This window comes from Lolium rigidum, chromosome 7, assembly GCF_022539505.1.
Source record: "Lolium rigidum isolate FL_2022 chromosome 7, APGP_CSIRO_Lrig_0.1, whole genome shotgun sequence".
NCBI lineage: Eukaryota > Viridiplantae > Streptophyta > Magnoliopsida > Poales > Poaceae > Lolium > Lolium rigidum.
In genome coordinates this window covers 233373391-233511936 of record NC_061514.1, presented here as the reverse complement: position 1 = coordinate 233511936, position 138546 = coordinate 233373391, and the positions used below count along the sequence as shown (strand labels likewise).

General features: G+C 45.1%; 2 protein-coding genes and 3 long non-coding RNA genes across 5 annotated transcripts in view; all 5 read right to left on the bottom strand.

The window, feature by feature from the left end:
- Positions 1-20924: 20924 nt before the first annotated feature.
- On the bottom strand, positions 20925-75856 carry LOC124677892. Its single transcript, XM_047213838.1, has 5 exons — positions 75843-75856; positions 75452-75730; positions 22763-22921; positions 22536-22666; positions 20925-21340 (listed from the first exon to the last, which is right to left on the bottom strand). The coding sequence occupies exons 2-5, from the start codon at positions 75665-75667 to the stop codon at positions 21319-21321; spliced, it is 528 nt and encodes a 175-aa protein (XP_047069794.1). The 5' UTR covers positions 75668-75730; positions 75843-75856; the 3' UTR covers positions 20925-21318.
- LOC124677893 lies at positions 58959-62133 on the bottom strand. Its single transcript, XR_006994267.1, has 4 exons — positions 62061-62133; positions 60594-60749; positions 60361-60495; positions 58959-59444 (listed from the first exon to the last, which is right to left on the bottom strand). It is a non-coding gene; the product is annotated as an uncharacterized LOC124677893 (long non-coding RNA).
- Positions 73336-74947, bottom strand: LOC124677894. Its single transcript, XR_006994268.1, has 3 exons — positions 74869-74947; positions 74643-74773; positions 73336-73669 (listed from the first exon to the last, which is right to left on the bottom strand). It is a non-coding gene; the product is annotated as an uncharacterized LOC124677894 (long non-coding RNA).
- Positions 75857-97058: 21202 nt separating the features above from the next.
- LOC124678214 lies at positions 97059-98671 on the bottom strand. Its single transcript, XR_006994374.1, has 3 exons — positions 98593-98671; positions 98367-98497; positions 97059-97392 (listed from the first exon to the last, which is right to left on the bottom strand). It is a non-coding gene; the product is annotated as an uncharacterized LOC124678214 (long non-coding RNA).
- Positions 98672-136317: 37646 nt separating this feature from the next.
- Positions 136318-138546, bottom strand: part of LOC124674545 (E3 ubiquitin protein ligase RIN2-like) — a 10331-nt gene continuing 8102 nt past the window's right edge. The window contains exons 11-12 of the mRNA XM_047210589.1: positions 136685-137048; positions 136318-136595 (exon numbers count right to left, since the gene is read on the bottom strand). Coding sequence (XP_047066545.1) covers positions 136536-136595; positions 136685-137048 — 424 coding nt within the window. The 3' untranslated portion in view covers positions 136318-136535. The remainder of the gene's footprint in view (positions 136596-136684; positions 137049-138546) is intronic.

Genomic DNA, 138546 nt, shown 5'->3' with positions numbered 1-138546 from the left:
ACCGATGCTATATTTCTTTTAGGTTTATTATTATTTCCTTGCTTTAATTCTTGTGAATATGTATGCATGTGAACCCTCTAACTCTTTCCATTGCGTTATATACTAATATGCCTTGTGTCCATAGAGATGACGTACTACGTCGTGTTCGAGGGGCGGGTTCCAGGAGTGTACGAGGAGTGGGAGGAGTGCAAGAAACAGGTGCACAAGTTCAGCGGCAACTGCTACAAAGGGTACCCGACTAGACACGAGGCGGTTGCCAAGTGGAGGGCGCACCAAGCGAACAAGAGCAAGATGAAGACCTTCCTTGTGCTCTCGCTCTTGCTCACCATCGTCGCGGCGGTACTCTATTTCATCCTAGTGTAGGCGGCGGCCGGTGTCACTTCGTTTGTATCTAGAGATGATGAGAACTTTCTTAATTTGCATGGATTATGAGTTGTATGGAGCTATATGTATAACTCGATCGGGCTCTAAGTAATGTGATGATGATGTGATGATTATATATGTCCATATTATATCTGTCTATATTATATCAGTATATAACCTGTATACGGTGTATAAAACCTGTATAATACACCAGGGAGCACAAAATCGAGTATACCTGTAGATAGTTCTGTGGCGCACCAAAAAATAATTCTGTGGCGCACCTGTTTCTGTGGCGCAGCTACATCACATGCGCCACGTAACTACTTATTTCCGTGGCGCACTTGGTCCGGTGCGCCACGTAAACCTTATTTCTGTGGCGCACGACCAGGTGCGCCACAGAAAGCTTATTTTTGTGGCGACGTTTCTGTGGCGCACCACCCGTGCGCCACAGAATCAAATTTTCGTGCGCCACTGATGAGGCTTTTCCTACTAGTGAGGCACCCGACAATGAAGATTTGATTTAACCGCAAGGGTAGCCGTTGCTTCCTTCCGTGCAAAGACTTTCAATTTCTGAGGAACTTTTGATTTCCCAATAACATTCCAGATGCCTCTATCACCAGAAGGTTCAGTGCTAGACTGGCCACCACTGAGCCTAGAATAAGATTCGTTCATCCCAAGTTTATATGCTGATCTGACGGAGAAAATACCATTGCTCTCAGGCATCCAGGCAACAAAGTCCTCACACTGCCTAGAGAGGAGTTTAATGGAGAGAATAATATCTGCATCTAGGCGAGGGCAGCACGCACGGACCAGAGCTTCATCCCAAGACCTTGTAACTGGATCGATGAGCTCAGCAACCCATTGTCGGCGATTATTTCCAAGCCTTCGAGAAACACAAGGACCATCCGGGCGGGGAAGCCAATTGTCCCTAAAAATCCTGACCTGAGACCCTGACCCTAATCCTCCATATCACACCTTTTTTTAAGAGCTCGAGACCATGCATAACTCCCTACCATGACTGGGAAGTATTGTGAACAAACGCAGTGTCAAGGAGGTTTCCATAGGGGTAGTACTTTGCCTTTAGAACACTAGCACAGAGACTATTTGGGTATTGAATTAACCTCCAGGCTTGGCGAGCTAAGAGAGCTTGGTTAAAAATTTCCGAGTCACGGAAACCCATTCCGCCTTGGTGCTTTGGCCGGGTCATCTTCTCCCACGACATCCAGTGCATACGGCGTCGATTTTCCTCATCTCCCCACCAAAAGTCACGAACAGTCTTTGACAGGTCCTCAATAAGGCCCACAAGAAATTTAAAAACACCCATAGCATATGTAGGTAGGGATTGAAGGACTTCCTTAATGAGAATTTCCTTAGCTGCACTAAACATATATTTTTCCACCCAATCATTTGCTTTTTTGCAAATCTTTCTTTTAATTGGCTGAAGTTTTCCTTTTTTCAGCCTCCCTTCAGGTCTTCCTCCTCAAAGCAATGTGTATCATATTTCAAGATGTCCTTTATATCCCGCTGAGTATCAATACATACCTGATCGCTCGTAGAGGATGGAACATTTTCCAAGGCTAACCAACCGGCCAGTCGCTGCGCTCATAACGGTTCAAGATGGTTTGGATTATTTCAGCTTGGTTGACGTAACCTTAAAAAAAACAGAAGACAATAATCGGCAAATAAGAGGTGAGACACACCAGGTCCCCTTCTACTTAGGCGGAGCTCCATGAGGCTATCATCTTCGATCTCGTTTTTTATCAGGCAAGATAAACCGTCAGCTACAAACAAGAACAAGTACGGCAAGAGGGGATCACCTTGGCGTAGTCCACGCGTAGGAGTGATAGGATCCAAAGTATTTCCGTTAAAGCGAATAGAGTAGCGAACAGTGATAATACAAGCCATCACCCACTGAATCCACCTGCTATGGAATCCCAGCTTCGCTAAAACCCCTTCCAGAAACCTCCAGTCCACGCGGTCATAAGCCTTGGCCATGTCTAACTTGTACGCACAAAATTTCTTGCGAGCAACAGGACCATTTGAATTGAATGAATGCATTCGAAAGCGACAAGAGCATTGTCAGTAATCAGACGCCCCGGAATAAAGGCACTTTGAGTCGGCGAGATAATACCCTGAAGCAACGGACGCGACCGATTGACCAAACATTTTGACACCACCTTGAAGACAGCATTACATAAACGGATGGGCCTAATGTCCTTATTCTCCTCCGGGTTATCTTTCTTCGGAATAAGAACAATCGTTGTTTCATTTACCTCCTCAAGCATGACACCGTTCGAGAAAAACTTCTGCACTGCTCCCACTACATCATCACGAAAGATGTCCCGGCTTGCCTGTAGAAATCTGGCCGGGAAACCGACTGGTCCCGGCGCCTTGAGGGGCCCAATTTGGAACAGGGCATCGCTAATTTATTTTTCGGAGGAAGGGGCACACAATTTCTGATTCATCTCATCATCAACACACTGTTGAATAAGGTACGAAATTATTATGTGATCAACATTATCATCTCTAGTGTATAAACCTTGGAAGAAATTCCGGGTGATCTCTTCCATCTCATTTGTGTCAGAAGTCCAAGTCCCATCAGAGCGTTTAAGGCTTGCAAATACGGTTCTTCTTCTTCCTTTTTGAAGCTCTTCTGTGAAAATATTTTGTGTTACGAACACCCTCCCGCAGCCAGGCAATGCGAGACCGCTGTAGCCACATGATTTTCTCCCTGTACAACAGTTCATCCATCTCTTTTGCAATTTTTTTTCTTGTCTCAACACTACCCTCATCAGTAAGGATTGCCAACTCCTCCAATTTTCCCTCTTCTGATCAAGCAATTTAGGGACCGAACCAAAGAATTCCGACTTCCAGGAGTATAAACTTTTGATCATAGACTTCAGCGAATCAGTTATATCACCCAGGCTATCAATCGGCACCCTTCTAGACCAAACTTCTTCTACCGTAGCGGCCAGCAACGGCTCCCTCTCCCACATAACCTCATACCTTCGGATTGGATGTGTTGGTCTCCTCACAAGACCTAGGTCAGTAGACAGTAGCAAAGGGCAGTGATCCGATCGAGGCGAGATAAGATGAATGATACGTCTCCGACGTATCGATAATTTCTTGTGTTCCATGCCACATTATTGATGATATCTACATGTTTTATACACACTTTATGTCATTATCATGCGTTTTCCGGAACTAACCTATTGACGAGATGCCGAAGGGCCGCTTCTCGTTTTCTACTCGTTTTTGGTTCCGTAAATCCTAGTAAGGAAATATTCTCGAATCGGACGAAATCAAGGCCCAGCATCCTATTTTTCCACGAAGCTTCCAGAACACCGGAGAGTCGCCAGAGGGGGCCACTGGGCCGCCAGACGATAGCCCGGCGCGGCCTAGGGGGGGCGCCCCCCTAGCGTGTCACCGCCTCGTTGACCTTCTGACGCCGCCTCTTCGCCTATTTAAAGGTCCCTGACCTAAAACTTCGATACGGAAAAGCCACGGTACGAGAAACCTTCCAGAGCCGCCGCCATCGCGAAGCCAAGATCCGGGGGACAGGAGTCTCTGTTCCCGCACGTCGCCGGGACGGGGAAGTGCCCCTCGAAGGCTCCTCCATCGACACCACCGCCATCTTCATCAACGCCGCCGTCTCCCATGAGGAGGGAGTAGTTCTCCATCGAGGCTCGGGGCTGTACCGGTAGCTATGTGGTTCATCTCTCTCCTATGTACTTCAATACAATAATCTCATGAGCTGCCTTACATGATTGAGATTCATATGATGATGCTTGTAATCTAGATGTCATTATGCTAGTCAAGTGGGTTTTACTTATGTGATCTCCGGAGACTCCTTGTCCCACGTGTGTAAAGGTGACAAGTGTGTGCACCGTGTGGGTCTCTTAGGCTATATTTCACAGAATACTTATTCACCGTTATGAATGGCATAGTGAAGTGCTTATTTATATCTCTTTATGATTGCAATGTGTTTTGTATCACAATATATCTCGTGTGCTACTCTAGTGATATTATTAAAGTAGTTTATTCCTCCCGCACGGTGTAATGGTGACAAGTGTGTGCATCGTGTAGTACTTGGCGTAGGCTATGATTGTGATCTCTTGTAGATTATGAAGTTAACTATTGCTATGATGGTATTGATGTGATCTATGCCTCCTTTCGTAGCGTGAAGGTGACAGTGTGCATGCTATGTTAGTACTTGGTTTGGTTATGTTGATCTGTCGTGCACTCTAAGGTTATTTAAACATCTATCTATTTATTCTGTTATGTGATCAATGTTGAGAGTGTCCACTAGTGAAAGTATGATCCCTAGGCCTTGTTCCTAAATACTGCTATCGCTGCTTGTTTACTGTTTTATCGCATCTTTACTTCCTGCAATTTTACTACCATCAACCGCACGCCAGCAAGCACTTTTCTGGCGCCGTTACTACCGCTTATACTTATTCATACCACCTGTATTTCACTATCTCTTCGCCGAACTAGTGCACCTATTAGGTGTGTTGGGGACACAAGAGACTTCTTGCTTTGTGGTTGCAGGGTTGCATGAGAGGGATATCTTTGACCTCTTCCTCCCTGAGTTCGATAAACCTTGGGTGATCCACTTAAGGGAAACTTGCTGTTGTTCTACAAACCTCTGCTCTTGGAGGCCCAACACTGTCTACAAGAATAGAAGCTCCGTGGACATCAAGCTATTTTCTGGCGCCGTTGCCGGGGAGGAAAGGTAAAAGGCACTCATACTCCGGTCTCAGGTAAAGTACTTTTCTGTTGTCGTTGTGTGTGTGCTCGAAGCTATTTCCTTTAGATCCTGCAATTGCATCTTTTTGTTTCTTGTTTACACTAGTTAGGCATAATGGAAAACAACAAAAATATGAGAGATCTTTATGAACTTTATCTTGAATTAGGACATGATGTGTTTGAAGAGAGAATTAAAAAACCCATGGAACTTTATATGCATGCTAATGGGAATGTTATTAATATGAATGCTTTGAACACTATTGTTGCTAATGCTATGGAAAATTCTAAGCTTGGGGAGGTCGGTTTTGATGAAAACGATCTCTTTAGCCCTCCGGGTATTGAGGAGAAAGTTTATGTTGATTATGATATGCCTCCTATCTATGATGATTATAATGATAGTGGTCTTTTGGTGCCGCCTACTATGGAGAGTGAATTTTATTGTGATTATACTATGCCTCCTATATTTGATGATGAGAATAATAATGATAGCTACTTTGTTGAATTTGCTCCCACTACAACTAGTAAAATTGATTATGCTTATGTGGAGAGTAATAATTTTATGCATGAGACTCATGATAAGAATGCTTTACGTGATAGTTATATTGTTGAGTTTGCTCATGATGCTACTGAAAGTTATTATGAGAGAGGAAAATATGGTTGTAGAAATTTTCATGTTACTAAAACGCCTCTCTATGTGCTGAAATTTTTGAAGCTACACTTGTTCTATCTTCCTATGCTTGTTACTTTGCTCTTCATGAACTTGTTTATTTACAAGACTCCTATGCATAGGAAGAATGTTAGACTTAAATTTGTTTTGAATTTGCCTCTTGATGCTCTCTTTTGCTTCAACTACTATTTCTTGCGAGTGCATCATTAAAACTGCTGAGCCCATCTTAATGGCTATAAAGAAAGAACTTCTTGGGAGATAACCCATGTGTTTATTTTGCTACAGTACTTTTATTTTGTATTTGAGTCTTGGAAGTTGTTACTACTGTAGCAACCTCTCCTTATCTTATTTTATTGCATTGTTGTGCCAAGTAAAGTCTTTGATAGAAAGGTTGATACTAGATTTGGATTACTGCGCAGAAACAGATTTCTTTGCTGTCACGAATCTGGCCTAATTCTCTGTAGGTAACTCAGAAAATTATGCCAATTTACGTGAGTGATCCTCAGATATGTACACAACTTTCATTCAGTTTGAGCATTTTCATCTGAGCAAGCCTGGTGCCATTTTAAAATTCGTATTTACGGACTGTTCTGTTTTGACAGATTCTGCCTTTTATTTCGCATTGCTTCTTTCGCTATGTTGGGTGGATTTCTTTGTTCCATTACCTTCCAGTAGCTTTGAGCAATGTCCAGAAGTGTTAAGAATGATTGTGTCACCTCTGAACATGTGAGTTTTTTATTATGCACTAACCCTCTAATGAGTTTATTTTGAGTTTGGTGTGGAGGAAGTTTTCAAGGGTCAAGAGAGGAGGATGATATACTATGATCAAGAAGAGTGAAGAGTCTAAGATGGTGATGCCCCGGTGGTTCATCCCTGCATATTTTAAGAAGACTCAAGCATCTAAGCTTGGGGATGCCCAAGGCATCCCCTTCTTCATCGACAAATTATCAGGTTCCTTCTCTTGAAACTATATTTTTATTCGGTCACATCTTATGTGCTTTACTTGGAGCGTCGGTTTGTTTTTGTTTTTGTTTTTGTTTGAATAAATGGATCCTAGCATTCATTGTGTGGGAGAGAGACACGCTCCGCTGTTGCATATGGACAAATATGTCCTTAGGCTTTACTCATAGTATTCATGGCGAAGGTTGAAACTGCTTCGTTAATTATTATATGGTTGGAAACGGAAAATGCTACATGTAGTAATTGGTAGAATGTCTTGGATAATTTGATACTTGGCAATTGTTGTGCTCATGTTTAAGCTCTTGCATCATATACTTTGCACCAATTAATGAAGAAATACGAAGAGCTTGCTAAAATTTGGTTTGCATATTTGGTCTCTCTAAAGTCTAGATAATTTCTAGTAAAGAGTTTGAACAACAAGGAAGACGGTGTAGAGTCTTATAATGTTTACAATATGTCTTTTATGTGAGTTTTGCTGCACCGGTTCATCCTTGTGTTTGTTTCAAATAACCTTGCTAGCATAAACCTTGTATCGAGAGGGAATACTTCTCATGCATCCAAAATCCTTGATCCAACCACTATGCCATTTGTGTCCACCATACCTACCTACTACATGGTATTTCTCCGCCATTCCAAAGTAAATTGCTTGAGTGCTACCTTTAAATAATTCAAAATTTATCACCTCTGATTTGTGTCAATGTTTTATAGCTCATGAGGAAGTATGTGGTGTTTATCTTTCATTCTTGTTGGGCAACTTTCACCAATGGACTAGTGGCTTCATCCGCTTATCCAATAATTTTGCAAAAAGAGCCGGCAATGGGATTCCCAGTCCCAAATTAATTAACCTAAATAGACACTCCTCCATGGTATGTGATTGTTGGACGGCACCCGAAGGATTCGGTTAGCCATGGCTTGAGAAAGCAAAGATGGGGAGGAGTGTCATCATAATAAAACTAAAATAAAAAGGCACTCCTTCATGGTATGAGATTGTTGGCGTGCACCCGAGGATTCGGTTAGCCATGGTTTGTGAAAGAAAGGTTGGAAGGAGTGCCACACAAAAATAAAATAAAATGGGAGCCGCTCTTTGAAGGTTTGTCTGGCAAGGGGGTTAGAGTGCCCACTACCATTCGTTGACAACAACAAACACCTCTCAAAACTTTACTTTTATGCTCTCTTCATGTTTTCAAAATAAAAGCTCTAGCACAAATATAGCAATCAATGCTTTCCTCTTTGAAGGACCATTCTTTTACCTTTTATGTTGAGTCAGTTCACCTATTTCTCTCCACCTCAAGAAGCAAACACTTGTGTTAACTGTGCATTGATTCTTACATACTTGCTTATTGCACTTGTTATATTGCTTTGCATTGATAACTATCATTGAGATATACATGTTATAAGTTGAAAGCAACCGCTGAAACTTAATCTTCCTTTGTGTTGCTTCAATATCTTTACTTTGATTTATTGCTTTATGAGTTAACTCTTATGCAAGACTTATTGATGCTTGTCTTTAAGTACTATTCATGAAAAGTCTTTGCTTTATGATTCAGTTGTTTACTCATGTCATTACCATTGTTTTGATCGCTGCATTCATTACATATGTTTACAATAGTATGATCAAGGTTATGATGGCATGTCCCAGAAATTATCTTTGTTATCGTTTACCTGCTCGGGACGAGCAGGAACTAAGCTTGGGGATGTTGATACGTCTCCGACGTATCGATAATTTCTTGTGTTCCATGCCACATTATTGATGATATCTACATGTTTTATACACACTTTATGTCATTATCATGCGTTTTCCGGAACTAACCTATTGACGAGATGCCGAAGGGCCGGCTCTCGTTTTCTCGCTGTTTTTGGTTCCGTAAATCCTAGTAAGGAAATATTCTCGGAATCGGACGAAATCAAGGCCCAGCAACCTATTTTTCCACGAAGCTTCCAGAACACCCGAGAGTCGCCAGAGGGGGGCCACTGGGCCCCCAGACGATAGCCCGGCGCGGCCTAGGGGGGGGGCGCGCCCCCCTAGCGTGTCGCCGCCTCGTTGACCTTCTGACGCCGCCTCTTCGCCTATTTAAAGGTCCCTGACCTAAAACCTCGATACGGAAAAGCCACGGTACGAGAAACCTTCTAGAGCCGCCGCCATCGCGAAGCCAAGATCTGGGGGACAGGAGTCTCTGTTCCGGCACGCCGCCGGGACGGGGAAGTGCCCCCGGAAGGCTCCTCCATCGACACCACCGCCATCTTCATCAACGCTGCTGTCTCCCATGAGGAGGGAGTAGTTCTCCATCGAGGCTCGGGGCTGTACCGGTAGCTATGTGGTTCATCTCTCTCCTATGTACTTCAATACAATAATCTCATGAGCTGCCTTACATGATTGAGATTCATATGATGATGCTTGTAATCTAGATGTCATTATGCTAGTCAAGTGGGTTTTACTTATGTGATCTCCGGAGACTCCTTGTCCCACGTGTGTAAAGGTGACAAGTGTGTGCACCGTGTGGGTCTCTTAGGCTATATTTCACGTAATACTTATTCACTCGTTATGAATGGCATAGTGAAGTGCTTATTTATATCTCTTTATGATTGCAATGTGTTTTGTATCACAATATATCCGTGTGCTACTCTAGTGATGTTATTAAAGTAGTTTATTCCTCCCGCACGGTGTAATGGTGACAAGGTGTGTGTGTGTAGTACTTGGCGTAGGCTATGATTGTGATCTCTTGTAGATTATGAAGTTAACTATTGCTATGATGGTATTGATGTGATCTATGCCTCCTTTCGTAGCGTGAAGGTGACAGAGTGTGCATGCTATGTTAGTACTTGGTTTGGTTATGTTGATCTGTCATGCACTCTAAGGTTATTTAAACATGAACATCGAATATTGTGGAGCTTGTTAACTCCGGCATTGAGGGTTCGTGTAATCCTACACAGTTAGTGGTGTTCATCATCCAACAAGAGAGTGTAGAGTCTAGCATCTATCTATTTATTCTGTTATGTGATCAATGTTGAGAGTGTCCACTAGTGAAAGTATGATCCCTAGGCCTTGTTCCTAAATATCGCTATCGCTGCTTGGTTACTCGTTTTACCGCATCTTTACTTCCCGCAATTCTACCATCAACTGCACGCCAGCAAGCACTTTTCTGGCGCCGTCACTACTGCTTATACTTATTCATACCACCCGTATTTCACTATCTCTTCGCCGAACTAGTGCACCTATTAGGTGTGTTGGGGACACAAGAGACTTCTTGCTTTGTGGTTGCAGTGGTTGCATGAGAGGGATATCTTTGACCTCTTCCTCCCTGAGTTCGATAAACCTTGGGTGATCCACTTAAGGGAAACTTGCTGCTGTTCTACAAACCTCTGCTCTTGGAGGCCCAACACTGTCTACAAGAATAGAAGCTCCGTAGACATCAATGACGGATCCTCAAATCCGGGAAAAGAGCAGACCACGCAGGGGAGGCAACAGCACGGTCAAGCCTTACCTTTACATTCCTGGCACCCTTTTGCTTATTATCAAAAGTCCACGGGGTACCAACAAACCCAATGTCATACAGGTTGCAGTGAGAGAGAACCTCCCGAAAGTCCAACATCAACCTTTCCGATCTTTTTGTTCTAGAGAAATGTTCCTCTTGCCACATTGCTTCATTGAAATCCCCAATCATGAGCCACGGTAGAGAGGACCTCGGCTTGATCGACTCGATCTTGTTCCACATGCGATAACGGTTGCTTGCCTTAGGCTCTCCATATACAAAAGTACTTCGCCACTTATTTTCGTATGGCCCTCCACTGATATGGGCATCAATATGGAGCTCACTAAAGGACAAAAGCTCCACCGTAATCCCTTTTTCGGCATAGAGAGCAATACCACCACCAGAACCCTCTCCTTTAACATGGAAACAATAAGACATACCAATACGGTGACGCTGATTCTTAACTCGCTCCTCGATTGTCTGGTTTCGCAAAGAAAAACCAGGCTGGACTTATAAGTCTGGCCTAAAGTGACTAGTTCTGAATAGTCGCGGGTGCCCCTCCCCGGCTGTTCCATTGTAACAGACTCATTGAGCTCGGCGACCACCCTCGAGGGGTGTCGCCACTGGTGCCAAAATTTCATTTTCAGTATCCATATTGTGAGACAACCTTGATTTCTTCAAGTCTTTTGTTTTCACATACGGGGTAGGAAGGGAAGGTGTATCGCCAACTCTGGGATCAGCCTCCATACTATTTTCACTACTATCCTCAATCAGATTCATATGTAGTTGCTTCCTAGCACTTGGGTCATTTTCACTCCCCTCTATCACCTGGGTATTATGAGCGCCAGGTTTAATTGGGCTTGTGGCAGAATCTTGCAATTCATCTTTGGTATCTAAATCAGCATCGCCTGAGGAGCGCTTTTTCGGGCCAGCGCTATGTGCCTCACCTCTCCCGGCAAAACCTCCACGTATCGGAGCCCGAGGTACAAACCTACGAGGCGTCGGAGCAGGTTGACTTGCTCTTCGGACGGCTAGCATCCAAGAGCCATACTGCAGTTGTTGTTCAGTCCAAACACCGTCACCACATTCCTCGTGATCGTGCCCCAGGAGACCACACCGCTTGCGTAAGAATGGGATTTTCTCGTATTTCACCGCCAACCTTCTTTTTCCTTCAGGCATTGTTAAGGACATAAACCTCATAAGGGGCCTGGATATATCAACTCTCACCCGAATACGCACGTAGTTCCCATCATAAAACAGTTTTGGTGTCATCTTTACTTCCCTAATTTTGCCAACACGCCGAGCAAGGTCATCAACTACTTCTTTCTTGCGATATAATTCCGGTATGACATGGATTTCCGGACATAGATGCCGCCAAAGACAAAATTCTCAGGATCACTTAATCCGTCATAGTCTTCGATGAGCACTACCCAGCCCCGAAAAGTCCAGGGACCTTGGTGAACCACTTTCTTCCAATCACCTAGGCAAAACATCTGAAAGATAAATAAATCACCAACTTCTCTACAGATTGGATCGCGGGACAGGTTCCGGACAACTTTCATCTTCTCTATTAGGGCGTCCGTACTGAGCGATCGGGACGTATACACCTTGCCAATCGCAAGCCATGATACTCTTTTGCTTCTTCGGCCCCAATCACAACATCATCCAACTCTTCTTCGTTCAGCTCCAGATGGCTAAACATGTCATCCAGATTCGTATCCCTTCCCCTGCTAGGTGACGCGGAGGCACCCGGAGGAGCGGACGCGGCCTCATCCACCGTCGGCATGATCCCAGGATTCGATCTTCCATCCTCATCTTTCTTCGCGTCCATGGTCACCAAGTCACGCCCAAACCCTATCCAGGCAGCCAAGCAGCAGCCGATACAGGGAAACCAACGGAAGAACGCACAGAGATTCTGGTCGAGGAGAGAAACCGAGAGCGAGGGGGAGAAAAACACGAGAGGGAGAGCCGGAGACCGGCCCGATCTCACGGTGGCGAAGGAGATCGCCTCCGGAGCAAAGAAACCCTAAACGAGATGGTACGTGAGAGATGTACTACTCAGGCAAAGCACATGCCACGACTTACGTCCTCATAGCAGAACCGATGCTATAGCTGGGCTATATCCTTGTATAGCTGCTAAAAAATCTGCCGCTGTTTCCAATAGCCAGCTATTTAAAACTCTGGAGGAAGCGATCGGTGCACGATAGCCTGACAAATAACAGATGGGGTAGGGACGTCGCTCGGCCGGCGAACTCCCGGTCGACGCGGCCGTGCTTGCGGTGCCCCGCACGGTGCACCCAGCAAGGACCCTGGCCGCGGACGAGTTCAGGTGGAAGTGGCGCTAGCTACCGGATGCTGTTCCAGGGCACTACGGGCGCGACCTTGGTGTGGGACTCGTTTGCGCCGCTCAAAGTCAAGCTGCACGCCGGCCTGATTGGCATTGAGATGACGGTGCTCGGGCCAGCGGACCGCAGAATCCGGCGAGGCCTTCCAACACACGTTCTGGTCCGGCCTTGATGAGGACATCCCTACTACACCACTACCTCCGTCATTGATAAATGAAGATGAACCTGCTGTGAAGCTCAAGTCCGATGAAGTTCGGATTGGACCAATTACAAGGGCTCGTGCGAAGCTACTTAAACAACAGGTGAACTTGTTTCTAAACGGTACTTTGATTGATGAGAACTTTATATTGCCTAAGTCCTATTACTTATGTATCATCAGGTATCAAGAGGAGACGAGCGTCGCACGAGGAGTAGAGGAGCAGCTGGACATGAAGACGGACGTCAAGGTGGACGTGAAGCTGGACATGGAGCTGGACATGAAGATATCTCATGGTCGCGCGAGGGAGGAGAGGGAGGCATGCGCGAGAGGAGAAGACGACGTCCAGCATCCGGTCCGACCGGCCCCCAGACCGGCCAGCCCGGTCCCCGGCCCGGTTGACCGGTCGCCAACCGGCCGCCAACCGGATATGATGCATCGTACCGGGAAAAAACCGGAAAGTTGCGAAGTTTCCGGTTGCCGCCCGATTGACCGGACGCTAGACCGGCCGACCCGGTCCCTGGCCCGGTTGACCGGATTCCAGACCGGATTCGTCCGAGTCTGTCTTGACCAGATCTATTCTGGGTCGGTTATTCTTGTATCTTTTCGACCAGAACTCGTCCCGGACACCTATATAAGTGCCCAGGACGCCCCCTAGCTGCTTTAGACCACGTTTAAGATAAACCCTAGTTCTTAGTTGTTTGCTCTAGCAAAACTATTGAATCCCTACACCATATTGCTTGATATTGTGTAGATCCTGAAAAAGTCTTGTGTGATCTCGTTGTTCCATTGGGAATTAGACGGTTGCAACTTACCGCTTCGTGGTCGGCGGCTACGTGCGCAAGTGTGTGGAGTTGCGAATATCTTGCAGGGTTGAGAGCTGTTGCATTGGCGACAGGGACCAATCGAAATATCTCGTTGCGTCATACAAGTCATCAATCACCTCATCGTCGTGTTTCTCCGCTGCCATCACCCCGTGATCATCATCACCACCATTGCTTACTGAGAAGATCGGGCCACCCCTTATCATCTTGGTATCAGATTTCCAGTTTTCCTCGGTAAGCCATCCACAGTCCACCCCATAGTTGAGTTGTGAGTGTTTTCCTATCCAGAAAAAGGCATAAAAAGTTAGGGTTAGGGTTTGCCATAGCCTTAGATTGCACTAATTTCGAGTTTTAGTTGCTTTTCGTAGTTATTTTTTTTTGCGTATCTTTTCTTTCCATCTTGTATTGTTAGGGTTTGTGTTTTCTCTATCATCTAGTTTATCATATTGTGTCAGTTTTTGTTACTCCGAGTCCACATAGCGTACAGTGTGCGTGTTCCCAACCATAGACACAGCCTTTCGATATAAAGTGACTAGGAACTTCCCCAGAAGAGACTAGTTTTACCGCTCGACAGGCTGCTCGTTAGGTTATCGGTGCTTTGCATATTTCTGTTGGCCGTGTTATCAAGGAGTTGAGTCAAAAAACAAAAAACAAAAAAGAGAAACTTGAAAAGAAGCAAAAAGAGTTACATAGCTGTGTGTGTTATACAAAAAGAAAAATCCAAAAAGAAAAGTGAAGTGCTAGTTGAATCAATTGAAGGCCTAAGTTTACTTTACTGCACCCGTAGTTGAGCAATCTTGTGTCTGTCTCGTTGAGCTTTGCTAGCGTCTCTCTTGTGCTTTGCAACCTTTTCCACATATAGTTGCATTTCCCCATTATATCGCCTTGTGTGAGTATCATTGGTGGTCTACGGTCAGCACTCGAGCTTGTTATTGGTGCAAATAGGTAGCCTACCTACAGCCCCACATATACCCTGCTTTGTCGTGTGATTTGTTCTTATACTCTTGATATTCGCTTCGCTACATCCGTGCACTAGTTGTTACTACAAGTGGTAAGCAACACTAATTTACTTTGGAACGGTAAGATTTCCTTTTCTTATCAGTTTTGAGTGAGTTGTGAGAGTACCACCATATATTTTTGATTTAGTGCACTAATCTACTAACGATGTCTGCTAGTGATCATAAACTTGTTAACCAGGAAAACAAGAGTGCTGCAGATATCATCACATGGAGAGAGTATGAGGCTCTTCGTAATGAGATGCGACGTGAATTCCGCGCTCAGGACGATGTGCTTAATGGGAAGGTTGAAGAGATCTCCCAAAAGCTGGATGCTACTCATGTGACTGTCACTACAATGCAAGATCAAATGACGGATGTACAACGCAGTCTTGCTGATTTGCGTTTGGCTGTTGAGAATTTGACCGCGCAACAGCAACAAGAAGATGACGAAGATCCTGAGCTCCAAGATGACGCACACAATGCTCGTGATGCGCCACGTGGTCATCGTCCTCGTGGTTGGGTTCCACTTGGCCGCAATGGTCGTGGACAAGATGAGGAAGATGGGTTGGGTAAGCCCAAGTTTTCTATCCCCAAGTTTGAAGGAGGAGCTGATGTTGAAGAATACCTCACTTGGGAGCTCAAGATTGAGAAGTTGTGGAGCTTACATCCACATTATACTGAAGACCGGAAGATCAAGCTTGCTTCTTCCGAGTTTGATGGCTACGCTTTGCGTTGGTGGGATGCTTTTGTTCGTAATCGAGACGAGGATGGTGAGCAGCCTATACGCACATGGCGTGCCATGAAGGAGGCAATGACTTCTCGCTTTGTGCCTACAAATTACTTGCGGAATATATATGATAAGCTGACTCTTTTGAGACAAGGTGTGAAGACTGTGGATGAATACTACATGGAGATGGAGATGCTCATGCAGCGTGGCCGTGTCCGTGAGTCTCTCGAGATGACAATGCAGCGTTTTCTCAATGGTTTGAAGTATGATATCAAAGGCATTGTTCGTCACTACTGCTACACCAATATGAATCAATTGTTACATCATGCACGAGAAGCTGAATCATAGTTGGCTGACGAAGCAAAGATCAAAGGTCGAGCTACAGGAGGTGGGCGTTTCACACCACGCGCGGCACCATCCTCGGCGCCGGCGCCTTCGACGCGCTCCGTACCTTATTCTACTCCGCCTAGTAAGCCGGTCTCCAATGTGTCTAACACAAAGAAGTCCGAATCTGCTGCAAGTACGAGTGGCTCTAATGTGTCTACTGCGCGTAACCGTGATATGGTTTGTCATACATGTGGTGGAAAGGGTCACCTCAAGAGAGATTGTCCTAACCGCAAAGTCATGATTATCAATGAGGACAATGAATACGAGACTGGAGATGATGTTGATCCTAATGCTCCAGACGATGATGACTATGACACTGATGGTGAGGATGCATATCCGTCTGATGCTCGCACTATTGTTGTGTCGCAGCGTGCCCTTAATGTGTTGCCTAGTGCATCTACTCAGCGCTGCAATTTGTTCCAAACAAAGGCTTTAGTTGGTCCTGACAAGGCTTGCAAGGTCATTATTGATGGCGGGAGTTGCCGCAATTTAGCAAGCAAGGAGTTGTGTACCAAGCTGAAGTTGAAGTATCTACCGCACCCGCATCCATACTATATTCAGTGGTTGAGCGACAATGGTGAGATGAAGGTAAACCACATGGTGCGTGTTGAGTTTGCTATTGGACCGTATAAGGATTGCATTGATTTTGATGTTGTTCCTATGACGGTGTGTCACCTGCTATTGGGACGGCCTTGGCTCTATGACCGTTCGTGCAACACAATGGCCGTGCTAATACATATCACTTGGAGTTCAAGGGCAAGAAAATTAATTTACAGCCTATGACACCACAAGCAAATTGTCAATGAGTCTCGTCGAAAGTTGAAGTCAACTTGGAGGATGCTTCATTAGATAGGCGAGAGAATTGTAATGTTGTGAGTGATATAACGAAAAGTGAGAGAGTGAATTCCTTAGTCTCATTAGCCACCAAAGAAGACATGAGAGAATTTAGTGAGGATCCTACAGCCATGCCTCTTGTGCTCTTGTACAGGGGTACGGTTTTGTTTTCTAACGACATGGCCCCTCTTCCTCTTGGTGTTTCTAATGTTTTGCAGGAATTTGGCGACGTGTTTCCGGACGAGGTACCCGCAGGACTTCCACCATTGCGCGGTATTGAGAATCAAATCAACTTGATTCCCGGAGCTTCGCTACCCAATCGGGCGCCATATAGAACGAATCCCGAAGAAACGAAGGAGATACAGAAGCAAGTACAAGCGCTACTCGACAAAGGTTATATCCGCATAAGCCTTAGTCCTTGTGCTGTTCCTGTTATTCTTGTTCCTAAGAAAGATGGTACATGGCGTATGTGTGTAGATTGTAGAGCGATAAACAACATTACTATTCGATATCGTCATCCTATTCCCCGTTTAGAGGATATGCTAGATGAATTGAGTGGTGCTGCTGTTTTCACTAAAATTGATTTGCGTAGTGGTTATCATCAAATTAGGATGAAAGAAGGGGATGAGTGGAAAACTGCCTTTAAAACAAAATTTGGTTTATATGAGTGCTTAGTAATGCCTTTTGGTTTGACTAATGCACCTAGCACTTTCATGAGACTGATGAACCATGTTTTGCGTGATTTTATTGGCAAGTTTGTGGTTGTGTATTTTGATGACATATTAATCTACAGCCGCAATGAATCTGATCATATTATACATATTCGACATGTTTTGCAAGTGTTGCGTGATAGTAAACTCTATGGTAATCTTGAGAAGTGCACATTTTGCAAAGATAAGGTCATATTTCTGGGTTATGTTGTCTCTAAGCATGGAGTAGAAGTAGATGCGTCTAAAATTGAAGCGATTCAAAATTGGCCTACTCCCATGAATGTGAGTCAAGTAAGAAGTTTTCATGGTCTAGCTGGGTTTTATCGCCGTTTTGTGCCCAATTTTTCTACTATTGCTGCACCTTTGAATGAATTGACTAAAAAGGGTGTTGTCTTTGAGTGGGGTGTTGCCCAAGATCATGCTTTTGATGAACTGAAACGATTGTTAACTTCTCGCACCGTTGCTTGCACTTCCTGATTTCAATAAGCAATTTGAGATTGAATGTGATGCTAGTGGTATTGGAATTGGTGGTGTATTGATGCAAGAGGGTCGCCCAATTGCATATTTTTCTGAGAAACTTTCTGGTGCTAAGTTGAACTATCCAATATATGATAAATAATTGTATGCTTTAATTAGAGTTCTTGAGGTTTGGCAACATTATTTGTGGCCAAAAGAATTTATCATACATTCTGATCATGAAGCTTTGAAATATCTGAAAGCCCAATCTACTTTGCATAGGCGTCTTGCTAAGTGGGTTGAGTTCATTGAGTCTTTTCCATACATTATTAAGCATAAGAAGGGAAAAGATAATATTGTTGCCGATGCTCTATCTAGGAAGACTATGCTATTAACCCATCTTGATGTTAAAATTCCTGGATTAGAGGTGTTATGTGATTTATATGCGACTGATCATGATTTTGCTGAACCGTACCGCTTGTGTGTTATGGGTAAAGCATGGGAAAAGTATCACATACACGATGGGTTCTTGTTTAGAGCTAACAAACTATGTGTTCCAGAATCGTCTGTGCGTTTGCTCTTATTGCAGGAATCACATGCCGGAGGTTTGATGGGTCACTTTGGGCGTGAGAAGACGCTACTCATGCTCGCTGATCATTTTTATTGGCCAAAGATGAGGCGGGATGTGGACAGGTATGTGAAGAGGTGCATTACTTGCAACAAGTCCAAGTCCAAGCTGAAGCCTCACGGTTTGTATACTCCGTTACCGGCACCTACTACACCTTGGGAAGATATTAGTATGGATTTTGTCTTGGGTTTGCCGCGTACTAAAAGAGGCCATGATTCTATATTTGTGGTAGTGGACAGATTTTCTAAAATATCACACTTTATTGCCTGCCACAAAAGCGACGATGCGTCGCATATTGCTAACCTGTTTTTTAGGGAGATTGTTCGACTACATGGAGTCCCGAAGACTATTGTTTCTGATCGTGATGTGAAGTTCATGAGCTACTTCTGGAAGACACTTTGGGGAAAGCTAGGGACAAAGCTACTGTTCAGTACTACTTGTCATCCCCAAACTGATGGTCAAACCGAGGTGGTGAATCGAACCTTGTCACAACCGTTGAGATCCATGATCAAGAAGAACCCGAAGGAGTGGGAAGAGTGTTTGCCGCATGTAGAGTTTGCTTACAACAGGGCGGTACATTCTACCACGGAGCTGTGTCCTTTTGAGGTGGTGTATGGTTTCAAACCCATTACTCCACTTGACTTGTTGCCTTTGCCCATACATGAGAGAGTTAATATGGAGGCATCCAAGAGGGCAGATTTTGTGCGTAAGATCCATGTGAAGACTAAAGAGTTGATAGAGAAGAAAGGCAAGAGCAATGCTGCAAGGATGAACAAGAAGCGCAAAGAGATGTTGTTCAAGCCTGGTGATATGGTCTGGGTACATTTTCGCAAGGATAGGTTCCCGAAGCTGCGGAAGTCTAAGTTGAAGCCTCGTGGTGCTGGTCCTTACAAAGTGCTTGCCAAGATCAATGATAATGCCTACTCGATAGATCTTCCAGTTGATGAGTTTGGTGTCAGTAATTCTTTCAATGTTGCTGATTTGACACCATATGACGGAGAAGACCTTGGAGCGTCGAGGTCGACGCCTTTTGAAGGGGGGGAGATGATGAGGACATCCCTACTACACCACTACCTCCGTCATTGATAAATGAAGATGAACCTGCTGTGAAGCTCAAGTCCGATGAAGTTCGGATTGGACCAATTACAAGGGCTCGTGCGAAGCTACTTAAACAACAGGTGAACTTGTTTCTAAACGGTACTTTGATTGATGAGAACTTTATACTGCCTAAGTCCTATTACTTATGTATCATCAGGTATCAAGAGGAGACGAGCGTCGCACGAGGAGTAGAGGAGCAGCTGGACATGAAGACGGACGTCAAGGTGGACGTGAAGCTGGACATGGAGCTGGACATGAAGATATCTCATGGTCGCGCGAGGGAGGAGAGGGAGGCATGCGCGAGAGGAGAAGACGACGTCCAGGCCGGTCCAGCACCCGGTCCGACCGGCCCCCAGACCGGCCAGCCCGGTCCCCGGCCCGGTTGACCGGTTGCCAACCGGCCGCCAACCGGATATGATGCATCGTACCGGGAAAAAACCGGAAAGTTGCGAAGTTTCCGGTTGCCGCCCGGTTGACCGGACGCCAGACCGGCCGACCCGGTCCCTGGCCCGGTTGATCGGATTCCAGACCGGATTCGTCCGAGTCTGTCTCGACCAGATCTATTCTGGGTCGGTTATTCTTGTATCTTTTCGATCAGAACTCGTCCCGGACACCTATATAAGTGCCCAGGACGCCCCCCTAGCTGCTTTAGACCACGTTTAAGATAAACCCTAGTTCTTAGTTGTTTGCTCTAGCAAAACTATTGAATTCCTACACCATATTGCTTGATATTGTGTAGATCCTGAAAAAGTCTTGTGTGATCTGCTGTTCCATTGGGAATTAGACGGTTGCAACTTACCGCTTCGTGGTCGGCGGCTACGTGCGCAAGTGTGTGGAGTTGCGAATATCTTGCAGGGTTGAGAGCTGTTGCATTGGCGACAGGGGCCAATCGAAAGATCTCGTTGCGTCGTACAAGTTATCAATCACCTCGTCGTGTTTCTCCGCTGCCATCACCCCGTGATCATCATCACCACCGTTGCTTACTGAGAAGATCGGGCCACCCCTTATCAGGCCTGGTGACTAGCCTTGGTCTCCCAAATACCATGGTTGCCAGAAGCGACCACGCGCTTCATCGCGACGGAGCTGAGGAAGGCGAGGAATGTGCGGGTGTTCGATGGCAGAGGCAAACTGGAGGGCCTGGCTAGCTTGTAGAGGTGGGGTACAGGGACAAGTGTAATCTGTTCTTGGTTGTGCAGAACTAATTTGCTGAGAGCCTTTTCTCTCCTTCCTCGTTTTAGCAATGTTTTTTTTGAATAGTCGTTTTAGCAATGTTTGTTGATGTCCCGTTTGATGAATTTCGTTTGACTCTGATGTGAGACCCGTAGGGACAAAAAGGAATGTGTGAACAAAAGTTCATATTACTCCGGATTAGTGAAGATTGTGCCCTTTTTTTACCTCACACAGTTGATGTTTCTGAGAACTGTCACAAAACAATAATCATTCAAGCTCTCAATTCTAAGACAGACAAGGCATACACAATTGCTCATCAGCGACAACTGAAATGACATAATCTTTATGAAAATTGATCAGGCCTACTACATTGCTCGTATGCAAACTGAATTAAAGAATCTTTATGTAAGTTTATTAGGCTTACCCTATTGCTCATCAAAGAGAATTGGCATGATATAAACTTCACGCCAGGAGGTGTGCTGCTTGAGCAAGGAAGTTCTGGGAATGATGTTTTGGACAATTATCACAAAATTGTACGATAATATGACAATAACCTAATGAACATGAGATTATCTCTTCCCCTAGATCCTAGATGAGAAAACGAAAAACCAAAAGGTGAAACATCCTGATTTACAAATCATCTCCGAGAAAATGACAGACTGTTTTGAGGAGAACATGTCTTTTGTCTTCCACAAACCACTGTAAACACCTTCTCCTGATTGAGACACGTGCATGATCATGATGAGACCTTCAAATCCCTGGAAAAAAAATGAAGAAATGCACGCTTAGTTTTCAAACACGCAGAAACTTCAGGTGATGACAAAGATAAGAAAACTTGACTGAGCTAACTTCAAAAAAATTGACTATAAAATTCTCATCTGCATTCATAACAAAATTAAAGTATTTAACTGTGTAAAACTTAAACCAATCCAGCAGTGGAAAATCTTAGACAGAAGATCCACAAAGATTGGTCCCTCCCTGATGAACATGTTTTTCGATTTACTGGACATGGGCCCTAGTCTTACCGAGTCAGGTAAAGGAAGAGATGAGAGTTAAATTGCTGCTACGATGGTGGCCCAGGCGGCACCTAATAAATAACATTCTTTTTGGCGATGGTAAAAGCAGGATTGAAGAACACTCATCTTGTATTGTGCAATCCTACCTCATCCCGGTGCAACATAATAGAGACACGGAACTTTTGATTGACCCTTAAGGAAACAGCCTGTTTACCCTATTTTTGTGAAAACACAAAAAGCATTGGAAGGAGGCTGCATGCTCCTGGTCAAAACCTCAGACCGGCAGTGTACTGTTAAATTTTGAAGCAGGTTTTTCTGAGGGTGCAAAAACTGGTTCCTGGGGACGTATCCTACGGGATGACGCCGGTAATATGCTTCTCTCGGTCCAGGAAAACCTCTCAAATTGCCCAGCACTGAAGTGACAGAGGCCACTGTGGGAGTGAATGATATGAAGGTGATTATGTCCAACTATGAAGTCCCTCTAAGAAGGGAAAATGACTATGCGGCTGTGATGCATGATCTAGACTCTCCTGAGATATGAAAGTCTGAAATCTCAGGAATTATGGAGGATTTCAAAACCTTACTACGGATGGTGCCAGCTTTCGCTGGTGCGAAAGTCAGTCGTTCTGGTAATGTGGTGGCACATGAATTAGCTAAAGCTTGGGCAGACTGTTGTGTGATCAAGTGTGGATTGGTGCAGATCCTACTTGTGTGGTTGGACTGATCATGAATGTTTCTTCATAAGAGCTCAGGTTCAAACAAAATGTGGTGTGCACAGAGCTATGAACCCAAGTTCAAACAAAATGTGGTCTGCACGGAGCTGAATACATTATGCTAATGAAGGAATTGAGTCTAAATAAACTTGACATTTGGTTGAAATATCATATAACAGGCACACACAAAGACAAAGGAAAACATGTTTCGTATCATAACTAACCGACTGCAATGTTCAGGGTGGCAAAATTTGATGTGCCACTTAAGCCGCTGACTGTGAAACAAGGCGTCGCACACTTTGCATCTCTTCGGCGCTTCATCCTCATGGTGGTTGTTATTGAAGTGCTTCTCCAGCTGCTCATAAGAAGTTTAATTAATTTAAGAGAGCAATATGCTATAAACCAAAAAACATAATCAGCAGCCAACCCTACTAGTATGAGCAATACTCACCTTTCCTGTCTTTGTGTCGACGATGCTGTTGGGATCCTGAAAATAACAAGCAGCACAAGTATCCCACCCATATTTACTGGCTGATCTTATGGTGAGATAATCGATATGAAACTTCTCCTGCTCGTATGGATCAGTAATTTCAGCATCCTTTTGAAGGTGCTGTTTACAATGTATAAAGATGGATATAAGTTAGGATGAGATATGATTTTATATTCTGAAGACAGAATCTACATTAAGGGTTTAAATTCTAAATATGGTACAGATTTTTCTTCGCAGTATACTGTTAGAAAAAGGAATATCTAATTTTCAGAGGGCTATCCCCTGCTTTTATATCTGTAAACTCTATACCTCGGCTATCAAACATCAAAGATCTATGAACCACCTTAACTTCATGATATGTAATTTTAGAACTCTTATTTTGGCATATCAACTCATACTGAAATGACTAACACAGTGCAACGTTTTTGTTAAATTTCAAGGAACTCTTCTAAAATAGATGAAGATCCTAAAAGAAACCACTTTCAAGTTTCAAGCACACATTGTACTATGTATAGTCCATGTATGCCTTGATTGTTTGTACATTATAGAATATACTGAGAGAAGAGCATGTGCATTACCAATCTCTTCCTGTGTATAATCATGTTGCATAAATGCATTAATAAATCTAGGAAAATGCAGAATATTTTTATCGCCTACAATTCAGAAACACTACATTGATCAAATCAAATTATATTTAGTTCAGGTTTCCGATGTAAGCTATTCATCATATAGACTGAGGTGATGTGCCAGGTTATTTAAAGTTTAAACATTTTTGTTTGGCAGGTATTAGTCATCCATTGCTATAGTTGGTGCTTACAAACAATAATTAAAGAGAATGAAGTTTCATGGTTTCTAGATTGGAAAACCCCTGTTATACAGGCTATGCAGTTGTTGCATGTCTTAGACTAAAATCCTTAAGTTGGGGGAAGAGAAAACAAGGATATATGGTGGAATTCTGCAATTTAAATGGCATTAGTAATTCATACTGACATTATGTGCTGCCAGCAACTGAAACATATCCACCAATCAACAACACAAATGGTTAACAAACAGAATTTTCTCACAACTAATGCCATGCCGACTCCTATTTTGTATGGGTTTTGCAGCCATACAATGTCAGTCAGGTTCAGTGAGATAAGTGAGAGGTGAATTGTTTCATCAATCAGCCGAACAAGAAACTGATGCTGGTCAATTATATTATGTTTTGCAAGTGAAAGTGATAGTAGAGAAAGAAGCGCAACAGAGACGACCATTCCAGCGATGGAAACCGAAAATGCAAGACTGCCAGCAGTTGCAACTTACCTCATCGACATGGGCGGAGCTTCAGCCCGGCATGCCCGGGCAGCTGCCCGGGCTCGACCTCCTCCGACAGCGTGCAAACCTCAATTAATTAGGCAGCGATTTCGTAATTATCTGGCTATTTGCCCGGGCTAAATTCTAGCCCAACCTACGTTGGACGTTGCGTTTCTCCTTTGGCCCAACAGGCAACAACAAGTCAACAGGCCTACCCAACTGAACATCACGAGGCCACGGTCGTTCCTTCCACGGAAGTCTGAAGACACTGAATCGGGTTCTTGTTCGTCTTTTCGTCTCCCAACAGGCGAGGCGCGACGGCAGCTGCAGCAGGCCACGCCGGCGCGGCGCTCGCACTGGCGACGGCAGCACAACGACAATTGAAGACTCGGCTCTGCACTGCTATAGGTCAGGCCGGCAGCGATTGGTACATACTGAAGTCTGAACATTTTTCTCCATCGATTCCATGAACTCCATCTTTTTAATCTATGAATTGGGGAAAAAAGTTTGTTCATCTAGTTGACCAATTCCACACTTGGAATCTTAGTAAGAAATCAATTTAAAATGATTATGTTCTCAAATCATCGTATCAATCTTTGATTTCAGATAATGCAGGTTTCTCTAATGTTGATCGTACAATATTGATGGATCAACTTGAGACTTATGTCATTCATTTGAGAAATCATGCGGCGTTACCTACTTGCAATGATTTTGAAAGCTTGGCTGTAAAAATGGTTAAAACATATAAACTCTTGATAATTCCATTGGTTTACAATCTCATTGAGTTGGCTTTGTTATTGCGAGTGTTAACGACATCTGTTGAGAGAGCTTTCTCGGCAATGAAAATTATCAAGTTTAAATTGCGCAAATGATGATTGTTTTAATCACCTGATGATATGCTACACTGAGCGTGAGATATTTAAATCACTTGCTGATTTAATTATTATTCTACAGTTTCAACCCTTTAAGAATCGTAAAGGGATTTTACCAAGGTGTCATTAGTATTTGAAGAGTATGTGCCATGCATTTTAATGGTGTCAACTCTTTGGAGCACTATGGATTACTAGTTCTTACACTCTTTTCTAATCTTGCAGGTTCCATCATGGGTAATGAATAAGCATATGAATATCCAGAATTTTATTTGTGACTCTTTGTCAAGTGAGCTATTTATCATATCAAATTTTATTTTTTATGTTTCCTATTATGAATGTACGGTACTCAATTTAGTACTTATATTTTTCTTATATATATATAGAGAGAGATATCTAAATATCGTTCTCAATCTCGCTTTTTTTTTCTTAGCTTATGGTTCGCCCAGGCTTCAATTTTTTCCTGGCTCCGCCACTGCTCATCGATAGTAGGACCTGTACGGAGAACCCGAGCTGCAGGTTGATTCTTCCAACGACGCGCAGCCGCGCTGTCGACGCTATGCCTGTACAAGGCCGTTAGTGTTAGCCTAAGCAAACTTGTGTGCTGCATGCATACACATATGCATCACGTGGTGAGCCACCATGTGAGACTTTGCTCTTCTACCAGTTCAAAATAAGCTGCAGCTAGCAGTGAGTAATAGTAGTCAAGATATCAGCAGTAGTGAGGATATACAATGCGGCTGGACTGCATGTCCAATGTTCCCACCATGTATCAGTAGCTAGCAAGTCCTATATAAAGGCATGTAGTACTTCGTTTAGAGACACCAAGTAGTAAGAGAAGTAAGTAACAGAAACTTTGCTTCAGCTCCTTGTGTCCACTACCGAGAGCATTTCCTCTCTAGTGTGTGTACGTGTGCTCTTCCACTCTCTCTCCCTGTGAACTCCACTCAGTGTGTGTGCGTTTCTTTGTCCAAACAACAACAGCTGGTATCAGAGCTCTTTGGTGTTCGATCCAAGGCTTTGTAGTCGTCCGGTGTTTGATCCGCGACGATGACAGGGAAAGGCGTAGACAATAAGTCTGAGGTGTCGGGGACGAAGAGTTTGGAGGTCACCGTCAGCGATGGTGCTGCGGAGACGCGTGTGGTGGAGAGGGTCATCCATGAGCACGACGCGCCGGGACCGGCGCTGGTGCTCACTCGCACCAACTATGTCGACTGGGCGCTCGTCATGCGCGTCCAGCTGCAGGCGCAAGGCCTGTGGACAGTGGTCGACACCGGAGTTGGGAGCGAGCGCGACGACCGGCGGGCGCTCGGCGTCATCCTGCGGAATGTGCCGCCGGAGATGCTGCGCACGCTCGCGGTCAAGGACTCCGCCAAGCTGGCGTGGGACGCCGTGAAGATGATGCGGATGGGCGTTGACCGCGTTCGCGAGGCCAAGGCGCAAACGCGGCGCGCTGAGTTCGAGGCGCTCAAGTTCCACGACGGTGAGTCCGTGGAAGCATTCGCCATGCGGCTCACAGGCATCATCAACGATCTTGAGCTGCTGGACGACCCTGTGTCCGAGCACAAGGCGGTGCTCAAGTTCTTAAGAGTTGTTCCACGTCGGTACCGGCAAATGGCAATGGCCATCGAGTCTTTGTGTGACACAAAGAACATGAGCATCGAGGAGCTCTGTGGCAGGCTTGTAGCTGTGGAGGAGCGCTACAACCTTGACAACGAGCCAACAAACTCGACAGCAGCCGGGCGCCTACTTCTCACGGAGGAGGAGTGGGCGGCGCGACAACGCGGCCGAGAGCGTGGTGGATACACATCCACTGGTAGCGACAAGATGGGGAAGGCTGCGGCCAAACCCAGAACGTCGGCCAGACCCACGTCTAGAGCCGGCGCCGGAGGTAACGACAGAAAGAAAGGAGATTGTCGATATTGCGGCATCCCTGGGCATTGGGCTAAGGAGTGTCGCAAGAAGAAGCGCGACGAGGAGCGTCGGGAGCACGCCAACTTGGTGGTTGGCGAGGACGACGGCGGGCCTGCACTTATGTTGGCACACGCCCGCGACATCGACAACGCACTCGTGGAACACGTCGATCAAACCGTGTTCCTGAACGAGGCACACGCAGGGCACGGCGACGAGGCCGTATTCTTGAACGAGGAGAAGGTCTTCCCCAAGAAGAGGACCAATGGCGTCTGGTACCTCGACACAGGTGCGAGCAGTCACATGACTGGCACCAAGGAGGCATTCACGGTGCTGGACGAGAGCGTCCATGGCACAGTGAAGTTTGGAGATGGGTCGCTTGTCAGCATCCGCGGACGCGGCTCCGTGCTCTTCAAGTGCCAGAACGGCGAGCATCGCGTTCTCACCGAGGTATACTACATCCCCGAATTGAGAAGTAATATTATCTCACTCGGACAGATGGATGAAGCGGGATGCAAGGTCCTGATCGAGAACGGTGAGCTGCACATCTACGACCGCACGCGGAAGCTGCTTACGCGTGTGTCCCGTAGCAAGAACCGGCTTTACACTGTCGGCCTGAACCTGACGGCTCCAGTGTGCATGCTGGCCAAGCTCGACGACATGGCGTGGCTGTGGCATGCTCGCTATGGCCACCTCCATTTCCGCGCACTCCGGGATATGACGCGCAAGCACATGGTGCAAGGCGCGCCCGTCATCGACCAAGTCGAACAAGTCTGTGATGGCTGTACGCTTGGCAAGCAACATCGAAGGCCATTTCCGCAAGCATCCTCGTACCGAGCCAAGGAGAGGCTCGAGCTCATGCACACTGACTTGTGCGGGCCGATCACACCGGCGACAGCCAGCGGCAACAAATATTTTTTGCTTGTCGTTGATGACTTCAGCAGGTACATGTGGCTGGAGGTGCTCAAGAGCAAGGATGAAGCCTTTGCTCGTTTCTGCAAGATCAAGGCACGTGCGGAGGCAGAGAAGAAGTGCAAACTTCTTGCTTTCCGTTCTGATCGAGGAGGCGAGTTCAACTCCGGCGAGTTCAATGCATTCTGCGACCAGAACGGCATCAAGCACTTCACCACCGCACCATACTCCCCGCAGCAGAATGGCGTTGTTGAGCGCCGAAACCAAACCGTCGTCGAAATGGCGAGGTGTCTCCTCAAAAGCATGGGCATGCCTGCCATGTTTTGGGGCGAGGCGGTGAGAACGGTGGTGTACATCCTGAATCGGGCGCCGACCCGGAGCGTGGATGGGAAAACCCCATATGAAGCCTGGCATGACAAGAAGCCACATGTGCAACACTTCCGCACATTTGGTTGCACTGCGCATGTCAAGAATATCGGGCCGGGGTTGAACAAACTCTCGGACCGATCGACGCCGATGGTGATGATTGGCTATGAGGAGGGCTCATACTGCTACAGGCTGTATGATCCCGCAACCAAGAAGCTGCACATCTCCAGGGATGTGGTGTTCGAGGAACGCCGTTCCTGGGAGTGGAACAAGGAGGTTGCATCGACGGAGCGCACCAATGCGCTTGCTGCGCCATCATCGTTCACGGTGGCATATGAGGTCAATGAGGCGGTAACCACCGGGGGTGCAGGCGGCAACCCCGGGACGCCGCAAGGAGCGACTACGCCAACGCCATCGTTGGAGCCGCATACACCTGTTGCGGCTACTCCTGCTCATGACGGGTGGGCGACGCCACTCGAGCAAGACGCCAACTTGGACTCCGAGTCTAGACCACGTCATTATCGCCGACTTGATGACTTGTACAATGACACTACAGAAGTCGAGGCGGAGTACAATGGCTTGTGCTTGTTCGCTGCCGACGAGCCAGCCACAGTGCAGGAGGCACTTGGTGAGGCTTGTTGGAAGCAAGCCATGGACGCTGAGATGGCGGCGATCCTCGAGAATAAGACCTGGGAGCTCACAACACTCCCAGCTGGCCAGCGAGCCATCGGGCTCAAATGGGTCTTCAAGGTGAAGCGTGACCCTGCCGGCAACATCGTCAAGCACAAAGCCCGTCTGGTCGCAAAAGGCTATGCGCAGCGACAGGGGGTGGACTTCGACGAGGTGTTCGCGCCAGTGGCACGAATGGAGACGGTGCGCCTGTTGCTTGCCCTTGCCGCGCATAACGGGTGGCAAGTCCATCATATGGACGTCAAATCGGCATTCCTCAATGGTGATCTTGCCGAGGAGGTGTACGTGCATCAACCTGCAGGCTATGAGAAGAAAAACAAGGAGGGCCATGTGCTACGCCTCCGAAAGGCGTTGTACGGACTTCGGCAAACGCCACGAGCTTGGAACGCCAAGCTGGACATGTCACTCATGTCACTTGAGTTCGAGCGCTGTCCAATGGAGCATGCAGTGTACAAACGAACTGCGGGTGATGGCTACCTGCTTGTTGGGGTGTACGTCGACGACCTCATCATCACTGGCTCCAGCGTCACCGACATCACCAAGTTCAAGGAAGAGATGCAGAGGTTGTTCTGCATGAGCGACCTTGGTCTCCTCAGCTACTACCTCGGGATTGAGGTCAAGCAAGGTGATGGAGAAATCACCATCGGGCAGAGCAGCTATGCTGAAAAAATCTTGGAGATAGCTGGGATGAGTGGATGCAACTCCTGCCACACACCCATGGAGTGTAGACTAAAGCTTGGGAAGAAGAATGGCGGCGCCGCAGTGGATGCGACGTTGTACAGGAGCATCATCGGTAGCCTTCGCTACTTGGTGAACACGAGGCCGGACATATCCTACGCGGTCGGCATTCTCAGCCGATTCATGGAGTCGCCGGCGGAGCAGCATTGGGCTGCTATGAAGCAGCTACTAAGGTACGTTCGTGGCACGGCGAACTATGGCTGCAGGTACAAAAAGGGAGACACAGCGGTGCCGACGCTGGTGGGGTACAGTGATAGTGACCTCGCTGGGGACGTTGACGACCGCAAGAGCACTACCGGGATCATCTACTTTCTTGATTCAAGTGCAGTCACTTGGGCATCACAGAAGCAGAAGGTGGTGGCGCTCTCCTCATGCGAGGCAGAGTACATCGCTGCAGCTACTGCGGCATGTCAGGGGGTGTGGCTCAGCAGGCTCGTCACGGAGCTGCTCGGAACCACTCCGACCAAGGTGAAGCTCATGGTGGACAACAAGTCAGCAATCGCGCTGAGCAAGAACCCGGTGCATCACGATCGGAGCAAACACATTGATACAAAGTTCCACTATATTCGTGAGTGCATCGAAGAAGGCAAGATTGATGTTGTGCATGTTGGCACTGATGGTCAGCTCGCAGACATCTTCACCAAGGCGCTGGGCAAGATCAAATTTGTGGAGATGAGACAAAAGCTTGGCGTCGTGGATTTAGCATGACGGCAACAAGTTTGAGGGGGTGAATGTTAGCCTAAGCAAACTTGTGTGCTGCATGCATACACATATGCATCACGTGGTGAGCCACCATGTGAGACTTTGCTCTTCTACCAGTTCAAAATAAGCTGCAGCTAGCAGTGAGTAATAGTAGTCAAGATATCAGCAGTAGTGAGGATATACAATGCGGCTGGACTGCATGTCCAATGTTCCCACCATGTATCAGTAGCTAGCAAGTCCTATATAAAGGCATGTAGTACTTCGTTTAGAGACACCAAGTAGTAAGAGAAGTAAGTAACAGAAACTTTGCTTCAGCTCCTTGTGTCCACTACCGAGAGCATTTCCTCTCTAGTGTGTGTACGTGTGCTCTTCCACTCTCTCTCTCCCTGTGAACTCCACTCAGTGTGTGTGCGTTTCTTTGTCCAAACAACAACAGTTAGCCTAATTCTCGTCTCCTCCCTTTGAGGCGCGATGAGGGGGTCGGAGACGGGGGCGTCGACGGGGACGGGGGCGGGGGCGTCGTCGGTCCGGGACCGCTGGAAAATGGCCGACAGCCAGGCCGGCATGGTCGGCATCTGCAGTAGGCGGAACAACTCCTGGACAAAGGCCGACAGGGAAGTCAGCATGGTCGGAATCCGCAGCTCCGGCTGCACTTGCTGGAGCGGGGAGGGGTCGTTGCGGGTAGCTTCTTGGAGGTCGGAGAAGCCTTCTTCTTCTTGTTGCAGAATAAGAGGCAAGAAGTGTCAGAATTCTAGAGCAAGAAGAATGTTGCTCTAGAGAAAACAGGAAGAGTGTTCTTGGTTTCTTGGCCGCGTGCGTGCGTGCGTTACCTGCGACCGCGGCCTTGTTGGCCGTCGACGCTTCTTCTTCTTCTTCTTCTAGTCCTTGTTGGCCCTTGGCGCCTTCCTGCGGTGCCCCTTCTTGGTCCTTGACGGCGCGGTGCCCTTGTTGGTGGTGGGAGAAGCCTGCAACGAGAAGGAGGTGCTTCTTGTTACCCAATCCCTCCGCCTGCTTCAGAGCAAAGAAGTGCTTGTGAATTGCGAGAAGAAGAAGATAGTTGTTGTTGTGGGTGGGGCTCGTGGGCTACCTGCGCGTGGAGCGGAGTGCGGGAGAAGGCGGTGCGCGGTGGAGCTCGGAGTCGGAGACGAAGCGGGCGATCGCGAAACAGGGGAAGCAGGGAAGGGGGAGGAGAAGCGGGGGAAATTTAACGAGCGGGAGGAGCGTGGAGTTGGGCCGTGGGATGGGGATTGAGGCCCAGGAGAGGATACAGGCCAGCCTTCTGGCCCAGGACAGGGTCGGCGGCGGCGGCGCATGGATGGAGACCATCTTCATCGTTGCAGCGCAGCGCGCAGGGCAGTGAGCGGGGAGCGGGGAGACGGAGGAGAGGGAGCCGAGGAGGAGCGGAGCGCGCAGGGCGTGGAAGGTTCTAGAAGGCGGCAAGGTGGAGGAATCGCCTCTCTGCCCTAGAGTAGAGCGAGGGGGACCGGAGCTGAGGAAGAAGAGGGGAGAAGCTGGAGGCGGAGTTGGCTCAGGCTGCACAGCAAAGGGAGATGCTTTTTTTGTTTTGATGGGGCGCCAGCGGACGGTGGACATAACCGTGCATCTCAGGCTGATTATCCTCTATGGTCACGACACTTAGTTCTACCACCAACTATCTTGACGAGTCTACATGGACACCAAAATATTTTTGTGTTTCAAAATATTCTGGAAAAAAATACACGATAATAAATAGAATAATATTTTGGAGTTTTTTTGCGTCCGCGCTTACGGTGCAGTCTAAAAAGCGCGTCTCGTGGAGAAAAACACTGCGCAGCGCACGGTATAGTTTTACAGCGCGGTAGCAGCAACGTTTACGTCGCCGAAATATGGCGCGCCAACAAACGTGTTAAAACGCGGTCGCGACGTTAGTTTAGTGCGCCTACGCCGAAAAAATGTCGCTCTAGCAGCTATTTTTTCTGCATATTTGATCCACGAGGCACCACGCGGTAAAGGAAAATGCAAACGCGCAAAAGGCAACTGCTCGACCATTCCCCTACCGTGCTCCTGATTTCGCCCCTCTCTCACTCTCGCGTGCGCGATTCACCGGCGATGGAAGGCCGCTCCGCTCCTCTCCCGCCGGATTTCACTGTCGTGGACTCTGATCCGCCGGCCGCAGCTTCTCCCGCGGTGGCAACAGCGAACCCTAGCGCCTCGCTCGTGCGGAACCTGTTCGTCGCGCCAGGATCGGCGACCAGAAGCACTGCGCCGGCGTCAGCAGCACCTCCCCCGATGAAGAAACCAGTCACGAAGCGGTCGTCAGCGGCCGCGGCAGTGCAGAAAAAATCGGGGGTGAATAAGTCAAAGATTTCCGAGGCGCCCGTCGCTGTGATGGCACCACAGATGCCTCCTCCACCACCACCACCACTGGAGCCATTTGCACCGGATTCAGCCGCACCCAACATGGGCGACGATATGACTGCTAGGTATGGACTTGCTCTTTGCTACATAAATGTTTAGATGAATATTATTTGCGTAGATGAATAGAATTTGATAGCATTTTTTATGTAGTGTTGATGACGAGACATTCATGTCACGTATGAATATTGTGTCCAATTATTCGCAAGAATATTCGTCTCTGCATCATGATAGTGGTACATATGGAGTGGATGCGGATGGTGAGGGTTTGGTCGATGCGCCGAAGGGGGGACGGTTGGTCAACTTTACTGCCGAAGAAGTCATTTTGCTTTGCAAAACATGGTGCAAGGTGGGTATGGATCCGGCTACCGACACGTATCAAACAAAAGATACATACTAGGCAAGGATTACAGACATGTACAACAGAACTTGCACTACGGGATATGAGCGCACGGACACGTCTCTTCGGTCGCGATAGGAAGTTATCAACACCGATTGTTCAAAGTGGTCGGGGGTGTTGGCACAGGTTGACAAAATAAACTCTAGTGGTACCAATGAGAAAGATAGGGTAAGTTCTATATGCACTAACGGTTGGTCTCTCATCTTGTTTATTTGTTCTATTTGCACTAATAACTATTTTTACTTATGTAGAACGAGATTGCCCAAAAATTATTCATGGGAGATCCTAAGTCAAACAAGAAGGGCAAGATGGCTGAAGGGAATTTTTTGTTTTGTACCATTGTTGGAGTGAATTTAAGAATGAAAAAAAGTGGAGGAATCCCGATGGATTAGAAGTCCCAATCAAGTTAAGAAAAACAATCAAAGGAACAATAGATGATGTCATTGGCCTTGAAGATTCATCATCAAGTGAAGAAACTCCTAACTCTATTGCAAAAACAACAAGGGGAAGACCGATTGGAAAGAAACAAGCTAAACTAGCAGAGAGCAAATCTGGAGATAAAGATTTTAACAAAGCTATGGCAACTATGGTGCAAGCAAGAAAGGATGTGGTAGAGGAGAGGAAGTTGAGTAGAGAGAAAGATGCTGATGTCGAAAGGAGGATGGTGGTGGCCGAGGAGAGAAGGGCGACCGCCGACGAGAGAAGGTTGGTACTAGAGGAGAAGAGGGACGCAACTGAGGAGAATCAGCGCCTCATTGAGCAAGAGAAGAATTTCTTTTTGATGGACACATCCAACCCTGATGACATGTGAGGTAATGTAGGAATGGGTGCCATGGGAGCTCCTCCGGGTGGATTCATGTCAATGGTTTCTCCAATGCCGTCCATGCCTATGATACGTCTCCGACGTATCGATAATTTCTTATGTTCTATGCCATATTATTGATGATACCTACATGTTTTATGCACACTTTATGTCATATTCGTGCATTTTCTGGAACTAACCTATTAACAAGATGCCGAAGTGCCGGCTCTCGTTTTCTCGCTGTTTTTGGTTTCAGAAATCCTAGTAACGAAATATTCTCGGAATTGGACGAAACGAAGACCCAGGGGCCTATTTTGCCACGAACCTTCCAGAAGACCGAAGAGCATACGAAGTGGGGCCACGAGGTGGCGACACCACATGGCGGCGCGGCCAAGGGGGGGCCCGCGCCGCCCTATGGTGTGGGCCCCTCGTCAGGCCCCGACTCTGCCCTTCCGCCTACTTAAAGCCTCCGTCGCGAAACCCCTGAGGCGAAAAACCACGATACGGAAAACCTTACTGAGACGCCGCCGCCGCCGATCCCATCTCGGGGGATTCTGGAGATCTCCTCCGGCACCCTCGCCGGAGAGGGGATTCATCTCCCGGAGGACTCTACACCGCCATGGTCGCCTCCGGAGTGATGAGTGAGTAGTTCACCCCTGGACTATGGGTCCATAGCAGTAGCTAGATGGTTGTCTTCTCCTCATTGTGCTTCATTGTTGGATCTTGAGAGCTGCCTAACATGATCAAGATCATCTATCTGTAATACTCTATGTTGTGTTTGTCGGGATCCGATGGATAGAGAATACCATGTTATGTTAATTATCAAGTTATTTCATATGTGTTGTTTATGATCTTGCATGCTCTCCGTTATTAGTAGAGGCTCTGGCCAAGTTGATGCTAGTAACTCCAAGAGGGAGTATTTATGCTCGATAGTGGGTTCATGCCTGCATTGACACCTGGGAGAGTGACAGAAACCCCTAAGGTTGTGTTGTGCTGTTGCCACTAGGGATAAAACATTGATGCTATGTTCGAGGATGTATTTATTGATTACATTACGCACCATACTTAATGCAATTGTATGTTGCTTTGCAACTTAATACTGGAAGGGGTTCGGACGATAACCTGAAGGTGGACTTTTTAGGCATAGATGCAGTTGGATGGCGGTCTATGTACTTTGTCGTAATGCCCAATTAAATCTCACTATACTTATCATGACATGTATGTGCATTGTTATGCCCTCTCTATTTGTCAATTGCCCGACCGTAATTTGTTCAACCAACATGCTTTTATCTTATGGGAGAGACACCTCTAGTGAACTCGTGGACCCCGGTCCATTCTTTTAATACTCGAAATACAAATCTGCTCGCAACACTTGTTTTACCGTTTTCTCTGCAAACAATCATCTTCCACACAATACGGTTAATCCTTTGTTACAGCAAGCCGGTGAGATTGACAACCTCACTCGTTTCGTTGGGGCAAAGTACTTTGGTTGTGTTGTGCAGGTTCCACGTTGGCGCCGGAATCTCCGGTGTTGCGCCGCACTACATCCCGCCGCCATCAATCTTCAACGTGCTTCTTGACTCCTACCGGTTCGATTAAACCTTGGTTTCTTACTGAGGGAAACTTGCCGCTGTGCGCATCACACCTTCCTCTTGGGGTTCCCAACGGACGTGTCAACTACACGCATCAAGCAAATTTCTGGCGCCGTTGCCGGGGAGATCAAGACACGCCGCAAGGGGAGTCTCCACTTCTCAATCTCTTTACTTTGTTTTTGTCTTGCTTTATTTTATTTACTACTTTGTTTGCTGCATTATATCAAAACACACAAAAAATTAGTTGCTAGTTTTACTTTATTTACTGTCTTGTTTGCCATATCAAAAACACAAAAAAATTAGTTTACTTGCATTTACTTTATCTAGTTTGCTTTATTTACTACTGCTAAAATGGCCAACCCTGAAAATACTAAGTTGTGTGACTTCACTAGCACAAATAATAATGATTTCTTATGCACACCTATTGCTCCACCTGCTACTACAGCAGAATTCTTTGAAATTAAACCTGCTTTACTTAATCTTGTCATGAGAGAGCAATTTTCTCGGTGTTAGTTCCGATGATGCTGCTGCCCATCTCAATAATTTTGTTGAACTATGTGAAATGCAAAAATATAAAGATGTAGATGGTGACATTATAAAATTAAAATTGTTCCCTTTCTCATTAAGAGGAAGAGCTAAAGATTGGTTGCTATCTCTCGCCTAAGAATAGTATTGATTCATGGACTAAATGCAAGGATGCTTTTATTGGTAGATATTATCCCCCTGCTAAAATTATATCTTTGAGGAGTAGCATAATGAATTTTAAACAATTGGATAATGAACATGTTGCTCAAGCTTGGGAAAGAATGAAATCTCTGGTTAAAAATTGCCCAACCCATGGACTGACTACTTGGATGATCATCCAAACCTTCTATGCAGAACTAAATTTTTCTTCGCGGAATTTATTGGATTCAGCTGCTGGAGGTACCTTTATGTCCATCACTCTTGGTGAAGCAACAAAGCTCCTTGATAATATGATGGTTAATTACTCTGAATGGCACACGGAAAGAGCTCCACAAGGTAAGAAGGTAAATTCTGTTGAAGAATCCTCTTCCTTGAATGATAAGGTTGATGCTATTATGTCTATGCTTGCGAATGATAGGACTAATGTTGATCCTAATAATGTTCCATTAGCTTCATTGGTTGCCCAAGAAGAACATGTTGATGTAAACTTCATTAAAAATAATAATTTCAACAACAATGCCTATCGGAGCAATTCTAGTAATAACTATAGGCCATATCCTTATAATAATGGTAACGGTTATGCTAATTCTTATGGGAATTCTTACAACAATAATAGGAATACACCCCCTGGACTTGAAGCCATGCTTAAAGAATTTATTAGTACACAAACTGCCTTTAACAAATCTGTTGAGGAAAAGCTCAATAAAATTGATATTCTTGTTTCTAGAGTTGATAGTCTTGCCTCCGATGTTGATCTTTTGAAATCGAAAGTTATGCCTAATAGGGATATTGAAAATAAAATTGTTACTACAGCAAATTCCATCCAAGTTAGAATTAATGAGAATATAAGATTAATGGCTGAACTCGCGTGCTAGGTGGGATAGAGAAGAAAATGAAAAACTAGCTAAAAAGGAAAATGTAGCTAAAGTTTGGACTATTACCACCACTAGCAATGCTAATGATTCACATGTTGCTGCACCTCCTACTATCAATGGTAAAATAATTGGTGTTGGTAATGTTTCTACTCCTAGTGCAAAGTGCGCAAAATTACCTGAAACTGCTAAAACTGCTGAAACTGCTTGTGATAAAACTGCTGAAATTTTTTCCAACCTTGGGGATGATAATCCCATTGCTTTAGATTGTAATGATTTATATTTTGATGATTGCCACATCTCTGAAGTTATAAAGTTCTTGCAAAAACTTGCTAAGAGTCCCAATGCTAGCGCCGTAAACTAGGCTTTCACAAAACATATTACAAATGCTCTCATAAAAGCTAGAGAAGAGAAACTAAAACTTGAAACTTCTATTCCTAGAAAGCTAGAGGATGGTTGGGAGCCCATCATTAAAATGAGAGTCAAAGATTTTGATTGTAATGCTTTATGTGATCTTGGTGCAAGTATTTCTGTTATGCCTAAAAAAGTCTATGATATGCTTGACTTGCCACCATTGAAAAACTGTTATTTGGATGTTAATCTCGCTGATAATGCTAAAAGAAACCTTTGGGGAAAGTTGATAATGTTAATATTATGGTTAACAATAACCTTGTCCCCGTTGATTTTGTTGTCTTGGATATTGAATGCAATGCATCTTGCCCCATTATATTGGGAAGACCTTTTCTTCGAACCGTTGGTGCTACTATTGATATGAAGGAAGGTAATATTAAATATCAATTTCCTCTCAAGAAAGGTATGGAACACTTCCCTAGAAAGAGAATGAAGTTACCTTATGATTCTATTATTAGAATAAATTATGATGTTGATGCTTCATCTCTCGATGTCACTTGAGATACACTTTCTGCGCCTAGCTGAAAGGCGTTAAAGAAAAGCGCTTATGGGAGACAACTCATGTTTTTACTCCAGTATTTTTGTTTTATATTTGTGTATTGGAAGTTGTTTACTACTGTAGCAACCTCTCCTTATCTTAGTTTTGAGTTTTGTTGTGCCAAGTAAAGTCTTTGATAATAAAGTAAGTACTAGATTTGGATTACTGCGCAGTTCCAGATTTCTTTGCTGTCACGAATCTGGGTCTACCTCCCTGTAGGAAGCTCAGAAAATTAAGCCAATTTACGTGCATGATCCTCAGATATGTACGCAACTTTCATTCAATTTGAGCATTTTCATTTGAGCAAGTCTGGTGGCCTAATAAAATCCATCTTTACGGACTGTTCTGTTTTGACAGATTCTGCCTTTTATTTTGCATTGCCTCTTTTGCTATGTTGGATGAATTTCTTTGATCCATTAATGTCCAGTAGCTTTATGCAATGTCCAGAAGTGTTAAGAATGATTGTGTCACCTCTGAACATGTGAATTTTTATTATGCACTAACCCTCTAATGAGTTGTTTCGAGTTTGGTGTGGAGGAAGTTTTCAAGGATCAAGAGAGGAGTATGATGCAATATGATCAAGGAGAGTGAAAGCTCTAAGCTTGGGGATGCCCCGGTGGTTCACCCCTGCATATTCTAAGAACACTCAAGCGTCTAAGCTTGGGGATGCCCAAGGCATCCCCTTCTTCATCGACAACATTATCATGTTCCTCCCCTGAAACTATATTTTTATTCCGTCACATCTTATGTACTTTGCTTGGAGCGTCGGTTTGTTTTTGTTTTTGTTTTGTTTGAATAAAATGGATCATAGCATTCACTTTGTGGGAGAGAGACACGCTCCGCTGTAGCATATGGACAAATATGTCCTTAGGCTCTACTCATAGTATTCATGGCGAAGTTTCTTCTTCGTTAAATTGTTATATGGTTGGAATTGGAAAATGCTACATGTAGTAACTCTAAAATGTCTTGGATAATTTGATACTTGGCAATTGTTGTGCTCATGTTTAAGCTCTTGCATCATATACTTTGCACCCATTAATGAAGAAATACTTAGAGCTTGCTAATTTGGATTGCATATTTGGTTTCTCTAGAGTCTAGATAACATCTAGTATTGAGTTTTGAACAACAAGGAAGACGGTATGGAGTCTTATAATGTTTACAATATGTCTTTTATGTGAGTTTTGCTGTACCGTTCATCCTTGTGTTTGTTTCAAATAACCTTGCTAGCCTAAACCTTGTATCGAGAGGGAATACTTCTCATGCATCCAAAATCCTTGAGCCAACCACTATGCCATTTGTGTCCACCATACCTACCTACTACATGGTATTTATCCGCCATTCCAAAGTAAATTGCTTGAGTGCTACCTTTAAAATTCCATCATTCACCTTTGCAATATATAGCTCATGGGACAAATAGCTTAAAAACTATTGTGGTATTGAATATGTACTTATGCACTTTATCTCTTATTAAGTTGCTTGTTGTGCGATAACCATGTTTCAGGGGACGCCATCAACTATTCTTTGTTGGATATCATGTGAGTTGCTATGCATGTCCGTCTTGTCCGAAGTAAGAGAGATCTACCACCTTTATGGTTGGAGCATGCATATTGTTAGAGAAGAACTTTGGGCCGCTAACTAAAGCCATGATTCATGGTGGAAGTTTCAGTTTGGACATATATCCTCAATCTCATATGAGAATAATAATTGTTGCCACATGCTTATGCATTAAAGAGGAGTCCATTATCTGTTGTCCATGTTGTCCCGGTATGGATGTCTAAGTTGAGAATAATCAAAAGCGAGAAATCCAAAATGCGAGCTTTCTCCTTAGACCTTTGTACAGGCGTCATGGAGGTACCCCATTGTGACACTTGGTTAAAACATGTGCATTGCAAAGATCCGGTAGTCCAAGCTAATTAGGACAAGGTGCGGGCACTATTAGTATACTATGCATGAGGCTTGCAACTTGTAAGATATAGCTTTCATAACTCATATGCTTTATTACTACCGTTGACAAAATTGTTTCATGTTTTCAAAATAAAAGCTCTAGCACAAATATAGCAATCGATGCTTTCCTCTTTGAAGGACCATTCTCTTTACTTTTATGTTGAGTCAGTTCACCTATTTCTCTCCACCTCAAGAAGCAAACACTTGTGTGAACCGTGCATTGATTCCTACATACTAGCATATTGCACTTGTTATATTACTCTATGTTGACAATTATCCATGAGATATACATGTTACAAGTTGAAAGCAACCGCTGAAACTTAATCTTCCTTTGTGTTGCTTCAATGCCTTTACTTTGATTTATTGCTTTATGAGTTAACTCTTATGCAAGACTCATTATACTTGTTTTGAAGTACTATTCATGAAAAATCTTTGCTTTATGATTCACTTGTTACTCATGTCATTACCATTGTTTTGATCGCTGCATCCACTACATATGTTTACAAATAGTATGATCAAGGTTATGATGGCATATCACTTCAGAAATTATCTTTGTTATCGTTTTACCTGGCTCGGGACGAGCAGAACTAAGCTTGGGGATGCTTGATACGTCTCCGATGTATCGATAATTTCTTATGTTCTATGCCATATTATTGATGATACCTACATGTTTTATGCACACTTTATGTCATATTCGTGCATTTTCTGGAACTAACCTATTAACAAGATGCCGAAGTGCCAGTTCTCGTTTTCTCGCTGTTTTTGGTTTCGTAAATCCTAGTAACGAAATATTCTCGGAATTGGACGAAACGAAGACCCGGGGGCCTATTTTGCCACGAACCTTCCGAGAAGACCGAAGAGCATACGAAGTGGGGCCACGAGGTGGCGACACCACATGGCGGCGCGGCCAAGGGGGGCCCGCGCCGCCCTATGGTGTGGGCCCCTCGTCGGGCCCCGACTCGCCCTTCCGCCTACTTAAAGCCTCCGTCGCGAAACCCCCGAGGCGAAAAACCACGATACGGAAAACCTTACCGAGATGCCGCCGCCGCCGATCCCATCTCGGGGGATTCCGGAGATCTCCTCCGGCACCCCGCCGGAGAGGGGATTCATCTCCCGGAGGACTCTACACCGCCATGGTCGCCTCCGGAGTGATGAGTGAGTAGTTCACCCCTGGACTATGGGTCCATAGCAGTAGCTAGATGGTTGTCTTCTCCTCATTGTGCTTCATTGTTGGATCTTGAGAGCTGCCTAACATGATCAAGATCATCTATCTGTAATACTCTATGTTGTGTTTGTCGGGATCCGATGGATAGAGAATACCATGTTATGTTAATTATCAAGTTATTTCATATGTGTTGTTTATGATCTTGCATGCTCTCCGTTTGGGAACTCCAAGAGGGAGTATTTATGCTCGATAGTGGGTTCATGCCTGCATTGACACCTGGGGGAGTGACAGAAACCCCTAAGGTTGTGTTGTGCTGTTGCCACTAGGGATAAAACATTGATGCTATGTTCGAGGATGTAGTTATTGATTACATTACGCACCATACTTAATGCAATTGTCCGTTGCTTTGCAACTTAATACCTGGAAGGGGTTCGGACGATAACCTGAAGGTGGACTTTTTAGGCATAGATGCAGTTGGATGGCGGTCTATGTACTTTGTCGTAATGCCCAATTAAATCTCACTATACTTATCATGACATGTATGTGCATTGTTATGCCCTCTTGATGTCTACGGGAGCTTCTATTCTTGTAGACAGTGTTGGGCCTCCAAGAGCAGAGGTTTGTAGAACAGCAGCAAGTTTCCCTTAAGTGGATACCCAAGGTTTATCGAACTCAGGGAGGAAGAGGTCAAAGATATCCCTCTCATGCAACCCCGCAACCACAAAGCAAGAAGTCTCTTGTGTCCCCAACACACCTAGTAGGTGCACTAGTTCGGCGAAGAGATAGTGAAATACAGGTGGTATGAATAAGTAGTAGCAACGGCACCAGAAAAGTGCTTTGCCCAGGACAGTAAACAAGCAGTAGTAATGCAGCAGTAGTAACGCAATAAAACAAGTAAACAAGCAGCGTTAGCGTATTTAGGAACAAGGCCTAGGGATTAGACTTTCACTAGTGGACACTCTCAACATTGATCACATAACGGAATAGATAAATGCATACTCTACACTCTTGTTGGATGATGAACACATTGCGTAGGATTACACGAACCCTCAATGCCGGAGTTAACAAGCTCCACAATAATGCTCATATTTTAGTAACCTTTAGTGTAAGATAGATCAAAAGACTAAACCAAGTACTAGCATAGCATGCACACTGTCACCTTCATGCATATGTAGGAGGAATAGATCATATCAATACAATCATAGCAATAGTTAACTTCACAATCTATAAGAGATCATGATCATAGCATACGCCAAGTACTAACACGGATGCACACACTGTCACCATTACACCGTGCAGGAGGAATAAAACTACTTTAATAACACATCACTAGAGTAGCACATAGATAAATTGTGATACAAAACACATTGCAATCATAAAGAGATATAATTAAGCGCTTCACTACGCCATTCATAACAAGTGAGTAAGTATTCCGTGAAATATAGCCTAAGAGACCCACACGGTGCACACACTCGTCACCTTTACACACGTGGGACAAGGAGTCTCCGGAGATCACATAAGTAAAACTCAATTGACTAGCATAGTGACATCTAGATTACAAGCATCATCATATGAATCTCAATCATGTAAGGCAGCTCATGAGATTATTGTATTGAAGCACATAGGAGAGAGATGAACCACATAGCTACCGGTACAGCCCCGAGCCTCGATGGAGAACTACTCCCTCCTCATGGGAGCAGCAGCGGTGATGAAGATGGCGGTGGAGATGGCAGCGGTGTCGATGGAGAAGCCTTCCGGGGCACTTCCCCGCTCCGGCGGGTGCCGAAACGAGACTCCTGTCCCCCGGATCTTTGCTTCGCGATGGCGGCGGCTCCGGAAGGTTTTCCGTATCGTGGTTCTTCGCATCGGGGTTTTCGCGACGGAGGCTTTATATAGGCGAAGAGGCGGCGCGAGAGGGTCGAAGGGGTGGCCACACCATATGGCGGCGCGGCCGGGGCCTGGGCCGCGCCGGCCTATGGTCCGGGGGCCCGGTGCCCCCCTCCGGTCCTTCCCGGGTGTTCCGGATGCTTCCGGTGAAAATAGGAACCCGGGTCTTGATTTCGTCCGATTCCGAGAATATTTCGTTACTAGGATTTCTGAAACCAAAAACAGCGAAAACAACGAATCGGCACTTCGGCATCTTGTTAATAGGTTAGTTCCGTAAAATGCACGAATATGACATAAAGTGTGCATAAAACATGTAGGTATCATCAATAATATGGCATAGAACATAAGAAATTATCGATACGTCGGAGACGTATCAAGCATCCCCAAGCTTAGTTCTCGCTCGTCCCGAGCAGGTAAAACGATAACAAAGATAATTTCTGAAGTGATATGCCATCATAACCTTGATCATACTATTTGTAAACATATGTAGTGAATGCAGCGATCAAAACAATGGTAATGACATGAGTAAACAGGTGAATCATAAAGCAAAGACTTTTCATGAATAGTACTTCAAGACAAGTATTAATAAGTCTTGCATAAGAGTTAACTCATAAAGCAATAAATCAAAGTAAAGGCATTGAAGCAACACAAAGGAAGATTAAGTTTCAGCGGTTGCTTTCAACTTGTAACATGTATATCTCATGGATAATTGTCAACATAGAGTAATATAACAAGTACAATATGCAAGTATGTAGGAATCAATGCACAGTTCACACAAGTGTTTGCTTCTTGAGGTGGAGAGAGATAGGTGAACCGACTCAACATAAAAGTAAAAAGAATGGTCCTTCAAAGAGGAAAGCATCGATTGCTATATTTGTGCTAGAGCTTTTATTTTGAAAACATGAAACAATTTTGTCAACGGTAGTAATAAAGCATATGAGTTATGTAAATTATATCTTACAAGTTGCAAGCCTCATGCATAGTATACTAATAGTGCCCGCACCTTGTCCTAATTAGCTTGGACTACCGGATCTTTGCAATGCACATGTTTCAACCAAGTGTCACAATGGGGTACCTCCATGCCGCCTGTACAAAGGTCTAAGGAGAAAGCTCGCATTTTGGATTTCTCGTTTTTGATTATTCTCAACTTAGACATCCATACCGGGACAACATGGACAACAGATAATGGACTCCTCTTAAATGCATAAGCATGTGACAACAATTATTATTCTCATATGAGATTGAGGATACGTGTCCAAAACTGAAACTTCCACCATGATTCATGGCTTTAGTTAGCGGCCCAATGTTCTTCTCTAACAATATGCATGCTCCAACCATAAAGGTGGTAGATCTCTCTTACTTCGGACAAGACGGACATGCATAGCAACTCACATGATATTCAACAAAGAATAGTTGATGGCATCCCCGAAACATGGTTATCGCACAACAAGCAACTTAATAAGAGATAAAGTGCATAAGTACATATTCAATACCACAATAGTTTTTAAGCTATTTGTCCCATGAGCTATATATTGCAAAGGTGAATGATGGAGTTTTAAAGGTAGCACTCAAGCAATTTACTTTGGAATGGCGGAGAAATACCATGTAGTAGGTAGGTATGGTGGACACAAATGGCATAGTGGTTGGCTCAAGTATTTTGGATGCATGAGAAGTATTCCCTCTCGATACAAGGTTTAGGCTAGCAAGGTTATTTGAAACAAACACAAGGATGAACGGTGCAGCAAAACTCACATAAAAGACATATTGTAAACATTATAAGATTCTACACCGTCTTCTTGTTGTTCAAAACTCAATACTAGATGTTATCTAGACTCTAGAGAAACCAAATATGCAAACCAAATTAGCAAGCTCTAAGTGTTTCTTCATTAATGGGTGCAAAGTATATGATGCAAGAGCTTAAACATGAGCACAACAATTGCCAAGTATCAAATTATCCAAGACATTTTAGAGTTACTACATGTAGTATTTTCCAATTCCAACCATATAACAAATTAACGAAGAAGAAACTTCGCCATGAATACTATGAGTAGAGCCTAAGGACATATTTGTCCATATGCTACAGCGGAGCGTGTCTCTCTCCCATAGAGTGAATGCTATGATCCATTTTATTCAAACAAAACAAAAAACAAAAACAAACCGACGCTCCAAGCAAAGTACATAAGATGTGACGGAATAAAAATATAGTTTCAGGGGAGGAACCCGATAATGTTGTCGATGAAGAAGGGGATGCCTTGGGCATCCCCAAGCTTAGACGCTTGAGTTTTCTTAAAATATGCAGGGGTGAACCACCGGGGCATCCCCAAGCTTAGAGCTTTCACTCTCCTTGATCATATTGCATCATACTCCTCTCTTGATCCTTGAAAACTTCCTCCACACCAAACTCGAAACAACTCATTAGAGGGTTAGTGCATAATAAAAATTAACATGTTCAGAGGTGACACAATCATTCTTAACACTTCTGGACATTGCATAAAGCTACTGGACATTAATGGATCAAAGAAATTCATCCAACATAGCAAAAGAGGCAATGCGAAATAAAAGGCAGAATCTGTCAAAACAGAACAGTCCGTAAAGATGTATTTTATTAGGCCACCAGACTTGCTCAAATGAAAATGCTCAAATTTAATGAAAGTTGCGTACATATCTGAGGATCATGCACGTAAATTGGCTTAATTTTCTGAGCTACCTACAGGGAGGTAGACCCAGATTCGTGACAGCAAAGAAATCTGGAACTGCGCAGTAATCCAAATCTAGTACTTACTTTACTATCAAAGACTTTACTTGGCACAACAAAACTCAAAACTAAGATAAGGAGAGGTTGCTACAGTAGTAAACAACTTCCAAGACACAAATATAAAACAAAGTACTGTAGCAAAATAACACATGGGTTATCTCCCAAGAAGTTCTTTCTTTATAGCCATTAAGATGGGCTCAGCAGTTTTAATGATGCACTCGCAAAAAATAGTAGTTGAAGCAAAAGAGAGCATCAAGAGGCAAATTCAAAACACATTTATGTCTAACATGCTTCCTATGCATAGGAATCTTGTAAATAAACAAGTTCATGAAGAGCAAAGTAACAAGTATAGGAAGATAAAACAAGTGTAGCTTCAAAAATTTCAGCACATAGAGAGGTATTTTAGTAACATGAAAATTTCTACAACCATATTTTCCTCTCTCATAATAACTTTCAGTAGCATCATGAGCAAACTCAACAATATAACCATCACATAAAGCATTCTTATCATGAGTCTCATGCATAAAATAATTACTCTCCACATAGGCATAATCCATTTTATTAGTTGTAGTGGGAGCAAATTCAACAAAGTAGCTATCATTATTATTTTCATCATCAAATATAGGAGGCATATTGTAATCATAATCGAATTTATCCTCCATAACAGGCGGTACTAAAAGACTACTATCATTATAATCATCATAAATAGGAGGCAAAGCATCATCAAAGAAAATTTTCTCCTCAATGCTTGGGGGACTAAAGATATCATGAAAACAAGCTTCCCCAAGCTTAGAACTTTCTATATCATTATCAACAATGGTGTTCAAAGCGTTCATACTAATATTACTACCAGCATGCAAATAAGATTCCATAGGTTTTTTAATTTTCGCATCAAACAATCCATGTTTTAAATCAGGAAATAGAATAAGAAGCTCATTGTTGTCCATTATGCCAAACTAGTGTAAACAAGAAACAAAAAGATGCAATTGCAGGATCTAAAGGAAATAGCTTCGAGCACAAACACAATGGCGCCGGAAAAGTACTCGTTACCCGGAACCGGAGTATGAGTGCCTTTTTACCTTTCCTCCCCGGCAACGGCGCCGGAAAAGTGCTTGATGTCTACGGGAGCTTCTATTCTTGTAGACAGTGTTGGGCCTCCAAGAGCAGAGGTTTGTAGAACAGCAGCAAGTTTCCCTTAAGTGGATCACCCAAGGTTTATCGATCTCGGGGAGGAAGAGGTCAAAGATATCCCTCTCATGCAACCCTGCAACCACAAAGCAAGAAGTCTCTTGTGTCCCCAACACACCTAGTAGGTGCACTAGTTCGGCGAAGAGATAGTGAAATACAGGTGGTATGAATAAGTAGTAGCAACGGCACCTGAAAAGTGCTTTGCCCGGGACAGTAAACAAGCAGTAGTAATGCAGCAATGAGTAACGCAGATAAAACAAGTAAACAAGCAGCGATAGCGATATTTAGGAATAAGGCCTAGGGATTAGACTTTCACTAGTGGACACTCTCAACATTGATCACATAACAGAATAGATAAATGCATACTCTACACTCTTGTTGGATGATGAACACATTGCGTAGGATTACACGAACCCTCAATGCCGGAGTTAACAAGCTCCACAATAATGCTCATATTTTAGTAACCTTTAGTGTAAGATAGATCAAAAGACTAAACCAAGTACTAGCATAGCATGCACACTGTCACCTTCATGCATATGTAGGAGGAATAGATCATATCAATACTATCATAGCAATAGTTAACTTCACAATCTACAAGAGATCATGATCATAGCATACGCCAAGTACTAACACGGATGCACACACTGTCACCATTACACCGTGCGGGAGGAATAAAACTACTTTAATAACACATCACTAGAGTAGCACATAGATAAATTGTGATACAAAACACATTGCAATCATAAAGAGATATAATTAAGCGCTTCACTACGCCATTCATAACGATGAGTAAGTATTCTCGTGAAATATAGCCTAAGAGACCCACACGGTGCACACACTCGTCACCTTTACACACGTGGGACAAGGAGTCTCCGGAGATCACATAAGTAAAACTCAATTGACTAGCATAGTGACATCTAGATTACAAGCATCATCATATGAATCTCAATCATGTAAGGCAGCTCATGAGATTATTGTATTGAAGCACATAGGAGAGAGATGAACCACATAGCTACCGGTACAGCCCCGAGCCTCGATGGAGAACTACTCCCTCCTCATGGGAGCAGCAGCGGTGATGAAGATGGCGGTGGAGATGGCAGCGGTGTCGATGGAGAAGCCTTCCGGGGGCACTTCCCCGCTCCGGCAGGGTGCCGGAACAGAGACTCCTGTCCCCCAGATCTTGGCTTCGCGATGGCGGCGGTTCTGGAAGGTTTTCCGTATCGTGGTTCTTCGCATCGTGGTTTTCGCGACGGAGGCTTTATATAGGCGAAGAGGCGGCGCGAGGAGGGTCGAAGGGGTGGCCACACCATATGGCGGCGCGGCCGGGGCCTGGGCTGCGCCGGCCTATGGTCTGGGGGCCCAGTGCCCCCCTCTGGTCCTTCCCGGGTGTTCTGGATGCTTCCGGTGAAAATAGGAACCTGGGTCTTGATTTCGTCCGATTCCGAGAATATTTCGTTACTAGGATTTCTGAAACCAAAAACAGCAGAAAACAAGCAATCGGCACTTCGGCATCTTGTTAATAGGTTAGTTCCAGAAAATGCACGAATATGACATAAAGTGTGCATAAAACATGTAGGTATCATCAATAATATGGCATAGAACATAAGAAATTATCGATACGTCGGAGACGTATCACCTCTCTATTTGTCAATTGCCCAACTGTAATTTGTTCACCCAACATGCTTTTATCTTATGGGAGAGACACCTCTAGTGAACTGTGGACCCCGGTCCATTCTTTTAATACTGAAATACAAATCTGCTGCAACACTTGTTTTACTGTTTTCTCTGCAAACAATCATCTTCCACACAATACGGTTAATCCTTTGTTACAGCAAGCCGGTGAGATTGACAACCTCACTCGTTTCGTTGGGGCAAAGTACTTTGGTTGTGTTGTGCAGGTTCCACGTTGGCGCCGGAATCTCTGGTGTTGCGCCGCACTACATCCCGCCGCCATCAACCTTCAACGTGCTTCTTGACTCCTACTGGTTCGATTAAACCTTGGTTTCTTACTGAGGGAAACTTGCCGTTGTGCGCATCACACCTTCCTCTTGGGGTTCCCAACGGACGTGTCAACTACACGCATCAGCCTACTCTCAATGATGGCTTCATACCATCCCCTCCAATTCATTCTACTAATGCACACACAACCAAAGTTCAAAATGAAGATGAAGAACAAGATGGAGATGCAAAAGAAGATGGTGATGATGAATTATCATAGATATTTACTAGTTTTTTGCATGAACTTTGTTTCTTATTAGTCGGTGGTCTAGAATAATGTCTAGCTCTTGAACTATGTATTGCATATATTTTATTGTTTGTGTCCATGTGGTTGCATATTCTAATTGATCAAGCGCCAAAACCCTGCCGCGTGCGCTGCGTTTTACCACGCCTGATGAAGGGCTTGACAGCCATGCGCAAATTTTTCCTCGCCTGGTGAAGCGATTTGCAAATGTGCGCGCTAAAACTGTAGAAACGGCGTTGTAATTTTTTTTAGCGTGTGGCTCTACCGCGAGTATGTTGGAGATTCTCTTAACAAAGAGTGGATTATGCTAAACAACAACAATGAGTGGACAAATACGAGTCTTAACAATGTGCATCCTAAGTAGTTTGGGGGAAGCTTTCGCTTCGTGTCGCGCTTGGGGCCCGTCTCTCCAAGCCGTGCCCTCCAAACGCGTCCCCCAAACTTATTTTTACATTAGAATAACTATGTTCATTTTTTTATATATCATTTAAGTAGAGAGAAGGAACATTACACGAACTAATAGGTAGTTTAGAACATGGCTAAAACATTACAAAATAAGAAAACCTAACTAGTGTTGACCTCCAACATTTCTCAGTATGGACTACTTTATGGGCATTTCTCGGATCAGGTTGGGTTTTACGCCGGGCCTAAAAAAAAACCTGACATTAAAGAGGTGATACCGTGACTGCTTGTACACCAACGGATCTCGTCGCACCACATCCTCCAAGGTGTCACCGAAGAAGACATCATGTCTTCTCGCCCCAGCATGAAGTGTCGATCCTGCCAGCCAACAAGAACCAAGAACAACCACAACTTAGTTACTTGTAAAAGATAGCAGGCCTCTCACATCGCCTAATCTGTTATGCCTAAACCTCCTTTATTTTTTATTTACAAATATATTTCTATTTAATCATGTAATATTTTCTAATTGAACTACCTCTCTGCCAAAAAAAAACCTCTTTTGAATCTTAGTTTCAAAACAAGTTTTTTGAAAAAGAAAGAGTTGCCAAGTACTAGATGGAAATACTGTTTAGGGATGAATCAATTAAAACTTTTCTGTCATCCAAATGTTTTAATTGTCTCCCTTCTAAAAATTTCGAATCTTTAATCCTTAATCTGCTTACAATGTCATTTATTATTATGTATGCTTTATAGAATGTAAGTGACAAGGGATTAATTTGTCAATGCCAACGGATTGTAGACTTGGGTTTTCGTAGAAAGTAGAGGGCAAGTAGATCCCGAAGGTTCAGCCGAAAAGGTGCTCGACCAAGTAAAAACTAGGGTTTGTGGATAATAGATTCGATGATTCTCAACCCCTTGACTCCCTTTTATATAAGAGGGAGAGCCGAGGGATCTTCTTGTCGTACAAGTTACAAATTCCGGGAGACTATCTGAATCTTTCCCGTATAATTACTTATAATTACATGACTCTCGATTCCTAACATAACTCTATCTTCCATATCGACGCTTGCTGGGCTTCTGGGCCTTGAAAACTTCGGGTCATGGGCCTCTAGATAACCTCGGGTACCTTATTCGGCAGGCCCATCCGGGATGCCTATGTCAGTAGCCCCCGAGATTTTGTTTGAATCGTAGAATCGAGCAAAATCTCCGACGTAGAATCAAACTATATCTTTCTATACCAAGGAGTCGAATATTTCTGTTTTAGCGTCTATTTTGTACAGGGATGCTCGTAAATGGGGCTGGTTCATCTGACGGATCAGGTACCAGTTAACTGCTCTTGTGGCAAATCCGCACAAACCTACTTCGATCTCAAGTCCCTGGACTTGAACTCGGGATACTAGAGTAATTAGACACGTGCCGCTTAAGGACTTATCGCAAATCGAATTACAGACATGTTTTATCGAGTACCTAACGCGTCCGCTAGGATTTTTCTTCGTATATGTTGATACGGATAGAGTAGTAGAGCGCATTCGGGTGCGATACCACGCCACACAGGACGGATCCTGGGGACTTATCTTGGCGAGTCTACATGAACACCAAAATATTTTTGAGTTTCAAAATATTCTGGAAAAAATACACGATAATAAATAGAATAATATTTTGGAGCGTCCCACTGGAAGAGCATTTTTGCGTCCGCGCTTGCGGTGCTGTCTAAATAGCACGTCCACTGGAATATGCTATTAACTCAACTTGATGTTAAAATTCCTGGTTTAGATATACTATATGATTTGTATGGTACTGATCATGATTTTGCTGAACCATATCGCTTGTGTGCTATTGGTAAAGCATGGGAAAGATATAACATACATGATGGGTTCTTGTTTAGAGCTAACAAACTATGTGTTCCAGAATTGTCTGTGCGTTTGCTCTTATTGCAGGAATCTCATGCTGGAGGTTTCATGGGTCATTTTGGACGTGAGAAGACGCTACTCATGCTTGCTGATCACTTTTATTGGCCAACGATGAGGCGGGATGTTGACAGGTATGTGAAGAGATGCATTACTTGCAACAATTCCAAGTCCAAGCTGAAGCCTCACGGTTTATATACTCCGTTACCGGCACCTACTACACCATGGGAAGACATTAGTATGGATTTTGTGTTGGGTTTGCCGCGTACTAAGAGATGCCATAATTCTATATTTATGGTAGTGGATAGATTTTCTAAGATGTCACATTTTATTGCCTGCCATAAGAGCGACGATGCGTCGCATATTGCTAACCTGTTTTTCAGGGAGATTGTACGTCTACATGGAGTCCCGAAGACTATTGTTTCTGATCGTGACGTGAAATTTATGAGCTACTTCGGCAAGACGCTTTGGAGAAAGCTGGGGACGAAGCTACTTTTCAGTACCACTTGTCATCCCCAAACTGATGGTCAAACTGAAGTGGTGAATAGAACATTGTCACAACTGTTGAGATCCATGATCAAGAAGAACCTGAAGGAGTGGGAATATTGTTTGCCGCATGTGGAGTTTGCTTACAACAGGGCGGTACATTCTACCACAGAGTTGTGTCCCTTTGAGGTGGCGTATGGTTTTAAACCCATTACTCCTCTTGATTTGTTGCCTCTTCCCATACATGAGAGAGTCAATATGGAGGCATCCAAGAGGGCAGATTTTGTGCGAAAGATTCATGTGAAGACTAAAGAGTTGATAGAAAAGAAAGGCAAGAGCAATGCTTCAAGGATGAACAAGAAGCGCAAAGAGATGTTGCTCAAGCCTGGTGATATGGTCTGGGTACATTTTCGCAAGGATAGGTTCCTGAAGCTGCGGAAGTCCAAATTGCTTCCTCGTGGAGCTGGTCCTTACAAAGTGCTTGCCAAGATCAATGATGATGCATACTCTATAGATCTTCCAATTGATGAGTTTGGTGTCAGCAATTCTTTCAATGTGGCTGATTTAACAACATATGACGGAGAAGACCTTGGAGCGTCGAGCTCGACGCCTTTTGAAGGGGGGGGGGGGAGATGATGAGGACATCCCTACTACACTACTACCTCCGTTATTGCAAGATGAAGACGATGCTGCTGTGAAGCTCAAGTCCAATGAAGTCAGGATTGGACCAATGACACGAGCTCGTGCGAAGCTACTTAAGCAACAGGTGAACTTGTTCCTATGTGATAGTTTGATCGATGAGTACTTTATACTGCCTAAGTCGTATTACTTGTATGATCAGGTATGAAGAGGAAACAAGCATCACACGAGGAGGAGAGGAGCAGCTGGACCAGAAGCTGGACGTGAAGCTGGACATGGAGCTGGACATGAAGACATCCCATGGACGCGCGAGGGAGGAGCGAGAGGCATGCGCGAGAAGAGGAGATGCAGTTCAGGCCGGCGCCAGGCTCGGTCAGACCGGCCGTGCTGCCGGACCACCCGGTCCCAGCCCCGGTCCGACCGGCTTCCACGCCGGATCCGTCCGGTCCAAACCGGACGCAATGCTTGTGCCAGCCGGGCAACATCCAGTAAGCCCGGCACCTTAGCCCGGTCACCACCCGGCGCTAGGCCCGGCTTCAACCGGCCTGACCCGGTCCAAGGCCCGGTCGACCGGCCCCCAAACCGGCCGTGTCCGAGTCTATCTCGACCAGATCCCGATCTGGGTCAGTTATTCTTGTAATTTTTCGACCTGAGGTCATCCTGAACCCCTATATAAGTGCCCAGGACGCCCCCAAATTAGGTTTAGACCACGTTTAAGATAAACCCTAGTTCATAGTTGATTGCTTTGCAACTCTATTGAATCCCTACACCATATTGCATTGATTTGGTGTAAACCCTGAAAAGTCTTGTGTGATGTGCTGTTCCATTGGGAATTAGAAGGTTACAACTTACCGCTTCGTGGTCGGCGGCTACGTGCGCAAGTGTGTGGAGTTGTGAATATCTTGCGGGTTAAGAGTTGTTGCATTGGCGACAAGGACCAATCGAGAGATCTCGTTGCGTCATACAAGTTATCATCCACTCTTCATCAAGTTATCTCCGCTGTGTTCATCCCGTGATCATCATCACCACCGTTGCTTACTGAGAAGATCGGACCACCCCTTATCATGTCTTCTAAACACTGGTTGTTAGAGTTCTTAGCACGGACGACTGATTTGGAGGCTAGTGTTTTAGCAATTGGTTGTTGGCATATATGGGATGCAACGAACGATGCCAGGAATAACCACACCATTCCAGAACCAAAGCGCACAAAGTGCGAGGATCATTGTGTATGTTGACAAGGTTATCCAACATTGCTTTAAAGAAAATCCTGGTTCTAGGCATGAGTCCAATAGAGCTCAGAAATGCACTCCTCCGCGGGGAAGTTTTGATTAATGTCGTCGATGCTCTATTTGTTAATCTTCATCGGATGGCTATGGGTGCAGTGTTCTGGGATCATTCTGGGTACTGTCTAGCCGCGGCTAGTGAACCGCTGGAGGGTTTCACGTCCCCTGAGCTTGCCGAGGCGTTTGCACTAAGGTGTGCGGTGTCGATCGCTGCAGATAAGGGCTACAACAAAGTGATTTTTGCTTCGATTACTTGTCTCTCGATTCAGCGATAGAATTTTCCACTTTTGGACTGCTCCATGGTGGGCACGGTGGTGATGGACATCAAGCGTCTGGGTAGTGACTTTCCATTCAGTCTCCTTTCGACATGTTAGACGTTTTCTCAACGAGGCGGCACACATTCTTGCTAGAACTTGTGATGTTTTTAGCTTAGGTTATATTTATGATTTTGGTCCAAATTGTATTGGGAAGACTCTTTGTATTCATGCTTTGTGATCGATAAGGTACCGTGTTCTCAAAAAAGAAAGAAGTAGTCGGCGCCCTCGTCATGTCGTCCATCATGTCGGGCAAACATGAACCATTGAACCAACACTATCCTTGTTCCAGCAAAGTCTAAATGTAAAGGGACCACGAAACTCCCTCAGGCCCTGGACAGCCGCCGCCTCTCAAAAACCTAGCCGCCTCCACTTCAGCATCCTCCATAGATCGGTTCCCCCTCCTTCGGTCGGCTTCACCGACGTCAGGAGGAGTGGGGAATCCGATCTATGCATGGAGTTTTCAATAAAAGTAGTGTTTTCAGTAGATTATGTTAGGATTCTGGTATTCGTATTCTTATTGGTTTCCTAACAATGGAGATAGCATCGTCTGGAATAAGTGATCTTCGGGCTTTCGTTCGATGACGAGATCTGCTTCCCGACGTCAATGGTGGCGTTGAAAAATTACAATCCACTAGGTATGGGCCTTTAGATCTTGCTTTGCCGGATCGATTTCGGATCTTTTATCGTTGTTGCCGCGAGGAGGATTATCCTCGCAGTTTTTGTCCCGGCTGCTACGTCCTCAGCAATGGTGATTCGTACTCTCGGCTCTCCATCGATGACGACAAAGCTAGTCGGTTGTTATTCTCTGGTGTTGGTACTCTTGCCGATGTTGAATGGTTGCTTTATTGGTTGCGTGCGTGCACGCAGTCTTGGCATTGCGTCTCAAAAAATTATGAGAGAACTTTCGTCGGTATTTACAGGTTTATGGTTCGTTATCTATCTTTGGCTGCCTTCAGAACAGTACAAGATTGTGTTATGGAAGAAGAAAGATTTTGAAGACCTCGAAGATTTGTTACTATCTTTTAGACTTTATTTTGTAATCGTTCGGAGTAGTTCATGTATCTCTACCATGTACTATTTGTTACTATGAATATATGTGGTATTAATTGTAAAAAACACTATCCTTGTCCCGCTGCCGCGTCTCCCAGGACTAATAATAAAACAAAATGTACTAGATGTGTTGTATTGTGATCCAAATTCATATACTAAAGGGAGGCTAACTTCTGACGAGCGGAGCGAGGCCCGTCGCCGGTAGGCTTGGGCCGAAGCGTACGGTACGGATCGTTGGCACCGCCTATATATAGATCTTGTAAGCCGCCGGCTAGGGTTTATCAGATTACAAGATAACCCATAATGTTTGTAAACACTCCCCGATATAGTGAAGTTTTGCTGGCTGGCGTCCGTGGTTTTTTTTCCTTCTGTGTTGGAAGGGGTTTTCCACGTTAAATCTCGTGTCTCCACTTCGTTTTCCTTTATCGTTCTTCGTTATTTTCTTGTTGCTTTTATAACAAGTGGTATCAGAGCCCATGTTTCAATCTAGGGTTTTGCGACATGTCTTCCTTGAAATTCGATCTACTGCAGCTGGATTATACCACGAGATTTTCTCTGTGGCAAGTGAAGATGAGGGCGATCCTTACCCAATCTTCTGATCTGGATGAAACTCTTGATGGATTTGGCAAGAAAGATGCCAAGACCTGGACCGACGATGAAAAGAGGAAAGACCGTAAGGCTTTTTCATTAATTCAGATTCATCTATCTAACAATATCTTGCAGGAAGTGCTTGGCTGAGAAATCCAGCAGTGCGCTGTTGTTGAAACCGGAATCGATCTGCATGTCCAAAGATCTAACCAGTAAGATGCACGTGAAGATGAAGTTGTTCTCGCACAAGCTGCAAGAAGGTGCATCAATGATGAATCACCTATCGATCTTTAGAGAGATCGTTTCTGATTTGATGTCCATGGAGGTAAATTATGATGATGAGGATCTCGCTCTTATACTGTTACTCTCGTTGCCTAATTCTTTTGCGAATTTTCGATATACCTTGTTATACAGCCGTGATGAACTAACCCTTGCTGAAGTTTATGAAGCCCTCCAGCAGAGGGAAAAGATGAAATCTATGGTGCATGCAGAGGGTTCGTCATCTAAGGCAGAAGCATAGCAGGTCCGAGGCAGGACCGAGAACAGAAACAACAACTACAACAGGTCCGAGGTAGGTCCGAGGCAGAAGCACAGCAGGTCCGAGGCAGCAAACAAATAGTTCCATTGCTGCTGATAGACTGAGGCGTAAGAAAGGTACACGTCCTCGTTTGATTGAAGAATGTAATCTTGTTCACCATGCTTTGAGTTGTGCTGAACAGGTGGAGCATGATATTGAACCTGCTACATATGCTGAGGCCGTTGCATCCATTGACCGCGTGAAGTGGATTTCCGCTATGCAAGAGGAGATGCAATCACTTGACAAGAATGGCACATGGGATGTTGTGCCCTTACCTAAACAAAAGAAGGCTTTCCGGTGTAAGTGGATATTCAGAAGAAAGGAAGGTTTGTCTCCTAATGAGCCTCCGAGGTTTAAGGCAAGGTTAGTAGAAAAAGGTTTCAGCCAAATTCCAGGTATTGATTATAATGATGTATTCTCTCTGGTTGTGAAGCATTGTTCCATTCGTGCATTCTTTGGTATTGTGGCTATGCATAATCTTGAGCTTGAGCAGTTAGATGTGAAGAATGCTTTTCTGCATGGTGAGATTGAGGAGGGGATATACATGGACCAACCTGAAGGTTTTGTTGTGCCTGGTAAGGAGGATCTTGTTTGCAAGTTGAAGAGGTCCCTTTATGGTTTGAAACAGTCTCCAAGACAGTGGTATAAAAGTTTTGATTCATTTATGATTGCACATAAGTTTAAGAGATCTTAGTATGATAGTTGTGTTTATATCAAGTTTGTTAATGGATCACCAATATACTTGCTATTATATGTTGATGATATGTTGATTGCTGCCAAGAGCAAGAAAGAGATCACTACTTTAAAGTCAATATTAAGTAGTGAGTTTGAGATGAAGGATCTTGGTGCTGCCAAGAAAATACTAGGTATGGAAATTATAAGAGACAGAAAATCTAGTGTGTTATTTCTTAGTCAGCAAAATTACATTCAGAAAGTTCTTCATCGTTTTAGTATGCATGATGCAAAGTCTGTTAGTACACCAATCACTACAAATTATCAGCATTGCAATGCCCTAGTACTGATGAAGATTTTGAGTACATGTCTCGAGTTCCATATTCTAGTGTTGGTTCCTTGATGTATGCCATGGTTTGTTCTCGTCCTGATCTGTCATATGCTATGAGTTTGATCAGTCGATACATGGCTAATCCTGGTAAAGAACATTGGAAAGTTGTTCAGTGGATTTTTAGGTACATTCGTGGCAGATCCAAAGCTTACTTGAAGTTTGGCAAGACTGGTGAGGGACTCGTAGGCTATGTGGATTCAGATTTTGCTGCCGATTTGGATAAGATAAGATCCCTCACAGGTTATGTGTTCACTGTTGGTGGATGTGCTGTGAGTTGGAAGGCAACGTTACAACCTGTTGTTACCCAATCTACGACCGAAACAGAATATATAGCAATTAATGAAGCTTGCAAAAAGTCCGTTTGGTTGAAAGGTTTGTATGCTGAGCTTTGTGGAGATGATTCTTGCATTATCTTGTTTTCTCGACCAGTCAAAGTGGATATACCTTACTAAATATCAAATGTTCCATGAGAGGACAAAGCACATTGATATCAAGTACCATTATGTTGGCGATATTGTTGCTCAAGGTAAACTGAAGGTATGCAAGATAAGTACTCATAATAATCCTGCTGATATGATGACAAAGCCAGTTCCTATTTCCAAGTTTGAGCTTTGCTCGAGCTTGGTTGGTATAACTGTTTAGCCCAAGTGGTTGTTGGCGCCAGCAAGTATTTTTCTTTGTTGTTCAGGAGATTGTTGAAGTTCATGCTACAAAATGGAATTTGTCTCAAGGTGGAGTTTGTTGTATTGTGATCCAAATTCATATACTAAAGGGAGGCTAACTTCTGACGAGCGGAGCGAGGCCCGTTGCCGGTAGGCTTGGGCCGAAGCGTGAACAAAACTAGGTCCTAAACTTTCTGTTGCTACATGTTACTTGTTTTTGTTGGTTATGTAATATTTGGACAGAACTATGTCTTAAATTGCTTATAATGTTCTAATATGTAGGCAGAACTACGTCTTATTTGTGCCTCTTAGTTGTGCCTCTTATGTAATTATGTTAATAACTTAATATGCTATGCCTTTGTGAAATATAGACAGGTATATATGGGTATGTGCTACCCAGATTTTGATTTTTTTTCAATGAATTATTAGCAAAACCGCTAAATGTATAGCCGGCTATAGCTGGACTATAGCCTTGTATAGCTGCCAAAACATCTGCTGCTATTTCCAATAGCCGGCTATTTAAAACTCTGGAGGAAGCGATCAGTGCATGATAACCTGGCAAATAACAGATGGGTAGGGACGTCGCTCGGCCGGCGAACTCTCGGTCAACACGGCCATGCTTGCGGTGCCCTGCACTAGCAAGGACACCGCGGACGAGTTCAGATGGAAGTGGCGCTACCGGATGCTGTTCCAGGGCACTACAGCTCCGCCGGGCACGACCTTGGTGCTCAAAGTCACCAAAAGTTCATATTACTCCGGATTAGTGAAGATTGTGCTTTTTTTTTTTACCTCACACAGTTGATGTTTCTCAGAACTGTCACAAAACAATAATCATTCAAGCTCTCAATTCCAAGACAGACAAGGCATACACAGTTGCTCATCAGCGAGAACTGAAATGACATAATCTTTATGCAAATTGATCAGGCCCACTACATTGCTCATATGCAAACTGAATTAAAGAATCTTTATGAAGGTTCATTAGACTTGCCCTATTACTCATCAAAGAGAATTGCCATGATATAAACTTCACGCCAGGAGGTGTGCTGCTTGAGCAATGAAGTACTGGGAATGATGTTTTGGACAATTATCACAAATTTGTACGATAACCTAATGAATATGAGATTATCTCTTCTCCTAGATCCTAGATGAGAAAACGAAAAACCAAAAGGTGAAACATCCTGATGTACAAATCATCTCCGAGAAAATGACGGGCTGTTTTAGGAGAACATGTGCTTTTCTCTACCACCAGCCACTGTAAACGCCTTCTCCTGATTGAGACACGTGCATGATCATGATGAGACCTGCTTCAAATCCCTGGAAAAAAATGAAGAACATGCACGCTTAGTTTTCAAACACGCAGAAACTTCAGGCGATGACAAAGATAAGAAAACTTGACTGAGCTAACTTCAAGAAAATTGACTATAAAGTTCTCATCTGCATTCATAACAAAATCAAAGTATTTAACCGTGTAAAACTTAAACCAATCCAGCAGTGGAAAATCTTAGACAGAAGATCCACAAAGATTGGTCCCTCCCTGATGAACATGCTTTTCGATTTACTGGACATGGCACTAGTCTTACCAAGTCAGGTAAAGGAAGAGATGAGAGTTAAATTACTGCTACTATGGTAGCCCACGTGGCACCTAATTAATAGTAACATTCTTTTTGGCGACGGTAAAAGCAGGATTGGAGAACACTCATCTTGTATTTTGCAATCCTACCTTATCTGGGTGCAAGATGTTTACCCTATTTTTGTGAAAACACAAAAAAGCATTGGAAGGAGACTGCATTCTCCTGATCAAAACCTCAGACAGCGCAGAGCCTCCCTACGTGGTCAATATGAGCCCAAGTTCAAACAAAATGTGGTGTGCACAGAGCTGAACACATTATGCTAATGAAGGAATTGGGTCTAAATTAACTTGAAATTTTCTTGAAATATCATAACAGGCACACACAAAGACAAAGGAAAACATGTTGTCGTATCATAACTAACCAACTGCGCGGTCTGACCATGAATGTTTGTATGGTTCCCTCATACCCTGTTTCTTAATAAGAGCTCAAGTTCAAACAAAATGTGGTGTGCACAGAGCTATGAACCCAAGTTCAAACAAAATGTGGTGTGCACGGAGCTGAATACATTATGCTAATGAAGGAATTAACTAGACATTTTGTTGAAATATCCATAGCAGGCACATACACAAAAACAAAGGAAACATATTTCCATATCATACCTAACCAAATGCAATGTGCGGGTGGCAATACTTATAGTGGCATTTAAGCTGCTGAGTGTAAAACACGGCCTGACACACTTGGCACCTGTCCCATGCTCCACCATCATCGTGCTTGGTATCAAAATGATTCCCCAGCTGGTCATAAAAGGTTCAATTAATTAGAGACGAATCAGGAATGTGCTTAATTCTAACATACTGGGGAACTTAACAGTACTATGTTGAGCAATACTCACAGCGTCTTTGTGTTGTCTGAGTTTTTTGCCGTCCCCAAAATAGCAGGCGGAACAAAAATCCCACTCAGATCCACTCTTGGGTCTCATGGTGACATATTCAATGTGAATGACCTTCTGCTCATACGGATCAAGAACTTGTGCATCCTTTGCAAGGATCTGTTTTCAATGTAAACGTGCATAGGTTAGGGTGAGATATGATTTTAAAAGTGACTGCAAGGAAAATAAGCTCACATACTACTGAGGAAAAAACCATAGCAAAGAAATTCATGTCGGGCAAGAAGGGACAGAAGATACAGAAAGACAATATCTACATTAAGGGTTTAAATTCTAAATATGGTACAGAATTTTCTTCGCAGTGTACTGCTAGAAAAAAAGGAATATCTAATTTTCGGAGATGCAACTATGGAATCCCATATCCCCTGTTTTATATTTGTAAATTCTATACCTCAGCTATCAAACCCCAAAGATATATGAACCACCTTAACTTCATGATATGTAACTGTACAACTGTTATTTTGGCATATCAACTCATACTGAAATGACTAACATAATGCAACGTTTTTGCAAAACTTCAAGGAACTCCTCTAAACTAGATGAAGATCGTAAAAGAAAACCACTTTCAAGCACACATTGTACTATGTATAGTCCATGTATACCTTGATTGTTTGTATATTATAGAATATACTGAGGGAAGAGTGTGTGCATTACCAATCTTTTCCTGTGTATAATCATGTTGCATAAATGCAATAATAAATCTAGGAAAATGCAGAATATTTTTATCGCCTACAATTCAGAAACCCTACATTGATCAAATCAAATTATATGTAGTTCAGGTTTCCGATGTAAGCTACTCATCATATAGACTGACGTGATGTGCCAGGTTAGTTTTTTCCACAAAGTTTAAACATTTTTGTTTAGCAGGCATTAGTCATCCGTTGCTGTAGTTGGTGCTTACAAATAATAACTAAACAGAATGAAGTTTCATGGTTTCTAGATTGGAAAAATTGACATGAACACGTCAACCCCTGTTATACAGGCTATGCAGTTGTTGCATGTCTTAGACTAAAATCCTTAAGTTGAGGGAAGAGAAAACAAGGAGGTACGGTGGAATTCTGCAATTCAAATGGCATTAGTTAATTCATACTGACATTATGTGCTGCCAGCAACTGAAACATATCCACCAGTCAATAACAGAAATGGTTAACAAACAGAATTTTCTCACAACTAATGCCATGCCGACTCCTATTTTGTATGGGTTTTGCAGCCATACAAATTACAATGTCAGTCAGGTTCAGTGAGATAAGTGAGAGGTGAATTGTTTCATCAATCAGCCGAACAAGAAACTGACGCTGGTCAATTATATTATATTTTGCAAGTGAAAGTGATAGTAGAGGAAGAAGTGCAACAGAGACGACCATTCCAGCGATGGAAACCGAAAATGCAAGATTGCCAGCAGTTGCAACTTACCTTTTCGATAGTAGGACCTGGAGGGAGAATACGATCTGCTGCTTCTTGGTTCCGAGCAAGCTCTGCGTCGCTCAGCCGACGATGCGCGTACATGTACGATTGGTAACCCCGCTCCTTCTTCCTTGCAGGCACGACGACGGGGGCGGGGACGGGGGCGGGGGCGTCGTCGGTCCGGGACCGCTGGAAAATGGCCGACAGCCAGGCCGGCATGGTCGGCATCTGCAGTAGGCGGAACAACTCCTGGACAAAGGCCGACAGGGAAGTCAGCATGGTCGGAATCCGCAGCTCCGGCTGCACTTGCTGGAGCGGGGAGGGGTCGTTGCGGGTAGCTTCTTGGAGGTCGGAGAAGCCTTCTTCTTCTTGTTGCAGAATAAGAGGCAAGAAGTGTCAGAATTCTAGAGCAAGAAGAATGTTGCTCTAGAGAAAACAGGAAGAGTGTTCTTGGTTTCTTGGCCGCGTGCGTGCGTGCGTTACCTGCGACCGCGGCCTTGTTGGCCGTCGACGCTTCTTCTTCTTCTTCTTCTAGTCCTTGTTGGCCCTTGGCGCCTTCCTGCGGTGCCCCTTCTTGGTCCTTGACGGCGCGGTGCCCTTGTTGGTGGTGGGAGAAGCCTGCAACGAGAAGGAGGTGCTTCTTGTTACCCAATCCCTCCGCCTGCTTCAGAGCAAAGAAGTGCTTGTGAATTGCGAGAAGAAGAAGATAGTTGTTGTTGTGGGTGGGGCTCGTGGGCTACCTGCGCGTGGAGCGGAGTGCGGGAGAAGGCGGTGCGCGGTGGAGCTCGGAGTCGGAGACGAAGCGGGCGATCGCGAAACAGGGGAAGCAGGGAAGGGGGAGGAGAAGCGGGGGAAATTTAACGAGCGGGAGGAGCGTGGAGTTGGGCCGTGGGATGGGGATTGAGGCCCAGGAGAGGATACAGGCCAGCCTTCTGGCCCAGGACAGGGTCGGCGGCGGCGGCGCATGGATGGAGACCATCTTCATCGTTGCAGCGCAGCGCGCAGGGCAGTGAGCGGGGAGCGGGGAGACGGAGGAGAGGGAGCCGAGGAGGAGCGGAGCGCGCAGGGCGTGGAAGGTTCTAGAAGGCGGCAAGGTGGAGGAATCGCCTCTCTGCCCTAGAGTAGAGCGAGGGGGACCGGAGCTGAGGAAGAAGAGGGGAGAAGCTGGAGGCGGAGTTGGCTCAGGCTGCACAGCAAAGGGAGATGCTTTTTTTGTTTTGATGGGGCGCCAGCGGACGGTGGACATAACCGTGCATCTCAGGCTGATTATCCTCTATGGTCACGACACTTAGTTCTACCACCAACTATCTTGACGAGTCTACATGGACACCAAAATATTTTTGTGTTTCAAAATATTCTGGAAAAAAATACACGATAATAAATAGAATAATATTTTGGAGTTTTTTTGCGTCCGCGCTTACGGTGCAGTCTAAAAAGCGCGTCTCGTGGAGAAAAACACTGCGCAGCGCACGGTATAGTTTTACAGCGCGGTAGCAGCAACGTTTCAGTTTCAAATACAAAAAATTCAGTTTCAAATACAAAAAATTCTGGGCTACACAAAAATAACAAACGTGTGGATCTGGGTATGCATATTTCAAATCTCCAAATTTCAACAGATTTTGTCTTTTTTGTGTAGTCTACAATATAAAGAATTTCATATTAAAATTTTACACGCTTGTAGGCTACTTTATTTATTATGTCTACATTTATTTTCACATTTTTTTGAAACAAATATGTATGATATTTGAATTTTTTTAAACAGCTGGAGCACTGGTGCCCATTAGCCAAAGACACTTTTCGCAAATGCCTTCAGTAAAGGAACGGATGGTGACCTTATTTTATAGAGAAACCATAGTGTTCGTGAAATTAAAGTCATGAACACACGCTGTTCGGTTTTTGGTGAAATCAAAATTTAGCAGAGATGAAGATCTTTGTTTGAATCCCGTGATGAACACATTTTTCCTAAATTAGCTACCTGTATTGTGATGAATACATGCTGGTCTGTTTTTTTGGTGGAGTAGCAGACATGAAGATCTTTATTTTGAATACCACGCCAGACATCTTTTTTTTCTTCAAAAATTAGCTAAGCTCGTGCTATTAGGCGCAAATGACTTCAGTAACGATCAGGGTTCCAGCGCTGCTCCATGTACCACATATTTTTTTGGGTAAGGGTAACCCTATGTACCACCTTACCAATAGAAAGTTCTAAAAAAAAACCTTACCAATAGAAAAAAAAGTATTGTACGGCAATCTACATGGTAATTTACGTGGGCCTACTAGCTCAGGAGATAACGGCCCAATAGCTGCGTCCTCATCACTGAAAGGCGGCCAGAGATCGAAAGAAAAAAATACAAGAAAGGAAACATTTATTCTACATAGAGGATGACATGTGGGACCCATTTTGCAGCAGTGTCCTCAACATTGACAAGGCGGCAGGGGATCGAAAGAAACGGCAAAGTAGCCAGAAATCAGGGGTCAAATATAAATTCGAGAAAGGAAACGTTTATTCAACAGTCAGGCTGACATGTGGGACGTATCTTGCAGCCGCGGCATCAACATTTATCATTCAGAGAGGATGACATGTGGGACCCACGAACCAGCATAGTTCTCGACGTTTCTCAAAGGGGGCAGGAGATCGAAAGAAAAAGGCAAGTAGCTCGAAATCAGGTGTTCAAAAAAATCCAAGAAAGGAAAGGTGTTTATCGCACAAAGAGGCTGACATATTGTACCCAGTTTGCAGCAGCGTCATCAACGTTTCAAAGGCGGTGGAGCTCGAAAGAAAAAGGCAAATAGCCAAAAATTAGGGGTCAAAAATAAATCCAGACAACGGAAACTTTTATCGTACAATGAGGCTGACATGTGGGACCCATGAGCCAGCAGCGTCCTCAACGTTTCTAAGGCGGCAGGCGATGGAAAAAAGGCAAATAGCCAGAAATTAGGGGTCAAAAATAAATGCAACAAAGGAAACTCTTATTGTTCATAGAGGCTGACATATTGGACCCATGAGCCAGCAGGGCCTCAACGTTTCAAAGGCGTCACGGGATCAAAAGAAAGAACCAAGTAGTCATTAATTAGGTGTCAAAAATAAATCCAAGAAAGTAAATGTTTTATTTTTCATAGAGGCTTACATATGGGACCCATGAGCCAGCAGCGTCCTCAACGTTTCAAAGGCGGCTGGGGATCGGAAAAAAAAGCGAAGTAGCCATTAATTAGTGGTCAACAATAAATCCAAGAAAAGAAACGTTTATTGTTCATAGAGGCTGACATGTGGGAGCTATGCGCCGACAGCGTCATCATCGTTTCAAAGGCGGCCGGGGATCCAAAGAAAAAAGCAAATCGCCAGAAATCAGGGGGTAAAAAATCCAAGAAAAGAAATATTATTGTTCATAGAGGCTAGCATGTGGGACCCATGAGCCAGCAGCGTCCACAATTTCAAAGGCGGCACAGGATCGAAAGAAAAAGGCAAGTGACCAAAAATCAGGGGGTAAAAAATCCAAGAAAAAAACTTTATTGTACATAGAGGATGACATGCGGGTCCCATGAGCCAACAACTTAATCGACGTTTCAGAGGGCCGAGGCGGCATGAGATCGAAAGAAAAAGGAAAGTGACCAAATATCAGGAGCAAAAAATAATCCATGAAAAGAAACTTTCATTGTACATAGAGGATGACATATGGGTCCCATGTTGTAGCAGCGGTCTGAACGTTTCAAAGACGGCATGAGATCGAAAGAAAAAGGCAAGTGACCAAATATCAGGAGCCAAAAATAATCCAAGAAAAGAAACTTTTATTGTACATAGATAATGACATGCGTGTCCCATAAGCCAGCAGCTTACTCAACGTTTGAGCGTCGGCATGAGATTGAAAGAAAAAGGCAAGTGACCAAATATCAGGAGCCAAAAACCAAGAAAAGAAACTTTTATTGTACATAGAGTATGACATGCGGGTCCCATGACGCAGCAGCATCCTCAACGTTTCCAAGGCGTCAGGGGATCAAAAGAAAAAGGAAATAGCCAAAAAGTAGAGGGTGAAAAAAATCGAAGAAAAGAAACTTTTATTGTTCATAGTGGATGACATGTGGGACCCATGAGGCAGCAGCATCCTCAACGTTTCCAACCCAGCAGGGGATCGAAAGAAAAAGGAAATAGCCAAAAATCAGAGCGTGAAAAATAATCCAAGAAAAGAAACTTTTATTTTACATAGAGGATGACATGTGGGTCCCATTTTGCAACAGCGGTCTCTACGTTTCAAATGCGGCTTGAGATCAAAAGAAAAAGAAAGTAGCCAGAAATTAGGAGGAAAAACTCCAAGAAAAGAAAGTTTATTGTACATAGAGGATGACATACGGGTCCCAAGGCAGCAGCTTACTCAACGTTTCCAAGGCGGCAGGGGAACAAAATAAAAAAGAAATAGCCAAAAATCAAAGGGTGAAAAATAAATCCAAGAAAAGAAACTTTTAGAGTTCATAGAGGATGACATGCGGGTCCCATGAGGAAGCAGCGTCCTCAACGTTTCCAGGCGGCACACAGGACCAAAAGAAAAAGGATGTATCCCTGTTGGGCCTTTTGATCAAAAAATAATCCAATATAAGGAAGATATCAATTGGGGCTGCATGGCCATCTGGGCCTCCTAACCTCCTGGACGTCTTTTGACTCGTACAATTTCATCCCACTCCAAAACAAGAAAGTCATATGCTTCGCAAAAACAAAACAAAAACAAGGAGATTCAACATATTAGTTTGTTTATGTAAAAGTAAAGATTTAATGTATCCGTTTGCAATAGCTCAGAGCGAAATACACTTTTTATTGTCTGCAAAATAATCAAGATATCACATGTTTCTTGTACGGGGAGGCTGACATCGGGACCCATGAGCCAGCAGCGTCGTCAAAGTTTTAAAGGCGGCAGGGGATCGAAAGAAAAAATAAATCAAAAATCAGTTGGTAAAAAAATCGAAGAAAAGAAACATTTATCGTTCTGAGAGGATGACATGCGGGACCCATGTGGCAGCAGCATCCTCAACGCTTCCAAGGCGGCACGGGATCCAAAAAAAGGCAAAATAGCCAGAAATTAGGGGTCAAAATAACTCCAAGAAAAGAAAGGTTTATCGTTCATAGAGGCTGACATGTGGGACCCATTAGCCAGCAGATTCCTCAACGTTCAAAGGCGGCAGGGATCAAAAGAAAAAGGAAGTAGCCAGAAATTAGGGGTAAAAAATAACTCCAACAATGGAAACTTTTATTGTTCATAGAGGATGACATGCGGGGCCCATGAGCCAGCAGCTTCCTCAACGTTTCAAAGGCGGCATGAGATCGAAAGAAAAAGGCAAGTGACCAAATATCAGGAGCCAAAAATAATCCAAGAAAAGAAACTTTATTGTACATAGAGGATGACATGCGGTTCCCATTTAGCAGCAGCGGTATCACCGTTTGAGAGGCGGCAGGGGATCGAAATAAAAAAGGCAAGTGACCAAATATGAGGTGCCAAAAAAATCCAAGAAAAGAAAGTTTTATAGTACATAGAGGATGACATGTCGGACCCATGAGCCAGCAAAGTCTTCAACGTTTCAAAGGCGGCAGGGGATCAAAAGAAAAAAGGAAGTAGCCAGAAATTAGGGGTCAAAAATAACTCCAAGAAAGGAAACTTTTATTGTTCATAGAGGATGACATGCGGGACCCATGCGCCAGCAGCTTCCTCAACGTTTCAAAGGCGGCATGAGATCGAAAGAAAAAGGCAAGTGACCAAATATCAGGACCCGGAAATAATCCAAGAAAAGAAATTTTATTGTACATAGAGGATGACATGCGGGACCCATTTTGCAGCAGCGGTCTCAACGTTTTAAAACGGCACAGGACCAAAAGAAAAATGAAGTAGCCAGAAATCAGGGGGTGAAAAAAATCCAAGAAAAGAAATATTTCAATTGGGCTGCATCTGGACATCTGGGCCTTCGAACTATCCTGCTGGGCCTTTTGACTCGTACAATTTCAACCCACTCCAAAACAGGAAAGTTCGCATTTTTCTCAAAAAAACAGGAAAGTTCTATGCTTCGCAAAAACAAAAAACAAGGAGATTCAACATATAAGTTTACTTATGAAAAATAAAGATTTAATTTATCCGTTTGCAATAGCTCAGAGCGAAATACACTGTTTATTGTCTGCAAAATAATCAAGATATCACATGTTTCTTGTACGGGGAGGCTGATATCGGGGACCCATGAGCCAGCAGCGTCGTCAACGTTTTAAAGGCGGCAGGGGATCGAAAATAAAAAAACAAAACTCAGTTGGTAAACAAAATCCAACAAAAGAAATATTTACCGTTCTGAGAGGATGACATGCGGGACCCATGAGGCAGCAGCATCCTCAACGATTCCAAGGCGGCAGGGGATCAAAAAAAGGAAATAGCAAGAAATTAATTAGGGGTCAAAATAAATCCATCAAAGGAAACTTTTATTGTTCATAGAGGATGACATGTGGGACCGACCTGCCAACATCGTCCTCATCGTTTTAAAGGGGGCAGGAGATCAAAAGAAAAAGGCAAATAGCCAGAAATTAGGGGTCAAAAATAACTCCAAGAAAGGAAACTTTTATTGTTCGTAGAGGATGACATGCGGGACCCATGAGCCAGCAGCTTACTCAACGTTTCAAAGGCGGCATGAGATCGAAAGAAAAAGGCAAGTAACAAAATATCAGGAGCCAAAGATAATCCAAGAAAAGAAACTTTATTGTACATAGAGGATGACATGCGGGTCCCATTTAGCAGTAGCGGTCTCAATGTTTCAAATGCTGCTTAAGATCAAAAGAAAAAGAAAGTTGATTGTACATAGAGGAAGACATGCGGGTCCCATGAGTCAGCAGCTTACTCAACGTTTTCAAAGGCGGCATAAGATCGAAAGAAAAAGGCAAGTGACCAAAAATCAGAGGGTGAAAAATAATCCAAGAAAAGAAACTTTTATTGTACATAGAGGATGACATGCGGGTCCCATTTGCAGCAGCGGTCCCAACGTTTCAAATGCGGCTTGAGATCAAAAGAAAAAGAAAGTAGCTAGAAATTAGGGGGTCAAAAAAACTCCAAGAAAGGAAAGCTTTATCGTTCATATAGGCTGACATGTGGGACCTATGAGCCAGCAGCTTACTCAACGTTTCAAAGGCGGTAGGGGATAGCCAAAAATCAGAGGGTGAAAAAAATCAAAGAAAAGAAAGTTTTGTAGTACATAGAGGATGACATGCGGGTCCCATGAGCCAGCAGGTTCCTCAACGTTTCAAACGTGGCATGAGATCGAAAGAAAAAAGGCAAGTGACCAAATATCAGGAGCCAAAAATAATTCAAGAAAAGAAAGTTGATTGTACATAGAGGATGACATGCGGGTCCCATGAGTTAGCAGCTTACTAAATGTTTCCAAGGCGGCAGGGGATCAAAAGAAAAAGGAAATACCAAAAAATCAGAGAGTGAAAAAAAACCCCTAGAAAATAAACTTGTATAGTACATAGAGGATGACATGCGGGTCCAATGAGCCAGCAGGTTGCTCAACGTTTCAAACGTGGCATGAGATCGAAAGAAAAAAGGCAAGTGACCAAATATCAGGAACCAAAAAAATCCAAGAAAAGAAAGTTTTATAGTACATAGAGGATGACATGCGTGTCCCATTTAGCAGCAGCAGTATCACCGTTTGAGAGGAGGCAGGAGATCGAAAGAAAAAAAGGCAAGTGACCAAATATCAGGAGCCAAAAAAAATCCAAGAAAAGAAAGTTTTATAGTACATAGAGGATGACATGCGGTTCCCATTTAGCAGCAGCGGTATCAACGTTTGAGAGGCGGCAGGGGATCGAAAGAAAAAGGCAAGTGACCAAATATGAGGTGCCAAAAAATCCAAGAAAAAAAGTTTTATAGTACATAGAGGATGACATGCGGGTCCCATTTAGCATCAGCGGTATCACCGTTTGAGAGGCGGCAGGGGTCGAAAGAAAAAGGCAAGTGACCAAATATGAGGTGCCAAAAAAAATCCAAGAAAAGAAAGTTTTGTAGTACATAGAGGATGACATGCGGGTCCCATTTAGCATCACCGGTATCACCGTTTGAGAGGCGGCAGGGGATCGAAAGAAAAAGGCAAGTGACCAAATATGAGGTGCCAAAAATAACTCCAAGAAAAGAAAGTTTTATAGTACATAGAGGATGACATGCGGGTCCCACTTAGCATCAGCGGTATCACCGTTTGAGAGGCGGCAGGGGATCGAAAGAAAAAGGCAAGTGACCAAATATGAGGTGCCAAAATAACTCCAAGAAAAGAAAGTTGATTGCTCATAGAGGATGACATGCGGGTCCCATTTAGTCATGCAGCGGTCTCAACGTTTCCAAGGCGGCACGGGATCAAAAGAAAAAGGAAGTAGCCGGAAATCGGGGGTCAAAAAAATCCAAGAATAGAAAGAATTTTGGTTCATAGAGGATGACATGCGGGACCCATGATCCTGCATCGTAAACGACTCGATCGGAGAGCGTTGAACGAGATGGCGCGATCGAGAAAAAAACAATGCTAGAGAGGCTGCCATCTGGGCCCTACATCCCTGGGTGGTGCGGATTTGCGTTGACTCGGCCGGCGAACCCGAGAATTCGTGATGCACCACGTCCGGACCACCATACGCGACGTTTTGGCCGTTTTCGTCGGGCTAGGTGGCCTCAAAAACGAGAAAAAAAAAGTTTTGACATGCACCACGCAGAGACCAAAAATCGTCGGCCATGGTGTACCAGCAACCATGGCGCGACTTCAACTTCGTCGGCCATGGCAACTTTTCTTGTAGTGTGTAATCTGTTCTTGGTTGTGCAGCACTAAGCGCACCTCCGGCCGTCTTCCCGACCAGGCCCCCGGCAGCCTTTTTTTCATGAGGACGGCGTTATTCGGTCCAGCCGCGTCCCCGGTTCCTCGTTTTCCTCCGGAATAGGCCCTTAATCCATCCGGAGAGCCCAGGCCATCCCCCCCCCCCCGGGGGTGCGCTCGAGGACTCTGAACGATAGAAAGACAGGAACGCTCTGTCGGTGAGAGAACACGCGAACCCCACCCCTTTCTCGTCGCAAAACCCCTCTCAGGTGTTCGTCCATTTGCCTGGGCGGACATGGACTCGGACGACGAGGAGGAGCAGATGTTCGCCGAGCTTTTTGGAAAAGAGATGGCAGCCACCACCCAAGACGAGGAGCATATGTTGATCCTAGCTTGCTTGGCCGGCTTCTACGCGGAGAAGGCCATTGTTCGCCGTGTGGGTCGGCACCAGGTCGCTGGAAGTGCAAGCCGAGGCAGCGAATGGAGGGCTACTGCATGCTCTACGCCGACTACTATGCCGACAGTTCATTGCACGGTGAGGCTGTTTTTAGGCGTCGTTTCAGGATGAGTCGGAAACTCTTCCTGAAAATTGTGTATGCCCTTCGAGACTACGACTCCTATTTTAGATGCAAGTTGGATTGCACCGGCATGGCAGGGTTTTCCGCCCTCCAAAAGTGCACGGTGGCTATGCGGACGCTGGCATATGGAGCTCCTGTTGATTCTGCCGATGACTATCTTCGAATGACGGAGTCCACCACCCTTGATTGTTTCTACCAGTTCTGCAAGGCGGTGATAGCAGTGTTCGGGGACATCTACTTGAGATCACCCACTGTCGAAGACACTGCTCGGATCCTCGCTTTCAATGAAGCTCGAGGATTTCCCGGGATGCTTGGAAGCATTGACTGCATGCATTGGAAATGAAAGAACTATCCGTTTGTCTGGCAGGGAATGTACAAGGGTCACAAAAAAGGCTGCACTATGATACTTGAGGCAGTGGCTACCCATGATCTCTGGATTTGGTACTCCTTCTTTGGTATGTCGGGACCAATAACAACATCAACGTCTTGCAGTGCTCACCGATCTTCTCCAAGCTTGGTGAGGGTCATGCTCCCCCGGTTGACTTTGTGATCAATGGACAGCACTACAACAAGGGATACTATCTTGTAGACGGTATCTATTCAAAGTGGGCAACATTTGTGAAGACTATCTCAAGCCCCGTCCTCCCGAAGGAGGTGGAGTTTGTTAAGGAACAAGAAGGTTGCCGAAAGGACGTCGAGCGTGCATTTGGTGTCCTCCAGCAGAGATTTGTTGTAGTCCGGTTTCCCGCTATGACTTGGTCCGAAGATCAGATGTGGGAGGAGATGAACTGTTGTGTGTGCTTACACAACATGATTATTGAGAATGAGCGAAAGTATTCGGTTCCTCTGAGCGAACAAGATGCACCATATGACAGAGAGAGTCCTTTTACATAGCCTAATCACCAGGTGCCGGCATCGAGATTCGAGACTCCACAATGCATCAACAGCTGCAGGATGATCTGGTGGAGCACATATGGAGACTTCGAGGCAACACCAACTAGTTTCCATTTAATTTGGTTTAAAACTTATCAAATTATTTGCTTGCTTTGTTGAACTATAACGTTTATTTGTAAAAATAAGCCAAATATTGGCAAAATTTGTCAAATTCACCGAACTGTGAATTTATTTGTGAAACTAAGACAAAAAACACCGATCTCCGGGCGTCTAACTGGGGAGACGGCTGGAAGTTCGGCGCTCCCCAAGCCAAATTCTCGTACAATCCGACGGTATTTATCGCTGGATTTAGCCGTGGGGAGCGCCAACGGCTGGAGGTGCTCTAATTTGCTTAGAGCTTTTTCTCTCCTTCCTCGTTTTTATCTGTTTAGTGCAGCCTCTCGTTGAGAGCCTTTTCTCCCCTTCCTCGTTTTTCTCTGATTCGTGCAGTGTTGAGCTCTACTGCTGGGTGAATGATGCGGGATTAACGGGCCTGTTTCTTTCCTTGAACGTGGGAACCAACTTTGTGAGGGCCGTGAGATGGTATACAAATCCACGACAGCCGATCTGTCCGATGAGTCGACTTCAGCGATCTTTTTTAGATTCAGCGATCAATCCAATGTGAGATACAGTTAGCAATGTTTGTTGATGTCCCGTTTGATGAATTTCGTTTGACTCTGATGTGAGACCCGTAGGGACAAAAAGGAATGTGTGAACAAAAGTTCATATTACTCCGGATTAGTGAAGATTGTGCCCTTTTTTTACCTCACACAGTTGATGTTTCTGAGAACTGTCACAAAACAATAATCATTCAAGCTCTCAATTCTAAGACAGACAAGGCATACACAATTGCTCATCAGCGACAACTGAAATGACATAATCTTTATGAAAATTGATCAGGCCACCTACATTGCTCGTATGCAAACTGAATTAAAGAATCTTTATGTAAGTTTATTAGACTTACCCTATTAATCATCAAAGAGAATTGGCATGATATAAACTTCACACCAGGAGGTGTGCTGCTTGAGCAAGGAAGTACTGGGAATGATGTTTTGGACAATTATCACAAATTTGTACGATAATATGACGATAACCTAATGAATATGAGATTATCTCTTCTCCTAGATCCTAGATGAGAAAACGAAAAACCAGAAGGCGAAACATCCTGATGTACAAATCATCTCCGAGAAAATGACGGACTGTTTTGAGGAGAACATGTGCTTTTGTCTACCAACAGCCACTGTAAACGCCTTCTCCTGATTGAGACACGTGCATGATCATGATGAGACCTGCTTCAAATCCCTGGAAAAAAATGAAGAACATGCACGCTTAGTTTTCAAACACGCAGAAACTTCAGGCGATGACAAAGATAAGAAAACTTGACTGAGCTAACTTCAAAAAAATTGACTATAAAGTTCTCATCTGCATTCAAAAGAAAATTAAAGTATTTAACTGTGTAAAACTTAAACCAATCCAGCAGTGGAAAATCTTAGACAGAAGATCCACAAAGATTGGTCCCTCCCTGATGAACATGCTTTTCGATTTACTGGACATGGCACTAGTCTTACCAAGTCAGGTAAAGGAAGAGATGAGAGTTAAATTACTGCTACTACGGTAGCCCACGTGGCACCTAATTAATAGTAACATTCTTTTTGGCGGCGGTAAAAGCAGGATTGAAGAACACTCATCTTGTATTTTGCAATCCTACCTTATCTGGGTGCAAGATGCTAGAGACATGGAACTTCTGATTGACCCTAAAGGAAACAGCCTGTTTACCCTACTTTTGTGAAAACACAAAAAAGCATTGGAAGGAGACTGCATTCTCCTGACCAAAACCTCAGACAGCCCAGAGCCTCCCTACATGGTTAATATGAGCCCAAGTACAAACAAAATGTGGTGTGCACAGAGCTGAACACATTATGCTAATGAAGGAATTGAGTCTAAATTAACTTGACATTTAGTTGAAATATCATAATAGGCACACACAAAGACAAAGGAAAACATGCTGTCGTATCATAACTAACCAACTGCGCGGTCTGACCATGAATGTTTGTATGGTTCCCTCATACCCTGTTTCTTAATAAGAGCTCAAGTTCAAACAAAATGTGGTGTGCACAAAGCTATGAACCCAAGTTCAAACAAAATGTGGTGTGCACGGAGCTGAATACATTATGCTAATGAAGGAATTGAGTCTAAATTAACTTGACATTTGGTTGAAATATCATAACAGGCACACACAAAGACAAAGGAAAACATGTTCCATATCATAACTAACCGACTGCAATGTCCAGGGTGGCAAAATTTGATGTGCCACTTAAGCCGCTGACTGAGAAACAAGGCGCTGCACACGTCGCATCTCTCCGGTGCTTCATCCTCATGGTGCTTGGTATAAAAGTGCTTCACCAGCTGCTCATAACAAGTTTAATTAATTTAAGAGAGCAATATGCTATAAATCAAAAACATAATCAGCAGCCAACCCTACTAGTATGAGCAATACTCACCCTTCCTGTCTTTGTGCCGACAATGCTGTTGGGATCCTGAAAATAACAAGCAGCACAAGTATCCCACCCATATTTACTGATCAATAATTTCAGCATCCTTTTGAAGGTGCTGTTTACAATGTATAAAGATGGATATAAGTTAGGATGAGATATGATTTTATATTCTGAAGACAGAATCTACATTAAGGGTTTACATTCTAAATCCTTAAGTTGAGGGAAGAGAAAACAAGGAGGTACGGTGGAATTCTGCAATTCAAATGGCATTAGTTAATTCATACAGACATTATGTGCTGCCAGCAACTGAAACATATCCACCAGTCAATAACAGAAATGGTTAACAAACAGAATTTTCTCACAACTAATGCCATGCCGACTCCTATTTTGTAGCCATACAATGTCAGTCAGGTTCAGTGAGATAAGTGAGAGGTGAATTGTTTCATCAATCAGCCGAACAAGAAACTGATGCTGGTCAATTATATTATATTTTGCAAGTGAAAGTGATAGTAGAGAAAGAAGTGCAACAGAGGCGACCATTCCAGCGATGGAAACCGAAAATGCAAGACTGGCAGCAGTTGCAACTTACCTCATCGATAGTAGGACCTGGAGGGAGAATACGATCTGCTGCTTCTTGGTTCCGAGCAAGCTCTGCGTCGCTCGGCCGACGACGCGCGTACATGTACGATTGGAAACCCCGGTGCTTCTTCCTTGCAGGCACGACGAGGGGGGCGTCGACGGGGTCGTCGTCGTCGGTCCGGGACCGCTGGAAAACGGCCGACAGCCAGGCCGACATGGTCGGCATCTGAGCTTGCTGGAGCGGGGACTTGCTCTTGGAGGTCGGAGACGCCTTCTTCTTCCTCTTCTTCTTGCAGAATAAGAGGCAAGAAGTGTCAGATTTCTAGAGCAAGAAGAATGTTGCTCTAGAGAAAACAGGAAGAGTGTTCTTGGTTTCTTGGCCGCGTGCGTGCGTGCGATACCTGCGGCCGCGGCCCTGTTGGCCGTCGACGCTTCTTCTTCTTCTGCTGGTCCTTGTTGGCCCTTGGCGCCTTCCTGCGGTGCCCCTTGTTGGTCCTTGACGGCGCGGTGCCCTTGTTGGTGGTGGGAGAAGCCTGCAACGAGAAGGAGGTGCTTCTTGTTGCCCAATCCCTCCGCCTGCTTCAGAGCAAAGAAGTGCTTGTGAATTGCGAGAAGAAGAAGATAGTTGTTGTTGTGGGTGGGGCTCGTGGGCTACCTGCGCGTGGAGCGGAGTGCGGGAGAAGGCGGTGCGCGGTGGAGCTCGGAGTCGGAGACGAAGCGGGCGATCGCGAAACAGGGGAAGCAGGGAAGGGGGAGGAGAAGCGGGGGAAATTTAACGAGCGGGAGGAGCGTGGAGTTGGGCCGTGGGATGGGGATTGAGGCCCAGGAGAGGATACAGGCCAGCCTTCTGGCCCAGGACAGGGTCGGCGGCGGCGGCGCATGGATGGAGACCATCTTCATCGTTGCAGCGCAGCGCGCAGGGCAGTGAGCGGGGAGCGGGGAGACGGAGGAGAGGGAGCCGAGGAGGAGCGGAGCGCGCAGGGCGTGGAAGGTTCTAGAAGGCGGCAAGGTGGAGGAATCGCCTCTCTGCCCTAGAGTAGAGCGAGGGGGACCGGAGCTGAGGAAGAAGAGGGGAGAAGCTGGAGGCGGAGTTGGCTCAGGCTGCACAGCAAAGGGAGACGCTTTGTTTTGACGGTGGACATAACCGTGCATCTCAGGCTGATTAAAAAAAACACATTTCCTAATTTTCAGCTAGCTGAAATTGCAATTCGCTTCAAGTCAGATCTTGGTCCATTCATTCTGGGTACTTGGTGCGAATCTTGATGCCTACTACCTTCAATCTCGGTTTGTTCCGGGTTTTTTTCCGGCTGATTGCGATTATTTTCTCTTTCTTCCTGAACCGTTTTTTGGGCTTAGGCGGTGCCTCTTTTCTGTTCTTCTCCATTTCTCCACCCGCCCCATGCCGCTGGCAGGGAGAAGAATATCCAGGCGAGGAAGGGGCTGTGCCGGGGCCGGGAGAGGGATATCCAGGTGAGGAGGGGGTTGTGATGGGGCTGTGCTAGGCTCTCCCTCGACGGAAGTGGGGCGGATGGGTTCTGGAGGAGGCCGAGGGTCGAGGTTCTTCCATGGCTGTGACAGAGCTGCTTTTGACAGAGCTGGCGGAAGGCGCCGTGGGAGGATCAGGTGCGCGCTTGTCTCCTCTTTCATTTTCTTCGTCGCACTTGATGTAAGTCGCCGTGGGCGCCCTTCATTCTGTTCATGCGCCCTTTTGCCTCGTAGGATAGCCTGGTGCATCCAGCTCACATGCGCAGCATTGTGTGGATTAGTGGTGGCTTTGTAGGGTTATGTGGACACGTGAATGCAATTATATAGATGGGGAGGTCAATTTCATGGATATTTCGTCTCTATCGGTGTTCCCCTGTTTTCCCCCAATCTCCAATTTATTTGTTTTTCTTAGTTAGCAATTAATTTATTTTCAGATATTTGAAGGCCTTCTGGGGTTGCTGGAGAACAGAGAATGTGCAGAGCGAAAACCAAAGTGAGTGGTCCTACCTTTTTTGCTGTTTTAAACATGTCTATCAGTGGATAAAATGTTAATCATATCTGCCTAGAGTAACGATTTCCACGAGGATATGACTGCCAACTGTTTGAATCATAGATTGAACTAGTCAGTTGTAAACCCCGTGTGTTGGCTCTGTTATCTTTGCATTGTAATTTGTTCTCTGCCCTACCTTGTGTTTCAAGTTCATTATTTTATTTCGGTATGTAGTCTTCATTAGCAAGCAGATGTAGCACGTACAGATGCCCTGTACCTAAAATTGTGAAAGCCGCAACTAGTGGATAAAATGTTTAAATGAAATCGGTCAACTGTAATTTCTTTTATAGCCAGCTAGTCCTCTCCCTCATACCTCTACTTGCATTTGTGGATGCTTTTACTGCATGCACTGCCAATCAACACTTTGCAACCCTGGTTCTAGTCAACACTTGCAAACTCTTTGGTAATACTGTAGAGGTCCTCTGATATCATTTTTCCTATTTCTTTTGCTAGCAAGTCATTTATTTAACTGCTTGTTTATTTCCTACTTAAGTCTCTCTAGAAAGTTTTTCCTGCCAGATATTTGTTTTGACCAAATGTGCTTCAAGTTGCAACGTTGTTGCCTCTTTCTTCGGTCCTTGTTTAGTAGCCCGACAATGCAAATCTACATAAATGTGAAAGTATTATTCTTTAGTCATTACTTCAGTCATTTTGCTCACTATCTCAGTTTATTTTTATTTTTCCCAGTTTTTCATTATTTAAGTATTTTATTTTCATTTTTTGTCGCTCTCTCTCTCTTTTTTCTCAGTTCCTCTTTTAACTTGTATCTTGTTTTTTTGAGTCTTTCTTCAGTCATAGTGTTTCATGCTCCGTCTCTCTTTTTTTTCTTTCACTCTTTGTCTTTTTTTCTTTCACTCTTTCTTCAGTCTCAGGTTTCAGTTTAGTTTTCTCTTTCGTTAGCCTTTAGACATTAGTATTTCATTGTCCAGCTTCATTGTTGAGTCCTTTCTGTTCAATTTTATTTTTCTTAGTTCTTCATTATTTCAGTATTTATTTTCTCTCTCCTCTCTTTCTCAGTTCCTCTTTAACTCTTTGTCCTGTTTCTTCAGCCTTAGTGTTTCATTCTCTGTCTCTCTTTCCTTTTCTTATTTTTCTTTCACCATTTTTTTTGTTTCTTTAACTCTTCAGTCTCAGCTTTCAGTTAAATTTTCTCAGTTCATAAGTTCATCTTAATTCCATGTTCTCGGTCTTCTTTGACTTTTTCTCCATTCTTTAGTTTATCTTAATTCTCTCAGCTTATCTTAAGTCTTATCATTACTTTATCTTTGCTCTTTCTTCAGTTTCCAAGGTGTCATGTTGTTTCTTCTTTTACTCTTTCTTAAGTTTATTTTCTCTTCCGCCAATCCTTTTCTTCTTCCTTTTTTCATTACCCAAGCAGTGTCTTCCTTCATTCATCTCCGCCCTTATTAATTTCCAGTCCTTATTTTTTTCTTCAGTTTAGTCTTTTTCATTTAGTCTTGTCTATGTTAGCATTTTTCTCAGTTGCTCTGTGTCTCTTAGTATCTCAGTTTCTCATTGTAGTGCTGATGTATTATCTGAGTAAGTATTCGGCTGGTAGCATACAAGTGAGATCCTATTTAGCTGTTTGGCCGAATAAATCTGCATGTATATTCCCTGTGTCCTCACATGTTGGATGAGGTGTTTGGGCCCGTTTTGATCGTAGTATACAGAGGAGGTGGAAGAAGCCAGTGGATTCGGCGCGGACTTGTATGGAGGGCAGAACAAGAGACCATAGAAGGCTGGACAAGTTGATGTTCAACTCAAGAGACCATAGGCTGAACAAGATGATGATTCAACTCATTTGTCTTCTCTTTCTTCAGTTTTTGTCACTCTTTCTTGTTATTGGTTTTGAAGTATAGGTGTCTGTTTCTGGAGTTAATTCTGTTTTGATCATTCCTTTCTTCTTTCTCTCCTTTCCCCTTTCTCTCAATACTCTGTCTTCTTCTTTCCTCACTCCTATCGTTTTCTATCACTCTTTTCTTACGCTATCCATATTGTACACATATTCTACATGAACTATGCAAATTCAGTAGAATTTTGTTGCCGCTTCCAATCTATTTAAATTAAACTGAAACTGTCAGACAACATACAGTTTAGTGTAGCTTCCAATGAATTCATTTGCTTGTTGCTAGCTTAATTTACATGCGTGTCTGAATGTACTTTTGTCTTACGGAGAGTTTCTGGCATAGGGAATTGTGGTGTGAGGCTGAACACAATTGTTTCTTACTGGTAGGATGATTTCTTGCATCGGACTGCTACTCCTTTAGAAAATATTTTCAAGTCCATTCTCTGGTATGGACATGCCACCGCTCTTTTTTTCATGGATTATAACTGACAATCCTGCTCTGTACTAGTAGCACACTGCAAATCTGTATCACAGCATGTAGTTCTAGTGGCATGGTGATATTATCTTGCCATCCCTTTACTCTAGTCTTACATTAATAAGCCAATGACAAATCATAGCTACTGCAAGTGTATTTTTAACTCATTGTCAATTGATCTGGAGTTTTGCTTTTGAATTGGCTTTATTTCTTTTAGTTTTGGCCACTGCTACTATCTTCGTTTTTCATACATGATGTGCAGGTATGTATCTCACTGTGCGTGTATGTTTGGTGCAGTCTGGTGTAGTGGAGGTAGACCCTAATAAAATTGGAAGCTGATGTAATCACGGTATAGGTTCTTAGCACTCGACATTTACATGGTTAATGCCTAGAGATCACAAGCCGAACAGTTCAGCTAAAGGAAATCTTCAGTTCTCATGTTTTCTATTTGTTTGCCAATACTTGACCATTTTTGCTGCAGTAAAAATAGGCATGGACATACAAAGGGGAGAGGTTACATATCTACTTGCTTGATCAAGACAGAGCTAGAAGAGAGATAAGAGTGAAAAGTGGGGGACATTCTGTGCAACGGTTTACGAGATTCAAAGCTTTTCCCATGTCCTACTTCCTTCTTTGTCCTGATGTCTTCTTCCTCACTGCCTTCCATCGCCTCCTCTTTTGTTCAGTGGATCGATTTCTTGTTCTACCCTCTCTTTTCTTACAATCCTCTCGTTTTCCCCTCGTTTTCATGTGTGTCCTGAGCAGGTGTGGTGGCTGCTGTCATCTTTGTGTGCAGGAAGAAGAGAGACGTGTAGCCGTGCGGGGCAGTTGATAGCCAAGATATACAAGGCCCAATTTTTTTTTGTAAAGCCTAAAAGTACCTATATGCAACCATCCTGTTTAAGACTGAACTGATTGGGAGCTGGTTATTCGCGGTAAAAAAAACCATGCAAAAAAACCAGACTCAATGATAATGAACAAATTGATTTTGTCACGTCTCTGAACTGATCGGTATGAATATTGAAGCGGGGCATGAATGTGTTAATGAATACTGAAGTCAAAATCTGACTTATGCCGAATTGTAATTTCAGCTAGATGACAGTTAGACACTTGTAAAGCCTAAAAGTACCTATATGCAACCATCCTATTTAAGACTGAACTGATTGGGAGCTGGTTATTCGCGGTAAAAAAACCATGCAAAAAAACCAGACTCAATGATAATGAACAAATTGATTTTGTCACGTCTCTGAACTGATCGGTATGAATATTGAAGCGGGGCATGAATGTGTTAATGAATACTGAAGTCAAAATCTGACTTATGCCGAATTGTAATTTCAGCTAGATGACAGTTAGACACTCCCTAAAAAAAATATCCTCTATGGTCACCACACTTAATTCTACCACTATCTTGACGACTCTACATGGACACCAAAATATTTTTGACTTTCAAAATATTCTGGAAAAAAATACACGATAATAAATAGAATAATTTTTTGGAGCGTCAGGTAGAGGAGCATTTTTTGCGTCCGCGCTTGCGCTGCAGTCTAAAAAGCGCGTCCGGTGGAGGAAAACGTTGCGCATCGCACGGTATAGTTTTACAGCGTGGTAGCAGCGACGTTTACATCGCCAAAATATGGCGCGCCAACAAACGTGTTAAAACGCGGCCGCGGGGCAAAAACCATCAGCTCAGTACGCCGACGCGAAAAAATGTCGCTCTAGCAGCTATTTTTTCTGCATATTTGATCCACGAGGCGCCCTAAAGGAAAATGCAAACGTGTTAAAACGCGGTCGCGAGGTAAAAAAAACCGTTAGTTTAGTGCGCCGGCGCGAAAAAATGTCGCTCCAGCAGACACGCGACGACGCTAGCGGGTGTTGTAACCCGCCGCACCAAAACGTTGAATTCATCCTTTTGCAGATGCGCTAAAATGCCGCGCCAAAAATAGTATTTTTACAGAATTGCATACGCAATAGATCAAACACAATATAAAAATAAACTAAAAATATAAGTATATTCCAAAGTTCAACCCACATTTGCTACAACAAAATTTATTTAAAAACAAGACTACACTACTCGGAATCTCAGTCGAAGTCGGAGGAGCTCCGTGTTGTCGATGACACCGGAGTCGACGTCCACTCGAAGGAGGAGAAAGAGTCGACGGTGATTGGCGACGGGCCAGCGATATTCTTCTTCTCCTCATCCTTCCTCGCGGTCTTCTCCTCCTTCTCCTTCTTCTTCGCCTCCTTCTTCGCCCACCTCGCCTCCTGGTCGCGCTTCTTCGCCGCCTTAAGCGCCGCCTTCGCCTCTTCCTTCTCGGCGTAGAAGGCTTCCTCCGCGGCCATGTCCTCCGGAAAGCGCCGCGCCCACTCGAGGCACATGCGCGAGAAAAGATTCCTTTCCCACTCGAAGCAAGCAGCGATGCACATGTCGTTGTGGCACGTCGACCGGGGGACGTCCTCATGCTATCTTGGACCAAGATCTGTTGCATCCCATCGATGAAGTCAAGGAAGAACGACAAATCCACGACCTCCAGACCAGCATTCTTGCTCCAGAGCATCCAAATTAATTCGTTTCACTCAAATTCAATACTGATGTCAACTTCAAATTTGAATAGTTCAAAATCTACTGCACCAAATTTAGCAAACTTTATATCTTTGGAAAGCCCATGAAATTATCTAAACAATGCCACTGGTCTCATTTCCAAATTCGTATTTAAATTCAAATGATACAAAATGACAAGGCATGGCCTTTTCTAACTTCAAATAAATATTAAAAATTATCTACAAATGATTTGGAGTTGATTCCAACTCTCATAAATCACATTGGACATACTCTAATTGTTTATGCAAAAATATAGCATAGTTGTGTTGCATGATCATGGACTAGAGCAAAATAATGGCTATGGAGCTATTTCTAGTCCATTTAACTCACACAAATAAATTTATTTAAATAGTATGAGAGCTACTCTTTCATTTAAATCTTGATCCTAAGTAATTCAATAAGAGGTAATGACCTTAGTCTAATGAATCCCATATTTTATTACTTAGTGATATTAAATCATTACCATGCTATTATTAAAATGCATCAGGTGTAGCACCTCATTTAAAGTCTACTCTCAAATAATAGATATGAAGTGTTGACCTTGGTCAACCAATATTCATACCCTATTATTATTTGAAGAGATTAAATCTTAATAAGATTCAATGAGAGGAAATTATTTCCTCCAAGGCATTAAAGAGCTATACTAATAAATAATTATAATGAGAGGAAATTATTTTTCTTTAAAATAAAACAAAGTAAATCACCATGCTAATAAGATGTGATGCTACATAGGCTTGTGTGAATCTTTGGTGTGTTTAGCTTAGCACTTAAGTTTGTGTGGTGATTGTATACCTCGTATTCGTGTATAGACGCTAGTAACGAGGAATATCAAGAGGAGGAGGGCTACTCTCAAGAGGAGGAGGAAAACTTTGACTCCTATCCCCACCAAGGCAAGCTAACACTCCTGCAAGCCACCCTAATGCAAAGCTGTACAAGAGCAAGGCACCATTAAATATTACTTATGTTTAATGATCCTATCCTATGTTTTTACCTTGCAATTTATTTTTGCTTTATATTTCAAAGCTTACCTTTTTGATTCATGGTTCACTTGGTCTAGAATAGCACAAGAGCACCAAAATTAGCCTAGAGCAAACAAAGCTAGATAGCACCCCTCATGACTAGTGCTATTGCTAAATAAATAAAATTGACTACTCTAGATGGGAACATGTGAAATGAAATGACTTTGAAAGATTTTGAAGGTGAATATGACATGAATGACTGGATGAATTTTGATAAAATCTGATGATTGGGTTCGGATGCGATACCCTTCCAATTATACAAGTACCCCCACAATACCTGATTATGGGTAGGGCTTAACTAAAAACTTATGTAGTTTAGTATGGGTTCCCTCTAAACAAGCATCATAGGGGTTACGCCGAGGTTGCCTCCGTCACAAGTGAAATGATGTGAATATGAGGTGAATGTACGACCCAAGCCCTGTGCAGTTCCCGGGTTGACAGTTGGTTTTCACCGGGAGGCCAAGCTCATGGGGAGAGGTGCCTATACTAGGTTATTTAAGTGAAAGGTTACGGTTGATGATCCGCGTACTGAGTTACGATGATTCGGGGTTATCCCCGACGGATGTAATCAAAAGTTGTGGCACAAGAGTACAACCTCTGCAGAGTGTTAAACCTATTCGAATAGCCGTGTCCACGGTTACGGACGATTGGAAAGGCCATACTGTTCCGTTGTCAGAACTTGTCTTAAAAAGGGAATGGTGAATTGAATGGCGACTTGAATTTTGAAAACACAACTGATGTTGTGGGAATGACACTAATGTTCCCACTTGAGTTAGTCTAGTGATTCAAGCATCTTTATTAAATGTTTATGAACTAAACTTGGCTTTATGCAAATGAACCTAGAGCTTAGCAAACCCTTAAAATTGATAATTACTTACATTAGTATTAGTTTGCGAGTACTTAAAGTACTCATGGCTGTGTCCCTGGCTATTCCAATGCCAGACTATGAAGAGGAGCAACACTATGAGGATGACGGTCAGCAGGACGTGTACCAGAACTAGGGTGCTTCTAACGTCAAGCGTTGGCCTGTGGATAGATAGTTCCACCTACTATTACGATTCCGCTACTTGTTATGTTCGTTGATCATTAGATCAACTATTTGTGTAATATTGGATCATGTGATCTATGGATGTAAGACATTTATGTGTTGTAATAAATGATGACTCTATGGTATTCAACTGTTATGTCTCGCAACAACAATCTTCCTGGGATTGCGATGTACGGCATAATAGGCATCTGGACTTAAAAATCCGGGTGTTGACAGACCCCGAGACATGGCCAGACGACCGCGACAATACTGTAAGAGTATTTATTTATTTACTCATCTCGTTTCAGCTTGTGTTTTTTCTATCAACTTTTCTTACTACCAAACATCATGCATGTATTTAGACTCAACATCATCACCTAATTTGGGAGTACTGTAAGGTTTGCTGCCTTCACTATGCACATGTACTCTTCGGAATTGCTTTATTTATCCATTACATCTGTGCTTCAGTTCTGCACAATCCGCTCTTCATTCTGTCGAATACCTTGCATGCATAGACAATTTTGAAACAAATCCTATTTGCAGGGCATTCACGCGTTGCTGATGCCATTAGACAAGCCGACAGACTCCAGCATTTATCCATACCAAGGAGGAACTCGGATGGACATGGACCCATGCACCGGGTGGGTTGTAACAGCGACCGGGTGGCATTTGTCCAGACAGGACGGGCACTTGACGATCCGCAACATATACATATCGGATACTATTATACCTCTTCCATCTCTGCAAGATGCGGGAATTTCTTTGGGCCCTACTAGTGAATGGTGGCATGGCAGCCCACCATTCCTGTTCAAATACAAAATAGATAAAAGTTTGGAACTGCTCAAAGTACGGATCGTCAAGAGGCCGTACAAAGATGATCTAGCAGGGCCATGGCATTACGAGGTAATCGTTGTATTTGACGAATTGATCGCTATCCTACAAGCGCCCCTAGAAAAGGAGTGGAATATCATGAGAAACCCCGAATTCTTTGAAAGAAACAGCTATGTCGATGCCATGGGCATTCCTAGATATGGTACAAGTTCACACCTTCATCGTGTATACGCAGTTACATATCCATATGGAGATGTTCTGGTTTGGGAACCATATACCTGTGGTGAGTCTTTGTTTTATGTCTTAACTAGTAAATGGCATGCTGCACATGTTGGACCAATTACGATTCACAATAGTGATGTACAAAAGTTGCGTTCTAAATGTTGTTCAAACTTTCAATACAACAAATAATTTGGTTATACCATCAAAATAAGTGTGAGCATACAGTTTATAAATATGAACAAAAAATTGGAACCTTTCTTAATCACTATCAAGTGGGACGTGTGATATCGGTGTGAGACTCGCTTCTGATTTTTCTTCATAATGGAAACATGACGGTTCTAGAAACACGTGGACACTGGTGTGGTATTTTTTTCACGCGAATACCTCTAATCCCAACTGTTAGATTTTGGACACCAACAGTTGGAATTGTTGCTACATGTCTTGTTCAAAATTGGTGCCTTATATTACTAGAAAATAGAAGATAGAAGAGAAGAGATAATTTTTAGTGTAGTTCCTACTTGCTGCATTGTGGTTGATCTTTGTGCATTGCAGGGACACATGCAGCCCCGCGTCTCATTGACGCCCCTGTCATTGAAGATGAAGAAGCAGAAGCGGCTGCAATTTTGGCTCAAATCGAGGGAGATGCTGTCATGAAAGATGATGAAGCAAATGTGGCTCAAGGCGATGGAGGTGCCGATGAAGATAATGATGCTGATGAAGAAGAACTAGAAGAAGAAGAATTAGAAGAAGAAGAATTAGAAGAAGACGAATTAGATGATGAAGAATTAGATGATGAAGAATTAGATGATGATGATGGTGATAATCATAATTATGAAGATGAAGATGTATTTCTTTGATTTTCTGACCAGCGCACTTGGTTCCTGGCACCAATGAGAGCAGAGTCTATTACTGGTGAATATGATCTCGCGTGGATTCAGGTTAAGGGTTATCGGCCCATCCTCGGTCCTCCAATATTACATATGGGTAACAAGCTGAGGTCTTATCCTTTGGTACGGTGCTACGTTTTCTTGAGATCTGCCATACCTTGGACCCTGTAGAAGAGGCAAGGTGGGAAAGATTGAACAATTTGAAGGGGCATTCTTTATTTCTTGGACTCAATCACCCAATTTTCATGCTACCCCCGCCAATCGACGCAGAGGCTGCAGAACCAGATTTCCAATTGTTCAAACCTGACTGTGTCTTTGCTACCCACAATCGCGCCCGTGAACGTCCAAGGCCAAATTGGTGCAGAATGCACGTCAATGGAGGTCCTGCCATAGGCTCAAGATTGCAGTACAAAAAAGAGAAGATTGAACATAGAGCCGAAGCACCCATGTGGTTCGTCCCAACACTTCCACATGTTTTTCCTTGAGAAATAAGAGACAGATGGTGACCTTATTTTATAGAGAAAACATAGTGTTCGTGAACTTAACCTCATGAACATTCGCTGTTCGGTTTTTGGTGAAACCAAAATTTTGCAGAGATGAAGATCTTTGTTTGAATCCCGTGCTGAACATATTTTTCACAAATTAGCTACCCGTATTGTGATGAATACATGCTGGTCTGTTGTTTGGTGGAGTAGCAGACATGAAGATCTTTGTCCTGAATACCACGATGGACATCTTTTTTTCTTCAAAAATTAGCTAAGCTCGCGCTATTAGGCGCAAATGCCTAAGAGATTTGGTGCTCTTGGGCACCAGTGCTCCTGCTATTTTAAAAAAAATAAAAAACATATTTATGTGTTTCAAAAAATTAGAAAAAAAATCATGATGTAGCTAATGAATTGTCCCATAAACGTGCAAAATTTCAGTTTCAAATACAAAAAATTCTGGGCTACACAAAAATAACAAACGTGTGGATCTGGGTATGCATATTTCAAATCTCCAAATTTCAACAGATTTTGTCTTTTTTGTGTAGTCTACAATATAAAGAATTTCATATTAAAATTTTACACGCTTGTAGGCTACTTTATTTATTATGTCTACATTTATTTTCACATTTTTTTGAAACAAATATGTATGATATTTGAATTTTTTTAAACAGCTGGAGCACTGGTGCCCATTAGCCAAAGACACTTTTCGCAAATGCCTTCGATAAAGGAACGGATGGTGACCTTATTTTATAGAGAAACCATAGTGTTCGTGAAATTAAAGTCATGAACACACGCTGTTCGGTTTTTGGTGAAATCAAAATTTAGCAGAGATGAAGATCTTTGTTTGAATCCCGTGATGAACACATTTTTCCTAAATTAGCTACCTGTATTGTGATGAATACATGCTGGTCTGTTTTTTTGGTGGAGTAGCAGACATGAAGATCTTTATTTTGAATACCACGCCAGACATCTTTTTTTTCTTCAAAAATTAGCTAAGCTCGTGCTATTAGGCGCAAATGACTTCAGTAACGATCAGGGTTCCAGCACTGCCCCATGTACCCCATATTTTTTTTGGTAAGGGTAACCCTATGTACCACCTTACCAATAGAAAGTTCTCAAAAAAAACCTTACCAATAGAAAAAAAAGTACTGTACGGCAATCTACATGGTAATTTACGTGGGCCTACTAGCTCAGGAGATAACGGCCCAATAGCTGCGTCCTCATCACTGAAAGGCGGCCAGAGATCGAAAGAAAAAAATACAAGAAAGGAAACATTTATTCTACATAGAGGATGACATGTGGGACCCATTTTGCAGCAGTGTCCTCAACATTGACAAGGCGGCAGGGGATCGAAAGAAACGGCAAAGTAACCAGAAATCAGGGGTCAAATATAAATTCGAGAAAGGAAACGTTTATTCAACAGTCAGGCTGACATGTGGGACGTATCTTGCAGCCGCGGCATCAACATTTATCATTCAGAGAGGATGACATGTGGGACCCACGAACCAGCATAGTTCTCGACGTTTCTCAAAGGGGGCAGGAGATCGAAAGAAAAAGGCAAGTAGCTCGAAATCAGGTGTTCAAAAAAATCCAAGAAAGGAAAGGTGTTTATCGCACAAAGAGGCTGACATATTGTACCCAGTTTGCAGCAGCGTCATCAACGTTTCAAAGGCGGTGGAGCTCGAAAGAAAAAGGCAAATAGCCAAAAATTAGGGGTCAAAAATAAATCCAGCAACGGAAACTTTTATCGTACAATGAGGCTGACATGTGGGACCCATGAGCCAGCAGCGTCCTCAACGTTTCTAAGGCGGCAGGCGATGGAAAAAAGGCAAATAGCCAGAAATTAGGGGTCAAAAATAAATGCAACAAAGGAAACTCTTATTGTTCATAGAGGTCGACATATTGGACCCATGAGCCAGCAGGGCCTCAACGTTTCAAAGGCGTCACGGGATCAAAAGAAAGAACCAAGTAGTCATTAATTAGGTGTCAAAAATAAATCCAAGAAAGTAAATGTTTTATTTTTCATAGAGGCTTACATATGGGACCCATGAGCCAGCAGCGTCCTCAACGTTTCAAAGGCGGCTGGGGATCGGAAAAAAAAGCGAAGTAGCCATTAATTAGTGGTCAACAATAAATCCAAGAAAAGAAACGTTTATTGTTCATAGAGGCTGACATGTGGGAGCTATGCGCCAGCAGCGTCATCATCGTTTCAAAGGCGGCCGGGGATCCAAAGAAAAAAGCAAATCGCCAGAAATCAGGGGGTAAAAAATCCAAGAAAAGAAATATTATTGTTCATAGAGGCTAGCATGTGGGACCCATGAGCCAGCAGCGTCCACAATTTCAAAGGCGGCACAGGATCGAAAGAAAAAGGCAAGTGACCAAAAATCAGGGGGTAAAAAATCCAAGAAAAAAACTTTATTGTACATAGAGGATGACATGCGGGTCCCATGAGCCAACAACTTAATCGACGTTTCAGAGGGCCGAGGCGGCATGAGATCGAAAGAAAAAGGAAAGTGACCAAATATCAGGAGCAAAAAATAATCCATGAAAAGAAACTTTCATTGTACATAGAGGATGACATATGGGTCCCATGTTGTAGCAGACGGTCTGAACGTTTCAAAGACGGCATGAGATCGAAAGAAAAAGGCAAGTGACCAAATATCAGGAGCCAAAAATAATCCAAGAAAAGAAACTTTTATTGTACATAGATAATGACATGCGTGTCCCATAAGCCAGCAGCTTACTCAACGTTTGAGCGTCGGCATGAGATTGAAAGAAAAAGGCAAGTGACCAAATATCAGGAGCCAAAAACCAAGAAAAGAAACTTTTATTGTACATAGAGTATGACATGCGGGTCCCATGACGCAGCAGCATCCTCAACGTTTCCAAGGCGTCAGGGGATCAAAAGAAAAAGGAAATAGCCAAAAAGTAGAGGGTGAAAAAAATCGAAGAAAAGAAACTTTTATTGTTCATAGTGGATGACATGTGGGACCCATGAGGCAGCAGCATCCTCAACGTTTCCAACCCAGCAGGGGATCGAAAGAAAAAGGAAATAGCCAAAAATCAGAGCGTGAAAAATAATCCAAGAAAAGAAACTTTTATTTTACATAGAGGATGACATGTGGGTCCCATTTTGCAACAGCGGTCTCTACGTTTCAAATGCGGCTTGAGATCAAAAGAAAAAGAAAGTAGCCAGAAATTAGGAGGAAAAACTCCAAGAAAAGAAAGTTTATTGTACATAGAGGATGACATACGGGTCCCAAGGCAGCAGACTTACTCAACGTTTCCAAGGCGGCAGGGGAACAAAATAAAAAAGAAATAGCCAAAAATCAAAGGGTGAAAAATAAATCCAAGAAAAGAAACTTTTAGAGTTCATAGAGGATGACATGCGGGTCCCATGAGGAAGCAGCGTCCTCAACGTTTCCAGGCGGCACACAGGACCAAAAGAAAAAGGATGTATCCTCGTTGGGCCTTTTGATCAAAAAATAATCCAATATAAGGAAGATATCAATTGGGGCTGCATGGCCATCTGGGCCTCCTAACCTCCTGGACGTCTTTTGACTCGTACAATTTCATCCCACTCCAAAACAAGAAAGTCATATGCTTCGCAAAAACAAAACAAAAACAAGGAGATTCAACATATTAGTTTGTTTATGTAAAAGTAAAGATTTAATGTATCCGTTTGCAATAGCTCAGAGCGAAATACACTTTTTATTGTCTGCAAAATAATCAAGATATCACATGTTTCTTGTACGGGGAGGCTGACATCGGGACCCATGAGCCGGCAGCGTCGTCAAAGTTTTAAAGGCGGCAGGGGATCGAAAGAAAAAATAAATCAAAAATCAGTTGGTAAAAAAATCGAAGAAAAGAAACATTTATCGTTCTGAGAGGATGACATGCGGGACCCATGTGGCAGCAGCATCCTCAACGCTTCCAAGGCGGCACGGGATCCAAAAAAAGGCAAAATAGCCAGAAATTAGGGGTCAAAATAACTCCAAGAAAAGAAAGGTTTATCGTTCATAGAGGTCGACATGTGGGACCCATTAGCCGGCAGATTCCTCAACGTTCAAAGGCGGCAGGGATCAAAAGAAAAAGGAAGTAGCCAGAAATTAGGGGTAAAAAATAACTCCAACAATGGAAACTTTTATTGTTCATAGAGGATGACATGCGGGGCCCATGAGCCAGCAGCTTCCTCAACGTTTCAAAGGCGGCATGAGATCGAAAGAAAAAGGCAAGTGACCAAATATCAGGAGCCAAAAATAATCCAAGAAAAGAAACTTTATTGTACATAGAGGATGACATGCGGTTCCCATTTAGCAGCAGCGGTATCACCGTTTGAGAGGCGGCGGGGATCGAAATAAAAAGGCAAGTGACCAAATATGAGGTGCCAAAAAATCCAAGAAAAGAAAGTTTTATAGTACATAGAGGATGACATGTCGGACCCATGAGCCAGCAAAGTCTTCAACGTTTCAAAGGCGGCAGGGGATCAAAAGAAAAAAGGAAGTAGCCAGAAATTAGGGGTCAAAAATAACTCCAAGAAAGGAAACTTTTATTGTTCATAGAGGATGACATGCGGGACCCATGCGCCAGCAGCTTCCTCAACGTTTCAAAGGCGGCATGAGATCGAAAGAAAAAGGCAAGTGACCAAATATCAGGACCCGGAAATAATCCAAGAAAAGAAATTTTATTGTACATAGAGGATGACATGCGGGACCCATTTTGCAGCAGCGGTCTCAACGTTTCAAAACGGCACAGGACCAAAAGAAAAATGAAGTAGCCAGAAATCAGGGGGTGAAAAAAATCCAAGAAAAGAAATATTTCAATTGGGCTGCATCTGGACATCTGGGCCTTCGAACTATCTCGTCGGGCCTTTTGACTCGTACAATTTCAACCCACTCCAAAACAGGAAAGTTCGCATTTTTCTCAAAAAAACAGGAAAGTTCTATGCTTCGCAAAAACAAAAAACAAGGAGATTCAACATATAAGTTTACTTATGAAAAATAAAGATTTAATTTATCCGTTTGCAATAGCTCAGAGCGAAATACACTGTTTATTGTACGCAAAATAATCAAGATATCACATGTTTCTTGTACGGGGAGGCCGATATCGGGGACCCATGAGCCAGCAGCGTCGTCAACGTTTTAAAGGCGGCGGGGGATCGAAAATAAAAAAACAAAACTCGGTTGGTAAACAAAATCCAACAAAAGAAATATTTACCGTTCGAGAGGATGACATGCGGGACCCATGAGGCAGCGAGCATCCTCAACGATTCCAAGGCGGCAGGGGATCAAAAAAAGGAAATAGCAAGAAATTAATTAGGGGTCAAAATAAATCCATCAAAGGAAACTTTTATTGTTCATAGAGGATGACATGTGGGACCGACCTGCCAACATCGTCCTCATCGTTTTAAAGGGGCAGGAGATCAAAAGAAAAAGGCAAATAGCCGGAAATTAGGGGTCAAAAATAACTCCAAGAAAGGAAACTTTTATTGTTCGTAGAGGATGACATGCGGGACCCATGAGCCAGCAGCTTACTCAACGTTTCAAAGGCGGCATGAGATCGAAAGAAAAAGGCAAGTAACAAAATATCAGGAGCCAAAGATAATCCAAGAAAAGAAACTTTATTGTACATAGAGGATGACATGCGGGTCCCATTTAGCAGTAGCGGTCTCAATGTTTCAAATGCTGCTTAAGATCAAAAGAAAAAGAAAGTTGATTGTACATAGAGGAAGACATGCGGGTCCCATGAGTCAGCGAGCTTACTCAACGTTTTCAAAGGCGGCATAAGATCGAAAGAAAAGGCAAGTGACCAAAAATCGAGAGGGTGAAAAATAATCCAAGAAAAGAAACTTTTATTGTACATAGAGGATGACATGCGGGTCCCATTTGCAGCAGCGGTCCCAACGTTTCAAATGCGGCTTGAGATCAAAAGAAAAAGAAAGTAGCTAGAAATTAGGGGGTCAAAAAAACTCCAAGAAAGGAAAGCTTTATCGTTCATATAGGCTGACATGTGGGACCTATGAGCCAGCAGCTTACTCAACGTTTCAAAGGCGGTAGGGGATAGCCAAAAATCAGAGGGTGAAAAAAATCAAAGAAAAGAAAGTTTTGTAGTACATAGAGGATGACATGCGGGTCCCATGAGCCGAGCGGGTTCCTCAACGTTTCAAACGTGGCATGAGATCGAAAGAAAAAAGGCAAGTGACCAAATATCAGGAGCCAAAAATAATTCAAGAAAAGAAAGTTGATTGTACATAGAGGATGACATGCGGGTCCCATGAGTTAGCAGCTTACTAAATGTTTCCAAGGCGGCAGGGGATCAAAAGAAAAAGGAAATACCCAAAAATCGGAGAGTGAAAAAAAACCCCTAGAAAATAAACTTGTATAGTACATAGAGGATGACATGCGGGTCCAATGAGCCGGCAGGTTGCTCAACGTTTCAAACGTGGCATGAGATCGAAAGAAAAAAGGCAAGTGACCAAATATCGGGAACCAAAAAAATCCAAGAAAAGAAAGTTTTATAGTACATAGAGGATGACATGCGTGTCCCATTTAGCAGACAGCGGTATCACCGTTTGAGAGGAGGCGGGAGATCGAAAGAAAAAAAGGCAAGTGACCAAATATCAGGAGCCAAAAAAAATCCAAGAAAAGAAAGTTTTATAGTACATAGAGGATGACATGCGGTTCCCATTTAGCAGCAGCGGTATCAACGTTTGAGAGGCGGCAGGGGATCGAAAGAAAAGGCAAGTGACCAAATATGAGGTGCCAAAAAATCCAAGAAAAAAAGTTTTATAGTACATAGAGGATGACATGCGGGTCCCATTTAGCATCAGCGGTATCACCGTTTGAGAGGCGGCGGGGTCGAAAGAAAAAGGCAAGTGACCAAATATGAGGTGCCAAAAAAAATCCAAGAAAAGAAAGTTTTGTAGTACATAGAGGATGACATGCGGGTCCCATTTAGCATCACCGGTATCACCGTTTGAGAGGCGGCAGGGGATCGAAAGAAAAAGGCAAGTGACCAAATATGAGGTGCCAAAAATAACTCCAAGAAAAGAAAGTTTTATAGTACATAGAGGATGACATGCGGGTCCCACTTAGCATCAGCGGTATCACCGTTTGAGAGGCGGCAGGGGATCGAAAGAAAAAGGCAAGTGACCAAATATGAGGTGCCAAAATAACTCCAAGAAAAGAAAGTTGATTGCTCATAGAGGATGACATGCGGGTCCCATTTAGCTGCAGCGGTCTCAACGTTTCCAAGGCGGCACGGGATCAAAAGAAAAAGGAAGTAGCCAGAAATCAGGGGGTCAAAAAAATCCAAGAATAGAAAGAATTTTGGTTCATAGAGGATGACATGCGGGACCCATGATCCTGCATCGTAAACGACTCGATCGGAGAGCGTTGAACGAGATGGCGCGATCGAGAAAAAAACAATGCTAGAGAGGCTGCCATCTGGGCCCTACATCCCTGGGTGGTGCGGATTTGCGTTGACTCGGCCGGCGAACCCGAGAATTCGTGATGCACCACGTCCGGACCACCATACGCGACGTTTTGGCCGTTTTCGTCGGGCTAGGTGGCCTCAAAAACGAGAAAAAAAAAGTTTTGACATGCACCACGCAGAGACCAAAAATCGTCAGCCATGGTGTACCAGCAACCATGGCGCGACTTCAACTTCGTCGGCCATGGCAACTTTTCTTGTAGTGTGTAATCTGTTCTTGGTTGTGCAGCACTAAGCGCACCTCCGGCCGTCTTCCCGACCAGGCCCCCGGCAGCCTTTTTTTCATGAGGACGGCGTTATTCGGTCCAGCCGCGTCCCCGGTTCCTCGTTTTCCTCCGGAATAGGCCCTTAATCCATCCGGAGAGCCCAGGCCATCCCCCCCCCCCCCGGGGGTGCGCTCGAGGACTCTGAACGATAGAAAGACAGGAACGCTCTGTCGGTGAGAGAACACGCGAACCCCACCCCTTTCTCGTCGCAAAACCCCTCTCAGGTGTTCGTCCATTTGCCTGGGCGGACATGGACTCGGACGACGAGGAGGAGCAGATGTTCGCCGAGCTTTTTGGAAAAGAGATGGCAGCCACCACCCAAGACGAGGAGCATATGTTGATCCTAGCTTGCTTGGCCGGCTTCTACGCGGAGAAGGCCATTGTTCGCCGTGTGGGTCGGCACCGGGTCGGCTGGAAGTGCAAGCCGAGGCAGCGAATGGAGGGCTACTGCATGCTCTACGCCGACTACTATGCCGACAGTTCATTGCACGGTGAGGCTGTTTTTAGGCGTCGTTTCAGGATGAGTCGGAAACTCTTCCTGAAAATTGTGTATGCCCTTCGAGACTACGACTCCTATTTTAGATGCAAGTTGGATTGCACCGGCATGGCAGGGTTTTCCGCCCTCCAAAAGTGCACGGTGGCTATGCGGACGCTGGCATATGGAGCTCCTGTTGATTCTGCCGATGACTATCTTCGAATGACGGAGTCCACCACCCTTGATTGTTTCTACCAGTTCTGCAAGGCGGTGATAGCAGTGTTCGGGGACATCTACTTGAGATCACCCACTGTCGAAGACACTGCTCGGATCCTCGCTTTCAATGAAGCTCGAGGATTTCCCGGGATGCTTGGAAGCATTGACTGCATGCATTGGAAATGAAAGAACTATCCGTTTGTCTGGCAGGGAATGTACAAGGGTCACAAAAAAGGCTGCACTATGATACTTGAGGCAGTGGCTACCCATGATCTCTGGATTTGGTACTCCTTCTTTGGTATGTCGGGACCAATAACAACATCAACGTCTTGCAGTGCTCACCGATCTTCTCCAAGCTTGGTGAGGGTCATGCTCCCCGGTTGACTTTGTGATCAATGGACAGCACTACAACAAGGGATACTATCTTGTAGACGGTATCTATTCAAAGTGGGCAACATTTGTGAAGACTATCTCAAGCCCCGTCCTCCCGAAGGAGGTGGAGTTTGTTAAGGAACAAGAAGGTTGCCGAAAGGACGTCGAGCGTGCATTTGGTGTCCTCCAGCAGAGATTTGTTGTAGTCCGGTTTCCCGCTATGACTTGGTCCGAAGATCAGATGTGGGAGGAGATGAACTGTTGTGTGTGCTTACACAACATGATTATTGAGAATGAGCGAAAGTATTCGGTTCCTCTGAGCGAACAAGATGCACCATATGACAGAGAGAGTCCTTTTACATAGCCTAATCACCAGGTGCCGGCATCGAGATTCGAGACTCCACAATGCATCAACAGCTGCAGGATGATCTGGTGGAGCACATATGGAGACTTCGAGGCAACACCAACTAGTTTCCATTTAATTTGGTTTAAAACTTATCAAATTATTTGCTTGCTTTGTTGAACTATAACGTTTATTTGTAAAAATAAGCCAAATATTGGCAAAATTTGTCAAATTCACCGAACTGTGAATTTATTTGTGAAACTAAGACAAAAAACACCGATCTCCGGGCGTCTAACTGGGGAGACGGCTGGAAGTTCGGCGCTCCCCAAGCCAAATTCTCGTACAATCCGACGGTATTTATCGCTGGATTTAGCCGTGGGGAGCGCCAACGGCTGGAGGTGCTCTAATTTGCTTAGAGCTTTTTCTCTCCTTCCTCGTTTTTATCTGTTTAGTGCAGCCTCTCGTTGAGAGCCTTTTCTCCCCTTCCTCGTTTTTCTCTGATTCGTGCAGTGTTGAGCTCTACTGCTGGGTGAATGATGCGGGATTAACGGGCCTGTTTCTTTCCTTGAACGTGGGAACCAACTTTGTGAGGGCCGTGAGATGGTATACAAATCCACGACAGCCGATCTGTCCGATGAGTCGACTTCAGCGATCTTTTTTAGATTCAGCGATCAATCCAATGTGAGATACAGTTAGCAATGTTTGTTGATGTCCCGTTTGATGAATTTCGTTTGACTCTGATGTGAGACCCGTAGGGACAAAAAGGAATGTGTGAACAAAAGTTCATATTACTCCGGATTAGTGAAGATTGTGCCCTTTTTTTACCTCACACAGTTGATGTTTCTGAGAACTGTCACAAAACAATAATCATTCAAGCTCTCAATTCTAAGACAGACAAGGCATACACAATTGCTCATCAGCGACAACTGAAATGACATAATCTTTATGAAAATTGATCAGGCCACCTACATTGCTCGTATGCAAACTGAATTAAAGAATCTTTATGTAAGTTTATTAGACTTACCCTATTAATCATCAAAGAGAATTGGCATGATATAAACTTCACACCAGGAGGTGTGCTGCTTGAGCAAGGAAGTACTGGGAATGATGTTTTGGACAATTATCACAAATTTGTACGATAATATGACGATAACCTAATGAATATGAGATTATCTCTTCTCCTAGATCCTAGATGAGAAAACGAAAAACCAGAAGGCGAAACATCCTGATGTACAAATCATCTCCGAGAAAATGACGGACTGTTTTGAGGAGAACATGTGCTTTTGTCTACCAACAGCCACTGTAAACGCCTTCTCCTGATTGAGACACGTGCATGATCATGATGAGACCTGCTTCAAATCCCTGGAAAAAAAATGAAGAACATGCACGCTTAGTTTTCAAACACGCAGAAACTTCAGGCGATGACAAAGATAAGAAAACTTGACTGAGCTAACTTCAAAAAAATTGACTATAAAGTTCTCATCTGCATTCAAAAGAAAATTAAAGTATTTAACTGTGTAAAACTTAAACCAATCCAGCAGTGGAAAATCTTAGACAGAAGATCCACAAAGATTGGTCCCTCCCTGATGAACATGCTTTTCGATTTACTGGACATGGCACTAGTCTTACCAAGTCAGGTAAAGGAAGAGATGAGAGTTAAATTACTGCTACTACGGTAGCCCACGTGGCACCTAATTAATAGTAACATTCTTTTTGGCGGCGGTAAAAGCAGGATTGAAGAACACTCATCTTGTATTTTGCAATCCTACCTTATCTGGGTGCAAGATGCTAGAGACATGGAACTTCTGATTGACCCTAAAGGAAACAGCCTGTTTACCCTACTTTTGTGAAAACACAAAAAAGCATTGGAAGGAGACTGCATTCTCCTGACCAAAACCTCAGACAGCCCAGAGCCTCCCTACATGGTTAATATGAGCCCAAGTACAAACAAAATGTGGTGTGCACAGAGCTGAACACATTATGCTAATGAAGGAATTGAGTCTAAATTAACTTGACATTTAGTTGAAATATCATAATAGGCACACACAAAGACAAAGGAAAACATGCTGTCGTATCATAACTAACCAACTGCGCGGTCTGACCATGAATGTTTGTATGGTTCCCTCATACCCTGTTTCTTAATAAGAGCTCAAGTTCAAACAAAATGTGGTGTGCACAAAGCTATGAACCCAAGTTCAAACAAAATGTGGTGTGCACGGAGCTGAATACATTATGCTAATGAAGGAATTGAGTCTAAATTAACTTGACATTTGGTTGAAATATCATAACAGGCACACACAAAGACAAAGGAAAACATGTTCCATATCATAACTAACCGACTGCAATGTCCAGGGTGGCAAAATTTGATGTGCCACTTAAGCCGCTGACTGAGAAACAAGGCGCTGCACACGTCGCATCTCTCCGGTGCTTCATCCTCATGGTGCTTGGTATAAAAGTGCTTCACCAGCTGCTCATAACAAGTTTAATTAATTTAAGAGAGCAATATGCTATAAATCAAAAACATAATCAGCAGCCAACCCTACTAGTATGAGCAATACTCACCCTTCCTGTCTTTGTGCCGACAATGCTGTTGGGATCCTGAAAATAACAAGCAGCACAAGTATCCCACCCATATTTACTGATCAATAATTTCAGCATCCTTTTGAAGGTGCTGTTTACAATGTATAAAGATGGATATAAGTTAGGATGAGATATGATTTTATATTCTGAAGACAGAATCTACATTAAGGGTTTACATTCTAAATCCTTAAGTTGAGGGAAGAGAAAACAAGGAGGTACGGTGGAATTCTGCAATTCAAATGGCATTAGTTAATTCATACAGACATTATGTGCTGCCAGCAACTGAAACATATCCACCAGTCAATAACAGAAATGGTTAACAAACAGAATTTTCTCACAACTAATGCCATGCCGACTCCTATTTTGTAGCCATACAATGTCAGTCAGGTTCAGTGAGATAAGTGAGAGGTGAATTGTTTCATCAATCAGCCGAACAAGAAACTGATGCTGGTCAATTATATTATATTTTGCAAGTGAAAGTGATAGTAGAGAAAGAAGTGCAACAGAGGCGACCATTCCAGCGATGGAAACCGAAAATGCAAGACTGGCAGCAGTTGCAACTTACCTCATCGATAGTAGGACCTGGAGGGAGAATACGATCTGCTGCTTCTTGGTTCCGAGCAAGCTCTGCGTCGCTCGGCCGACGACGCGCGTACATGTACGATTGGAAACCCCGGTGCTTCTTCCTTGCAGGCACGACGAGGGGGCGTCGACGGGGTCGTCGTCGTCGGTCCGGGACCGCTGGAAAACGGCCGACAGCCAGGCCGACATGGTCGGCATCTGAGCTTGCTGGAGCGGGGACTTGCTCTTGGAGGTCGGAGACGCCTTCTTCTTCCTCTTCTTCTTGCAGAATAAGAGGCAAGAAGTGTCAGATTTCTAGAGCAAGAAGAATGTTGCTCTAGAGAAAACAGGAAGAGTGTTCTTGGTTTCTTGGCCGCGTGCGTGCGTGCGATACCTGCGGCCGCGGCCCTGTTGGCCGTCGACGCTTCTTCTTCTTCTGCTGGTCCTTGTTGGCCCTTGGCGCCTTCCTGCGGTGCCCCTTGTTGGTCCTTGACGGCGCGGTGCCCTTGTTGGTGGTGGGAGAAGCCTGCAACGAGAAGGAGGTGCTTCTTGTTGCCCAATCCCTCCGCCTGCTTCAGAGCAAAGAAGTGCTTGTGAATTGCGAGAAGAAGAAGAAGAAGAAGAAGAAGATAGTTGTTGTTGTGGGTGGGGCGCGTGGGCTACCTGGGCGTGGAGCGGAGTGCGGGAGAAGGCGGTGCGCGGTGGAGCTCGGAGTCGGAGACGAAGCGGGCGATCGCGAAACAGGGGAAGCAGGGAAGGGGGAGGAGAAGCGGGGGAAATTTAACGAGCCGAAGGAGCGTGGAGTTGGGCCTTGGGATGGGCGTGGTATGGGGATCGAGGCCCAGGCCAGACTTCTGGCCCAGGACAGGGTCGGTGGCGGCGCATGGATGGAGACCATCCTCATCGTTGCAGCGCAGCGCGCAGGGCAGTGAGCGGGGAGCGGGGAGACGGAGGAGAGGGAGCCGAGGAGGAGCGGAGCGCGCAGGGCGTGGAAGGTTCTAGAAGGCGGCAAGGTGGAGGAATCGCCTCTCTGCCCTAGAGTAGAGCGAGGGGGACCGGAGCTGAGGAAGAAGAGGGGAGAAGCTGGAGGCGGAGTTGGCTCAGGCTGCACAGCAAAGGGAGACGCTTTGTTTTGACGGTGGACATAACCGTGCATCTCAGGCTGATTAAAAAAATATCATCTATGGTCACGACACTTAATTCTACCACTATCTTGACGAGTCTACATGGACATCAAAATATTTTTGAGTTTCAAAATATTCTGGAAAAAATACACGATAATAAATAGAATAATATTTTAGAGCGTCAGGTGGAGGAGCATTTTTTACGTACGCGCTTGCGGTGCAGTCTAAAAGCGCGTCCCGTGGAGGAAAACGCTGTGCAGCGCATGGTATAGTTTTACAGCGCGGTAGATTTACATCGCCGAAATATGGCGCGCCAACAAACATGTTAAAACGCGGTCGCAAGGTAAAAACCATTAGTTTAGTGCGCCGGCGTGAAAAATGTCGCTCCAGCAGACACACGACGTGAAGCTAGTTTTACCGGGTGTTGTAAACCGCTGCACCGAATTCATCCTTTTGCAGATGCGCTAAAATGTCGCGCCAAAAATAATATTTTTACAGAATTGCATATGTAATAGATCAAATACAATATAAAAATAAACTAGAAAAAATAAATATATTCCAAAGTTCAACCCACATTTGCTACAACCAAATTTATTTAAAAACAAGACTACACTACTCGGAATCCCAGTCGAAGTCGGAGGAGCTCCGTGTTGTCGATGACACCGGAGTCGACGTCCACTCGAAGGAGGAGAAAGAGTCGACGGTGATTGGCGACGGGCCAGCGATATTCTTCTTCTCCTCATCCTTCCTCGCGGTCTTCTCCTCCTTCTCCTTCTTCTTCGCCTCCTTCTTCGCCCACCTCGCCTCCTGGTCGCGCTTCTTCGCCGCCTTCAGCGCCGCCTTCGCCTCTTCCTTCTCGGCGTAGAAGGCTTCCTCCGCGGCCACGTCCTCCGGAAAGCGCCGCGCCCACTCGAGGCACATGCGCGGGAAAAGATTCCTTTCCCGCGCCGGTTTGGCGCCTCTGCTCGAGGAGCGCGGGAGCGCTCGCGCGCGCTAACTTGCGGTTAAAACACGATAGCGCGCCGTTTCACGCGAGTGTTGGAGATGCTCTTAGGGTCTTTTTGTTTTTCTTTTTTTGTGGGCAAACATGTATTTCAATAATGGAAAAACAAATTACATGAACTTTGCGGAAAAAAAAACTAAAGGACTGAAAAATACAAAATATCCCCACGGTTTCCTGCACTAGCCGAAGCCACCGGCCACCGCCAAAGTCCAACGCCGCCTAGACGCACGTTGGAAGAGACGGCAAGCCTCCACTATCGCCAGATCCAAAAGAGGACCGTTACCAACGAGGCTTTGTGAGTCGATGAACATGCATGCTGCAAGCAGCGATGCACATGTCGTTGTGGCACGTCGACAGGGGAACGTCCTCATGCTATCTTGGACCAAGATCCGCCGCATCACATCGACAAAGTCAAGGAAGAACGATAAATCCACCACTTCCAGACCAACATTCTTGCTCCAGAGCATCCACCTCGCCTCGGTCCCCAGCACCGTTGTGGACAACAACAAACGACATCGACACGTCGAGAAACAGATCTCACCAGATCTGAAGAACAACGAGAAGACCAAATCGGCGACCTAAAAGATTAACAAGCACACATTGCCAAAAACTCCGAGACGTCGACTGAAGGTCGCCACCGGTGTGGAAGTAAAATTGAGGTAGATTTATTTGCCCAAACACTGCTCCCACCATCCCAATAATACACCACAGCACACAATAGACAAGTCTTAACTACAGAACGGAAGAATGAGGTCCCCTCCCCCTCCTGCCGCCGGAGCGGCAAGCGGAGGGAGAGGGACCCAACGCCCACGCTGATGAAGATGGGATCTAGCCGCCGCCTAGGAGAGAGGAGCAGGGCAAAACGAATACGATTCGTATGGTCTTTTTGTTTGGGCTGAGTGCTGGCTGCGGCTGGTGTTCAAATAGGATTCTCAACTTATAAATGAAGTCACGCGGCGGCTGAACCGATACTAAATGGTGTTGAAAAATCGTCTTAAAAAATAGAGTAGATCAAAGCCTCACTTTAGATGAAACACCCACGACTACTTACTAGAGGTGATAGCGGCCAACTTCACCATAGGTCATTCCGAGCTAGCGACCAAGAAAATGTGCGTCTTAACAAAGAGTGGATTATGGGGTTGTTATCATAGAACTACAACATTTCTAGCTAAATGTTGATTTTGGTACCACCTTCTATTTTCAAATTAAAAAGCTACTATGTTTTACCAAAAATTTCGCAAAAAACACTAGTCGTTAATTGATAACAAATTGACACAAAAACTGGGACCCATCCGTCAATATTGTTTTGCTTATGTGGACTGTGACCCACTTGTATGCTCACATTAAAAAAACTAGATGATACCCTGCGCGTTGCTGTAGGATTTGTAGCCTCTCACAACAGAAATAGGAATACAAATGAGTATGAGATACATATATGATACTACGATGTTTTGGGAAGCTAAAAGTGTTTTAGCTTCCGAAAACGTTGTCTATGTTAGAATATAGGGAGTATCTCGTAATACTTATGAAGCATCACTACTAATTTGAAGTTAAAGGTACGAAAATGTTTGGAACATGATTGTCATAAAAAAGGTAATATCTCTATTGCATCTTTGGCCATCAAAAGTACTACATCATGTCTTTTTATAGAAAAAAAATGGAATAATCCGGGGCATGCAATGTATAAATCCCAAATTAGAACAAATAGTCTTTCTGCCATATGTATGTAAACGCGATGACATTTTAGCCAGTTGATATGCACGTCATTGAGCAATTCCTGAAAACGTAAAACAGTAACATGTAAGTCTATTAGCATTCGTCAAATATTTTTGAGTTTCAAAATATTCTGAAAAAAATACACGATAATAAATAGAATAATATTTTAGAGCGTCCGGTGGAGGAGCATTTTTTGCGTACGCGCTTGCGGTGCAGTCTAAAAAGCGTGTCCCGTGGAGGAAAACAGTGCGCAGTGCACGGTATAGTTTTACAGCGCGGTAGCAGCGACGTTTACATCGCCGAAATATGGAGCGCCAACAAACGTGTTAAAAACACAGTCGCGAGGTAAAAACCGTTAGTTTAGTGCGCCGGGTGAAAAATGTCGCTCTAGCAGCTTTTTTTTTTGCATATTTGATCCACGAGGCACCGCGCGCGGTAAAGGAAAATGCGAACGCGCGAAAGGCAACCGCTCGACCATTCCCCTACCGTGCTCCTGATTTCGTCCCTCTCTCACTCCCGCGTGCGCGATTCACCGGCGATGGAAGGCCGCTCCGCACCTCTCCCGCCGGATTTCACTGTCGCGGACTCTGATCCGCCGGCCGCAGCTTCTCCCGCGGTGGCAACAACGAACCCTAGCGCCTCGCTCGTGCGGAACCTATTCGTCGCGCCAGGATCGGCGACCAGAAGCACTGCACCGACATCGGCAGCACCTCCCCCGATGAAGAAACCAGTCATGAAGCGGTCATCGGCGGCCGCAGCTGTGCAGAAAAAATCGGGGGTGAAGAAGTCAAAGATTTCCGAGGCGCCTGTCGCTGCGACGGCACCACAGATGCCTCCTCCACCACCACCACCACCACCACCACCGGAACCATTTGCATCGGATTCGGGCGCACCCAACATGGGCGACGATATGACCGCTAGGTATGGACTTGCTCTTTGCTACATACATGTTTAGATGAATATTATTTGTGTAGATGAATAGAATTTGATAGCATTTTTTTATGTAGTGTTGATGACGTGTCTCGTATGAATATTGGGTCCAATTATTCGCAAGAATATTCGGCTCTGCATCATGATAGTGGTACATATGGAGTGGATGCGGATGGTGAGGGTTTGGTCGATGCGCCGAAGGGGGGATGGTTGGTCAACTTTACTGCCGAAGAAGTCGTTTTGCTTTGCAAAACGTGGTGCAAGGTGGGTATGGATCCGGCTACCGACACGTATCAAACAAAAGATACATATTGGGCAAGGATTACAGACATGTACAACATAACTTGCACTACGGGATATGAGCGCACAGACAGGTCTCTTCCGTCGCGATGGGAAGTTATCAACACCGATTGTTCAAAGTGGTCGGGGGTGTTGGCACATGTTGACAAAAATAAACTCTACTGGTACCAATGAGAAAGATAGGGTAAGTTCTATATGTACTAACTATTGGTCTCTCATCTTGTTTATTTGTTCTATTTGCACTAATAAATATTTTTACTTATGTAGAACGAGATTGCCCAAAAATTATTCATGGGAGATCCTAAGCCAAACAAGAAGGGCAAGATGGCTGAAGGGAAATTTTTTGTTTTGTACCATTGTTGGAGTGAATTTAAGAATGAAGAAAAGTGGAGGAATCCCGATGGATTAGAAGTCCCAATCAAGTTAAGAAAAGCAATCAAAGGAACAATAGATGGTGTCATTGGCCTTGAATATTCATCATCAAGTGAAGGAACTCCTAACTTTATTGCAAAAACAACAAGGGGAAGACCGATTGGAAAGAAACAAGCTAAACTAGCAAAGAGCAAGTCTGGAGATAAAGATTTTATCAAAGCTATGGCAACTATGGTGCAAGCAAGAAAGGATGCGGTAGAGGAGAGGAAGTTGAGTAGAGAGAAAGGTGCTGATGTCGAAAGGAGGAGGGTGGTGGCCGAGGAGAGAAGGGCGACCGCCAACGAGAGAAGGTTGGCACTAGAGGAGAAGAGGGACGCAACTGAGGAGAATCATCGCCTCATTGAGCAAGAGAAGAATTTCTTTTTGATGGACACATCCAACCTTGATGACATGGGAGGTAATGTAGGAATGGGTGCCATGGGAGGTCCTCCGGATGGATTCATGTCAATGGTTTCTCCAATGCCGTCCATGCCTACGCCCAGTGATGGCTTCATACCATCTCCTCCAATTCATTCTACTAATGCACACACAACCAAAGTTCAAAATGAAGATGAAGAACAAGATGGAGGTGCAAAAGAAGATGGTGATGATGAATGATCATAGATATTTACTAGTTTTTTGCATGAACTTTGTTTCTTATTAGTCGGTGGTCTAGAACTATGTCTAGCTCTTGAAGTATGTCTTTCATATATTTTATTGTTTGTGTCCATGTGTTTGCATATTCTAATTTATCAAGCCCCAAAACCCTGCCGTGTGCGCTGCGTTTTACCGCGCCTGATGAAGGGCTTGACAGCCACGCGCAAATTTTTCCCTCGTCTGGTGAAGCGATTTGCAAATGTGCGCGCTAAATCTGTAAAAACGGTGTTGTAAATTTTTTTAGCGCGCGGCTCTACCGCGAGTATGTTGGAGATTCTCTTAACAAAGAGTGGATTATAACAATGAGTGGAAAAATACGTCTTAACAATGTGCATCCTAAGTAGTTTGGGGGACGCTTTCGCTTCGTGTCGCGCTTGGGGCCCGTCTCTCCAAGCCGTGCCCCCCAAACGCGTCCCCTAAACTTATTTTTACATTAGAATAACTGTGTTCATTTTTTTGTATTTCATTTAAGTAGAGAGAAGGAACATTACACAAACTAATAGGTAGTTTATAACATGGCTAAAACATTGCAAAATGAGAAAACCTAACTAGTGTTGACCTCGACATTTCTGAATATGGACTACTTTATACTTACACCCGGGCATTTCTCGGATCGGGTTGGGTTTCGCACCGGGCCTGAAAAAAGCCCGACCCTAAAGAGTTGATACCGTGACTGCTTGTACACCAGCGGATATCGTCGCACCACATCCTCCAAGGTGTCACCGAAGAAGACATCATGTCTTCTCGCCCCAGCATGAAGTGTCGATCCTGCCAGCCAACAAGAACCAAGAACAACCACAACTTAGTTACTTGCAAAAGATAGGAGGCCTCTCACATCGCCTAATCTGTTATGCCTAAACCTCTTTTATTTTTTTCTTTACATATATATTTCTATTTAATCATGTAATATTTTCTAATTGAACTACCTCTCTGCCAAAAAAAACCTCTTTTGAATCTTAGTTTCAAAACAAGTTTTTTGAAAAATAAAGAGTTGCCAAGTACTAGATGGAAATACTGTTTAGGGATGAATCAATTAAAACTTTTCTGCCATCCAAATGTTTTAATTGTCTCCCTTCTAAAAATTTCAAATCTTTAATCCTTAATCTGCTTACAATGTCATTTATTATTATGTATGCTTTATAGAATGTAAGTGACAAGGGATTAACTTGTCAATGCCTACATATTGTAGACTTAGATTTTCGTAGAAAGTAGAGGACAAGTAGATCTCGAAGGTTCAGCCGAAAAGGTGCTCGACAAAGTAAAAACTACGGTTTGTGGATAATAGATTTCATGATTCTCAACCCCTCGGCTCCCCTTTATATAAGAGGGAGAGCCGAGGGATCTTCTTGTCGTACAAGTTACAAATTCTGGGAGACTCTCTGAATCTTTCCCGTATAATTACATGACTCTCGATTCCTAACATAACTCTATCTTCCATATCGACGCTTGATGGGCTTCTGGGCCTTGATAACTTCGGATCGTGGGCCTGCAGAGAACCTCGGGTACCTTATTTGGCAGGCCCATCCGGGATGCCTATGTCGGTAGCCCCCGAGATTTTGTTTGAATCGTAGAATCAAGCAAACTCTCCGACGTAGAATCAAACTATATCTTTCTATACCAAGGAGTCGAATATTTATGTTTTAGCGTCTATTTTGTACAGGGATGCTGGTAAATGGGGCTGGTTCATCTGAAGGATCAGGTAGCTCTTGTGGCAAATCCGCATAAACCTACTTCGAACTCATGGCCCTGGACTTGAACTCGGGACACTGGTGTAATTAGACACGTGCCGCTTAAGAACTTATCGCAAATCGAATTTCAGACATGTTTTATCGAGTACCTAACACGTCCGCTAGGATTTTTCTTCGTATCTGTTGATACGGATAGAGTAGTCGAGCGCATTCGGGTGCGATACCACGCCACACAGGAAGAATCCTGGGGACTTACCTTCGTAAAGTTTTACGGCATCCAAAATTTTTACCGCGGCGGACGCGCTCTACGAATATATTGTCGAGTGCCTTTACCGGCTGCTGAAGTTGCCAATTTCTTCGAGTCATTAAATGACAATATCTTGATCTCCCGATGGGATTACATGACGAGTTATGTGTAACTCGAAGATTACGATAAAAACGTCTCACTCGTTCTTCGATATTGTCTTGTTTTTTCTTCTTCATAATTCATCGGGTGCGCGACCAGCGCTCCCGATGGGAGTAGCAACCGAGGCTACAGTCAAGTGTTTGCACTTGGCTGTAGGCTCAACTTTCGCTATCTTTGAACAACTCTATATTTTTGTCTTTCGCCTTACCCTCTTATCAGAAGTATAAACGATACTTCTGATAAGAGTAGCCCCCGAGCATATGAGCAGATGCTTGCATTTGATCATAGGCTCCCGAAGTTTCTCTTTTTAGTTAGCCAAAATTTTCTTGTTGCTATATTTTGTTAAAGCAGTCGAAGCTTTCTTGAATGACGTCGCTGCTGACGGTAGCCACAATGCTTGCGTTGGAAAGCCACGACTCCTGTCACCTCACTAGGTCGTGGGTCTAAAAATCTGCGCTATCGACACGTCGCGCAAGTGGGGGACACACGTCCTCCGTAATTTCCGGCTCACGCGCAGTAACTTCCGCCCAGTAATTTCAGACTGATAAGACCCTTTTACCCTTTTGGACACGCGTAGGGCTGAAAACACTCCCCCTTTTCATCCAACGGTTTGGCGCATCAACTTCTCGCTATAAATTTACCGCATCATGCTCATTCATCCCCTTCGCCGTGCCGCACATCCGCTCTCTCTCTCTCTCTCTCCGCCATTGCCGTTTTTCAAGCTTGTTGAGTTGTAGCTTCCGTTCGCCTCACTCTTCCACCAAAGCACTCCCCATGGCGCCACGCACGAAGCTGTTGAAGCAAAAGGCTCCGGGAACAGACGCACCCGTGGAGAAGACGCAGGTTTCTGGCTGGGAGCGATCGAAGATCTTGAACCAGGACCAGAAGATGTTGAAGAAGCTTGGCCTCTTGAAGAAGCAGGGATCCTTGAAGTTTTCCGGAGATGAAAGGTTCCCTCATCCTCCTATCGGATTCCGGGTGACATTCATCGATTTCCTTATTCGCGGTCTCTCCACTCCGATCCATGAATTTCTTCGTGGACTTTTGTTCATCTACGGGATTCAGCTGCACCAGCTGACCCCGAATTCTCTCCTCCACATTTCTATTTTCATCGGTCTCTGCGAGTGTTTCCTCGGCATCCATCCTCATTGGGGCCTGTGGAAACACATTTTTTATCTCCGGCGTAACAACTCTAGGAACGTCGTCTATAATGTAGGCGGCGTTTGCATCTGCGTTCGCCCCGATGTTGAGTATTTCGATGTTAAATTCCCTGACTCTGTCCAAGGCTGGCGCAAGAAATGGTTGTACATCCAGGATGAGTCTGCCCTCGCCCAGGAGTACAGTATCGAGCCATTTGAAGCTGCCGAAGAAATCCAGAGGCGCCGATGCTGGGACACAGAGGACACTGTCGAAGAAAGGGTGGCCACTGAAGCCCTGATGACTCGCCTCCATCAACTCCAAAACACCGGCGGAAAAGAACTTTCGGGTGTTCAGATGATCGCGTACTTCCTTAGAATTCAAGTGCAGCCACTGCAGGCTCGCAAAAACCCTCTTTGGATGTACTCCGGGGCTAAAGATGTTGACCGTCTGTCCAAAGATCTCTCTGTGAAGGACTTGGAGAGGCTCGTCCGACGTTTTACCTCTCTGAACAAAAACCACCCCGTTCCTTTATCATGTCGTGTGGCCCCACGCTCTTCCCGAAGTAAGTTTTTCTTTCGGGTTAAGCTCTCTATTTTTGTCGACTGCTACTGATTTTCTTCGTGTTCTTATTTCCTTGTCTTTTTTTGCTTTGTGCTTTACAGGACCGCCAAATTCTCTCTTCGCTTCCCCCACTCCCTGAGGCCTTGTTTGGTACTAGAGTTTTAGTGGGGATTGGCGGGGATAATCCGCTGCAAACTTTAAATCCCCACTTATCCCAAATGCATGTTTGGTGCTAGAGTATGAGCGAGTTTAATCCCCACTTATCCCTAGTTTTCCCCAAATTTTAGTGTAATTTTTTCAATCCCCAATACTCTACCCCTACCTAGTGGATTGGGGATGGAGTTTTGTGGGGATTGAGTGACAACAGTAATTCACCCAATACTCTAGAGTATTATCCCCACTAATCCCCACTACAACACTAGTACCAAACAAGGCCTGAAGGTGGAGAGGTGGATGGTCGAATCGTTGTTACTAACGATTCTCAAGAATCCTCTCTTCCTGAGAGTGAAACCGCAGGTTCTCAAAAATCCACGGGTTCCTCCGAAAAAGAAACCGGGTCAGAGCAACAATCTGATTCTGGTCATTCCGTCTCTTCTCCTCCTGCCAGTTTCCTGGGTGCAAGAGGAAAAGAAATGATGTCGAAGATTACGGCGCCTCCAAGCCCGCTGAACCGACTGCCGAAGAATCTTCTCCGGAAGAAGAGGGTGCCTTCGACCCCTTTGACGATGTTGGCGTTGTTAGATCGTGAGTTGCTTTATTTTTTGCCTGTGCCTATCTCTTTGTTCTTTGGTATTCTCACATTTTGGTTTGCTGCTATATTGACAGATCTGAGGAAGGAGCAAAGGAGGAAGAACCCACAATTCATGGCACGGCTCCTACGAGTACGCCCAATACCATGGTTCTTTCCGAAGAACACCGCACTGTTGCGGAAACTTTGCCTCCCCCACAACAGAACACGGAAGCGTCAACTCATGTGCCCAGCCCCCGAGCACCTTTGCCGAAGAAAGCAAAAGCCGGGGCTGGTAGTACTCAAGAGATTGTCACTGGGAGTTCTTCGACTCCTCTGATGGATGATGTAAGTTACCTTTTTTCTCTGTTTTGCTTGTCGAATTTTTCTTTTTTGCCTATGATGGTCCATCCATGTCGAGTTTTCTTTCCTGACTATATTGTTTCTATCTTATTATTTTTTGACAGCCCTTAATGAAGGATCTCATCAACCTGGGCTCCCAATTTATTGGGTTCCGTGATGAAGCTAAATCTTTGAGAGCTAAAATTGCATTGTTCCTGATATGACTCATATTTTTGCCAGATGATTGTTCTCCTTCTGATGATTGTCCTATGCCTTTTGATTTTCTCTTTTCAGAAGCGCTCCGCCGAGCCGAAGAACGTGCTGATGCGCTGGAGACCAAGCTTAAGTCCAGTGAGACGGCTCGCAAGAAAGCCGAAAAAGAAGCCGCAGTTGTCGAGGGTCTCCGCCAAAGACTCAAGACTGCTGAGGATGCTTTAAGCGAGAGAGAGGCCCAGCAAATTGAGCGTGAAAATGCCATAGTGGACCGCTTCGACACGCAGAACCGAAGATTCACTAGTACGATTTTACTTCACTTGCCTTTTTGCTTCTGCCTTTATTTGTTTGTCTCCGATGTTGATGAACCCGTGGTTTGCGCCAGCAGGGCGGATGGGTGAAGAATATACCTTGCACGAGGAGACCGAGGATCGTCTGCTCGACACTCTCTCAATCCTTGAGCTAAACGGCGACTTGGCGCGCACCAACATTTACAATGCCCGGTCCGTGTTTAAGCGCATATTCCCCCATTTCTTCCCCAAGGAGATGCAGCCCGAGATTTTCTCTAAGCTCGTCCAACAATTCCTGACGAAGGAAGATCCTGCTTTGGCCCATCGTCAGGGTAGCCTAAAGATTGGAGTCGAAGGGACCATCGCCTTGGTCGCTGCCAGCGGCCAGGAAGTTGACTGGGTGAAGGCTGGCACTCCCCAAGGACTGAACAAGGAAAAGTGGAAGGCTCTGGTGAGGGACGCCAAGCCCCACTCGAAGAAAATTATCGCCTATCTTGACCCGAAGTCTGATGCGTCCACTAGCACTGCCAGGACGGAGGTCAAGTAGACCAACCCGTGTCTATTTTTCCTTTCCTTTTGTAGTTGTCGCCTTCTTTTGCTACTCGCGAAAATTCCTTTTGTAAGGACCCTCTTTTATGTATATGTATTGAATGTTAATGAAAAAGTGTTCCTTGCCGAATGATTGATATCGATATTTTTTTCTTCCAGTTGATTTTTGATAACTATACCGAAGCTGCCGGACCTTCCAACGCTTCACCCGCCACTTCTCATTCTGCGAGAGCTCCTGCCGGCATTTTATTGGACGATTCTTCGTGCGCTGACTCAATTCATCAAGAACTTTCTGGTCTTCGACAGCAACTCCAAGCTATGAGGAAACAGGCTGTGATTGTTATGCACTAGTCTCGCAAATCTTCGGATCGTGAACAAGCTACGCTTCAACAAGCACAGGAGGCTCTGAAATTGAAAGAATCTACTGCTACTGATGCCTTGCGGGCTACTAAACGCGAGGATTATATGCTTGACCTCATGACTGATGCAAGTTAGGATATGGCGGGTATCTTACACTTTATCCTTTCTCTTCCTTGATATTCGTCGTATCCCTTCTCACACTCTATTGTTTTCGTTGTTGCATATAGGTTCGTTTCTGGATGCTGTCACCAAAGAACAGCGCGTTAATTCGCGAGTCGAAGTCCTTCTTCGACTTGCCAAACAGAATGACATTGATTTCTGGGCGGACGAAGATCGCACTCGCCGAATCGTTCGGTTCCAGGATCGAGCCGCTCAAGTCCGGGAATTTCGTGATTTCTTCGGCAGTACACTGGCCATGATATATAACGCTCTAGTTCCTCGAAACCCTCAACCTGAAAATCTCACTGAGCTGATGAATAAATTCAAAGATGTGGAGAGTATCCACGACTTTGTAAAGGCGCAGATAGTGGCCGGTGCGAAGTTTGCTCTGATTTGGTTGAGGGTCTGTCACTCGAAATTGGACTTCAACAATCTCTTCGACATTTTTGCCCGCAAGACGTCGTAGAGGAGGGTGAACGTTGACAAACACAATGAAGTTGTATCGCCTGTAGCCGAAAAAATGATCGACGAGCTTCTTCGGTACGACGCTGCTTTCTTCACAGATCTTCGGTATGATGACTCAACGCAGATTATTCGCGCTGCCAGGGAGAATATAACCATAGATAGATTTATATAGCGACTAGTTTTTTTCCTTTTTCCTGATGGATTTGGCATGTACCGAATATATTTGTAAGTCGTATATACTGTAATCGTTAATGCGAGACTTATGTGAAGTCAAGGCAAAGTTTGTGTTATCTTTTTTCTTCCAGCCCCGAGTATTTTGGCTGGCGTGCCTATCTTTATTGTTCGCGAGGTTTTTTATGGAACCAATGCATGTAAATTGAGATATGTTGTGAAGTCGAGTATATTTTGTGAATTTGTCGGGTACGAGCCCCCGAGCCTTGTTTTGTGAGAAAGATATATGTCATCACTATTTTTATTATATTGCAGCATCGCAAGCCCGTCTCATTAAAAACCTTTCATCCCCACTCGGTGCCCTGAAAGGAAAAGAGTGCGTCTGAAAACTTGCGAGCTCTTCAAGTACAATGTATGCTTAAATAGTTGATACTATATTGATCTCTAAGCGTAGAATCGTCGTAGTTGTGCCACATTCCACGTGTTTGCTTCATCCTTGCCCGTTTTCTTGTCCTTCAACCGATAAGCTCCTCCCGGAATAACTTCGGTGATGATGTACGGTCCCAACCATGCAGACTCGAATTTCTCGTGTCCATCTTGTGTGAGTCGAAGGACTAGGTCGCCAACTTGAAAGGACCTGGGCCGCAAACATCGGTTGTGGTAGTTTTTGAGATTCTGCTGGTATGTGCTTAATCTTGATAATACTTCGTCTCTTGCTTCGTCGAGTGCGTCAACGTCGTCCTCCCGTGCTTTCTGTGAAGTTTCCTCTTCATACTCCGCCACTCTTGGGGCGTTGTGTTCTATTTCTATCGACGGCACTGCTTCGGCTCCATGGAACAAGAAGAACGGTGTTTCTTGAGTTTTCGCGTTTGGCGTTGTTCGCAAGCTCCATAATACGTGCGGCAGCTCATCGACCCAGGTGTGTCGCTCTTTCTCCAGCGGTGTTAACAGACGCTTCTTGATGCCATTGCAGATAAGCCCATTGGCTTTTTCGACTTGACCGTTGGTTTGCGGATGCGTCACTGACGCAAACTACAGCTTGATCCCCACACTTTCGCAGTAGTTTTTGAATTCTCGGGAGGTGAAATTACTGCCGTTGTTCGTAACTATGCTGTTAGGAACGCCGAACCGACAAACTATCCCCTTGATGAAGTTCACCGCCGATGTTGCATATGCCGACGTTACTGGTACTGCTTCAATCCACTTGGTAAATTTTTCGACAGCTAGGAACATATATACGTGTCCTCCTGGTCAGGACTTGTGTAACTTTCCCACCGTATCGAACCCCCATTGTGCAAACAACCAAGCCAATGGTATCTGCATCAACTCTGCTGCCGGAGAGTGAGGTTTAGATGCAAATCTCTGGCACGCATTGCACGTGCGGACTATGTCTTTTGCATCTTCTATTGCTGTCAGCCAATAAAATACTGCCCGAAAAGCTTTGGCCGCTATTGCTCAACTGCTTGCGTGGTGGCCACATATTCCTTCGTGTATGTCCGTTAATATAACTCGCCCTTCTTCGGGTGTAACGCACCTCTGCAACACTCCTGAGATGCTTCGTTTGTATAGTTCTCCCTTGACCATGGTGAAGGCTTTGGATCGTCGGATGACTCGCCTTTCTTCGACCGGATCTTCGGGTATCTCTTTCTTTGTAACGTATGCCAGATAAACCTGCATCCAGGGAACTTGTATCATCATAACTTCCTCTGGTTCCTCCTCATCTTCCGATGTATGAGCCTCAGGAGCTGCCGGAGCCCCCGAGTCTTTTTTGGACTTCTCCTTTTTCTTTGGTTGCTTCGGTACTTTTTCGGCTTTGTTGATCTTTCACTTATCTCTTCCCAGAAGACTCCAGGTGGTATGGGGAGGCACTGCGAGCCGATGTTTGCCAAAACGTCGGCTTCATCGTTGTTGAGCCTGCTGATATGATTAATCTCACAACCATCGAAGGTTTTCTCGAGTTCATTGTACACCTCTTTATATGTCATCATGTTGTCATTGACTGCATCGCACTTGTTCGTCACCTGTTGAGCCACCAGCTAGGAGTCGCCGAATATTTTTAAGCGAGTAGCGCCGCACGCCTTTGCCATCTTCATCCCGTGTATGAGGGCTTCATATTATGCCTCATTATTAGATGCATTAGGGAGCATCATCCGCAATATATACTTCATTTTGTCGCCCTGCGGTGAAACAAGTACGACGCCTGCTCCAGCTCCTTCCAATCTCTTGGACCCGTCAAAGTTCATGTGCCAGGTACTCGAGAAATCAGGGGGGTCCCGTGTTTTGTAGTTCCATCCACTCTGCAACAAAGTCCGGCAGGATCTGCGACTTGATCGCCTTTCTTTTTTCATATGTGATTACCCGAGGGGAGAGCTCGATTCCCCATAGGGACACATGTCCCGTAGCTTCTGGGTTGTTCAATATGTTGGAGAGAGGGGCCTCATTGACCACTATTATCGGATGCACCGAAAAATAGTGTCTTAGCTTCCGTGCAGACATGAAAACGTTGTAAGCTAGCTTCTGGTACTGCGGGTAACGATGTTTGGATGGTGATAGGACTTCACTAAGGAAATATATTGGCCACTGCACCCCGTGAATCTTCCCTTCTTCTTCTTGCTCTACCATGAGAACTGTGCTGACCACTTGAGGTGTGGCCGCGATGTATAACAACAGTTGTTCTTTTTCTTAGGGTGCCACTGATGGCGTGTATTTCACACGTTCGTTGGGCAACCCCAAGAGGAAGGTATGATGCGCACAGCAGCAAGTTTTCCCTCAGAAAGAAACCAAGGTTTATCGAACCAGGAGGAGCCAAGAAGCACGTTGAAGGTTGATGGCGGCGGGATGTAGTGCGGCGCAACACCGAGATTCCGGCGCCAACGTGGAACCTGCACAACACAACCAAAGTACTTTGCCCCAACGAAACAGTGAGGTTGTCAATCTCACCGGCTTGCTGTAACAAAGGATTAACCGAATTGTGTGGAAGATGATTGTTTGCAAGAAAACAGTAAAAACAAGTATTGCAGCAGATTTGTATTTCAGTATTAAAAGAATGGACCGGGGTCCACAGTTCACTAGAGGTGTCTCTCCCATAAGATAAAAGCATGTTGGGTGAACAAATTACAGTCGGGCAATTGACAAATAGAGAGGGCATAACAATGCACATACATGGCATGATAAGTATAGTGAGATTTAATTGGGCATTACGACAAAGTACATAGACCGCCATCCAACCGCATCTATGCCTAAAAAGTCCACCTTCGAGGTTATCGTCCGAACCCCTTCCGGTATTAAGTTGCAAAGCAACGGACAATTGCATTAAGTATGGTGCGTAATGTAATCAACAACTACATCCTCGGACATAGCGCCAATGTTTTATCCCTAGTGGCAACAACACAACACAACCTTAGAACTTTTCGTCACTCGTCCCGGTGTCAATGCGGGCATGAACCCACTATCGAGCATAAATACTCCCTCTTGGAGTTAAAAGCAAAAACTTGGCCAGAGCCTCTACTAGTAACGGAGAGCATGCAAGATCATAAACAACACATATGTAATAACTTGATAATTAACATAACATGGTATTCGCTATCCATCGGATCCCGACAAACACAACATAGAGTATTACAGATAGATGATCTTGATCATGTTAGGCAGCTCACAAGATCCAACAATGAAGCACAATGAGGAGAAGACAACCATCTAGCTACTGCTATGGACCCATAGTCCAGGGGTGAACTACTCACTCATCACTCCGGAGGCGACCATGGCGGTGTAGAGTCCTCCGGGAGATGAATCCCCTCTCCGGCAGGGTGCCGGAGGAGATCTCCGAGAATCCCCCGAGATGGGATCGGCGGTGGTGGCGTCTCGCAGTAGGTTTTCCGTATCGTGGTTTTTCGCCTCGGGGGTTTCGCGACGGAGGCTTTAAGTAGGCGGAAGGGCGAGTCGGGGGCTGACGAGGGGCCCACACCACAGGGCGGTGCGGGCCCCCCCTTGGCCGCGCCGCCTTGTGGTTTGGCCACCTCGTGGCCCCACTTCGTATGCTCTTCGGTCTTCTGGAAGGTTCATGGCAAAATAGGCCCCTGGGTCTTCGTTTCGTCCAATTCCGAGAATATTTCGTTACTAAGATTTCTGAAACCAAAAACAGCAGAAAACAGGAACTGGCACTTCGGCATCTTGTTAATAGGTTAGTTCCAGAAAATGCACGAATATGACATAAAGTGTGCATAAAACATGTAGGTATCATCAATAATATGGCATAGAACATAAGAAATTATCGATACGTCGGAGACGTATCAGACACTAGCACTGGTGGTGTCGAGATAGTCCGCTTCAGATGCTCAAAGGCTTTGTCTGCTTCGTCGTTCCACTCGAATTTTCCCCCTGCTTGATTAGCGCGTAGAAAGTCAACGCTTTTTCTCCCAACCTGGCAACAAACCTGCTCAAAGCTGCGACAAGTCCAGCCAGCTGATGTATCTCCTTGAGCTTGGTTGGTTTTCTAATCGTCAGGATAGCCTGTATTTACTTGGGATTGGCCTCGATTCCTCTGGCTGACACTAAGTATCCGAGGAGTTCTCCCGCAGGAACACCAAAGGAGCATTTTGTCGGGTTGAGTTTCAGACGAAACTTGTCGAGATTGTCGAAGGTTTCCTTGAGATCATGTTATCACCAGAATTTGACCGGATCAGAGGTGGGCCGCGATTGAAGATGGGCTTGAAGAATATACATGGAAGAAATACATGAATCGGCCTTGTATGCAAAGTTTGGGCTAGTTTGCCCGTGTATCTGTACCATAGTAGGAAGCGTGTCGGTTAGATGGAGTTTGGGCTCGTGCCCGGTTGGGATTATTCCCACCTTAGAAAGTCTACGGACTATAAATATGTATCTAGGGTTTATGAAATAAACAACAACCACGTTCACCACAAACCAATCTAGGCGCATCGCCAACTCCCTTGTCTCGAGGGTTTCTTCCGGGTAAGCATCATGCTGCCTAGATCGCATCTTGCGATCTAGGCAGCACACGTTTATTCGTCGATCATGCGTTGCTCGTACTGAAGCCTTTTTGATGGCGAGCAACGTAGTTATCATAGATGTTTTAGGGTTAGCATTGTTCTTCGTATCATATGCTATCGTCGTGCGACCCTTAGGCATCTAGCCGCCCTTACACCTATCTTGGGTGTAAGGGCGGCACCCCGCTTGATCATTGTTTAGTAGATCCGATCCGTTATGATTGCTCCTTGTTCTTCAAGGATTAGTTTGATATCTCGCATTGTTAGGCCTTACAAACGGGTTGAAGGATCCAGTGGCGCGTAGGGTGTAGTTTGCTAGCCCTAGACAGGATGTTCCGAGGATCAACTTCGTGTTGGTTTTTAGGCCTTGTCTAGGGTCGGCTTACGATCACCGTGCGTGGCCGCGAGGCTCAATCACGAGTAGGACGTTCCGATTATGCGGTGAAAACCCTAAATCGTAGTAGGTCGCTTTAGCTTTGTTTTGATCAAGCAGGACCACCATCTGATCGTACACCTCGTACGCATCATGGGTGGATCGGCTCCTTGAGCCGATTCACAGGACAACCTGAGAGCCGATCGAGGCTCTTATTTAATGTTTACGTGTATGCCATGCAGGAAACTAAGCGAGGCATCATCCAACACCTTCCTGACCAGGTATAGGTCAGGTGGCACGCCCTTGCATCAGCATCGGACGTGCGTGCCGAAGGCTTTGCGGGCCGTCGCTCGGAGGGACCAGGGCCAGCCGCAGCTTCCGGGAGATTCCCGGCTCTATCGTGTTGCCCGTCGCTGCCCGCCGGTGGGTTTCTGACCGCAACACATTCTGGCACGCCCGGTGGGACCATCTTCGACATCAACCGCATCGCCATCTACATCTGAGATGGCGGAAGGCACCACAGTCAAGTACGAGGATCTGACTGACGAGCTTAAGAAGAAGCATGACGAGATCAAAGCAGTCCTCGAAGCCGACCTCATCGGCTCTTTTCACAGAACCCGCTCACATGGCATCAGGTGGAAAGGGTTCTCACCTGAAGGCGCGCTCGATGGAGTGGACCTGACCACCCCGTCGAAGAATGCACCAGGTCGCCGCGGCGAGAGATTAACTTCATGGTGGCTCATTCGCTGCACCGCCATTCTGAGAGCCTGGTGAACACTTTGGAGCGTGTCGCTCTGCGCGTGATCCAGGAAGTCATGAGCCATCAATACTCTCCGTCAGGACCAGCTCTGGGGACTTACCAAGGAGAGATGCCACTCCAGTCCCGTCCACCGCTGCCGTTCGCGTTGGCAGCACCAGAAGTGCCGAGTTCATCGGCATACGTCGTCTACAAGATCGGTGGTGACCCTAGTGACTACCAATTCTTGCATGAGGCGCCTAAGGAGATCCCTCACGGATACACGTGCGCATACGTGCCAGACTGCAGTAACTGGGCGCTCTCGAACCAGGCTGCAACAGCAGGGACTTCCGGAACAGCAGGAGGAACTTCGGGAACGGATCTTGAGAAGCAGACGTGGCTAGCTAAGTATGCCACTCCGACAAACCTCCAGAGCTCAGCTCCTGCAGTTGGCTCAGAGCTGGAAAAGCAAGCATGGCTGGCTAAGTATGCCACCCCGGCGAATCTTCAGAGTTCGACGCCTGCAGCCATCACCGCGGATCAGATCTGTACGATCCTGAAAGACCAGTTCGGCATGATGCCGAAAAGGAGGACAATCGGCTATTCCAAGCCGTACCCCAACGAGTACGAGTTGATCCCGCTACCACCCAAATATCGGCTCCCTGATTTCACCAAGTTTAATGGATCAGATGGGTCCAGCTCCATCGAGCATGTGAGCCGATATTTGGCACAGCTGGGCACGATCTCAGCATCAGACGAGCTGCGCGTGAGGTTCTTCGCGCAGTCCCTCACAGGATCGGCTTTCGGGTGGTACACATCGCTGCCACCAGACTCAATCCGGACTTGGAAGCAGTTGGAAGAGCAGTTCCACGTGCAGTATCACTCAGAGGCTTCCGAGGCTGGCATTGCCGATCTAGCACAAGTACGACAGAAGCACGGGGAAACAGTGTCAGAATACGTCCAGCGCTTCAGGACCATTAGGAACCGATGCTATTCGGTTCATGTGACTGAAAAAGAAGCAGTCGAGTTGGCGGTGGTGGGTCTCTCATCATCGATCAAGGACGTGGCCTCCCAAGCAGACTACCCTTCACTGGCGCACATGGTGCAGAAGCTATCAGCATATGAACAGCGCCACCCAGATGTTTACCAGGATAAATTCAAGCGTGCGGTGGTCCTGGTTGAGGCGGATGAAGATGAAGGTGCTGCGGGAGATCAAGAGGTAGCAGTGGATGAATGGACTCGGGGGGCAAGCCCCGTGTCTTGTAAATGGGTTAAGCCACAAGGTCCTCCAAAAGGGTTTGACTTCGACGTGACCAAAGCTGAGCAGATTTTCGACCTCTTACTCAAGGAGAAGCAGCTAAAGGTACCCGAAGGCCACAAGATCCCCACGGCTCAGGAGTTGAACGGAAAGCCATACTGCAAGTGGCATAACACGTTCACCCACGCCACCAACGACTGCAGGGTGTGGCGTCAGCAGGTCCAAATGGCGATAGAACAAGGGCGTCTAATTTTCAGCCGGCACGCCATGAAGGTCGACACACACCCCTTCCCCGCCGTTAACATGGTGGAGTGCACTTACCATGGAGGGTGCCAGCCAGGATTCTCGTGCAATATCAACATGGTAGGACCTGGGCACCACTCTGGTAAGGACGGAGATGAGGGCAGCTGCTCTCATAGCAAGGACACAGAGGAAGCCGCTCCACGCGATCGGCTCCGTCACGATGGCAAGCGCTACATCACAGAGGGAGAAGTGAGGAACGTAAGATATCAGCGACCTCTCTCTGATCACCTCCTCAACAAGTATGTGGGTCAATACGACCAACGCCGGCGGTACAACGGCGATGACGAAAGAGATCGCCTGGCTAGAGACGCCAGGAGACACCGTCGGCATGATCGCGACGAGGAGAGATACGAGCGCCACGCCAAGGAAAAGTCGAGAGAGCAAGACGACGTGGATAGGCACTGGGACTGCCCTTTCTTCAGACACTGCTGGGATTCAGGAATGAGCCGATTGCCTACAATCGGCAACTGCCCAGAATGTAAACAAAAGAAGAAGGATGCAGCTAACGTGTCCGTGTTCAAACGTCTAGGGCCTCTCCCGCCTCGGAACAAGCACGCTGAGTCCTCTCGGGTAGAAGATCTCGAAGAACTAGAGGACGATGATGAAGAAGACAAGTATCATCGGCCAAGGTGGTGCCCTGATGGGCTCAGCCGTTCCCAAAAGCGTAGGGTTCAGCGACTACGTGGTTTGGAGGAAGCCGAAAGGTTATACCTGCACACGTTGAGGAAGGCGCGGCCTGATCCGGCCGCTAAAATTCAGCGAACCCTCGGACGAAGAAGGTCGGCCACAAAGGAAAGAGTGGCGCCCGGACAAAAGAAAGCCGATGATGAGACATCGGCTGGCACAAACATGGTGTTCATCCTTCCAACGGAGTTTAGTGCTCCAGTGATTAGACGAAGCACCTGTGGCACAACTTGATCGCGGCCCACGGCCGGTCATCTTTGAGAAGCCATGAGAAAGAAGCTACAGGCATCTGAAGGCCCTGTACTTGCGAGGTTACATCAATGGGCAGCCTGTCAACAAGATGCTGGTGGACACCGGAGCGGTAGTCAACATTATGCCATACTCCATGCTACGTCGGTTGGGACGCTCTAGCTCGGATCTGATCAAGACCAATGTAACACTGAGCGATTTCAACGGCCAAGCATCCGACGCACAAGGTGTTCTCGAACGTGGATCTGACCGTAGGAAGGAAAACCGTCCCTACGACGTTCTTTATTGTCGACAGCAAGAGCACTTATGCTGTCCTACTAGGGAGAGATTGGATCCACGCCAATTGTTGCATTCCATCCACGATGCACCAATGCCTAATACAGTGGGATAGAGATGAAGTAGAAGTCGTCCACGCAGATGATTCAGCCGAGATTTCAACGGCTGGCATGAACGTTTGGGAGACATCAGGCCAAGAGCCACTCTCAGGCATCAATTTGGACGATCGCGAGCGCATCGACGTGACAAAGGACGGGGTTAGGCTGGTTTTATCCACCGGCCTGACCGTGTAACGAGAGCAACATCTATGGACAAACGTGGCGATGCCGATCCAGGTGATCGGCCCCAAGGATCTATGAAGGAACATTGCAAAACCTTCATTGAGCAAGCAACATGGAGGCCGATTCCAGCAATCGGCCAAAATTATCCTCACCATCCATTCTTCCTGGGTTCAACGTCGATCTAATGGGCAATGGGTTTGCGTCGGCTGATGAGCTGGAAGAAGTCCACACTGGTCCTAATAGAGCCGACGTTCACATATAATGCCTTGGCTACCCACAGAGCCGATATCAGCAGATACCTGGTAGAATCGGCTCGGGGGGCACCTAATCAGATGAACATGTGACACATGTGCAGTGAAACATTGGGGGCCGACAGAAAAATCGGCCCGTAAAAAAAAATTCTCATGATATACAGCCGATGCACGGACATCGACTTTAGAGCTAAGGAACAAAGCCGATGCACGGCCATCGACTCTAGTATAAATTTCATGGGATCTACCAGTTGCGTGTTCAAAACACGAGGACCTCCAAGAGACCGATGCGTTGCCATCGGCTCATTGAGCGGTGATCAAATTAACAATCGGCAAAATCAGTACGGAAGGAAATCGGCAAAATCAAGTTGAGGGAAATTCTTCATTAATATTGGGGTTTCTTACAATGAAGAGCCGATTGCTCAAGAAAGGAAGATTAAAGAAGAGCCGATTGCTCAGGGACTATTAATCCTACATTGCTAATCCTCGCTAGCATCATCGTCGGCATCGGAGCTGCCGTCGGCGCTACCTCCGGAGACTTCCTCGTCGCTGCTGCCCCAGCCTTCGGCCGGAGCCTCTTCTTCCTCGTCATCATCATCATCCTCGCTGTCCGCCCAAGCGCGGAAGCGCTTCGCCGGCGGATACCCAGCGGAAGAGGAGGAATCCTCCTCCTCCTCTTCTTCTCCTTCCTCGTCATCATCATCGTCCTCGCTGTCCGCCCACATGCGGGAGCGCTTCATCGGCGGGTGCCTGGCGGAGGAGGAGGCCTCTTTCTTCTCTACTTCTTCGTTGTTCTCCTCCTTGTCGGAGGAGATGGGGTTCGCCCCGGGGTGGAGGTCGTCTTCACTTTTGCTCTTCGGCGAAGATTGGAGGGAGAGGCCTGAGGAGGTAGAAGGAGAGGAAGACATTGCTATAGGGGAAGAGGGTTTTTTGGGTGCTGGTGGACAGAACAGAGCAGGGGGATGAAGTGGCGAGCCGTTCGGCACAGATAAATAAAGGGGGTGTAGTGGAGATTTAATGCCATGACGGTTCTCGAGGACGTGATGCCGAAACTATCAATTCGTGCAGAGAAGCCAAGGAGGCGAGGCGAAATGATGAAAGATTCTGCGGCAGTTTTGCTCTGCCACGACATGACCCGACGAAGGGAAAGCATAATGATTTTGGAAATGTCATTTCCAAAACCAGGGGGGCATGTGTTATCACCAGAATTTGACCGGATCAGAGGTGGGCCGCGATTGAAGATGGGCTTGAAGAATATACATGGAAGAAATACATGAATCGGCCTTGTATGCAAAGTTTGGGCTAGTTTGCCCGTGTATCTGTACCATAGTAGGAAGCGTGTCGGTTAGATGGAGTTTGGGCTCGTGCCCGGTTGGGATTATTCCCACCTTAGAAAGTCTACGGACTATAAATATGTATCTAGGGTTTATGAAATAAACAACAACCACGTTCACCACAAACCAATCTAGGCGCATCGCCAACTCCCTTGTCTCGAGGGTTTCTTCCGGGTAAGCATCATGCTGCCTAGATCGCATCTTGCGATCTAGGCAAGACACGTTTATTCGTCGATCATGCGTTGCTCGTACTGAAGCCTTTTTGATGGCGAGCAACATAGTTATCATAGATGTTTTAGGGTTAGCATTGTTCTTCGTATCATATGCTATCGTCGTGCGACCCTTAGGCATCTAGCCGCCCTTACACCTATCTTGGGTGTAAGGGCGGCACCCCGCTTGATCATTGTTTAGTAGATCCGATCCGTTATGATTGCTCCTTGTTCTTCAAGGATTAGTTTGATATCTGCATTGTTAGGCCTTACAAACGGGTTGAAGGATCCAGTGGCGCGTAGGGTGTAGTTTGCTAGCCCTAGACAGGATGTTCCGAGGATCAACTTCGTGTTGGTTTTTAGGCCTTGTCTAGGGTCGGCTTACGATCACCGTGCGTGGCCGCGAGGCTCAATCACGAGTAGGACGTTCCGATTATGCGGTGAAAACCCTAAATCGTAGTAGGTCGCTTTAGCTTTGTTTTGATCAAGCAGGACCACCATCTGATCGTACACCTCGTACGCATCATGGGTGGATCGGCTCCTTGAGCCGATTCACAGGACAACCTCAGAGCCGATCGAGGCTCGTATTTAATGTTTACGTGTATGCCATGCAGGAAACTAAGCGAGGCATCATCCAACACCTTCCTGACCAGGTATAGGTCAGGTGGCACGCCCTTGCATCAGCAACGGACGTGCGTGTCGAAGGCTTTGCGGGCCGTCGCTCGGAGGGACCAGGGCCAGCCGCAGTCCTGGGAGATTCCCGGCTCTACTGTGTTGCCCGTCGCTGCCCGCCGGTGGGTTTCTGACCGCAACAGATCATCAATCAGGGATGACCCTTGCTTTGTTATTATGACGTCGTCGTCAATGTACACTTGGACGTTTTTTTCGATCTGCGTGGCCAGGCACTTCTGCATCATCTGCTGATATGTGGCTCCCGCGTTTTTCAACCCGAAGGGCATTGTTCTATAACAGAACACACCATAAGGGGTTGTGAAAGTTGTTTTGACTTCATCCTCTTCTTTCAGGCGGATCTAATTGTAACAAGAATACACGTCGAGGAAGGAAAGACGTTCACAACCTGCCGTGGAATCGATAATTTGGTCGATCCTCGGGAGGGGAAAGTGATCCTTTGGACAGTGTTTATTGAGACACGTGAAGTCGACGTACATGCGAAGGACTTCAGTATTTTTCTTCGGGACCAGCACTGGGTTAGCGACCCATGTGGCTTCAGTGTGCAGCTGCTTGATGAACCCCGCTTCTTTGAGCCAAAGAAATCTCAGATAACATGGCTTTGCGGTTTGGCTCGGAGAATCGCCGCAAAGGTTGTCGAATTGGCCTGGCTCTTGGATCCAAATTAAGGGGGTGCTCGGCAAGTTCCCTGGGTACTCCTAGCATGTCAGCTGGACACCATGCAAATATTTCCCAGCGCTCACGGAGGAACTCGACGAGCGCGCTTTCCTATGCGTTGTCCAAGTTGGACGCGATAGTTGTCGTATTTTTTGGATCTGTCTGGTGGATATGTACTTCCTTAGAGTTTTTAGAGGTGTCGAAAGCTTGCTCCTGCAAGGATCTACCTCCGTTAGGCAATACGTCGTAGTTGGTGGTGAGCTTGGATGCTTCATACTCGGCCTGCATCCCGAAAGTTTCCGATAGTTTGTGAAAATCCTTGTCGCATTTATCTGCCAAGGCGAAGCTTCCTTTGACTGTGATTGGGCCCTTGGGTCCGGGGATTTTCCACATCATGTATGTATAGTGCAGCATAACCATGAACCTGGCGTATGCGAGTCTTCCCAAGAGAGCTTGGTACTGTGATGGGAAATCAATAACTTCAAACTCCAACTTCTCCTTCCTGAAATTTTCTCGGGTTCCAAACTGTACGTCGAGTGATATCTTTCCTAGAGGATGATTTGGCTTCTCAGGTGTGATGTCGTGGAAACGCGTATCCGTTGCCGTCAGATTTGCCAGAGAGATATTCATCTTTCGCAATATATCCACGTACATGAGGTTTAGGCTGCTTCCACCATCTATGAATATGCGAGAGACCTCAAATCCTGCGATTACTGCTGGTAAGATCATAGCTGACTGCCCAGGTCGTGGAACTTGGGGTGGGTGATCCTCTTGGCTGAAGGTTATTGCATGTCCCGACCAATTTAGGTACTCAGTGTTTGGTGGAGGCATTTTTCTGCCATGTATACCTGCCGAGAAATTAACTTTTGCGCCATGCTTGAGGGTCTGCCCTTCTGTATCATCGACACCACCCCCGTTGTGTTTATGAAATCGACATCATCGCCCGTAGGTGCCGCAAGTTGCAACTGATTTTGGTTTGCGCTGGTGACTGGAGGTGGTGGTGGCGGCAGGTGAATTTCACTCCTTGGCCCCTGCACATACCCCTTGTTTGCAGCTTGTGTATTGGTGTTCTCTGCGTATCTCCGAAGAGCTTGAAAAGTTCGGCAGTCTGCGCATCTGGCATAGCCCGTTCAGCAGATCCTCGGGTGATACGTTGTATGGCCTAGGGAACCGAGGCAGGTTATTTTGCCTGCTGGAGCTCGGCACATCTCCATGATCGTTGCGCTGGTCATTGCTCCGCTGGTAATCATCTCGATGATTTCCTCCACTATTTCCTCGGAAGCCAGCCGCCACTTGGCTGGGACCGTTGTAATCTGTGTATGGCCGAAAACGTCGCCTATTTTGATTCTTGTTTCTATTATATTCTTCCTCGGGTGATCTCTGTCGTTTGTTATGAACGACATCTTCTCCGTCGGCCCAGCGATTTGCTATCTCCATGAGATCAGCTACTGTTCTTGGGTTTGATCTTTCCAATTCCTCGATCATATATTTTCTTCGGATTCCTGCGATAAATGCGTCTATCGCTCTTTCGTCTAACACGTTTTCTGCCAAAAAATTTATGATACTCCACCTCTGGATATACAATCTCATTGACTTGTCCGACTTCTTCCTGCAGGTCCTTAGCTGCTCTATTGACGCGGGTTTCTTGCACGTGGAGCGGAAATTCTTCACGAACAAGTCCTCGAAGGTTTCCCAGCTGTCGATGGATCCATCCGGTAATTTCTTCAACCAAGATATTACGGCTCCGCTGAGATCAACTTGGATGCTTTGCATGGCCGTTGCTCTGGTTCCGCCCATCAGCTTCACTGTCTCTAAGTAATCCACTATCCAATTGACATGGGTATACCCTTCGGGTACCCATTATTAGTATACCTGGTTTGGCTCGGCCCAATATGGAGAAGGACCAACAAGGCAACCCGAAGAAGTAGTCAACTAGGACTCTTGTAAAACCCTAGGCTGGTTGCATATATAAAGCTAGCCAGGGTACCCGATAGAGGGAGGCCAACAGATAGACAGCATAGCTCTGCCTACGGCGGCACCCTGTAAACATACTTATGATCATATAGTAGATTGCTAGCAGCACGTAGGGATCCTCCGCCGAGGGGACCCGAAGTTGGGTATATCGTGTGCCCAATCTCGCTCCCGGAATCTCCATCGCCGCTCTCTTCCGAAACCCAAGTCTACAATATGTAGACATTGGCGAGGTATTCCCTCCTCACCAATCCTCGGGATCTTGCAATCCATCAAATTTCTTGTAGTTATCAGGTAACTTGAAGCTAGAAGACACTTTGGTCTTGCGAACTCGTCGGGTGAAGCAAGGGAGCCTGCATAAATCTTCCTCTCTAACTTCCGGTGAATGCCGACGTTGTGTTGTTATATTTTCTCGGTCCCTCTCATGTCGTGCTCTATCGACTCGTGCTTGCGTCATCGTATTTCTTGCGTCATCTTCTCGTGGAGGATCTCGCGCCACCGTGGTGGGTCGAGGACTGCTTCTTCGTGGAGCACTTTCATGCTGCGGTGTGCTTGAGCCTGCTAGCGTTGTTCCCATGACGCCAACTCCTGCCATAGCCATCTGATATAATGCTTTTCTAGGATCTACGGGAGGTGGCTTGGATGCCAGTATAAAGGCATGAGTCGCCATATATTCTGATTTCGGTGTTTTGGGGATAATGTGTCCTCTTGTATCTATCGACATAAAGGATATGTCGAAGTTTTGGATCAAATTTTCGCGCTCGTTCTCGGGCACGTTCACCAGTCGAGATCTTCCTCTTGCACGTGCCGCTCTGTGACTATCTCCCGAGGTTCCTGATTGTCGACTCAGGGGCTCTGCGCGCAGTTCATGCAGAGGCTGCAACTCTTCTTTCGTCGAGTGCTATTTGCAACTCTTCTGCTGTAGCTGTGGTGGTCATCGGCTCCGTGCCATCTATGACTTTCTGAGCTCTGTCCCAAGCTGCTTGCGAAAGTTGTACTTTCTCGCGAGGTGTGGTCTCGACGTATTTATTTCCTGTTCCACGCATGATATCAGCGGGATCGATGTATGGATTACCCAAATTATCGAAAGCCTCTGACGCTTCATCCTCTTGGTGATTTAATTCACCGATTGCACAGACTTGATGATATATTGTAACTTTGTTTTTCTCTTCAGGAACGGTAACACCGTCGTATAGATTGGCGAAGACCTCCCGATTTTTTTTGGAACAAAGTCCGTTGAATACAAGCCGTTGTTGGGGACAAAGAGGGACATCCGTTGTGGCCCTTATCCAAACGCATACGCATCCTGAATTTTCTTCCCGTCCGTTGCGCAACCTAGAGCTCGCTTTCTTTTCTTCCATTCCGCCACAATGGATATCGATTTCTAGTCAGCACGTATAAGCTCGTAAAAGTCATCCGTAGTTGTAACACTTTTGTGTGACAACCCGTATGTGTAGCATCATGTTGTAAACAATGAGGGGCCAAGTCAAATGTAGAGCCACGCTTGCTGATACCCCATGACTCCATGAGGCCATGACGTGCATGGCATCGATCAAACGGAGTGCTTCCTCTCTCCAACCTATTTTTTCCCTACCTTCCCTTGTCTCTCGCTCCTCCCCACCGCATTCCTCTCGCGCGCAAACCATCCCCGCCTCCCCCCTGCAACTAACACCTCTCTCCTCCTCCTCTCTCCCCTCCAAGCTCCATTGCGATCTCCCACATTGTGCAGGGAGCTCTGAACACACGCAGAAATGGTGATCTCTCTCTCCCTCTCAATGCAATTGCTCTTGATCAATCAATGTGCATGAGTTGAATTGTTGTAGGCGAACTCCGCGTCTGGTCTGGCGGTGCACGACGACTGCAAGATAAAGTTCTCGGACCTGAAGGCGAGGCGGAGCTTCAGGTTCATCGTGTTCAAGATAGACGAGAAGTCGATGGAGATCAAGGTGGAGCGGCTCGGGGAGACCAGCCACGGATACGAAGAGTTCACCAACAGCCTCCCAGCCGACGAGTGCCGCTACGCCGTCTACGATCTCGACTTTGTCACCGACGAGAACTGCCAGAAGAGCAAGATCTTCTTCTTCTCCTGGTACGTACGGCGGACCTACTTAATTTCGTTGCATCGTTCGTGTTGTTGCCATTGTGCTTTTTCCCACATGCATCACCTATATCTCCCCTTTCTCCATCAATTTGTCATCAATCCGTTGTACGGTAGTGTACATTTGTTACCATTACTTCTGTTCATCGCGTATTAAAAATTATTGAATGTGAGGAGTATGTAAGTTTTTTTGTTCAAGAAATTGAATGCATGCATTCTAAAACAATAGAAACAGGATAGATAAATCCATTTCAAGAAACTAATAAGAACTTCTATAACCACGATGACACCATATAAGGTTATGTTTGACAACACACTATTATCTTATGTATTGCATGTCTTCTCGAGAACAAAAGAAAAATGATATACAACGGGTAATCTCTTAGTGTTGACAACAAGTTTGTTCGTGAAAACTCTAAGAGATAACCCGTTGTATAAAACACAATCCAGGACTCTTACAACAATTATGTTTTGGAATGTAAAAAAAACCATACCTAAGAGATAACAGCATGTCTTCTAGAGAACAAAAAGAAAAGTAGGTTATACCACGTCGTATTTTTCTTTGTTGACAAAAATTTTGTCCGTTACACAACCCGGAACTCTTGACAACAATTATTTTGGGCATGTAGATAAATGCCGCTCAAAATGTAAAATTCTGAAAGAAAGTCTATGCGTGGATGTTAACTTAGGCTTTGTGTATGCTATTTTGTTCAAAACATAAGAGGTATGGACTATGCGAACAATACTCGGATCACATGATTATTTTACCATGCTCTTGTTTACTAGATGGAGTAACCGGCATGTGGCAAACATCATTTGCATGTGGTCCCAAGAGACTGGGACTCATGTCACCTTGACAACATAAACAATTTAAATACTATCATTTCTAGTGCCATTTTAGTAGTCAATTTCCCAGATGCATGAAATTTGGCCGAATTATGTGCCTTGACATAAAAAGTGTATCATTTCCTTCTTCTACAATGTAGGTCTCCTGACACAGCAAGAACAAGGAGCAAGATGCTTTATGCGAGCTCCAAGGACAGGTTCAGGAGGGAGATGGACGGCATCCAATGCGAGATACAAGCCACCGATCCTAGCGAAATGAGCCTTGACATCATAAAAAGCCGAGCTCACTAATCAACCACAAGAAACATACACCAGCTTCGCAGCATATAATCTATATATACACATGAGCCCATACCGGGGTCGTCTTCGACTCGCGCTGTGCCATGGATTAATTGGGATATCTCTCGGTTAAAGTTACCGTTTAATTTTTTTTTGTTCCATCTGCTACATATTTCTTTTGGGGGTATGTTGTTTGAACAGTGGTGCGCATATCATTCCTTAATTCCATTGTTTATTTTCTGGGTGATTGTTCAATCCGTATGGATCGCGTGCAATTATTTGGTTACTCCCATCTGAATGTGTTGCTCATGTAATGTAGAAACTGATAAGCCAATGCCATGCGTATCAGAGTGATCCACTGTTCACCGTACAAACTCAAGGCAATCCACTACAAAGAAAAATTCAAGAATATTAAAAAATAGTGTACATGTACTTCTAATTAAGGATACTCCACCACCATTTAAATTACATATTCAAATACGATGTATGTCAGAAGTTGCAAAAAAGGAGAACTATGACCGTGTCTTTCTTCAAAAAAAAAATTTACTCCCTCTTTGTTGTTACTTCTAACATTTATGTGTGGAGCTGAAATCTTAAACATATGTTTAGTGTGGTTAGAAGTATGTACACACAAGTTTATTGAGCTTCCGGTGACCCCCTTGTAACGGATTGCTGGGAGATTACCCGGTAGACCTTATATTTTCCCTTCTTTTTTTTTGAAACGGGCAAAAAAGCTTTTGCCTTATATTAATATAGGAGAAGGAAACATGGGGATGGCTGAAGCCATAAAAAGAAAAAGGGGACAAGAAAAAAGGGGGGGGGGAAAGCACCCCGGAGAAAACCCCACCGAGAACGATCAGCCTAAAAGTTCTCCCAGACCCTTAGCACCGGCAAGGATCCAGTTCTTGCCCTCCTCCCTAATTTTATGCATGATTACCGAGGGTAAGGAAGATTTGTTGTTGAAAACTCGCTCATTTCGCTCCTTCCAAATCTCCCAGGAGATAAGCATGATGGCTGTCCGAAGGCCCTTGGGGGAGGAGATGGGGACTTTGGCAATGGCTTGCCAGTAGTCTAACACCTTCGGTCTCGTCGTGTTGAGGCACAGGACGAGGTCTGGACATGAGAGCCACGACGCCGCTGCATTCCATATTCTCTTGGAGAAACGGCATTCGAAGAGGATATGTCGGGCCGTTTCCGGGGAGCATCTACAAAGCTGGCAGGAAGGGTTATGCGGCCATCCTCTTTTGGCAAGACGGTCAGCAGTCCAGAGACGGTTTTGAACCGCGAGCCAGGCGAAAAAACGACACTTCGAAGGGGCCCAGGTCTTCCAGACGATGTTGCCAAAGGGGCAAGGGAGAGCCGCCATGAACTTAGCTTTGTAGGCGGAGCTAGCTGAATAGCACCCGTTAGGAGTTAAAGTCCATGAAATGGAGTCCTCAGTACCGGGAGAAAGAACAACGTTCGCGGTGAGATCCCAAAGGCGGACATACTGTTCCATGTGTTCTACTGTGAAAACTTCGGTCGCAATGTCGGCCACCCACTTTTGATCTTGAAGGGCGTCACGGACCGTCCGGTTCTTCCTTTTTGACGCTTTGAAGATCAGAGGGGCAATGTCCTTAGGGGGGGTACCATTAAGCCAGGAAGAGGACCAGAAAGAGGCCTTTTCGCCGTCGCCGATGGAGACCCTGGTTGCCGCGTTGAAAAGGTCCCGGTCAGAGGCATCGTTCGGCGTTTCTGAACCAACCCAAGGTTTATCCGGCGCCGTCCATTCGTACCAGAGCCATCGAAGTCTCAGGGCACGAGAAAAATTTTCCAGGTCCAGGATCCCTAGGCCACCAAGCTCTTTTGGCCGACACACTTTTTGCCAGTTGATCTTGCATTTCCCCCCACTAACCGCCTCCTTGCAAGCCCAAAGCATACCACGGCTGATCTTCGCAAAAGCCTTCAGGATGCCCTTGTCTGCTTTTAGGGCCGTCAGCAGAAAGATAGGCATAGAGGAAAGCACAGATTTAACAAGGGCGGTGCAGCCAGCTCTGTTGAGGAACCTTCCTTTCCAAGGGTTAAGACGCGCCACCGCTTTATCGATGTAAGGTTGAAGATCTGCCCGCTTGAGCCGTCCAAGTGAGAGAGGCAGTCCAAGATATTTTATGGGGAAGGGAGCCATCGCAGCTGGGAAGTTATTTAAGAGATCCTGCAGATTTATGTTGTCGCATTGAATAGGGGCGATGGAACTTTTCATCACATTAGTCACCAGCCCCGTGACTTCTCCAAACTGTTGAAGAATATTGGCGAGCCCCGACAGATCGTGAGCTGTAGGGGTCAAGAAGATAGCCGCATCATCTGCGTAGAGAGAGACCCTGGGACCCTCTAAACCGCCCGGCATAGCATGAAGAAGCCCCAAGTTTGTAGCCTCCTCCAGAACCTTTTGTAGCGGGTCGATGGCGATGTCGAAAAGGAGTGGAGAGAGGGGGTCGCCTTGCCTGAGACCGCGACCATGTCTGATATTCTTTCCTGGGATTCCATTAAGAAGGAACCGAGAGGAGGCCGTAGAAAGGAGTGTCGTTAGGAGAGCCCTCCATCTCTGAGGGAAACCGAGGCGCTGTAGAAGATCCAACAAGTACTCCCATCGAACGGAGTCGAAGGCCTTCGCAATGTCCAGCTTGATGAGGAGAGCTGGTGTTTTGCTGCGATGAAGTTTGCGAGCCGTGTTTCTGACGTACATGAAGTTGTCATGTATAGTTCTGGACTTGATGAAGGCGCTTTGACTCCGAGACACGATCTCATTCATCTTAGGACTGAGCATGCGTGCCATGGCTTTGGCAATAATCTTCGGAATCCCGTGGATGAGGCTAATAGGTCGAAAGTCAGTAATAGCTTCGGCGCCATCCTTCTTCGGCAACAGAACCATATTGGCGGTATTTAAGAGATGGAAGTTCTGCACTGAAAGTTCGGAGAAGGCGTTTATGACCCCCATGAGGTCTTCCTTAATAATATCCCAGCAGGAACGAAAGAAGGCCATAGAGAAGCCATCAGGTCCGGGAGCTTTGTCGAGAGGTAAATCCTCAATGGCTTCTTTGATCTCCAACTCCGAGAAAGGAAGGCCGAGGTCATCCAAGGGGTGTGTCGTGGGGTTTAAAGCCTCCCAGTTGAAGTCTAGCTGGCGAGAAGGGGGGCGCCCCAAAGTGCGGGAGAAGTGCTCAAAGATGAGCTTGTCTTTTTCGTCATGAGTAGCGGCCCAACCATCGTTGTGCTTGAGTCTTATGATGTGATTCTTACGCTTCCTCGCATTGACCCGAAGGTGGAAAAACTTAGTGTTTGCGTCCCCTTCGCGAAGATATTGGATTCTGGAGGCTTGCCGTATGCGGGATCGTTCTAGAGCTGCAAGGCCTTTAACCCTCTTTTTGAGGTCAGCGCGAAGACCTCTCTCCTCCGGGGACAGGGCTCGTGATTCTTGGGCAATGTCTAGTTGCATGATGACATCTAAGGCCATAAGAAGTTGAAGCTTGCAATCAGAGAAAAGAGATTTACTCCACGATTTCAGACCAAGCGCCGTAGTTTTGAGCTTGTGATTAATCCTGTGAACCGGCTGAGTGTGAGAAGAAGGCGCCGACCAAGCACGTTGGACTGTTTCCTTGAAGCCCGGCATTTTGGTCCAGAAAGACTCAAAACGGAAGAGGGGAGGCTTTCGTGGTCCGCTTTGGTTGGAGAGGAGAAGTGGGCAATGATCCGAGAGGGAAGAAGACAAGGCGTGGAGCACATGATTCTCGAACTCTAAATCCCAACTGGCGTTGCAGAAGGCCCGGTCCAACCGCACCAGGGTTGGAGACTCTCTTTCATTGCTCCAAGTGTATTTTCTGTTCTGAAGCTTCAACTCCTTAAGTTGGCATGTCACTAGGGCTCTTCTGAACAGCCCCATCAATCAGAAATTAAGATTATTATTGCTCTTGTCTTCTGCTTGATAAATAAGGTTGAAGTCACCGATGATGAGCCACTTGGAGTCGTCAGTTGGCTTGGCAGCGATAGCTTCATTAAGGAAATCTTCTTTTGCGGTGTTATCCGTAGGACCATAGACAGTGGTAAGTTTGAAGGAAGTTCCGCAGGAGCGAATAACGACATTTGCCGAAATCAAGTGCGTGCCAAGGTGAATATTGGAGACTTCGACGTGATCATCGTCTATGAAGTCTTTTGTAGTGATATGTGAAATATGTGTTTGCTGCGTGAACGTTATGCCACTACTGGAGCAACATTACCGATGGATAAAATATTTAACTTTAGGCCTCTTTTTAGGTATTTCTTGAAGGCAAGTTTTCTACTCAAATTATAAGACATGAAACTCTGATTCGGAGATAGGCGGGTAGGGTCCTAGATAGGCTTTATTTACTACCGGCATAGTTAGGGCAACCCAAACTCAATCCTCCCATTGTGTATTTGGCTTCTCTTTCCTCTCAATATTTGTGGCATGCTAGCTCATGGCTCACTAGGATTGATTCATACCAACAATTTGCAACTTTTTTTTCGGGAGCTCATCCAAAGAACTCCAAAGTTAAGCATGCTTAGCCTGGATAGAGTTAAGGATGGGTGACCCACCAGAAAGTTGATCCCAGGTACGCATAGGTGAGCACCAAATGCGCAGAAAAGACTATTGTTGGTTTGTGGGGCCAGTTTAGAGATTCTAGAGAGCTGTCAGGGGTAACAAGCCCGACCGAGGGTGGTCGGGGTGTTACAATATTGGTCTTTTTTTGAACGGGTACGGGTCCAGAAGGACCCGGAGGCTGCTTCATATATAAGCGGTGTAAGAACAAGTTACAGGGGAGTCCACGGACAAACTAGAATCTGCAGAAAAGACCCCAGGAATTACAACAAGGTCCTCAGGACAAAAAGATAAAAAGCAATCAGGTCCTCGAGATCCTTCTCCACCATCGAGAGCTAAGCTCCGCCGCCGCGCCAGGAATACCAGGGGACGAACCACTTGGGCCAGCACCACTGGAGAGTGCGCAGCAGCAGGAGCCAAAGATCCTCCGCGTCGGCTTGAAGCCTGGAGGAAGATAGACCATCGAAGCGAGGTCAAGGAGGGTCGCCTTTCGGCCATGATGTGCAGAGGCAGGGCGGAGGTAACCGCCGGCTTCAGTCCTCTGCTGAATAACTCCAGAAACGAGAGCATAGAAGCTCTCCGGCGCAGCAGATGTTCCCCGCCGTCTCCAAGCCACAGCTCCCTGGACAGCCGCAACTCCCCATCCCCCCTCGCCTCCACGGCCCACCAGGGAAAGGAGGTAGACCACCTAGAGAAGCTTGTGTTTGGCACAAGATAAGGGCCCTTTATTTGTGGAGTTGCCCGCCGCCCAGATCTTCACCGCATCCGACTCCGACCGCCGGAGTAACTCGTCGGAGAAGAAGGTCGCAGGCCCAGCTACAGATCTCGGCCAAGAGATCTAGCAGCCAACTCCCGGCATAAAGCCAAGAAAACCTAGATCTACTAGTAATATACACTACCCTAGCTCCGGCGCCTCCCCTAGGCCATCTCCGGCCGGCTGCGCCGGCGAAGAGGCCGTCAGATCGGCCCGGTCTCCGGTGGGAGACTCTCAGCTGTAGCGAGAGGAGAGAGGGGAGGGGGGAAATGAAGGCCGTTACAATATTGGTGGTGCATGACAGTGCAACATACATGATCCTACATGGGCCATGTTGGATTAGATTGCTCGGCTGATGATGCGAGGGGGGACATGACTCGCGGAACATCATTCCCGACATCATCTGGTGTATGAGGGTGGCTGTTTGTTGCGCCCACCGGTGGTTCCCGCTGCTTTGGGGACAGTTATGACTTCCTGCCCTTTATATCTGGTTTTAGCCAGGTTTTCTCAGACTAATTGGACAATTCTTCTTCTTTATGAATTGCACAGTCCGTTGTGTTTTGCAACAAAAAAAAAAAGTAACCGACAAGCCAGCCAGCTCGATTACTATTACATTCAAGAGTTCAGTTTCAAAGTCTTGTAGCTGGTGATTAAGTAGGTTATAGAGGAACATGGACTAACTATAGGGGGTAGGGTCGGCAATTGTCAATAAAGACAACATGGCAGCATGAATAAGATGGAAGAAAACTGGTCATCCTTTCACCGCAAACATGCCAGCATTTTTTCCTTCCCTGTAGTTTTTTTCCAAGACTGAGAGTAAGCATATTCAATTAAAAAATGTATGCATGTAAGTTTTTTTCCGTACGAGATGAATTTAGAATAGAGTTATAGTTGTGCAGATGTGATCAAACTAAGATATCTTTGCACCAAGCTGGTTACAGATAGTTCACAATTACAAGATAAAGCACATCAAACATTGTAAGGCATTTGCATTTTAAGGTGTAGTACTTTACTCTATGAGTGATGAACACGAGCTTTTGACAGTTCTCTTCAGAGCCTGCCAACATTAATTTTCATGATACTGACAACACTTGCAAACTATGGGAATTTTATTCGGGTGGTAGCATCTGCATCTTTCTACATATACTACAACTATACTTTACTATACAAAGCTGGTGCATTTTATCCATGTTGAACAAAATAAACATCTTACAAGAACCAGCGGTGATTTAACACCCAGCTCATCTTTAACTATACAAGACTTTTTGTATATATAAACTTATAGCCAGTTCTACGTTGTATCATCCTTTCACTGCATCAGCAGAAGATTATTCACAGTGGCATTCACGTTATTAGTTCTCATCAGATCCTGCAGTGAGGTTGCAAAGAGAAAGCATTAGTGCATATGCCAGCGTCTAGAGCAATTACAACAAGAGAATAGCAAAAACAGAAATATACCTCCAGAATTAGCTCATCAGGCATGTGGGGTAAAACCTCACGTACTCTATCTACCATTGAATTAATTTGCGACGTGCTTCCATTAATTGTTCCTGCAGTAGCTCCTCGGAACCGCAAGCCAGCAGCAGAAGCACCATCAGGCCTCGAGGAAGACGCTGGAACAATTGAAGGGCCAGCCATTGCCTCGGGCCATAGATTCCAGGTGGCATCTGTACGCCCATAATTATCACTCACAGAAGCAAACTGCCTCATCATCATTTGAACTCCGGTAAGCCCCACAGATCTCACTGCACTGGATGAACTGGGATCATCCATTCCAGGGCTCGACCACGGTGGTACCCAGCTAGAATCAAGACCAGCACCTCTGTGACAACCAAAACAAACAAATTAAGGAATCACATATTGACATCTCTGTAATCACCACAAATGGCAAGATTATTGAGTGTAAGACTGCACTTGTCGGACTTTTCAGTGCACATGTTCACAAAGCATTTTTAGAGTTTTATACTGAGTGTCCTGTTACGAGATTAGGATCACAACTTTGTTACTGCTTTAGTGGTTCTCTTCCCTTCCCTGCCAGATTTTCACTGTAATATTTTTTATGAACATCTAGATTCATATTCACATAAACCAGCCATTTAAGCTGTCAACTGGCCAGTTACCACCAAGAAACTGTGGTTCTGGAACTAAAACACCATTAAGTGGCACATCATCAACAAAGAAGGTCATCCAATTACAAGACATCGCAATATCTAGCGTAAAGAGCAAGGCATCAGAATAGCAAGAACTCTCGACAACATGCTAACTTGAGGGTCAATGCAGGGATTCAAGAACCACAAAGTGCACCATTGATGTGAATGCAACTATATTTACTGAATCTTCAAGGCTAATTCCAAGAGTAAATTGCGCAAAACCACACATTAACAGGTTCTTATAATAACATTACCACACCTATGGTTTTAAGGCGACTGCCATAGGACCCGTAGGTGATAAGGCGCCCTGGCAGCACCTTGGAAATTTGCCCGCTTTAGACGCTTAGGCGTGGACGCCTTAGCGCTTAGTCGCCCACTTAAACGTCAGAGCAGGTGTAGACCACCTTAGGACGTCTTACCGCCTTAAAAACCATGACCACACTTTTTGGAATTTTTCCAAAGAACTAAAATTTATGCACTAATTATTCATAGAACCCCAATCAGACAATTAAGGGTAATCCTGAGAGAGTCAGTCCCTAGGTGTGCTCACAAGGACACAAACACTACTAAGGTGAACACGAAACCTCCTTCCATGTCTATTTTTAATGTGATCCATTAGAACCCACGGATGCCTCTTCTGATCTTGGATCAATCGAAACAATCCACGGGCCACCACCGCCCCACCTTGCCCTGCTTGCGATCTCAGACGCGGCGTCTGTGGGCCTCGTTCTTTCACTAAAGTACCTGACACCTGTCATGGCGTTGCTCAACTCTCCACTGACATCGATTCAGACGTCTTGAGCACGCCCCGGTATCAAGACTCCTCAGGCTCTCGTGTGAGCTTGACAAATGATCCACCAGTAGGCTAAGGCCAAGCGCTCGTGGTGCCACAGGTTCAAATGTGTTGTCATCCGTGCACCATGCATGGCTGTGATGTTACCATGCACACCACGCGCAGCTGCCCTCCAGCTCACGCACGTAGGGCTAGGTCACTTGCACTGAAGCTCTGCATGTCGGAACTGGTCACATATGTCCAAACTGACCTGTCGTCTTGGGCCCTGATCTGGCTGGCATATGAGGACCGCCACCACTGGACCAGAACATCTGTCATGGCGTCTTTGAAGCAGCACAATGTTTGTGGAGGAACAACTCAACTTCATAGTTACAATT

Coding starts and splice junctions, on each gene's coding strand:
- LOC124677892 (XM_047213838.1), bottom strand. CDS start 75,667: ATGCCGACCATGTCGGCCTGGCTGTCGGCCGTTTTCCAGCGGTCCCGG. Junction 22,922..75,451: donor CAGGTCCTACTATCGATGAG/GTAAGTTGCAAC, acceptor CATTGTAAACAG/CACCTTCAAAAGGATGCTGA. Junction 21,341..22,535: donor CACCCTGAACATTGCAGTCG/GTTAGTTATGAT, acceptor TTTTTTTTCCAG/GGATTTGAAGGTCTCATCAT.